This window comes from Sphaeramia orbicularis, chromosome 12 (assembly GCF_902148855.1).
Source record: "Sphaeramia orbicularis chromosome 12, fSphaOr1.1, whole genome shotgun sequence".
Classification (NCBI taxonomy): domain Eukaryota; kingdom Metazoa; phylum Chordata; class Actinopteri; order Kurtiformes; family Apogonidae; genus Sphaeramia; species Sphaeramia orbicularis.
Window position 1 is genome coordinate 25,407,327 of NC_043968.1, and position 144,179 is coordinate 25,551,505.

General features: G+C 37.7%; 8 protein-coding genes across 14 annotated transcripts in view; 4 read left to right on the top strand and 4 right to left on the bottom strand.

Moving 5' to 3' along the window:
- Window positions 1-884: 884 nt before the first annotated feature.
- On the bottom strand, window positions 885-14,308 carry fbxo18 (F-box DNA helicase 1). 4 transcript variants are annotated; one of them, XM_030149019.1, is made up of 22 exons: window positions 14,177-14,308; window positions 13,910-14,016; window positions 13,371-13,538; window positions 12,645-13,258; window positions 12,422-12,558; window positions 12,083-12,230; window positions 11,751-11,932; window positions 11,592-11,666; window positions 11,146-11,237; window positions 10,597-10,765; window positions 10,250-10,469; window positions 10,066-10,153; window positions 9,886-9,975; window positions 9,664-9,800; window positions 9,403-9,499; window positions 9,091-9,257; window positions 8,817-8,913; window positions 8,538-8,729; window positions 8,332-8,457; window positions 7,144-7,250; window positions 2,557-2,691; window positions 885-2,453 (listed from the first exon to the last, which is right to left on the bottom strand). In XM_030149019.1, the coding sequence occupies exons 2-22, from the start codon at window positions 13,938-13,940 to the stop codon at window positions 2,292-2,294; spliced, it is 3,234 nt and encodes a 1,077-aa protein (XP_030004879.1). In that variant the 5' UTR covers window positions 13,941-14,016; window positions 14,177-14,308; the 3' UTR covers window positions 885-2,291. The 4 variants fall into 4 exon arrangements, with proteins under 4 accessions (XP_030004879.1, XP_030004880.1, XP_030004882.1 ...); XM_030149020.1 differs by having other exon boundaries at window positions 14,205-14,223; XM_030149022.1 differs by having other exon boundaries at window positions 13,374-13,538; window positions 13,910-14,306.
- A 1,430-nt stretch (window positions 14,309-15,738) lies between these two features.
- Window positions 15,739-19,234, bottom strand: nudt5 (nudix (nucleoside diphosphate linked moiety X)-type motif 5). 3 transcript variants are annotated; one of them, XM_030150881.1, is made up of 10 exons: window positions 19,139-19,234; window positions 18,709-18,777; window positions 18,195-18,262; window positions 18,061-18,113; window positions 17,851-17,958; window positions 17,555-17,650; window positions 17,298-17,399; window positions 17,196-17,204; window positions 17,055-17,108; window positions 15,739-16,954 (listed from the first exon to the last, which is right to left on the bottom strand). In XM_030150881.1, exons 2-10 carry the CDS (start codon window positions 18,763-18,765, stop codon window positions 16,845-16,847), a joined length of 657 nt encoding a protein of 218 aa, XP_030006741.1. In that variant the 5' UTR covers window positions 18,766-18,777; window positions 19,139-19,234; the 3' UTR covers window positions 15,739-16,844. The 3 variants fall into 3 exon arrangements, with proteins under 3 accessions (XP_030006741.1, XP_030006742.1, XP_030006740.1); XM_030150882.1 differs by having other exon boundaries at window positions 18,709-18,780; window positions 19,139-19,201; XM_030150880.1 differs by lacking the exon at window positions 19,139-19,234 and adding an exon at window positions 18,995-19,055 and having other exon boundaries at window positions 18,709-18,780.
- A 559-nt stretch (window positions 19,235-19,793) lies between these two features.
- Window positions 19,794-25,812, top strand: cdc123 (cell division cycle 123 homolog (S. cerevisiae)). Its single transcript, XM_030150617.1, has 13 exons — window positions 19,794-19,930; window positions 20,182-20,253; window positions 20,372-20,435; window positions 21,364-21,396; window positions 21,542-21,637; window positions 21,740-21,846; window positions 22,182-22,233; window positions 22,423-22,498; window positions 23,523-23,645; window positions 23,954-23,982; window positions 24,079-24,183; window positions 24,276-24,413; window positions 25,152-25,812. The coding sequence occupies exons 1-13, from the start codon at window positions 19,857-19,859 to the stop codon at window positions 25,209-25,211; spliced, it is 1,029 nt and encodes a 342-aa protein (XP_030006477.1). The 5' UTR covers window positions 19,794-19,856; the 3' UTR covers window positions 25,212-25,812.
- A 7,190-nt stretch (window positions 25,813-33,002) lies between these two features.
- On the top strand, window positions 33,003-100,320 carry camk1da (calcium/calmodulin-dependent protein kinase 1Da). The gene is made up of 11 exons (XM_030148583.1): window positions 33,003-33,330; window positions 66,535-66,666; window positions 72,506-72,580; window positions 83,242-83,380; window positions 83,719-83,845; window positions 86,899-86,974; window positions 91,709-91,821; window positions 92,290-92,368; window positions 92,478-92,565; window positions 93,890-94,172; window positions 94,282-100,320. Exons 1-11 carry the CDS (start codon window positions 33,233-33,235, stop codon window positions 94,404-94,406), a joined length of 1,335 nt encoding a protein of 444 aa, XP_030004443.1. The 5' UTR covers window positions 33,003-33,232; the 3' UTR covers window positions 94,407-100,320.
- Window positions 100,321-106,143: 5,823 nt separating this feature from the next.
- On the bottom strand, window positions 106,144-117,855 carry ccdc3a (coiled-coil domain containing 3a). The gene is made up of 3 exons (XM_030148287.1): window positions 117,043-117,855; window positions 115,865-116,042; window positions 106,144-107,406 (listed from the first exon to the last, which is right to left on the bottom strand). The coding sequence occupies exons 1-3, from the start codon at window positions 117,447-117,449 to the stop codon at window positions 107,110-107,112; spliced, it is 882 nt and encodes a 293-aa protein (XP_030004147.1). The 5' UTR covers window positions 117,450-117,855; the 3' UTR covers window positions 106,144-107,109.
- A 3,527-nt stretch (window positions 117,856-121,382) lies between these two features.
- On the top strand, window positions 121,383-126,990 carry optn (optineurin). 2 transcript variants are annotated; one of them, XM_030150289.1, is made up of 13 exons: window positions 121,383-121,532; window positions 122,327-122,451; window positions 122,637-122,845; window positions 123,077-123,220; window positions 123,346-123,530; window positions 123,684-123,780; window positions 123,914-124,074; window positions 124,843-125,073; window positions 125,207-125,291; window positions 125,424-125,582; window positions 125,729-125,871; window positions 125,997-126,079; window positions 126,187-126,990. In XM_030150289.1, the coding sequence occupies exons 2-13, from the start codon at window positions 122,331-122,333 to the stop codon at window positions 126,291-126,293; spliced, it is 1,725 nt and encodes a 574-aa protein (XP_030006149.1). In that variant the 5' UTR covers window positions 121,383-121,532; window positions 122,327-122,330; the 3' UTR covers window positions 126,294-126,990. The 2 variants fall into 2 exon arrangements, with proteins under 2 accessions (XP_030006149.1, XP_030006150.1); XM_030150290.1 differs by lacking the exon at window positions 121,383-121,532 and having other exon boundaries at window positions 122,331-122,451; window positions 123,914-124,029; window positions 124,924-125,073.
- A 3,159-nt stretch (window positions 126,991-130,149) lies between these two features.
- mcm10 (minichromosome maintenance 10 replication initiation factor) lies at window positions 130,150-138,135 on the top strand. Its single transcript, XM_030148474.1, has 18 exons — window positions 130,150-130,344; window positions 130,967-131,008; window positions 131,103-131,360; window positions 131,482-131,685; window positions 131,798-131,941; window positions 132,043-132,232; window positions 132,323-132,488; window positions 132,599-132,766; window positions 134,430-134,546; window positions 134,667-134,863; window positions 135,612-135,703; window positions 135,784-135,897; window positions 136,164-136,652; window positions 136,814-136,947; window positions 137,122-137,235; window positions 137,424-137,569; window positions 137,683-137,725; window positions 137,843-138,135. Exons 2-18 carry the CDS (start codon window positions 131,002-131,004, stop codon window positions 137,924-137,926), a joined length of 2,667 nt encoding a protein of 888 aa, XP_030004334.1. The 5' UTR covers window positions 130,150-130,344; window positions 130,967-131,001; the 3' UTR covers window positions 137,927-138,135.
- Window positions 138,136-139,638: 1,503 nt separating this feature from the next.
- The window catches only part of ucmaa (upper zone of growth plate and cartilage matrix associated a), a 6,326-nt gene continuing 1,785 nt past the window's right edge, over window positions 139,639-144,179 (bottom strand). The window contains exons 4-5 of the mRNA XM_030150056.1: window positions 141,632-141,730; window positions 139,639-140,096 (exon numbers count right to left, since the gene is read on the bottom strand). Of these exons, the coding sequence (XP_030005916.1) occupies window positions 140,008-140,096; window positions 141,632-141,730 (188 nt within the window). The 3' untranslated portion in view covers window positions 139,639-140,007. The remainder of the gene's footprint in view (window positions 140,097-141,631; window positions 141,731-144,179) is intronic.

Here is a 144,179-nt window from a genome sequence, read left to right on the forward strand (position 1 = left end):
GCAGAAGCCTCTCTCAGATTAGTTGGAGAACTGAAGAATCTTCATGAACAGGTGAAGCAAATATACAACCAAAGATCAGCACAAGATACTGAGTACAAAAGTGAAGACTGGTTCCAAAAGAGCTTCAACTCAAACATGGGTTATTAGGTTTATTCTTCACTGACCTTGATCTTCATGTCCATAAGCAAATTTGACCAGTTTAGCATCTATTACCTACAAATTGTGAATGAAATAAAAAAGGCACAAAGTTGGAGATTTAGTTTTTTCTTTTCTCAAATCTTCACATGCTGGAGAAATTCTGATTTGAGATTTGGCATGTGTGATTTAGTCAGGACCAGGCGTTTTCCTCCACAAGCAGATGTTTTTTTTTGTTGTTTTTTTGCTGTACAGTGTTAAAGACCGTCTTGACCATCTGAAACATTTTCATGACATTTAACATTCCCCTTAGCAAAGAACCACCGGAGCAGCTCATCATTATTCATTCATTCATTCATTATTGTCTGTATATTATTAGACATTCAGGTAGATGCAGGGGTTTTACCACAATGAGCAACTGAACCTAATGTTACTCAGGTAAATAGAAAAATATGGAAAGTTTTAAATTCAGACTAGAGATCAACTTGATTGATCCCTTCAGGAAAGTGCAAGTCAATCAAGTCCTAAACTTCGAAGTATAACTACATTAAAAGGAAAATAAGTAATTGGCTTATTTAAAAATAGTCTGAAATATACTTAGTAGTTGTCCAGTACAAGTGTTCAGCCTGTCTGTCATCGACTTACGTGTTGTAGAGTCTGATACAGTGGAAGTGACAGATCGGATGGGTTACATCCTGTGTCATACTGAGTAACTCATCCAGTGCAGCACATTCTTTGGCTCTTTACAATGTTGTGAAGAGAATTTATAAAACCACTCTTGGGTCAGATATTCTAAGAAAAAGCCAGTTCTCAGGAAAGATGAACCATTCACAGTACACATCACTTCCCCTAATCGTTGTTGGGTTTGTTTGTTTTTTTAATCTTTGAGGACATTTTACTGTGAACTGTATACCACTGCAGTCATTACTGTTAGTAACAACACTCCTATACACAGTATATTTTACATTAACCTTTTACATGTGAAGGGATTCAGTTCTGTGCGTCTGTAGAATTGCAACAGTTATGACAATGATAAATAAAATTGTACAAGTATCCTCTTTTGTCAATATTTTGTGTGCTTCAGTTTCTGTCAGACATGTAAAAACTTGACAACATAGTCTAGTGGTTCTTAACGATAGCCTGCACCACTAATTTAGAGACCTGTGTTAAAATGTAAGATAGACACTGCCTGCTGTTACAAAAGTAACAAGGCTATTGATAAAAACTAGGTCTTTAACGGTAACACTATTATGAATGTATTCATTGTCTGAACAGATGTTGTATTTTTCCTACAGCCTGCATTTCCGACTTTGCAAGCTCCATCTGTACGCAGCTGTTTGAGGAACAAGCAAAACATTTTCTAAGCAACAAGGCCAGACCGATGTTAATTCTGTGATCTTTATCAGAAGTCATTTCAGGTCACATCCACCATAGGTGTTGGTTTTTTGCATTAAGCACACTGGTCTTAATTCAATGTTTATAAGTAGTTGTGGTGACTTGAGGTGTTTTTTAATGTTTCCTTCATTTTCTCTCTTCTCCTGAACTGAAGGACAAATGAACTTCCTCTCGGGTGCGTAAATATCTGGGTATTTCTGTTCTATTTTATTTCCTTTTTAGTACTCAAGTGTTTCTGAAAGGCTGAGTGTGATTGTTAACAGATGTTTGGCAGTGTCCACCACCCACCAAATCCCACAGCTGTCATAAATGGGTGGTAAGCATAGACACACTTTGAGAGACTGTATATAACACAAACAGCTACAAACTTAAAATGACCTTTTACTATCAATATGACATTATTTGAATGGTCTTTTTTATTAGTGGTCTTTTACAGATATTTTTTAAACAGGCAATAAAAGCACTCTATTAAAGTCAAACAATGTCATTATCAACACAGAGCTCTTGTTGAGCTCTCAGTTATGCATTCACAACATCTGAGCTGGAAATAACACCACCAAACACCCCCATCCCTTTATCTAGCACATAAAAATGATTTAAAAAAAAAAAAAAAAAAACAATTCACCCCACTGAGCAGTGAGTTGTTCCTGACCACTTATCCTTTGAAAAAGGTTACCAGTGTAAACATGAATTTAAAATGATTTGAAAAATAAAAACTGCTGTGTAACCTCACACTCATCACATGTTTACTCATGGTCTTGTCAGAAGAGAGCAAGGAGCATGATGTGGGGACCTGGTGGGTTGAACATTTCTGGTATTTCTGCCATTGAAAGCACATCATCAGTCATGAGGAAGGCAGTTGGGCCAATTCGTGTCCACACACATCTTTCACACAGGGGGCCCTCTGAAGACGCACCATCAGTCTGGACAAAAACACAGCAGTGTCAATTAAAAACTAAAACCTCTGCAAGCAGCATCTTGTATGATTGTTTTTCTTTTCATAAGTGTGGTTTGTTGTGTTCTTACATATTCCATCCTTCTCTTGCACATGATGAAAGATGAGCCTGGTGTGATGCAGTTTGGACAATTCCCAACACGGCATGGGAGAGGATCATTAGACTTCAGCAGGGAGCTGGGCATCTCAGATTTCAGGAAGTAATCCTGAAGTAAGTGGATAGTGGGAGACAAGACAGACAGTTTAGTTAGTCGATTTCTGTATGGTCATTTTAAACTCAGGCTGTTAGCATGCATTTTTATTATAATCTGTACACAAAGTGGGCACCAAGCAGCTAGACCCAAAAAAACCTGAAAGGTCAGTGTTTGGTGTGACTGTTCCGGGCTGTTTAGTTTAGATGAGTTCTATGGAGGTACCTTGGTCAAGGGCACTGACAGGAAACTTTTACCAAGCCCACATCCGATAGTGAAATCTAAATGGCACAGGGAGAACATGCAAACTCCACACAGGCTCTGGTTCATCTGGGAATGGAACTCATAAAACTTAATGTGCCATGAATTATTAATCCTCAATGCCCACTATGTCTTACATCCTGGACATTTAAAGAACACACACTGGAATTGTATTTTAAGAAAAGCAAGCAATAACAAAGTTTACCAGTGTAATCTAGTACAATCCATCTGAAACCAACAATAATGCAAGTATACTCCAGGATCCAAAATGTGTATTTAAACACTTATGTTATCTAAACCACATCTAAATAGCCACACAGCTGCACATTTTCCCATGAGGAATCAGACAAGGCTGTTGATAGATGTGCTTGAAGACCACACAACTTTAGGCTTTTCAGAATCAGCTTTATTGGCCATGTACGTGAACACATACGACGAATTTGGCGCTGGTTTTTCTTACCTCACAATGTACAATTTCAACATAAACCCACTTAAACACAGACCTAATATAAACAAACATTCAACTAGAGACAAGGACAACAATGGGTTGAGAATAGTATAAGATAAATATGAATAACTGGGTAGATGTGTACAGAGATCCGGTCTATTAAAATATATGTATTATGGATATTATTTACAGTGAGGATTTATATTGTAATATGTACAGAGTGCAAATTAGAGTTTTATACAGAGAGTAGATGTGAAGATGCAGCTTCAGTGTTGTTCCTCTGTCAGACAGTACATACAATCTATATGCTCCTTTTATTTTGAGGATACAGATGAAAAAAAGTTAGTCTGAGTGACAAAGAACTGTACACTGGCAAAGTGCAGACTGGTTAAATGGCTGCTACAATGGAATGTTTCCCCTGAACTTATTATGTGTAGCCTGTGAGGCTGGCCTCACATGTACGGAGGCCTTTTACAGCCTACAGCCAAGGCACTAAGGTCATCTGTAGTTCACAGTGCATCAATTATAGTTCCCACTTAAGGTGATCAGGGTATTCATTTTACCATGGTTCCATCTTTGTGTACGTGAAAATACACCTTTCTTTATCATACTTAGTATGTATACTGACTGAGTGAATATCTGGACAATGTAATTTTTCTTGCACCAGACTTAAACATGGACAAAATGGTGTATGACGATCCAGTATTTAACAAATGTATGCTGTTAACACAACCAACACTTCCTGTACCTCCTTGTCATTAAAGACTCTAGCATTTAGTTGACAGAACTCTTTAATCTCTAAAAAAGCTTTTTATTTTGAGATGGGATCTACTAAGGAACATAATATGGAAAACTCATTGGACCCTGTTAATTTGACAAACTTCTTTAAAGGACTGATATTTTGCTTTTTTTTAAATTGGAATTACGCATTTTAAAACATTTCCCTGTGGTCTACATAAACTGTAAATGCTATGCTTGGGTCTGAATTCTTCATCAATTCAACCCCACAGGTCCATCTTCAACCCTATTTCTGAGTAATGACACCTGAAAGGTCGTTTTGAGCGCTGGCCCTTTAAATGCATATTAGCCACTTCCTGCCCCATCCCCTCCAGGTTACTGACCGTGCTATTCTGTCCTGTTCAGCCACCTGTGTTCATTAATACCACCAACACCTGAACATTTTAGACAATCAGCCTGAAAGTTTGGACATATTTTCAGTATGGACTACAACTGCTGCTGCTGACAAACAATTATGTCGTACTCGGAGAAATGTTTGTGGGAAGTCTTGACCTTATCTGTGCAAATGTCATGATGGAACTAGTTATAAACGTAACAAATTAAGCAGGAATTAAAACGGGTTGTAGAAATGTGCTTGATTTTTGTCCAAATGAATATAAGGATAGCTTTGCAGCACCTGGAGAGTTCAAATTCAAACTTTATGAACAATTAGGGTCCAAATACACAAATAAATGAACTAAAGACTAATAAAAGTGGGTTTAGTAAAATATGACCCTTTCAATGATTTTCTGATTTTACTGACACTGAAGTCATTTTGACTGAACTGACAGTATTAGTATTGGCCGTTTAAACCTCAGACTGAAGCTCACTGTGTCAAAGGAATGAACTGCTGAACATGCGTCTTTCCTTTGTAGTATTCCTCTAGATCTCACAAAGGTTTATGATCACAAAGCTTTGACTGTAACATCTGTTTGACATGGATCTGGACATAGGCCCTCCACACTGATTTTTTTCCTCTCTACAGACAGTGTTCTGTTAGTTTCACTATCTGGTTTTCATCCGAGCATTTGTGGATATTGGAAGGACAGGAAACACATCCAGTTATTGTGTTTTACTGTGCATAAGATAAAAGCACTACAGCATCAAGACCAGCCCCAACACTGATATGGACACCTATACATTTAACCATCAGATCTCACTGATTTGATCCACTGCATCTGGTCAATAAATATCACATATTAAAAAGAAAAGTCACAGAAGAGCAGCTTGGTTCACATGACATAAGGCCAATAATAGACGTGACGCACTGAAGCAACAAGATTTGGCAGAAAGAAAGTCTGTGCTTTTCAACAGACTTGCATCTAAATACAGGATGAATTAAACATTTCTGTTGTGGAATGTATTTATGTTTCTTTGTGCTTTCACTGTGGGAAGCACATTTATCACTGAAAACATGAAGACTTTCTCCCTAAATTAAAGCCTCCCATGAAACAAAACATCTTGTTCTGTTTATTTCAAGATGTTAGTTTTCAGTCAAACTTCCGCTCCAGCAAAGCCATCATCAGTCAATTTCATATACCAGACAAAACCTGCTGTTTCATCTCCAAACATCACTGACCCTCCAGGCGTCACAGAGCGTTCCTGCGTCACCGCTGACCCCTCCCTCAGACTCATCAGCACGTGCTGGCACCTCACCTGAAGCAGATCTTCATCAGGGGCCCACAGAAGGGGCACCCATGCTCCAGTGCGGTGCCAGGTCATGCTTCAAACCTCCATAGACTCTCTTGCACTTTCATCCCATTTCACCTCATAGCCAAAACTCAGACTCTCACCATCCTGATCCTGTCTCCCTGTGGACTCTGAGGTTTCAACCCCAGGTTTTGTGTTTCCTTTCTCATATTTGTTTTTATGTTAATAAACACCTTTACTCCCTTCAGCTCCATGCGCATGAGTTTATTCATTCACTCCATCTTGACACCAGATTTCAGTTGTACAAAGATGTGTGTAGTTAGATACCAAAACAGTGATCTTAATAATGAAGTGCAGAGATATGAAGTTAGGGACCATGGTAACATAATACTTCTGTGTCATAACACCCTGGAAGTTACATGAGAAAGCTTCATGGAGGACTGCAACTGAGGCATTGTTGAGAAGTAACCTACATGAAATCAGGACACACATACGTTCGACAAGACGACATAGAGTCACTAGATATACCTTCCAGAGACTCGTTTCTGTGCTCACTCCTTAAATCATTAAGCCCAACACAACACAAAATGCGTTATTGCGTTTCTGGGCTCGTTCACTAGCTCATTAACCCCAATGCAAGGCAAAATGTGTTATCTCGTTTCTGGGCTAGTTGATAAAAAGTCTGCTCTCATCCAGTTCTGCGTTACAGGGCTGTTTTGAATGAGGATATATTCTTGTAGCTTCATTTCACTTTTTTTCTGTCATGTATTTTCTTTGAAATATTATTTACATTTGACAAAGAAGATTTTTAACAAAAGTTTGACAAAATCTTTGATGATATCAGATTTTCCCCCTGGACATTTAGCACAAACAAAAACAAATTTACAGTGTGAGGATTGATCCGCACCCTGAATTTTACTCTTTGCATCAAGGAGTACTGCGTCAATTCTTGCATTAAGACAAGTAAGATATGTTTTGTGAGGTAGCCTAACAATGACCCCTGATCACCAATAATCGCTTCATCCTTTGACTCCAAATGAATGTTCTGACAAATCTGAGCATTTCCTATGAAATGCTCTATGGCCAGTGTGGAGATACACTGATCTGCAGAACAGGGCATGCCAATGGCTCATCTGGCAGAGCATATACTGAAGAGGACACATTCAATTCCCCGGCCCATTGATGCGTGTCATCCCCTCTCTGTTCTCCTACATTTATCATCTATTACTACTATCTGTCATATAAAACAGAAAATGCTGAAAAAATAGCCTAAAAATTATTTCAGAAGTATTAAGAATAAAGCATGTAGTGAACTGTGTACTATCTCTTACTCCATCAAATGTGAGGATGCGGTGGATATTCCTGGTGATTATTAGTGACGTCCTGGCACGAGTCACAGCCACATAAAGCAGGTTCCACTCATCCTCCGGATCTTGAGCTAGGAAGTAAGAAAAAAAAAAAAAAAAAAAAATTATATATATACATATATACATACATATATACATATATATATATATATATATATACATATATACATATATATATATATATATATATATATATATATATATATATATATATATATATATATACATATACATATATACATATATATATATATATATATATATATATATATATATATATATACATATACATATATACATATATATATATATATATATATATATATATATATATATATACATATACATATATACATATATATATATATATATATATACATATACATATACATATATATATATATATATATATATATATATATATATATATATATACATATACATATACATATATATATATATATATATATATATATATATATATATATAAAAGAAAGAACACAAGAAGCTTGAGAAATACCAAGGGCTGAAAGAGGAGATAGAGAAAATGTGGGGTGTGAATGCAGCAGTGGCCCCAGTATTGATCGGGGCACTAGGGGCAGTGACCCCCAAGCTGAGAGGACGGCTACAGCAGATACCAGGAACAACATCAGAGATCTCTGTCCAAAAGAGCACAATCCTAGGAACAGCTAACATCCTGCATAGAACCCTCAGGCTCCCAGACCTCTGGTAGAGGACCCGAGTGTAAAGGAGGCACCGCACAGGTGGGTGAGAAAAAGATTTTATATATATATATCTTTAACAAGTCATATTAGTTGTCAGTTAAAATTAAAATAAAAGCAGAGATTCCTCACGAGGCTTTATTTGTGCTAGTTAATCCTAAATAACTAAAAAATATATATTAAAAAAAACATCATAAAAAGGTTTAAACCATTTGATGATCAAGCTGATAATCGGTGACTTAAAAACTTTGACTTTTTTCTCCTCCCAAATTAACACCTTTGAGTCACCATGAGAAACAAAGCTTTAAAAAGCTGATATTTAACTCTTAATTCCATCACGATAATATCAATCAATATAAAATACAGATCACTATATGCAAAATACAGTCCAGATAAAAATCAACAGAAATATCTGTTTGTAGAAACATACCGAATGAGAAGTCAGGGAAATGGTGCACATTGTGCCAGGAAGAGGGCACCTTGACAAAGTCATCAGTCACCATCACAGTGTCAAACTCCATTCCTTTGGCCTTGTGAACTGTTCCAAGGATGAAGTCTGTAATGAAAAGCAAACATTCATGTCTTCATGTTTCTTACTGTCTTACATATGACTTTCTGGAGTTTGCATGTGTGTACCTGCTTTGAGAAAGTCTTCTTCACTGCACATAGTGAAGCGTTCCACCAATGCAGGAATGCGATGTCTGTATTTTTCAACTATACTAAGTTTGCCTTCTAGCTCACGGTCCTCAGTCTGTGTAGCGTAGGCCTTCAGGCCCCAGAAGCCCATCTTCTTTGCAAAGGAGCGAATCAGGGGATCCCTGATGCCTACTGAAGCAAGAATTTAACATCAGTGTTTTTATCAGAATTTATGAAAATAAATGACAGGATAAAGATGTTCCTGTAAAAGAGGCTTACATATTGCTTGTTCATTTGCGCCTTGGGCTCCCGGTTGTGCCTTTTGCATCAGCTTCCAGATGTCGTTGATCTTATCTAGGCCAATACCTCTGACACCCTACAGGGAAAGTAGACCTGTAAGCATCTACCCAGTATGAGACTTTGGAAGGCTAAGTTATACATTTAAGGGAGTTTATAAGTAATACTGTAAATGCTTTAATTAAATGAGAACCAGCCCTTGTTGTTGCATACAAGTGTTAATTACAGATAAGGAATTGCTGTTATATCCACTCACTCCAACAAAATGTATACGACACTGTGGATTGATGTCAGTCAGGCGGACAGCTTCTGTAAACACAGTGAAATTGCATCTTGACAGAATGGCCGTCTTCCCACGGCAAAGACTCACACCAGTCCTCACAGCCTCCGCAACCCTGACTGCAGTGTCGTCACTCACACCACCTGTACAGTGAGTAGTAAAAATAAACACATAAACAAATATCCAAAATTCTTTCCCATTCCATGAATAAATTATGCTGAAATTTACCAATGTATGAGTAATTTTCATGAACATTAAAAGCGATAATTGAAAGGTGAATGTTTTTACCCTTCTGCCTTCCTCCTACAAGAATCTTCTGGACTTTCTTGCATACTTTAAGGATGGCAGCACCCACATAGGCAATCTCAGCACCAAACCTAAAACTCTGAACAAAGACATTATTAGAATTATTCAGACTGACCCTCTAATAATTAATATTCACCCTCAAACAGAGACAGAGGGAAAGGAATATATATCATAATTGTGAGTCTACAATTTGGATACAGTCATAAATACATTTGTTATTTATTTTGGTTTGCTAGTATTAACCTGTGTCAGGTAGAAGATGTGTGTGTGATCAACATCCTGCAAGGCATTAACAGCTCCTTTAAATGTGTAGATCTGTTGATGAGGATCTCCAACAAGGATTTTCCCACATCTCTGGGACAGGAGAATATCCAGTACAACTGGAGGTGAGAGAGAGAGGCGTCATCTACCTATTACATTTTTTAACAAGTCATGTACAACTGTACCACAAGCATACATCTTTACCTGGAGTACAGTCCTGGGCCTCATCAATAAAAATGGCATCATACTGATTGGAAAGACATGGCTTTTGGAGTTGCCATAACTTCAGGTAACCTGGAAAAATAAAACAGTTCCACTGAATATTGATAAAATGCTTTTGTTAATAATTAAATAAACAGGAATTCCCTTCTCTTACTGACATACCATCATGAGTCATATAGTGAGCTTCATGTCTCTTCTCTCTGAGATCCTTCATTTTTGTCCAGATTACCTCTGTATCACGTGCAAAAAGCTAGGAATTCATCAAACAGACAAAAAGTTTGAACAGGACTTTATGGCCTTACAATGTAGGAAGAAGCTAGAGTGTACCACTCAAAAATGTTCATACCACTTTTTCATCAGAATCTATGTATCCCTTGGTGTTGCGGTTAGTTCTGTATGTGCTGGGGACGTGACTGGTGGTGATGGCTGGGTCCACTGAGGCCATAAAAGTATTGAGAGTTGTGAGCACAATTTTGGACTTCAAAAAGCCACCACGGCCTTTAGGCAGAACGGAGTTGATAACGAATGCGTTCAAATTAGACGTTAGCTTCTTGCCAATGTGATACCTATGAAGATCAGAGATGCATAACAAATCATGTTAAGGAAAAAAGTAGAAATAAGGATAAAGATGAGTTTAAAACATCTGTAAAACTATATTCATTTATAGTGCTACAAAAAGCCCTTGGTTCTCACCTAATCCCAACATCTTTGAAGGCTAAGGAGTGGACAGTCTTACAGGCCACATTTCTGGGGAAGCGTCGCGTTGCCTCTGTGGCTACTGACTTGTTGAAGGCAACATAAAGGAAGCGGAGGTCTGGCCGCTGCTCAGCATACTTCACCAATGTAGTTGTCTTCCCTGTACCTGTTGCAGACAGTGTGACATTTGAGAACTGATTTGAACATCAGACTGACATCATGTACAGTAGCACCAATAATTACAAATTACTGACACTCAAAATTTACAGTCTGACTACAAAGTTAAACTGAGACATTCTTCTGTCACGAATACATGCAATCTTGTGAAGTAAAAAGATGTAACGTAAATCACAACAGTTTTCACAAAGTAGTACTTGTGAACTCAGTTCAACTTAACAGTTTCTTAAAATTCCTTATTTGAGGATGAACGATTGCCCCTGTGTATTTGAGTTATTTTACAATGTTTTACAGTGCCTTGAGATATACTGGTGTGTTTAAAACGGTCATTCCCATGATGAGATATAAACACTCTGATTACTACTGTACCTGCAAAAGCCATGATCTTGACAACATGGTCTTTGTGGATGTCATGGCTAAGGATCTGCTGCTGTTCATGTGTGAGTTGAATCTGTGGTTGCCTAGAAGAAACACACATGCACAACAATGCCTTGTAGATATCTCTACACCAATTCAGTTATATCCACTTAGCTGTCTTGACTGGCCTAGAATTTAAACAAGTTAAATTCATCTTTATTTAATCAAGAATTCAATCAGAATTTTCATTCTATTTTAGTAAGAGTGTTTGTTCAATGTCATTTGTGAGAAGCATTCAGATATTCTTAACTACTCCGTAAACTTACCTTTTCCTGCAATAATGGGAAGTAAAAGACAGAAGACCCACTCTTGTTAATATACTTTGAAAGATTAACAAAGCAGAGTGCAAAGAGGGCAAGTTTTGTCATACACTTTATCGTTAAAGTCCAGGGCCTCACCTGCTCTGATCAACAGTGACTGAAAAAGGACCATTTTCCATCAAGTGAAGTACATAGTAGATGTTGTAATGCACCCTGGAGAAGCACAAGAAAAGAGGAATTGTTCATAGACTGCCAAAAACTAAAATGTGAATTTAAATATATATTTGTGGGTGGTACCTGTTACTAATTCGTATGTTGCTCCTCTTTAAAGCGAGCAGCATCGTAGCCATGTAGCAAAGGTACTCTGTGATAGCTGTGTATGACATGCAGACTGTAAGCAGAGACACCAAGGACTGCACGTCATCAACGGTCTCATTGAGGATCAGGATCACAGCCATGGCTGCATACGGGTTGGGACCCTGGACATCAGACAAAATCCAAAATTTTAATTAGGTTCAATTTATACAATACAATGCACATGTATAATGGCCAGGAAATCCTAATAGTATTTAAAGTGTTAAATCATAAATTCGTTTTCTAGTGATTAAAAAACAATAATTGTGTCAGACCTCAATGCCAAGGTTAATGCTCTTCTGAATGTTGGGGATTCGTAATCTGATGGAAGCCTCAGCCTGAGGGAAAAGACGGTGTTTCTTTACACACTCCAGAACATCTTCTGGTCTCACCCGTTCACCAACCTTATAGTGTGCCATTAAACTAAAAAAAAAATAAATAAATAAAATTAGGATTACAAAACTGAGTCAGCACTGGTCATACTACATAATAGCATTTCATCATTTTTTCCAAGGCCCTGTCGAGAGTTGCTTTCCCTATCATTCTGCTTTTTAGTTTTCATTTGTATGTGTAGTGTTGGAAATATATTAACTAGAAAGGAAATGCAGACTTACGTAACTAGATTTCGTATGCTGTTTTGGTTTGATGCTCGATCATTTATGCCATTACTCTTCAGGATGGAGAAGATGTCCGCCATAGTGTTCTTCTCTCTCACTGTGTACCGGTAGTACCGTTTCTTGTTAGGAACAAACTGCACATGAGAAGCATCAAATACGTGTGAGAACTTTTCATAATGAAACCTAATGAATCTCATAATGACACTGAAGTTTGTTTAACCTTTGTGTCCTCAACTATGTTCCGCCAGCGATGACACACCAGACTGACATTGCGGTAAAGGTCTTGTGCAGGGACAAAACATAGGACGTGTCTCAGCACCTCTTCCGGTAGATCGTCAATACAACCCTGGGGCTGAAGCAAGTCTCTGCCACTGCCCAGAAGTCCATAGTGAGCATCAAGGAGTGCTTCCACCTCCTCTTCATCAATATGTTCCTGGGGTCCCTTTGCATTGCTACACTGAAGAAAATCGTCATCATCGTCAAACATCTCTGATGTTATTCCCTCCAGATAGTCCATCTCCTCCACCATTTCTTTGGTCTCTAAAACACTTTGTGTAGGTAACAGACTAGTGTCATCAGTCACTTCCATTTCCTCCTTTGCCTTAGACTCAGTCACCAACACAGCAGCTAACAAACTGGCATCATCATCCTCCTCATCATCATCATTTTCTCTCTCAGGGTCTGCTTTGGGAAATAACTCTCCTCTGACTCCATTCATATGTGTGGATGAACAGGGCTGGGAGGATTTATTTGGACTAGAACTGATGACTTTTGTCACACTGAAGAAGTCATTGATGGCTTTCTGACCCCCAGCAGGACTTCCTGAGGCCGATGCTGAAGATACACAAAGTATTTTAAAAACAATGGTTAAAAGTGAAAGAGCAAAGCATCTGTCATATTATCTGAAACGATAAAGAATGATAGCAGGGTGTTCACTGTAGATTACCACATTTCTGTCGCTTGGTTGGAGTTTTGGGATAAAGCCCACGATTAGGGTCCCTGTTACGCTGTCTCGAGTTTACAGTGTGGGGCTGTGTGAGGGCACCAGTTCCATCTGGATGTCGTCCCAGTTCATCGCATTCCTCTGCATTCAGGTGCCTCCTTTTGGCCTTCCCTGGAAAAACCACACATATATCATGTTAGCATACCATTCTATATTTAACTGGACACAAAGTCAACCATACTGCAGCAATTTTTAGACAATGGCATACACATAATTCTCCATACTGAAACAATTAGACATCCTAGTTTTATCACTCTTGAGTAAACTCTCAAGTAAACACACTACAAGCAACAAATCATGTACCATTGGTAGAGTCTGATTAAAGTTTAGACATGCTACAAATATCGTTTAACTTTGAGATTATTTTGTATATCAAGACACAACTTTTGATACAGGGGAAAAAACCTGTTGTGGGACACGATATTCACTACCTAAGGTGTTGAATCCACCCAATACAATGGTCTGGAAGAACAGCAACTTACCTTTAACAGCAACCTCCATCTTCGAGGCCATGGCATTCGCGTTTTACTGGCCAAACTAAGTAGCTTTTAAATTTAGAAGACTGGAGTTTGATTTGCATGAGTCAAACCTTTGAAAAAGAATCACATCGTGGTTTTAGTTTAGTGCAAAGGAAAAAAAAAAAAAACAAAAGAACCGAAACATGAAGTCCAATACAAACAGAGTAGAAAACGACTACCGCTAGTTGGTTTTAACATATTATATTTATTAAATGAGGAAGAACTGTATACCTGAAATGCGTAAACCGGGTGTAGTCACCAAAGTAGATGTATATTTATGCAGTCTTTCTCATTTTGTAAACGCACACACCGAGAAGGCATCAGTAGTTTCCGAAACTGTTTATGTTCATGTAGAGATGTCGTGATTGGTCAGATTTTCTTCTTCGGCGGTTTATAAAATGGTTAGTTGTGACTTCTTATGTCTGTAGCGCCCCCTGCTCACAACTAGTGTTACTGGTTTGTAACTTAACTTTTTTCTTTTTTTTTTTTTTTTAGACAAATCTTTATTCAACGAGGTATAGTATACAGTCAATGTATACAACAAGGGAAAATAACAGCAAATTTTCCAGAGGGAAGGGTTATACAATTATAATACAATGTCTAAATCAGAACAAATATTGGTGGCTTTTATAGCTTTTTTGTTTCCAGATTTATCAAAAAGCTTTAAATAATGTTCCACATCATTCCAAAAGTAAATAAAATTTGGTTTTGTATCACAAAACTTACATTTGTAAATAAAAAATTTAACAAGTAAGAGAATTTTTTTTTTTTTTAAGTGATTTTCTTCCTTTTTGGAGTATCTGTAGAAACAAAATAATTAATCTTTCGAAGATATGACAAAGTCTCTGAAAACACGGTCGATAATAAATCTGCTGAAGTCCCTCCACAGTTTCTTGGTGTATGAACAATGCCAGATGAGGTGCAGCACAGTCTGTGGATGGTCCCCACAAAAAGAAAGGTTTGTAACTTATCATTTTGCTATAATTACTGTGGATGACGTAGGTTCAATACATACAAAGTACTGTTAGTACATATAAATAAAAAGCAAAACACTGAAAATCAATATATTTCATATGTAAGTTAATGATCACAATAAAATTATTAGAATACAGTTACATCAGTTGCACTATTAGCCTTTTATACTGCTCTGCTGTTTTTATACTTTTACAGTATTGTCTGTATACCATGTGTTCTTCACACTATTTGCACAGAGCTGGGATGGGCCCCTGCAACCCTCTCGAGGATAAAGCAGTTCAGAAGATGACTGTTTGTACAGTTTGTGGGTGGAAAGCCTTCTTTTTAACTTTTTACTTTTACCCTACATTTTTTATACATATTAGTCTACAGTATACAAGAGCGAAGGATAAGCCGGAGTCAAATGAGTTGTTTGTGTGCACAAACTTGGCCATTGAAAGTGATTCTGAAGTGTGTTTTTACTTACTAGTTTTGCAGTTATTTATTGTGACCACTGGAGGGCAGTAAAGAACCACTGATGTCCTGATGACCACATAAGTTAAAAAAATACATATTACTTAAAACGACTAAAAATATTACTCTGTAAAGGACAAAAGTTTGACAGTTTTACTTAAAAAATGCTGTACATAGCAAAGGACATTCCATTAAAAATGAATAAATGTATAAAAATATATTTTTTAAAATGCATCTGAAAAAACTGTTGCATGATGCAGTTTCCAATCAAGACAATTGTTTAATGTAAAAAAGCAAAACCTGAAGAGTGAATGAAAGACCTAATTGTAAATCCGTAGTGGCTGCTGACAAATCAGAAGAACAGATTCAGGTAAGTACAAAGACAAGTTATTTATTCACTGGTCATTTTGAGTTGCTAGTTAGTACAGTTTCAGTATCAGTTAAGTACATCATTACCTGTTTGCACAGGGAGCATTGGACATTTTCTATGCATCAATGTAAATCATTACAGTATCTTTTGTAGATTAAATATGACATTTCCTATGGTTAAAATTACTTCATTGACTGTTAAGACACAAAACACTTTTGTTAATTATTCTAGTGTAGCACCCATCTTTAAGTACCGCTACTATAACTGCATTCTTCCAGTTCCAAACATGCTCTTATGAGAAATCCAATATAGTGAGCACTTGCCTAATGATTCAGCTTTGGTGGAAAAAATAGAAAACAACTGTAAATCACACTAGCTGTTCATGTTTTAAAATCAGCTACATATTTTCATGTGTTGCACATGTCAGTCATGTTGGTTGAGGAGTTCTTTTTCCAGTACAACAGTACGTCTGCACATGTTAAGGAATGTTTTACAATAATTTCATCATAAATATACCAACAAAGTGCAGCCCATCATGAAATACCAGAAAATGAGTTTGTCGCTTCTAAACACACAAGATTGAAGCCTGAAAAAATATTCTGTGTCCTTCATGCAAACATAAAAGAGAATTTGGCCCACATTGCTGTAAATTGTATTGTGTGTTATTGTGGTACTTGGACATAATTATCAGTTTAGCTGGTTGTGATGTGAAATATCCAGCTGTCTCAGGTGTATATTTATTTACGTTTGTGTTTACGCTGAATGTGCATTAGGCTGTATCGTATAAGGTAGTATCTTCACACTGAGAGCAAAGAGTGATCCAGTACTCGTCATATGATTAGGGCTCCTTCATAGGTTCAGGTTCTAACTCAGGCTGTTCTACAACCTTTACATCTTGATTTGATCAAAAGATTTCGTGGTCCCACCCTTTGTTATTCTTCCAGTCTTCTTTTACTTTTTACTTGACTTCTTTTACATCTGTTTAATTCAATAGTGAAATTCATTTCCTTTTCAGTACATTGATATATTTTCCAGTCCTGCGCAGGAGCCCTATGTAACAAAACTATTTCTTTCTTTCATCCTCAGCCTGAATTCTTCTCTTCACTGCTTGAGGACGGGGAGCTCCCTTGGCTTGAAGAAAGCCTGAACCATTCCCATTGCAAAGATGTACACCTTTGAATCTACTATGATTTTTTCTTTCTTCAACAGCTCTGCAGAATCAAACAAACAGTATGTTAGTGTATTTCTAACTGCACCAATCCCATTATTATACTACATAGCAACAATACATCTTAAAAAAAGCAGCCTCACCATCTATTTTCATCTGGAATTCATCGAGGGGTAAAAGAATGACTTCAACAAACTCTGAAAAGAGATAATAAAGGTGTGATCATTTTTGACGAGAGGGTAAAACATAAATTCTGAAATCCTGAGAATCATACAGTAACTCACCTCCATCACCTGTGGAAGAGGAAAGAGGAACAAGGTTATTCAAATGAGTTGAATGAGAGGCACTACATGATATTTTTAAAGATACAGTTAGTGAATTCTCACCCAGCTGTTGTGTTGGGTTGATATTCTCCATTTCATCTCCATTGATGTTAACTAGGACTATCTGAGTGGTGCAGTTAGACAGACCAGGGTCCAGACAGGTCACTGCAATCGAACCAAGATAATTACTGCCTATACAACTAGAATGAATCATATCTGTGCATAAGTGGGTCATTATTTCTATCTCAATGCTGACCCATGAACCTCTCTAACACACACGAGATACGATACAGCAAGAGTAGATATGTGTCCAATCATACCTGGAGTGACTCCAACTACTTCTCCTTTGTAACCAGTTTCCTCCTTCAGCTCCCTCAGAGCAGCTACCTCCGGGGTCTCCCCCTCATCAATCAACCCTGAACTCAGCAGAGACAATGCCATCACAAGAAAGTAGTCTATTCACAACTCCTAACAGGCCAAATGTGAGTGGAAGGGAGTGACAGACTTTATTAGCTCTGACACTAAAAAAGACATATAACATAAACGACTCTTCACATCCTCCATAGTTATCCTATACAAATCAATCTACCATGCATGGGGAGGACATTTTACTGACCTGCAGGAAACTCCAGGGTGTGGCATCCCATTGGAGGGCGAAACTGCTTCACCATCACCACGCAGTCTTTGTGGAGAGTTCGTTTCAGCAGGGCGATGATTCCAACACCTGCAGGACAGTTTTGTTACAGCTCTGTCCCACATCTCCAGCTGGTCAGTTTTCAGGCCAAACTGACCAGTAAAATTAGAAAACAGAAAAAAGGAAGCTCACCATCTGCTGCGGTGTTGGTTCGCCTTGTGGTCCGTTTTACAGTTTCCCAGGTTCTAATAAAATAAAAACAAGGAGTAATGAATCTGTTGTACAGCGCTGTGAAGTCATGTCAGTGAAAGAAAAGGCAAAAATACCTTGTGTTTCCAGCAGGGTCAACATATGTTGTCTTCTCTAATTTTACCCATTTCCCTGCTGCTATAAGCTGGAACAGAAAAGGAAGTATAAATACATCGATTTTGACATGGTACAGATAACAATGTATTGTTACAGTCACAGATGTTACTTCTGAAAAGCCAAATCAGCAAAAAAAAGAAAAAAGAAAAGAAAAACACACTGGAAGCAACTGAACTTAACAAATCCATTGTGCAGTTGATTATGTAATGTAAAACTTGCACAATCACTGCTAAACAATGTGTCTTTGTGATGTTAAGTAGTTTATTACCTGAATAAACGCTTAGTGCAGTGTAAAATATAAAAGTAGAGGCAGAACAGAGTTAGGCAAAAAAAAAAAAAAAAGCGTTAAATTGCAGCAGGCCTGGGCAGTTAAGGATAGCAGAAGTTTCTTTAATTTCATAGAGTATTGTATGGCAGGTAACAGCAGGTTTTTAATAAGGAACCCGTCTATGCACATTAAAAACACAAACATACCTCTTCATTTACTATGTGCGGTTCTGTGGTCACTTTAGGCTCCTCGGCGTTGCTCATTTTTAGCCTAAACTGCTAAGCAAAAAAACAAACAACAACAACAAAAAAAAGAGTCGAATTAGAATGCTTCGAGTCAATCAGCGGAAAGCTTGGTTACAGGATGTGTGGTGTTTCCATGATATTCAGAGTTCTAACCCTGGTCTGAGTGCTGACTTCACTGACGTCTGATCATGAGTTGCTCAATTAGCTGCTACAATAATGCAAACCCAACCAACTTCAAATGCCCTAGTTTCATTCCACAGCCGGCTTACTGTCCCTGTCTTTGTTCATTTTACATTAGCTGGATGCATAAAACGTAATATTAATTAAAATTTTCAGACAACCTTACATAAATTATTAAACATCCATGGGGAAAAAACTAAACCTAACTCACGTGAAATCCCAAACGATCAAGTTTTGGTACTGTAGAAAAAGTAAGAGTACTCACTCTGTTGCTATTTCCGGCTACCGGAAAGCCCACTGGAGCGATGACAAAGGAAGAAAATCCACTTTTAGGTTAACTGATTTCTTTTATTATTACAAAGCCTCCACCTCATTTAATTATATTTTACATATGTGATTTCTATTTCTTGATTGTTTCATTTCCCTTTCAACACGTATTGATATCCATTGTTATTTTTATTCATTGTTGAAAAGAAATGTCCTGAAAAAAATAGAGTAGTGATTTTAAATAAATTTTCAAAGTTAAAAATGACTTGCACTTATATGTAGTTTAGTCTATTGTGAACATGAGGCTTAAAGCTAGATAATAAATAACTGCTGCAGACTGTACAAAACAACTTAATGCCGGTTTGTTAAATAACGGTATAGTGATTTCTTCTCTCAATAAACGATCTATATAAACGGATGGTGTTTTTTAGTTTACGCCTACCTGTGCACCTCAAAATGTTTCCCCTTCTGATAAAAAAAAATACCTTATGCCATTACTGTCAATCATTCTAACTGTTTAAAATTGTGTTTTCAGTTTAGACATAAAATACAGACATATCATGAAAATAATCCCTTTAAATAAGAAACGGGAGATTGAATTTTAACAAAATGGTCGGACGCTATTTACTGATGGGCACACTTCCGTCACAGGAAATTGCAGCATGAAGAAGGAGCAAGTTGTTAACTGTCAGTTTTCGGTCTGGTATCCGATATTCAAGAAACATACTATTAAAAGGTAAACAGCGACCCAGCGTACAGAAACTCCGACAAACATTTGTAATATTGCTAATTTAAAATAGAGCTAAAATGGCTAACTCTAGTGGCTAACGTTGTGTTAGCTACAAAAAAAGAGCTGCTCATGCTCATCTTCATCTTAGTGTATAGTTTACGTATCAGTCCATCTGTTGGGGGAAAAAAAAACTGGTAGCATGTAATTTGTTGTGTTATCAACAGTAAATTGGATGTTACCTTTGTCTTGTCTTGCAGTTTGATCCTTCCCCTGCCTCAGAATGTGATAGACTATTTACTGGACGACGGAACACTGGTAGTCTCCGGGAGGTGATGAAAATCAGTTTATCCTCAAAGCTGTTTTTGTCTTACATGAGGGAACTTTCTCTCTCATTTGTAAAGCAGCTTCTAAACTGACACGTGTCTTTGTTGTTTTTTGCTCCGTCAGTGACCATAACACACAGCAGACACACACCAACAACAGTGATTCGGATGCAGAGGAAGACGTCCAGGTACACAGACCTATATTAGAGTCTGCGGGGGGCTCCTTTCTTCTTTTTTTTTTTTTTTACAGGAAACTAGCAATTAATAATTACAGTTACAGTACATTTAGTCTGAGGCAGAAAGCTGTTACACATCCAACTGGTGCTGCACAACTGCAATTTATCACAATATTTTGTGTCATTGGTTGCCTGAGCTCTTCCACATGGATACAGACAGCATAACTGCATGAAGGCAACACCAACAAACATGGAGGAGAATGAACCTGATGCACAATTGGGTTATATTGAGCAGAAACGGTTTGTGTAGCAATTCTAAGATAAAAAAAAAAATAAAAATAAAAATAATAATAATAATTAGGTAGAAAATGAGAACATAATCAAATGTGATGACTTTTCATAACTGAATTTACAAAACAGTTTCCATATTTTGATATGTTCTGTCATTGTGATACAGGTGCTGTACTGTATATACACAGTGTAATAGAAGGTTTTGGCCATATCACAGACCCCAGTGTTCAACATAAATTCTTCTCTGTAGATTTAGTATTCTGCAAAATAGAGCTACAAATCACAATCAATCAGTCATATTCTCCAGATATACAGGAACATGTCTGCTTGGCACAGACTTAAAAAACAAAACCAATATTATCATTTATTACATTTTTTTTAAAGTAAACAAAATAATAGTAATGTACAATACCATAGTATTCCATCCAACTGTAAAACACAAAATTACTGATACCATAATTACTCAGCAGATGCCAAAATCAGTCCTAATGGGCACTTTTCGACAGACATTGCATATCCTGAAAGCTAACTGCTTTGATGATTTTGAAGTTGCACATATGTACATTAAATAATAATTACCACAGTTTAATAAATGTGGTAAATAGCATTTACATCGTGTAATCCAGATTTTATCTCTACTTCCCTCTAGTGGTCAGATGACGAGACAACCACCACTGTTACTGTGAGTATATTGAATGTTTACACTCAGCTTGAAGCCTTCTTCATTTTTATAGCTCATTACCACTCTCTTCTGCACAAATACTGTTGTGTTAATGGTAATCAAATTCTGTACATATTGCATGATAATGCATCTTTGTGTCTGTTAGGCTCCAGAGTTCCCAGAATTCACCTCTAAAGTACTGGAAGCCATAAATGCTCTGGGTGGGAGTATCTTTCCCAAACTTAACTGGAGCGCCCCACGGGTAAAAGGCTGCACTCCTCTGCTTTGTGACAAATTATTACTGCTCTCTTCTGAAATTATTAAGTGTTAATGTATGACAAATATGTCTGTGTATCTATTTCAGGATGCTAACTGGATTGCACTAAACAGTTCCCTTCAGTGTTGCAGCCTAAGTGACATATTCCTGCTTTTCAAAAGTTCAGACTTTATCACCCACGACCTCACACAGCCGTAAGTATTTGTATCCATTAACACTAACACCTGTAAATTTAACATTTTGATGACAACCAATTTCAAAAATAGCCAGGCTTGGCATGCGACCTTGATTGGAATCTGCAGTAAAACTCGCATGGCATCTGTTGACAGTGCTGTTAAGTAGATTGATGCTTCAGTGCTCTCTGCTCTGCATGACAAACACTGATGCAGTATCTGATTTACTGCAGTATCAAGTGTTTGCAAAGCTGTTGTTGTGTGTGTGATGGAGAGGGAGAGTAAGAAAAAGTAATGTGATAAATGTGTCTGCACCGTGGTTAAATTTGTCTTGCTGTTGTCACTTCTTCCTGCAGTTTCCTTCAATGTAGTGACCAGGATTCCCCAGATCCTGTCATCAACTATGAGGTAATTTAATGTTGTATAGTTAGATTGAAAGGCCTCAGGTCTTATCCTCCAGGAGTGATTTAAAGTGACTTAGTCTTCATCAACCTACTGTTTCTGGGGTGATTTGTCTGTGACACAATGCATGTTAGAATAGATCTTATGCCGTCTATGTATGTCATCACATCTCTGCACTGTGTCATCTGTCCTCAGCTCGTCTTAAGAAAGTGGAGTGAGCTGATTCCAGGTGGAGAGTTTCGCTGCTTTGTCAAAGAAAATAAACTGATTGGTAAAACTTAGCTCTCACATTCACTTTCACAACACTGTATGATATGACTATGTAAATGCATAGATGTGAAAGACTGATCTGTCACCACGGGCAATAAATGTTAATTATTTTTGTGAAGCAGTTTCTCTGTTATGAAGATTGAATTGTGCTATGATGGGCTCCGAAATTGCAAAACCTGACATGGCAATATTAACCATGATGCATGGATGTCATATCTAGTGTGCAAATTTGTTCATATTTACACCCTAACTGCCGAAAAAGCCATGCCCAGGGTTTCAGGCACTTGTGGCAGCAGCAGTTTCAAACTGTTTAATTTCACATTTGCTCCATTACACATTGATATCATATGATAGAGCCTACTGATTCCCTGCAACTTGGTCCAGTTATTTCCCTGGAATCTGGATCCAGATAGGTAACCAAAATACCCAACAATCAAATCTGAGTAAGGTCCCACAAATATTTCTAGTGCAAGTAAGGCCTTTGTTTATACAAAACATTGCCTTCAACAAAAATGATGAAACCTCAGTAAAGATCTGAGCTAAGAGGTCAGAGATTCTGACAGTTGGGTGTGGTTGCTTAACTTTGGGACCACAACCTACAAACAGGAAGTATATATGATCCAGTTAATTAATATCCAGTTGATTTAAATTTATAAACAAGATTGTACTTCATACTTCTATTATGGAGAATTAAGCCTCATTAATTAATGATATGAAATAAAAATGAACAACTCTTTGATTTGTGGTATTTAATTTCCAGATTGCTGATGTAGATGACATGATTTCTAAAATAATTTCAGAATTTTTTGGTCGACATGCTTGGCAGATAGATAGTTAATCTCAACAAACTCTGAATATACTTTTTTGATCACTGCTCTTTATCTCTTGAAGAAATGGCTTGATTCTGACTTGATATGTGACCATTGGCCTGTCCCAGAAAAATTCACTCTTACATTTACCAGACAACATTAGGAGTTGTCAGTCTAAATTTGAGCCCTACTGATGTTGTATTGGTCTGTTTCCAGCAATCTCCCAGAGAGACTACACTCAGTATTATCAGCACATCCTGAAGCAGGAGGAGCCCGTCTGTCAGGCCATACAGGACTTCTTCAGCCAGCACATCCAGTACAACTTCCTGGATGAAGACTGTGAGCATTAGTCTCTTTTCATTCTACCAAACTTCTGATGGCCATTTTCCTCCTCCTCCATCCTACTTTTTAAAGTCATTAAATATTTATATTTGAAAACAGGATCATTAAGGCGGTAAAAAGTGAACGGAAAGACTGATTAAATGTGCGACATAATTTTTCAGCTATGTATGTCTTTAAACTTTAATATCTAGCCACCATTAAAAGTTTCTTTATACCCTTACTTTGTATCACTGAAGCTAGCAGACGCTGCAATGTACTGGAAATGTGGTCGTTTATAATAATGTTGTGTTTTCTCTGTTTTACAGTTGTGTTTGACGTGTACAGAGATAGTCAGGTAAGCATACCGTACACGTTTTTTTGTTTTTGTTTTTAAATTAGAAAAAAATGTGGCTTTAAAGTTGCACTCATGTATTTTGTTTGTGTGTTGTAGGGAAGAGTGTGGCTCATTGACCTGAACCCGTTTGGTGAAGTGACAGACTCGCTGCTGTTCAGCTGGGAGGAGCTGACGTCAGGTGGAGAACTCAACCAGCATCAGGTCAGCCATCGTGTTTGTTGTGGCGAAGCCAAGTTGAAGTGAGAACTTTAACATGGATGCTACAGGGACCGTGTATATGTGTGTGGTTGCAGGAAGGCCCTGCGTTTCGGTACACCACCAGTGAAGTGACAGTGCAGCCCAGTCCTTGTCTGAGCTACAGAATCCCACGGGACTTTGTCGACCTCTCCACTGGAGAAGACGCCTACAAGCTGATTGACTTCCTCAAGCTGGTAGGACATCATACAGAGCTGCACATCCCACTGGGAACTGAAACAACTGCTGGTAGTGTTTGTGTTTTTGGTCATGATGAGGGAACAGATAATAACTAGAAGCACTCGGAGAGCGCAGACCTCCGCCAAGGCTGATCAGTGGCCCCCCCCGTGGGCCCCCCCACCCCCGATCACCACCAAAATTTAATCATTTCTTCCTTATCCCATTTCCAACAAACCCTGAAAATTTCATCCAAATCTGTCCTTAACTTTTTGAGTTATGTTGCACACTAACGGACAGACAAACAAACAAACAAACCCTGGCAAAAACATAACCTCCTTGGCGGAGGTAATTAACATGGAACTCAAGTCACTAGCCATCCTGTCATTCACTGCATCATTACACATGTTCTGATGATGTCTAGTTAGTTGTGTAATCAAAGAAGGAAAATGAGTGGGAACATGCACATAGACAGGGTTTTAATGAACATTCTGCACCTTTTACACATGATGATCAGTTTAGGCGTCTGAAAAATGAGTCTGTTACAAACTGGTGGCCTGAACTTTGAAAGACAGGAAATAATCAAAGTTGTTTAGCAACAGGATTTAATGTTTCAGGACATCAGCTAACACATCTTGTCACTCTTCATCAGTGAAGTTGTTGAATATTAAAACTTTACTTTGACCAAATGCAAAGCCCTGTAAACAACTATTATCATGTAAGTGTTAAAGTTTCACCCTCTGCTCTGCCCTCTGCAGACAAAAAGCCAACAGGAAGAATGTGAGGAAGAGGAAGAGGAGGAGAATGCTCCACAGTGACCTGAAGAATAGCTACTTGTGTCATCAACCTCCATATGATGTCCCCTGCATGATATGTCCTCCCCGCCCTGTTGCTTTGTACCTGCGATTTCTCAAATAGCTCACTCATGTTAAATTAGCGGATCATGATGAGGATGAATTGTTCTGTCAACTTGCTCTGTGCCCGGCGCCGCTAAGAGCTTACTCGCTGATCCTTACAGCCATTGAGACACTCTCTAGTGGAGTTGGTTGGTAGATTTTTTTTTTTTTTTTTAAATGGGGAAAGAATTCACTTATACTGTAAAATAATGCCTGCTTTTATACTTTATTCAAGTGTGTAGTTCATGTGTCTTCCATTCAGCCTAAATACGTTTAAGATGAACATGGTGCGTGTGTTACAGGGGTTCTTTATTTAACACTAACTCTTTTCATCAGTCACATTGAATATTTCTTTGCGACCATCCCTGATTCTCCATCTCTCCCAGCCAGTTTCCTCTGAGCAATTTTGACACTCATCGCTTCGAGCCACTCCGGCGCTCTTTAACGGTTTGTTTTTTCCCATCATGCATTGCTGTAGACTGTTGCTCTGAAAAACACCATTAAACTTCTTGTCGTGTATTGACTCGGCTGTCAGTCTGGTGGGTGCTGTAAACTAGCACATTAGAAATTGATTGTGCTTTTACGCAACAACTCTCATTACGCCGGGAGCTAAATGAGCTGTGCACATGACGCATGGCAGTTCATTTTATTTGTTTTGTTTTTTTTCCTCCACTAGATTGATAGAGCAATTACAGGGAGATGGAAAGTGCTGGTGTGATGAGAGTTACAGCTCCCCGGAGAAATGCAGTGGATCTGGAACAGTATGCAAGGCACATATTATTGGGAATATGCATATTAATCATCATTACAAAAATGAAATCTGGCTGTAAACATACTGTCCAGACATGGAGGCGGAGGCCTATGAGTCTCACTGATAATATGCAGCACCTGCACACATGGGGATAATGTCTGGTAAACACAACACTTTATTTAGTAGTCCCTGCCAAATTTAAGTCAAACTGCAAACTTTGACCAGCGCTGTTGGAATGTATAACTGTTTAGTTTGCACTTACATCTACATCTTAACAAAGTCAAAGAACAGGTTATGAATGTGAATCATGCCAGTGTTAGTGGGCGGCTGTGTCTCAGCAGGTATAGCAAATCATCTACAAACTGGACCGTCGGTAGTTTAGTCTTTTACCCCATTCTACATATCGAAGTGTCCTTGAGCAAGACACTGAGCCCCACAGTTGCTCCCATTGACGTTTTAAACCTCCTTTACACAGGGGTGGCAATCGATGAAAAAAATGGCCAGCTCTCTCAATGATCTTTTAATGAGCGCCCAGCGATGACCGAGATCTTTCAATGATCTTCCAGTGATTGCCATGGTCTCCTCAAAGTTTAGACTTGGTCCAAAACAATCAACAATTGCCAAGGGAAGCAATCTCTCAATGAACGCTCAAGGAGCTCTAAATGATCTCATCGACCTCCCAATGATCTCTCAGCAATCTTTTATTGAATGCCAAATCTTTCCACCCCAAAGGTAGAGATGGTTGAGAGATCAATGAGGGAATGAGAAAGACTATCTCAATGATCCTTGATGGCCTGATCGCACTGATCAGACAGTTTAAAGTAGGGGGCCAAAGGCACACCGAGTACACCAGGGTCTCCCAAACATTTACACAGAAATGGCCTTTTCAAGGCTTAGGAGATTGTTGAGAGATCGGGCCAATTTTTAATTGCTCAATGGTCACCCAATGATCTCTGTGCTGTGTAAAGGGGCCCCACTGGTGTGTGAATGGGTGATTGACATGTCTAAAGCATGTTGATTACCATTGAGGAAAAAAAGCACCATGAAAGAGTAAGGCCATAAATTAAAAAAAAGGACTGCACATTAATGAACATGCTCAACAATTGTAGCTGTAAATATGCCAGATTGTAGCAAAAGTGCTCATTTCCATCTGTAGTCCCTAGGCAGGTGACAAGAAAGATGACTGACAAAAGGCAAAATGTTATAAAAACACACAAAACAACACAGTGTGGACAATCCACTGATGGTCACAGGCTTGGTTTTCCTTCATCCAATGTTTAAGTTGTGATTTGAAGGAAGAATTGATAGTGAGTCTATTATATTGAGTGGTAAACTGTTCCAATATTCAGTCCCAGCGACTGAAAGCGTAGTTTGTCCAAAAGTAGTCCACCTGTATACTGTCAATGTGTATCTTAAACATGTCGAATACCTCAATCTAGGCTTCTGGTGGTACAGTATATCTGCAGAGCATGTTAACAAGTGTTTATGCAGACGATGTGAACCATTTAGACATAGATGTTCATTCTCTGCCCTCTGAATAGTTCGTATCATGGAACCATAGCACGTTTGTGGACAAGGTCAAAACTGACATAAAACATAAATGACATCCACAAACCTCTGCCTCTCCTCTGGCCCCACCCCTTTTAGTCCACCCACTTGAGATTATTTCTGCATGAGTGGAAAAACCTAAAATGAGTGGCAGCATTTCAGCTTTTAAGGAGGATTTCCATACCTACATCTGCACTGACCTTCATCCTGTTTTGTTTTTTAAAACGGGCCTTCGATGTCTTCCTCTCCTCTTTCTTCCTTTGCAGCTTGGTAATCATCTTTCATCAGGGGGGAGGTCAGATTTGCTGACTCAGAGTAAAGGAGGAGGAGGGGGGAGAGGAGTTTTCCTTGGTTGCGCTGGGGAAGAGCTGCAGTAGTTTGCAGCCGGAATACTCATGAGTAGCTGAGGCTGCAACACTGTCCCTCCTCTCCTCTCCTCTCCTCTCCTCTCCTCTCCTCTCCTCTCCTCTCCTCTCCTCTCCTCTCCTCTCCTCTCCTCTCCTCTCCTCTCCTCTCCTCTCCTTGTTTCCTCTCCTCTCCTCTCCTCAGTGTTGCAGGCCTAGTATTCAGGTCCAGTGTGTGTTTTGGCGGTGGCTTGGCCTGACATGACCTCAGTGCCTGCAGCTGTCAGAGTCCTGGGATCAGTGCTCTTCTGCAAACTGAAACTTTGTAATCCAGGTGTTATGTGTCCAGTTAAACCCGGACAACCGTGTGAAGCATCCGGTGTCACCCTTGATCCCCCCACAGATGTCTGAATCCCAAAAAGTGATACATGCATCAGTAGAGTGGTGCATTGCGAACACCAAGGTGCACATATTCATGCCTGTCTCTCCATCACAATGCATGTACAGTATCACATCAGCTCCTTTTATCTACATGCATGCAGTAGTAATACATACTGTCGGGGTTGTTAAACAGTAAATACTCTCAGCAGAGACATAAAACGGGGGGAAATGTACTAAAAATGCATAAAATGTGCTTCTATGACAGTGGAAACCCCGAAGACAAACCAACAGTGCAGCAATTAAAGGCGTTTATATTGTTGCAGGTGGTACTAAGTCTGTGGTGAAGCTGCAGAGGAGTGAGCAGATCTGTGCAGGAAATGAAGGGATTTTGCCTTCATAATAAAACACATCTTAATAACTTTCATCGAAGAGATATCTTGCTTTGCACATGTTGTGAATGAAGTTACTGGAACAGGAATTAATGCACTGCCCTGCAAAGCAATAAGGTCTTATATAAACAATGTCATCTACAAAGCACTACATCAAAAAATAAAAATACTGAAATGAATACAATACAGTACAGTACACTTTATTACGTGGGGAAATATGTCTTAGTCTCAGTAGTGTCACATACATACATTTATTGCCATGAGTACAGCTTTGATTAATAAACGAAATGAATAAAACCTGACAATCAACAAATAAAAGCTTACAATCAATAAATAACCATCAGTCACTAGGTTTAAGTCATTCATAACTATACCAATCCCATGTGCAGTTATGATATTGTTGATGATATTGTGATATTGCACAGGATTTAGTTAAAATACTATACAAACCATAAACACCTGTTTTGTTTAGTTCTCTGGACTGATGTGTTCTGCATCATCTTACATAAGATAAGCATAATAACCTGTGACAACTCCATCCTTAGTTTTATAATACTTTTTCTGAAATATTACCATAACAAAATTGAGAAATAGCAATAATCTGTGGCAGAATAAAATGACTAAGCAATAAAATCCTGTCATTTTTATGTTCAATCACCCCATCAGTTACATTGTCACCCAAGCCACCATGAATTTAATATATTTATGCTGGAAGTAATTGCACCACATTGCACACATTTCTACTATTTTATATCCATATTTTTGTGCTTTGTCTTGTTTATATATACAGGGGTTGGACAAAATAATGGAAACACCTTCACCTCAAGATGATAATGCCCCAATCCATACAGCTAGAATTGTTAAAGAATGGCATGAGGAACATTCTAATGAAGTTGAGCATCTCGTATGGCCGGCACAGTCCCCAGACCTCAACATTATTGAGCATTTATGGTCAGTTTTAGAGATTCAAGTAAGATGTTGATTTCCACCGCCATCGTCTCTAAAAGAGTTGGAGGGTATTCTAACTGAAGAATGGCTTAAAATTCCTTTGGAAACAATTCAAAAGTTGTATGAATCAATACCTCGGAGAATTGAGGCTGTAATTGCCGCAAAAGGCGGACCTACACCATATTAAATTATATTTTGTTGATGTTTTAAGGTGTTTCCATTATTTTGTCCAACCCCTGTACAGTTATAACTCATATTTCTATCCATATTGCACATTTACCCTTAGTAACCTCCAGCTCCATTCTATTTAGATTTTTATATTATTAACTGTTTTTATTTTGGGCACTTCACAGAGATGTAAACAAAATTTTGTTAAACTATTCTATTCTATTCTATTCTATTCTATTCTATTTTATTCTATTCTATTCTACTATTTTATATTATAAGATAAGATAAGATAAGATAAGATAAGATAAGATAAGATAAGCCTTTTTAAAATAAAGAGAAATCAAAAAAGCTATATATACTATTTACAGCTGTGCACATCCTGATCATGCCACAGGTTGGATAGGGATACGGTTTATTGCACTGTGATTTGGAGCAGTTTCTGTTGTGGAGCCTTACATCTGCAGGAAGGAAAGACCTGTGATACCTCTCCTTCACACACTCGGGGTGTATCATCTTGTCCCTAATGGAGCTCCTTTGTGCAGTGAGTGTGTGTTGGAGTGGATGGGAGTCTTCATCCATCATGGAGGACAATTTGGCTGTCAACCTCCTCTCCCCCACCTCAACAGGTTCCAGAGGACATCCCTGAACAGTGCTAACCTTCTTTCTCAGTTTGTCCAGCCTCTTCCTGTCAGCTGCTGTGATGCTGCTCCCCGAGCAGACCACACCATAGAAGATGGCAGAGACCACAATAGAGTCATATCCTCCTGAGACCCAGGAAAGTGAATTTTTTTTTTTTTTTTTTTATGTTAAACAATTTTCTTGATTGGAAACTACATAATGCAACAGTTTTTTCAGATACATTTTTGAAATAATTTGTATTAATTTATTTTTTTTAACATTTTTTTAATGGATTGTCCTTTGCAATGGCCAGCATTTTTTTTTTTAAGTAAAACTATGAAACTTTTACCTACAGAGGACAAAAATGCATTGCTGGGTCTCAGGAGGATAAAAGGGCTTCAGAAGTGCCCCCGCACCCCAAAAGGACCTCAGCCTCCTGAGCAGATAGAGCCTGCTCTGACCTTTTTTTGTAAAGTACAGTGGTGTTATCAGTCCAGTCCAGTTTATAGTTCAGATGAACACCCAGGTACTTAAATGTTATGTTATGTTATGTGATGTGATGTGATGTGATGTGATGTTATGTTATGTTATGTTATGTTATGTTATGTTATGTTATGTTATGTTATGTTATGTTACCTGGATTAATCAGTGTGTCCAATAATGAAAGACAGGAAATAAAGGAGCCACCTGAACTTCAGGAAGTAGTGGGACTGTGCATTGAGCCCATTGTAAAGCTCTTTGGGCACCATGAAGATGTAGAAAATGTGCTATATATGTTCAGTCCATATAGTGTTTTGCTGTGACAAATTCTATTCTATTCTATTCTATTCTATTCTATTCTATTCTATTCTATTCTAGTCTATTCTATTCTATTCTATTCTAGTCTAGTCTAGTCTAGTCTCATGTTGCATGAACCAGACTTTTTTGGTCGGTCATGGCTCAGGTGGTAGAGCGGGTTGTCCAATAACCGAAGGGTTGGAGGCTCGAATCCCGCTCTATCCTAGTCAGTCCGTTGTGTCCTTGGGTAAGGCACTTCACCCTCCTTGGCTTTTTAACATTTTTGCTTACATTTATGGGCATTTTCACATCATGTAATACAAAATTCTTTCATATTTCTTGCAATAAACGAGTTCTGAAGATTTTACTTTTGCCAATTTATGATTGTTTTTTTTTTTTAATATTACAGGTGAATGAAATGGCTTCAACTAGAAGATCTTGCAAAAATAAGCCTGACGTATTCTGCTACATCTGCGGTGAATACACCATTGTACCTAACAGGAATCAAGTCACAAGTTTCATAAAGTATGCTTACTAATCTTATTTTGGTGTTAATGTAATTAAATGTAATCAATTTTGTGAGAAGATCAAATTTTTCAAAATCATATTAGCAAAAAAAACCCTGACCTGATTGAAAAAAACAGATGTCATTTTTGGATTTAGCGGTGCAAAATAGTCCTAATTCAGTTGAAAAAACCTAGACAACTTGCAAAAAACATTTTTTTGTAACCCATTATTATTATTATTATTATTATTATTATTATTATTATTATTATTATTATTATTATTATTATTATTATCCCTCTGGTATCCCGTCCAGCAAGGCCCTTACTGAGCACCAAGTGTGCCTTTTTTGCACACTTGTGGAATAATGTCAAAAACAATTTTCATACAGTTTGAGCCGTAAATAAAAATACCAAATACTCAATAACTGTCACATTTTTTAACCCTTTAAATGCCATGTTTGTAATGTAAACAAACCATTTTTTTGGATGCAAAAAAACAAACAAACAAACAAAAAAGTTCAATATACTACATAAAAAGTGGATCACATATTATTTGATTTTTGCAGCCTGGCATATGTCAAAGATTAACTCCAACATTAGTTAATTTGCATGATTATTTTTGGTGCCAGGTCAAATGTTCAAAAATACAAGCATCTGTCACCAAGTGTGCCAAAAAGGCACACCTATAAATCAAACTATTAAATATTATATATTGATTTATTTTTCTGCTCTAATTTGATTTTATTTTTTGTAAATCAAGGTCAGCCCTAATCGTAAATATCAAATGGAAGAAATAGTGCGTTTTTGGCACACTTGGGAGACAGATGCTAGTCTTGTAATTTTCTTTTGTTTACAATGTGCAAATTTTAGTTGGTGGCCAGAATTTCAAAGATCATGCAAAAATGAGCAAGTTTTAAATTCTAACCTTATTTAAATTGTGAAAAATAATATGAATTTTTTTTTTAATGAAGTGCAAAATGTGCCTAAAATGTGCACCCGGATACCGGAGGGTTATTATTATTATTATTATTATTATTATTATTATTATTATTATTATTATTATTATTATTATTATTGTTGTTGTTGTTAGTATTATTATTATTATTATTATTATTATTATTATTATTATTATTATTATTATTGTGAAAGTCACTAACCGGAAGCTGTATAGTGTATTTGCGCATCTACGGCTGCTATTGTCCAAACACCCGTGGGGAGGAGGGGGAGGAGGGAGAGGAGGGAGAGGAGGGAGTGAAGAAGAGGAGGAGGAGGGAGACAGCAGGGACACAGTAACCTGCAGGAGGAGGACTCACATGGTCCTGCCGCAGCCCAGCTCAGAGCAGCAGGACTCCCGTCAGCCCGTCTGTCACTCTCAGCTCGGCTTCAGTGTCTGCAGTGTTTATCTCCACTCCTCTGTTTCCCCTTTTATTTTTTATTTTTTTTTTCCTCCCCTTCCCGCATCCCTCCTCCCGCAGCCCAGTGTCGGACGGACTCGGGCCGGTAAAGCAGCGCCATGGCTCGGGAGAACGGAGACACCGGCAGAGGGGAGACATGGAAAAAACAAGTCGATGATATCAAGAAGATCTTTGATTTTAAAGAAGTCTTGGGCACGTGAGTATTATCTGCTTGAACTAACTTCTCTGTGATATTTTATTCATATTCCCTCGTGGATCCTGGGTTGCATATTGAGTTTTTTTTTTTTTTTCTTTTTTTTTTCTGACCTTTTGGCTCTTTGCTGCCTTGTTATACTGATGTGATGATATTCTTTTCATCTGTTGTCAATACTCAGTTGTATTCCTGTAATATTCATGCTGAGACTTGTTGGATGTTTGTGTTTGCAGCAGGGGGTTGTAATCACATCACTGCCTCATGTCTCTTCTCTGTTGTGGGATTACTATAATAATAGGCAGCTCTGTTTAACTGTAATGTCTCCATGTAGTGTGTGTTGCTTTAATACAGACCCTTCATGCCTTCCTTTAATATTACTGTTACATGTCATTGCACTTGTGCTTTAATAACCACTTACAGCTCAGTGTGTACATCTGTGCCAATCAGCTGTTGAAGACCGGGCATTTTCATTAACAAGACATACCTACACTGTAATTTAACATACTGATATGGACAGGGGATGTAAATATTGCTTGCATCACTGAATTAGTAACGTTAAAGAGCTTATGTGTACTATTCATACAAACTCCTTGCATTAGTTGTTACTGTATTGGGAATATTTTATGATAAACAGAGGGGTCAGTAAGTCCTCATAGTATTTTTTTTTTTTTTTTATATTATTCTTTGTTTATGTTGGATTTACTGGTGAGATCATAGTGTTATAATGGTTTGCCTTCTTTAGCACATTCTGTAATATTCCTGCAGGGGATTTTCATGTTGATGACAGCAGGGCTTTACCAGACCGCAGGAATTTCAGTCTCTCAGCAGCAGCAGCAGCAGCAGATTCACTGTTTTAGTTACTCCTCTTAGAAGACTTTTTATGTTAATATCCATACACATGTAAGGATATCCCTTCTTTTCTCATTTACCTCCACCTATTTGCTTTTCTTCTTTTTCCTGCTGTTCTTTTTCCCTCTCTGCTTCATTCATTTAACAGTAACAGTATACAGGTCAGCAGCAAATGCCTCCTAAAGCTCCGACAGCCGGTCCCAGTGTAGCGTCTGTTGTTTCCCCGCTGTGAGGACTGAGTTGTGTCTGGCTGGACGGCAGCCTGGAGGGGTCACGTCCAGATTGGGATTAACTGTATTTGGATTAGGAAAACTCCCCATGACAGGAAGAAAGTTCACTCACATGGTGTAATGGGGAAGATGGAGGGCTGGTTAGATGAGTTTGTTCTTTTGAAAACACCTGAATTTTGGGCTGAGATGCTTTTAGTGCGCACACTAGTACAGGACTCTGCGATCTGAGTCGGCCATGTTGTAGCCACACATTAACCAAAGCTGCTTGCAGATCTTTGAACCTGATGCATCAGCAGAAAAAGGCCAAGGAGGAGAGTGTGTGTGTGTGTGTTTGTGTGTGTGTGTGTGTGTGTGTGTGTGATGGGGTGGTGGAATAAGAAACAGATGATAGCGGATGAAGAATAAAAGCAGCAATTTTGTGATTTCATAAACTAACATATTCTGAATTCCCAGAGGCCTATAGTTGATTTCTCTGGTAACAGTGGTGTCTTCAGATGCAGTGGCACATGTGGGAAAGCAGTGTTCTGGCTGAGCTGAGTGTTGCTGCCTTGCTGAATGTGCCCTGCGTCAGGTTTTCTGAGTCGTATCTGTAGCGATAGGAAGTGATGTCAGAATGGCTGACAGGTTGTCTGACCCCTCTTGCTTTGTCTGGTCACACTACCTTCCCCACACTGACGAGAGTCGGTGTGTACTTACGCACTTCTTTTGTTCCTTTAATGCCTCTCCTCAATGTGTGGCATACTGTTTAGTGGCCACTGGATTAATCTTACCGGTATTAGTTTATGGTGGAAGGTGTGTGTATGGGCGTGCGTACGCGTGTGTGAGGTTCTCCTCAGTGTCTTATTACCCTCCCCTGATGTTTCTGCTGTGTGTGTCCCTGTTGCTCACTACTCAATAATTCAATATAGACAGGAGTGTGCTTTTTGTGTGAGCGTGGGTGTGTTTGTTCAGATCAGTGTGTGTGAGTCTCAGGTATGCTTCAGCTCTCAGTGGGGGAGAACACAGTGAGAACAATGGCAAAAGAACATCAAAACAGAAAAAGGCAGTGGGCCAAAGAGGACCAAAAGTGTATTTATATGTGCCTTTTAGCCCCTGGTCCTCAGTGAAGTGTGGACTACGGTGTTGATGAAATCTTTGTTTAAGGCTCTGGGTTAAGTGTAAGAGGTCAGGGACAATAAGCACTCAGTGGAAGGTCTTTCCAAATTGCTGCGTCTGTGGTCCTTGTGAGTCAGATAGAGACAGAAAGTAAAGTGGTAGCGGTGATGGTGATGCATTGTGGGAACGTCACGGTGCCATCTAGGGCACGCTGCCCTTAATTGATGCTCTACTTCCCTGCTGCTGGCACTGTTCTCTGCACTGTTTCTGGGACTGCAGAGCCCCCCCACCTTTATGTCTCTGTCACACACCTCCCTGTATGTTGAACAAGCTGTCCTTTCCTTACCTAGAGTAGTGTCACCATGGATATAGTGTAGATTTTGAAGTTTCTCTACTTTTATCCCAGTTATAAATATCAACCTATTAATAGAACAAAAGGAGATTGTTTGCTGTAACAAAAGCGCCTTCATCAGTGGACCTCAAGCCCACGTCTTTCACGATACTTGTATGTCTGTGTGCAAGTAACACTGTCAGCCATAGCATAGTATATATGGTTCTACCCATTGGGTCTGTTCACTAGTTTTTGTCAGCTTTTCATCTGTTGTCATATCCCTGATCAGTTTATTGTTTGATGTATAATGTCATGTAGCTGAAACCGTCTCAGAGATTACATTGGAATTAGAGTTGGACATATTGTATTTTGTTGTTTTTGGTAATAACAACATGTCACCAATTTATATATTATTTTGTTTTCATGGCTGTACTTTCTTTTAAAGTTAAGTGTTGATGTTGTTCTGTTTATGTTGCTGCCAATTTGGAATATTGTGAACGCCAAAGCTCAGTTTTCATCATATGACCCGAGAGGTCATCATCACATGGAGACAGCTGACAGCCGTCTCCATGACAACAAAGGAAACAGTAAGATGCTAGTAAGTGTACCTTGATTTCAGTTTACTACTTCAAATTGTTTGAAAGTCAAAAATTGATGCAGGAGCAGTAGTTTATATGGAGGTAAAAATGAAAGTGAATTTTTATGAACAGTCTTTAGCAGATGAAAACTAGAACTAGATGGTTGTTGCCATAGATGAAAAATGGACTTAGGTCAGAAAGAAAGCTGGTGTTTTAGTTTAGACAGATGTTTACACAACCTGTTTCTTTTTGTTTCTTTGACGTGTTTTACCTTGAAATATTTTTGTGCTAGTCGATGGTCTGACTTGTTTTTTTGTGGTTATTTTCACATTTTCCAAAAGGTTGATTTCTGTTTGAGTGGTATCATATTTGTGTTGCTGTCGCTGCAGCTGTTATTGACACCCTTGCTCATGACACTGATTCTTTTGTCTGTCTTGTAGGTATTAATCAGCTGAAGATTTCTAGACAGATTAACACTGAAAGTGCGGATCTAATCTTGGTGTCACGGTGTTAGTTTGAGCTACATTAAGGACACACATACCTCACCTTCACATAAGCACATAAACACAGAGCATTTAAAAGCAACTGAGGGGAAACATCTTTTTTTTTAATTCATCGTACAAAAAAAAAAAACCCATTTGCATGTGCCAGCTGTCGGGACTTTCCTTGTCATGTAATGTAATGAAGCATGTGGCGAGAGGGAGGGGTGCTATCCATATCTCTGCACACATTGACACGTGTGTGTTCAGACCTATGAGTATTAATGATCATAAACTTTAGTCCATTATCGGATCAGCGCTCTATTTTAAGCCTCTCTGCGACCACATCCAGCTTATAATGGCCCTGGGTTGAAAGCCTGTTGTCTCCATGCTGCTGTGACACACATGGTCCTGCCTGACAGTTATATGGACACTGATATGTTTCCTGTTATGTTCATAATAAAGTTGACTGAGTTAAAGCAAAGATTTATGATGCATTGGAAAATACTCTTTTTCTTGTGGCAGTTTCGAAGATTTTCCAAGTTACAGCACTCACCCATGTCGTACTGTGAGTAAATAAAAATAAAAAGCTTGACATTATGCATCAAAAGGACTTTAAACGTCCTCTGTTAGTCCAGGACTAGTTGCCCTGATGTCCCACTGTGACTCTTTCATTGTCATCTATGAAAGAGAGACAAAATGCTGCTTCCTCATTTTATTTTATTTATTTATTTGCACATCACAAACAACAAGAACATTTTTTTCATGCAAATAACACCATTGTGCAGGAGAGGATAGAAGCCAAAAAGGCTTATATAAATACCTCCTCAAAAATAAACAACACACGAAAAAGAAAGAAAGAATAAAAATTCAATATAATTAATAATAATACAAAGGAAAAAATCAAATGATGTAAAACATTACAGTTTTTCATAAATTACAGTCCTTTTCAAATGCTTTTAAAATAATGATAAAGAAGATGTTGATTGAAGTTCAGGACGTAGGTTATTCCAAAGATGTGGTCCACGATATTTTAGAGAATAGCCTACTGACTGACAGAAGTCCGCCCGTACGGAAGATAAAATTTGCTAGAGTATCGTGTAGGATAATTGTGAATAACAGAGAACACTATAAATGAGTCATGAGTTAAGTACACATATTTGTACATGAAGACAAAGGTCTGGTAAACATTCACGTCAAAAATGGAGAGAAGTTTGAATTTTTTGAAGAGAGGAGCAGATGAGTCATATCTTGTAGAAAAGCTGATCATTCTTAAAAATGTCTTTTGGATTAGTTATATCTTATTGTGATAAGTGGGGCAGGTAGAAGCCCAAACAGTATGCAATAAATAATATAAGAATAAATTAAGATATGATAAAAGGTCAAGAAACAGAAATTGTTTATCAATGAACGGGCTCTGCTCAGAATGTCTATTGACTTCATGGTCTATTTACAGACAAGATCAATATGGTATTTCCAACTCATCTACAATAACACCTACAAATGTTTTACAAGAAACCTGTGTTATTTCAAAGTTGTCGATGAATATTTAATTGTTTTCGTTGTTATATTTCTTATTTTTATTACAGAATATCATAAAATTGGAATTTGGGGTATTGAGAGTGTTTATTCATCTGAAACCATTTAGAAACAGGTGATAGTTCCTCATTTCGCATGACCTATTAAATGACAAAAAAAGCAGATGATGACGTTAGACACGTCCCATTGTCTCTTTTCTGCAGACACAGATGTAGTGCATGAAGCTTGCATGGAGAGACTAAATAAAAGCAGGTGTGTGTGGCTGCAGCCGACGAAATGGGACACTCGATGGTAACGCTTCAGCTTGTTTCTCCTGACTGGAGGATTTGGTTTCAGTCCTGTTGCGCAATCCTGAAGGGTCTCGACAACAACATCTGCTGTTCCAGGGGGAAATCAGGGCCACAGCCTGCTGGGACACAAATGTTGCTTGTTATGATGAAGTTAGCAGTTGGTAGGATGACCATAACTGGCCGATCAAGGACAACAGGGAGCTGGAGGTCAGCAGACTCGGGGAACATGACCAGTGTTGTTAACTGTCTTTCTGCAGGGTATTGACCTCTCAAAACATCATTAGAGGCCAACAGAGGACAGTATGGGATAATCTGTGCTTAAATAAATTTGTTACAGCTCTGCTTTTAGTAGAAACTAGCCTAACTGTGAGCACTGGAAAGTGCTGTGGAAATCTCAGACCAGCTGAAACATTCATGTTCCTGTGTATGATGAGTAGTCAGGGGATGGTTGTAGAGATTACTGTCCATTCTGCATGAGGGAAACATACATACAAACTACATTTCCTGGCAAGCCGTTAAATAGTTGAAGGGCATTTCATACAAAACTGTAAATGCAAACTTGCTGACGGTGTTAGAAGGAAGTCAGGGGATTACCAAAAGTGTCTGTGCAAAAGGGTAAACCATTCAGTGTCGGTCTAGTTGAGATCTTTCAGTCTAACACACTGAGTCAGCAGTGTTTGTCATAAAAATATCTTTTTTATAAAGTAGAGGAGTGATAAATATTGTTTACAGGGTGGGGAAGCAAAATTTACAATGAACATTTAGTTGTTTTTTCTCAGCAGGCACGACGTCAATTGTTTTGAAACCAAACATATATTGATGTCATTATCATACCTAACACTATTATCCATACCTTTTCAGAAACTTTTGCCCATATGAGTAATCAGGAAAGCAAACGTCAAAGAGTGTGTGATTTGCTGAATGCACTCGTCACACCAAAGGAGATTTCAAAAATAGTTGGAGTGTCCATAAAGACTGTTTATAATGGAAAGAAGAGAATGACTATGAGCAAAACTATTACGAGAAAGTCTGGAAGATACTATTAAAGAAGAATGGGAGAAGTTGTCACCCGAATATGTGAGGAACACTTGCGCAAGTTTCAGGAAGCGTGTGAAGGCAGTTATTGAGAAAGAAGGAGGACACATAGAATAAAAACATTTTCTATTATGTAAATTTTCTTGTGGCAAATAAATTCTCATGACTTTCAATAAACTAATTGGTCATACACTGTCTTTCAATCCCTGCCTCAAAATATTGTAAATTTTGCTTCCCCACCCTGTATTGTTTTGTTTAAAGCTCCGTATGATGTTTGTCACCAATTTTTCATCAAATCTGTAAAACCCAAGTGATAGCGTAAGTATCACGAATCTATTAGTCTTTCCGTGATTACACACCTGAATCGCTGCCCTCACGGCAAACAACTTCGAACCTTGAAACTGTCACTTGGGTTTTTTCAGAATTCCACGCAGTTGCATTATGGCCGCAGTAGCAACAAACATAGAAACAGCTTCATTGCCTCTTGCTACTGTGGCTGTGTGGAATTTTAAAAAAGCCTGAGTTTCAGTTTGGTAAGTAAACAAATAGATTGTTTGTGGTGGAGTACACTTCAAAGTTATTCACCATGAGGGAAGTGATTCAGGTGAGTAATCACAGAAAGACTAACAGATTCGTGATACTTAGGCCATCACTCGGGTTTTACAGGTTTGATGAAAAATTGGTGAAGAACCTCATACTGGAGCACAGAAATATTAGTGTTCTAAGTTGTGGTACAAATATTTCAAAATGTACATACATGAAATGGTATTATGTCCAGAGAACACATTTCACTAATTTGAGAATTAAACTGAAAGGTTTAACATTTGGTTAAATCACTCAGTGAAAGAGGAGAGGAGAGAGATGAACATGTGCAGGGTCAGTACTTTTTATCCATCCGTCTGTCTGTCTGAGATTTTTTGTCCATCCCATTTCTCCGACAATGTTCACCCAATTCTTTTCAAATTTCACACACATGTGCTTCACCACCAGAAATGCAGTCTACAGTTAGGATGCTGAATTTAAATTTTTGGATTTTTACCTCCGCCAAGGAGGTTATGTTTTTGCCAGGGTTTGTTTGTCTGTCTGTCTGTCTGTCTGTCTGTTTGTTTGTTTGTCTGTCCGTTAGTGTGCAACATAACTCAAAAAGTTATGGACAGATTTTGATGAAATTTTCAGGGTTTGTTGGAAATGGGATAAGGAAGAAATGATTAACTTTTGGGGGTGATCGGGGGTGGGGGGCCCACGGGGGGGCCCACTGATCAGCCTTGGCGGAGGTCTGTGCTCTCCGAGTGCTTCTAGTTTTTTTTTATTTTTTTTGGAGAATTTCAACTTAGAGAATTTGTCCATGTGATTTCTTGGACACTATTCACACGATTATTTTTTTGAAAACTTTTTAAAAGATTGAATGTTAAGACTAATTAATCCCTGGGTAGGCAGGGTATCAGTGAGCAGGAGGGGCAAAGTGTTGTGCGAATGGGTGGGGGGGTATAAGTAAGCTGTGCATACTTTTTTACACTAAGACTTCAGCAGTAATTTGTGATACCTGCTGAGAGATTTTTTTGGAGAGGCAGTGTCTAGCTGAACACAAGAACAAATCAGAAAGCTGCTTAGCATATTTCCCCTTGAGGCTCTGCTACTTCTAACAGAGCCACTGCAAACTATAACAAAATATTAGGAGGAGGACAACAGGGGAAAGGAAGAAGGAGGACAGATAACAGAGAGGGAATAAGAAATTGTAATGAAAGGCAAAGGGGGTGGGGGAGAAGAAGCACATAAAAGCCTAAGGAGCTGGCCTCAGGGTTCCCCAGGGATTTCCTCTTCCACTGCTAAAGGACAAATATGTTGGAAGTGATTTTTTTTTTGTGTGTGTGTCCAGATTTTTACTCCTTCTATCCTCTTTGCATAGAAGGAACTGCACCCACTTCCTGTTTTGGGTCAGAGAGTGATTTAGACAATTTTCCTTTAAATCTAACCTCATGTGTCATCATAATTAAATGCAGAATCATGGCTAATAAGTGCATGGTCATGATGATGATGATTGTATTAATACAGAATAAATAATAAAGAGTAGAGGACAGCAGCTCTTCTTACATTAGGAAAAAAGTGCAAGGCAAAAATGTCCAAGAGAAAAATGAGGGAAGCAGTTTAGGATCAGTATATTAAAAATGATCATTTTTTTTGTCTGAGTTTTTGCCCTTCTTTTCTTTTTCTTCTTTTTCTTCTTTGTGAGGCTTCATCCTCCGTAGGAACATTTTTTTTCCCCTCCTTCCTCATCTCCTTTGAGACCACAATAAAAGGAGAGAACAGGCTGTGATTCTTTGCTGACTTACATGAGGACACTCTGCAAAAGAAGGAAAAGAGGGTTGTTTACTGGCGATTATCTATTCGTTATTTTAGATACTATTAGGGATGAGTACCATTAAGGTTTTATCGATACTCTGACTTTTATCGATGCCACTTATCGGTCTAATACTTTAACGGCATTTCAGGTTAGATTTACAGTTTAAATTGTGAGGGGAATTGGTTGCTTTATTTTCTTATTTGTAGCTTAGGCTCATGTTATTAATATATGATTGATGTTCTTTATTAGGAAAGGGCAAATGCATTGTCTTGAACTTGTCACTGTCATGGATTCACATAGAATCACTGTCATTAATCATAATCATGTGAAATATATGTCATTATTTACTGCAGAAGAAAATAGACTTCCATTCATCAATTGTCAGAGTAAAACTAAATACATGGTTGCCACTATTTGAAGATCCTGGTGGGCCTGGTCAAGGGGAGGTATACATGCATGGTAGAAAATTTAAATTGTCCCCCAATACCCTATTATAGCTCATTTTTTAGCAAATTTTGTCTAGTTTTTGGATCTGTTTTTGGTTTTGAAAAATTCCTGTTGACAAAAAAGTTACAGCCATATGAAGATGGGCATATCTGCTCAGTGAAAGCACATCTGGGAATTGCAATTTTCTCTTTTTTTAATGTTGTAAAAATTTGAAAAATGTTATATATGAAGTTCTTTTTTCCATATTTTACTTTTTATTATGTGTATCCCACATACTATGTTGAGATTTTTATGCTACCTTTTCTGAAAAGTAATTTTTATAGCATGTAAAGTTCGGGGCCTGGAGATTTTAGGCATTTGATCTATTACCAAGAAATTAGTATTTTTTATATATTTTTTTAATTTAAATGGTTTTACTTGGAACTGGATTATAAAAATTACAGAAAGTGAAGATATTTATATCTACTTTAAAGTACCTAATACAACATCGTTATAAATTATAGGTAACTGTGAACTTTGCATGACTTTTTCTTTAATCCGTTACTGACGACTATCTTAGTTGCACTAAATATTGTACGAAGCCATCCTGAGTACATGATTACATAACATTTAAGCTTACCAAGTACACACAAATATGAATTAACATCAACTTATGTATTGATAAAGAACAGGGTGTGTCAAAATTAGTAAAACTCTTTCCCTTCATTTTGACATTGTAGTGGTTTTCCTGCCATTGCCAGATGTCTAATCCATCTGTTCTGAATCGATGGCCGACAAATCAGCTGATGCTTTGACCATTTCACATAAAAGTGATGAACCAACTTGTAGAGAAATGATCAGTGGTCACTTTTAATCATTAACTTCTGTCCATTTTTGTGCTGAAGCTGTTAGTTATTTTCCTTTTTCCTTCGTGGTGGTGTTTTGGAGTAGTCAGTACACTGAATATTGAGAGCAAACACCATAGTAAGAAATACAGTGGTGAAAAAGAAACATACAGTCGCAGAAAAAATTATTAGACCATCCCTGTTTTCTTCAATTTCTTGTTCATTTTAATGCCTGGTACAACTAAAGGTACATTTGAATGGACTAATATAATGATAATAACAAAAATAGCTCATCAGAGTTTAATTTCAGAGCTAATATCTAACCATTTTCCATGTTTTCTTGATAATAACCAAAATCACTTTAGTTCTTCCATCAATATCTATGGCATTGTACTGACAAAAACAGTGCTTTTAGGCATTCCATGTTTTCTTTTCTGTCTGTTTTAGTCTCATGAGACACACAGGAGTTAGTACTTGATTGCATAACCATTGTTTTTGATGACTTTTGATGCTCTAATCATTTTTTCCACGACTGTATAATGTTATTTGCAGAGGCTGTCAGAGTGGTTACATTTTAAAAACCCACACCTTCACACAACTCTACAGGACTTTATAGTGTCAGTATACAGCTGAAACAGTAAATGAGAAGAGTAGTCATTTTTACTGAATTTGCTTCACTTTTATATTGTTCCATCCATCCACCCACACTGATGATGATGTTATTGGCTGGAGATACAAGCTCATTGCCTGAAGGTGGACTCCCAGAAACATCCCAAACACAGCAAAAGAAGAGGAAAAATAGAAAATGCAGTCAGAGAACAGGGTCTGTGCAGGTAAATACAGCACCATACACTGGCAAAGTGTCAGAAGTGATGATTATGCATAATGACATATAATATATTTATTAATGTAGCTGTGCTGGTAACAGGCATAATGGCTTTGGTTTTGGAATCTGTCAGTTTGTTGTGAATAGCTTTAGGGAGTTCCTTCAGATTTGGCCCAAATTTCTACTTGGTCTTAAGGATGACCTGACTTGGTTATCACAGGTCAAAGGTCAAATGTCCATGTGAGCTCTCAGAACACATTTTGGACCATAATCAAGAATATATGATTAAAAATGATGAAGGATAAAATGATGAAATTATGCATTTTTATAATATTCAAAATGTCACAAATCAACTTTGCTTTCCCATCACAGTGGGGGAGATTGGGACCGTATTTAACATTTGATCGATAGGTACAGTACATACTAAACTGTTGACAGTAATATTCAGTTAAGTACTTTAAAACTGTGGTCATGGTGTCGATCTGTGCTGCTGTATCAGATGTGTGTGTTCATTTTTCATTTGTAGCTCCTTTGCAACTCGCTGTAACTTGACTGGTTATAGGAGACATATGACTGCAAGATGGTGATTCTAGTTTCTCAAAGCCTAATTTTACTCTGGCACATTTGATAGTTTAAAGCGCTGACATTTTAGAAAGAGCCCTAAAAGGCACTGTGATTAATCTCTTCTTCTCTTTTCCCAATGTACGTGCGTCATTTTAAGACATAATCACAGTAACATTCAGGGCTGGATATGATCTTTGAAATAACATTGCCAAAATTATTACAAGATTACATTTTTTTAATGAAAAGAATTACTTGTAGTCTGACTTTTTCCAAGACTTTTATGGTTGTTGTGTGAATGGCATGCTTGATTTATTCTAATTCTGTGTTAGGTGGACTTTTTGGATGGTTACAGAAATGCAGAGCATAGTATTATATAGTTAAGTATTTGAGTTAAATGTCTTTATAGAGGCAGCATCTTACTGTGGGATTGATTCTTAACTTAATAATGTACATTATAGTACAGTGTAGGTCTTTTTTGTAATATCTCCTCCTAGCCTTGCCATGGTCATTTTATAGTAGTCAGATTGCAGAGATTAGTTATAGCGTTACAATTCGTACCCAAATAATATTTGGCAGGCATACAGAAGGTTGTCTTGGTAACAGCTAGCTGTTGCCCATCAGATTGTGAGTGATCGCTGCCGTTAATGGAAGCAGCGCCACAGCAGCTCCACTGTTGGCCAGCACACACTCTGTCTTCTGGACAGGTAATTTAGGGCAGACTGGAAATGCTCTCATATATATATATATATATATATAAAGTATGATACACACATAGACCTTGTCACAAAATACAGTACCAAAAAGAGGCAAACACACGCACGCACACACACACACACACACACACACACACACAATCTAAAGTCGTGCTTATGTTAATTAAGTTTTTGCTTCAAAATGTGTATGCAACACACATCACCGTCCCGTAAAGACACACCCTTTCTGCTCGGGAAAGCATTAGACTTCACAGAGTGACACACACACACATCTTCACCTTGGAGGCTTTTTCCTATGTTATAACAGCAGACCTACTTTCACTGAGTCCCACTACTGTACCTAGAGCAGTGTGTGTGTAATACTGCGTATATGTGTGTGCATGTTTATCTGGCTCAGCTTGGCCCAGTTACAACACACTCAAGTCGTCCTTGAGCAGAACACAATGCTGCACACTCAACCATGAAAGTTGTGAAATATGCCAGCCCTTGTAATCAAAGCTACAATACTTACTTATTTTATCATGTATTAATATCCTGAGCTGGACTTTGATCACACTTTGGACATACATTAAATGAAAATGAAGCAACAGAGGGATACTTGTACCTGGTTTAGTCTTAAAGTGACTCATACATTGGCTGACATCATTGTACGTCATTTCATTCAACCCTGTTCATTAGTGATGCTACATTCATATTTTAGGCATGTGTCTGACTGTCTGGCCTACAGATCTTTCTAAGAAGCAGGTGTGCTTGGCTGCCTGGTGCAACCTGCCAGCCTGCCGCGTCATGAGCAACCTTCTGCTACTGTTTACTCCCTTTTTATGTCTCTGTGTGCTTTAATCATGCTATTGTGATGTGAGAGTGATTACATGCAGGTGTTATCTATTGAGCAGAGCCAAGATAAAGCTCAGTGACTAACTGTTTGCTGTGATACAGTCTTGTTAACACCTGTTTCCTAGTGTGTGAGTGTATTTGGGTGTGTCATTTGGGTTGTTTTTTTTTTCATGTATGTGAGTGAAACACCAATGTGCCTGTGTGGAAAACGAATAAATAGTTTCAGCAGATACGTAACGTGTGAACATGTTTGTGCATGAGTCAGTAACTTGTCAAACTGTGGAGATGCCAAAAGTAATCTACAGCCACACAACATTACAGGTCACCTTTAAATGTTTGAGTGAGGTGTGTTCATATAACCAACATCACCGAGGCAGTTAAGATCTCAATCATCTAATGCCCAAACCACATTATTGTTAATATTTTGCTAAACAGTTGGGGTTTTTTTCTACATTTGGACCTCTCATCCATATGTAAAAGGGCGTTTTAGATCACAAAACTAAGAATTTTAAAAACACTATCTAAAGTAAAACTCATTTGTCACACCCAGTTCTGTGTATGTGTATTATTGTTTTGAATAATGATGATCTGAAGCATCAAATCCAGGTGTATAAATCAGTGTATGTCTTATAGTAGGTAACAGTGACAGTTAACAGTAGGTGGCCAAATCCACATAAGGTCAAGAATACACTTTGACTTTTTGAATCAACACTTAAGATTCTTTAATAACTTGTTGCTGCTCACTTTTATCACAGATTACAGCCTCTATATCAGTGTTTTTCAACCTTGAGGTCGGGACCCCACGTGGGGTTGCCTGGAATTCAAATGGGGTTGCCTGAAATTTCTAGTAATTGATAAAAAAAAAAAAAAAAAAAAACTTACTAATAAAAAATATATGGTGAGTTGAGAGAGACAATCCCAATCCATAAAAGACATGACAAACTCTGAAGCTGAAACTGAAGCACTGTGGTACTGTTTATCTTTCAAATGTTCATTGTGGTCAGTTTCAGATGCTGCAGCTCTTTCATAATTCATAATTTGAGTTATTGTTTGTTCAGTATTAATTGTCAGCCTTGTAAATCCAAGCTGGACTGACTACATATCCTGACCAAGGAAAATAAAATTCTCACTTTGTGCAGTAATCTACACCTGGCTTTTCTGCCTCTGTCCATAATAATACACATTATATAGACTAAATGTCATCTAAAATTAACATTTATTTGCAACATAGTATAGCAAACTATTACAGAATCAAAAACAAATTAATTTTAGCAAAAAAAAATCTCAGTTTTGAATGTCTGGGGTTGACAGAAATTTGTGATGTTAAAATGGGGTCAGGAGACAACAAAGGTTGGGAACCACTGCTCTGTATTCTGCTACTTTCAGTATTATCCACACTTCCAGTGTCCACAGTTTAATGCTGACCACAAACAACTGAGTGGTTTTTAGTCAGTTTTGCATTGTCTTGTGGACAGAAATATTTTGTAAAGTGATGATTGTGTAGGTAAAACTTTTAACAAGACAGAGTAAGTACATTTCTGTTCCATGTTAGTGTGGACAGGACATAAAACACGTCCTCATCATGGAATTGACTCTTAATTACTAATCACATGTCTAACTCTTGCTGTGGTTGTTGTATTGAGCTTACTGATTTAATAACAGTCTCAATAAAGCTTTCAATGGACAATCTGTTCATATTTGGTTTGTAACCTGAAAGTTAGTTTCTGTCTTTTTCTACACTGGCTCAGAGGGAAATCAGGATTTGTCAGCCTCCTGCTCTATGCCTCTGAACTGATGTCTCAAGCAAACAGACTGATGTTTACTCACAGAATATATGCATATGGTAGATAAGATCTCCAGGTTATTGAGATGCTGTGTGTTGTTCCTACAATCTGTGATTTTTCAAATAATTACAGATTATTACAGTAGTAACATATTTAAAAGGACTCTTTAATGAAGTTGTTAAGTTTTGCTCAATAGTTTTATTGTACTTGAGAATGAACTATTTGTCCTATTTGCAGCTATTTGATAACTGTTTGGCTAATTGACTTTCCTTTTCTGATGTGCTGACAGGGAGTCCCCTGTGCCAAGCTGACAGTGTGTGTGCTGTCACTGCAGTCAGCTTTGCACCTATTTGCCGCATTTGATACTATTGTGTGTGCGTGCGTGTGTGTGTGTGTGTGTGTGTGTGTAGGTGGTGGAGGGAATCTCCAAGGTCAAAGGAGACAAACTGCTGAGTCACCCACTACTCTGGCAACAAAAGAGCCCTGTCTGTGCCACTGCTTTAAATGGAGGCTTTGCTGCTTTTGCTTCAAAATTACAGACATTTTCAGTGTTGCATCTTTAAGAGATGCAAAATATTTCAAATATTCTCCAAGAAAAGCTGCAAATGTTGAGAAAATGTTTCTGCACGGTTGATATGTAGCATGAAATAATAGTTATTGGCACAAAAAAATGCTGTTATTTGTTATCAACCAAAATATTAAATTATCAATGTATTACATTTCACAGTTAAGGTATTTGGTACCATGGTAATTAACTTCCACTTCTGCCTGGATGTTTTATGTTCTGTCAGTGTCAACACTTCTAATTATACTCCCAGCCCTCTGGATGGGTGGGAGTATATAAATATACCAGGAATTCCATCAGTCCATCCATCCTTCCGTTTCATTTCAATTTTGGATTTTTTTTACAAATATTTGAAAATTTCAACTTAGAAAATTTGTCCAAACAATTTCTCACACACTATACTTATATACTATACTTTTCACATTTGACACATGTTCCATTATCCACATGTGCCATTATCTCAATTTTTAAATTTTTATTTTGTTATACATTTTTGAAAAGTTTTCAAAAACATTTGAAGTCAAGACTCAAAATGAATCCCTGAGTAGGCAGGGTAACATGTTAGGGCAATGTGTTGTGCGACCAGGCAGGGGTATTAGTAAGCTCTGCTTACTTTTTCACTGGTTTTTTACCCCTTGGTCAGAAATGTCCGATAGGATATTGTAATCATTTTGTCGTCTGTCTGTCTGTCTGTTCGATGATGTAATCTCATTATCTGAAGAGTGCATTGATGTATCTGCACTAAATTTCTACTGTGGATGCATCTTGGCATGGAGCAGAAGCCTATTGAAAATAGGTGACCTTGACCTACTTTTCCAAGGTCAAATGGCATGAAATGGAGACATGACCCCTTTGTTGGGGTGATATGTTTGCTTGAAACACCCTTGTGCAGTTACAATATGTGAGTACTTTCAAATATAAATATGTATGTAATAAGTTTTACACAAAGACAATCTAATCTAAGCTATAGGGCAGTAACTTTCAACAGAATCTTACACTGTATTTGCCTGAGGGGAATTAAAAGTGTGCAGCACGTTATGTTTTATTAATTTATTTCTGCCCTGAGAAAATGTGTGTTTTCTGCTTGACATGGTACAAAGAATATGAATGGAATCAGTTAGCAGAACAGACCAGATTGTGTCATTGTAAAAAACACAGTGATGCACAGAGCACATGTTAGACTTATAATTCAGCTGTAACTGATTATCTGATGTCAGATTGGTCTGGAGGAATAAAACTAACATTTTTCAGATCAGATGCTACTGGTTTGTTTGCTGCTGTTGAGGAGTTTTTCAGTTCTGAACTAAACATACTAAGCACACATCAGATACTGCCAAACTGTAATTAATGAACAAATAAACAACAAGTAACAGTAAGGTTGCTGTTAACATTCATGTTCAGCTTTTCCTACTGAATTACATTGATTTCTGTGTCACAGCTGGAGCTCTTGTGGTTTCAGAGGCTGTTAGTTCTGGGTTTGGTTTACTTGTGTATAGGTGTGTATATTGTACAATGGAGTTTGTGTGGTTAGTTTAACTGTCATTGTTGTGCATTGTGACACTAACAGTGCTCTCCAAGTTTGTCTTAAAATGAACTTACATCATTAGCCACATGGTTAACTGAGACTCTCAAATTGCTAACACAGAAGATGACGAAGCAGACAAAACAGAAGTCGATGACGAAGATGACGATGAAGACGACAAGGAAGACGACTATGACGACGACTATGATGATGACTATGACGACAGTGATGGTGACAAAGATGATAAAGACAACAATAAAAGCAGTGCCTTCACAGTAGCTCATGGCCTGTTGGCTGGTCAGCTAATAATAGGAGTTTTCCTCTGGTGGCATATGTTCCACAGTGTGAATACAGCCTCCTTCTTCTATTCCTTCAAACACCTTCTTATAAATGTTGCCTTTACAGAATTTACATATCTGAAAACTTGAAATATGGTCTTTTCTGTGGAGCATCCATTCTTACCGTAGATGATGTCGGTCTGGTTGACTGTAAATAGGGCCTGTGTGTCACTACCTCTGGTAAAACACACAAATATGATATGTAATTTACTCTTGTCCTCAAAATCTTCAGCATTTACTCATATCTAAACAGAATATGCTGTTTACATGACACTTGTCCTATTCAGAATAATAGTGGAATATAAACATTCTCTGTAACTTACACTTTGTACAGACTCTATTCACTAAGCCTCACCTTAAAGCTGTACCGTATGATGTGGCATTTTTACACTTTTCTTTTGTCATCTTCAAATGCTTCTAATAAGCGTGTGTCAAACTAAAATGTACAAGAAATCCACCAGGTATTGAAACTCAAAAATGTTTAATTCTTATATGTTGCTCATATTTCTGATAAAAGTCTGACCAATCAATTTATTCGGTCCGAATGAAATAATTGGCCGAGCCTGGCTGAGCTTCCTGTCAATTATCCATTACCACCGTCCCTCATCTGATAAGGTACCTCTGAATCTGACGCTTCACTCGCGCTGCTCCTCCTGTCACTGACCGCTGTCTCCTGTCTAAGGATGTGTATGGATAGGACTGAAATGCACATGTGGAAGGGAAAAAGCAGATATATTAACAGAAACAACAACCAAGGGGAACAAACAGAAACCCCCTACTGCAGCAGTCAGAGTCTGAATGAAGGATGGAGATAAAAGTCCAGGAGTCTGGTGTACTGGACTCCACAGACAGGTCTACACAAAGGTCAGCTTTTATGACCAGCGGGACTCATACAGGTACATGTACTTGGTGTTACACAATGTAGGATTATATTGGATGATAAATGGATGGACTATGAAACCTCCAATGTCCATGGAAAATTTGCAGAGGCTGCACGCTCACAGCGCCCATCGCCTGGGCACCTCATCGCCCAGGTGATGAGGTGCAGTGAAGGCACTGACCCAGCGCTGCAAAGACCAGACCCTTAAATACAGGGTCTACTGATGAAACAGGGGCCGCGGCAGGTGGATGATGATGTGTCTGATTATTGAGGGAGGGGACCGCTCACACGCCAAGGCGGACCAGACCTCCGCCTCCACCTCTGCGCACATCAGGTAAGAGGAGGGGAGCATCAGAGCTCAGGCAGGGGGAAGCGGGCGGGGCTTTGGAGGGAGGCGGGTTGTTCATGTTCAAACTTTTACCAAGTGCTGTGAGACATGCCACATCGGTAGGTGTAGCTTTAAAACATGGGGATTTTTTTTTGTTAGTTTTTTGCAGATTTAGTTCCCTGTGTTTAACTCCATTACATTTCCACACATGCACACACTGATGCCCGGTCCATGCACATATTCACAAACAGGCTGTTTCCATGGCAATTAATGTAAACAGAGGGAAAGTCTCCTAACCACCAGTAGTGGTCAGGGCTGTTGCCATGGCAAATCCATACCTCAGTGGCTCCATTTGTGCTGGTTTTCCTGTTGTATGCAGGATGTGAAGACACACAGCTGACAGGATTCACCACGTTTTTATCTTTCTTTCCTGTGAGGTTGCATCTCATATAGAACAGTAGAGAAGTATAGAATATTATAACATTTGACTGGTGAAGATTGATTGTTTGATAAGCTGGGGAAGATGATGCACCTTGAGAACACTGGGCTTGACTGTCAGATGTATGGATGTACATTTCAGCTCTAGTTGATATGGTTTGACATTATGGAAATAAATGAAAGGGATCTGAACACATTGCCTGTGCAACAAATCTCTAAATTAAAATCAGTAATAGGAGCATTTACCTTCTATAGTACTTTGTTTTGTTTGATTTTGTTGCCTATTTTGGTTCATTTTTCATGTTTTCGGCGATACCTTGCTGTATGTAAATATGTTCCCAGGAAATATAGCTGTAGCTTTGCTGTAACTAATATCCTAATACACTAAACTAAAATTCCTTCTTTCTGCTGGTACACACTCACACATGTTCTCACTGTTGTTCATACAATCATTTCATAATTGTTTTAATCAAGGAACCAGCGCTACCCTCATGTAAAAATAAGCCATTAGTAAAAAGCCAGTCATGGACCATGTATTTTCTTAGTTCATAGTGTTTGTCATTATGCTATTATCTCAGCAATCTAAGTGCATGAATAGTCTATTTTTGTGTTTGTTTATTTGTTGTTTTGTTTTTTTCATTAAGACCAATGGCAAAAAATTGTGAAGGGAAAGTTAATCTGTAAAAGCTAGTCCATCACAACATCAGGACTTCACTTCTCTATTTTGCAAATGAACAGTGGTTTATGGTGAATTTGTTTATAGATTTAAGGAATCACTACATATCTTCTGTATTATAAAAGGGAAGTGGACTCTCTTTGTGTGTGTTTCTTGGGCATCACACAAATTCCGGAAAGAGCTGGCGGCTGCAGTTTGGCATACTTATGTATTTTTGGTCAAGGAAGAGATTAGCAAAAACGGCAAGTTCATAGGACCAATATTTTGGAAGAAATTAGTGATTTTGGGTTACAATAGCCTTACAATCACGTTGCTTTGCCCAGAGTCATAGAATCATCATTGAAGTGGATTACCTAGCAACAGATAAACAATACGGCCACGTTGCCATGGTGTCAAATTTCATGTGCAGAAACAGACATGCCAGCTGAGAGGTTATTCAACTGAAAATGCTAGTGGAATTTACCAAGAAAGTAAAGAAAGTAAAGGAATGAACCATAGAGGACCTAGAACCCATGGTTGCCCATGGGTCAACACACTAGTTTTACCGTAATTTTCTAATAATTTAAAAATCTCAGCAAAATGCTCTGTGTTATTAACAGTTTTTCTTGGACACTTTCTACATATTGTTATGTGTTCAGTGTGAATGATGTTTCGTTTTTTTTCCTCGGGCTTTGCTTTTAAATGGATACAGAACATTTCCTTAAATTATTTTGTTAGTTATTTATTGGTCTTGTATTATTTGTGACTACTGATTCCACTAACAGCATCTGTTTTGGTTGTTTTTGTAGAATCACAAAATTCTTACTCTTGGATTTGGCCATCTGGGATCCCAGATCTGAGATAAGCCCATCGCATTCATTCATCAGTGCTGGATGTTTATTATGAGATGTTCAGCGATAATTCTGCCCTGTGATCATTGGTTCATGTGTTCTTTTAATGTTTAATTTGGTCCTGCAGAGCTCAGCATGCATGCCCCATCTGTTGTGCTATTGATGGTGGAATGAAGCCCGTTCTTCACACCCTTATGTGCAAGGGTAGGGATTACACTGTCAGAGCCTTTAGACCAAGTTCTGGTTGACATGTCGGTTTTGTGGATTTTGTCTTAATTACATAGAAAAATGTGCAGTCATTTTCTCTCTTGTCTTCATCTTTTGCTATTGCAGTCTCAGTGAGAATACAGACTATAATTGGCACTTAATTGCTGCCGTGGCAACAGTGCTATTTAAGCCTGCAACAAAAGCTTATAGTGCACACATACACATACACACATACACATGCAATGAAGGAAGACACGCAGGAAGGGAGTCTCTTAGCTTTATTTCCTTCATTCAGCTGTAAATGTTTATTTATGTTGTTGTTGACGAGTCATGGTGAGATTTTGCTGAAAGCTTTGAGAGTGTGTTTTTCTCTTTTTAATGCATGTGACAGCAGTGAATATGTTTTACCTGTAATTTTCTTCTCAATGGCATTCACACTGCAGCATTAATAAAATTCTTACCCATGCGTTTTGACTCCTGTTTCCATGGTGATTCAGATCAGCAGTCTTCAGCCTCTGGGTCAGAACCCGACAACAGAGTCTGACATCCCTTTGGAGAGGTTACAAGATGATGAAAGTTACAGTCACATCTGTTTCTGCTAACCATTCCACTGACTGAACACTTTTCCAACCATCAGCCCTGTCCAATTTATAATAGAATAATAGAGCAGTATGATATGATATGATATGATATGATATGATATGATATGATATGATATGATATGATATGATATGATATGATATAAATCTTATATTCTGATGTTGGTCATTTCACATCAAGACAATGGTACACATAGCACATTTATGCAAAATCAATAATATTTTGCATCAAATGAACTCTAGAAAAGCCCTGTTCCTGTGTATTTTTATTTGTATTCTCAAAAAAAAGGTACTTTGTGATATCTTTACAAACTTTACTTTAATCTACTTGTACGATGTGAATTCACTAACTGTATAAAAGAAAACTGAATAGAAATGCTATAGTTGGAAACAAATCAAATACTTGGTTACTTGGCTTGATACAGAAACATCACAACCAAAAACTTAATACTCTTAGTTTGAAAGCAGCAAATAAATGTATATATTGGTAGACAAAATACCAAAAGTAATGACAATTTAACCTTTACTCATTTAAAGAAAGAAAGGAAGAAAGACATCTTATTTCTGTGGAATTGGGAGAATCTTGTTTAAAACGGCTTTTGTCTTAAAATAGAAATATAAGCGTGTTATTTCTGATTTATTATGATGACCAGAATCACTCTTTGTTTAACGGTTCTCCTCAATTACCAAAATATTTAACTTTACAGTTAAAGTGTGGTCTTATGCATCACTTAATGTTCACTGAAGCCAAATATTTAAAGACATTCCCACTCCTATTAAATTGTAACTGTTGTAAAATGTATTATATTTATTAATGTAACTATGGTAACCGCATGTCTATGAATACACGCCTGCCACCAGGTTTATCTGCCTTTCACTGTATGAAGAGGTGGAAAAACCATCACCTCTGACCCAGACAACATGTAACAGAGATGTTGCTATGTATCTGTCGAGGATGATGCCATTTGGAACCAAAATGCAAAGCAGCGGCTTCTGGTAATGAGTGTCAGTCCTTGGACACAAAAGAACAAGACGGTGCAAGAACAAAACCAGAATGCAAGGAACTGTGAGAAGATTCCTGAGAAGAAAATAACGACAGAACAAATCTGAAGCCGAGACTCTGCCTTGAGGGGTATCTGTAGTGAATTTTTATTTCTAGCTATTAGGGCTGCATGATATTGGAAAAAACTGACTTTGCAATTTTTTTTTTAACCCTGTGATATATATTGTGATATAAAAAAATACTCAGGAGGGTGTAATAGCTGTGTGGTGCCAACGTAAATGGTCAAATTAATCAAAAAAAGTCTTCGTTTTTGGTGATTTTTTTTTTTTCTTGTTTGTTGCTTATTTTTCAGTGTTGTTACCAGCGACTCACTCCATGTGCAGGGGCGTGCTCTGCTTAGGCAAACTGATTAAGAACGATTGGGATTGGTGGATTGCTGTGCGTAGTGTGTGTCAGATACCCAGGTTGAAATTAGATGAGAATATGTTGAGTTCATTTGCCTCCTACATTGCAGGATGTGCAATGTGATTATCGCGCACACGTACATTGTGATGACGATGCTCAAACAATATATTATGCAGCTCTACTAGGTATCTCCAAAGATCACATAGCTTATAGTACTAGTGGTTCTACCCATACGTGTAATTCATGTAATAAAAAAGTCCAGCGTGGTGCAATTTTTTTTTTTTTTACTGAATTTGCACCTCCCTTGCTTATAAGTGGATGTGTAACTTGACAAAATGGGACAGGGGTGGAGTGTGTGTGTGTCTTTTTATACTGTTTTTACTACTTTCTACTATTTAACTTTTTTGCGTTGTATATTTCCCTTTTTTGTCCTCGAGAAGTACAGTCTTTTACAAGCGCATCAGAATTTCATTGTGTATGCTCTGTGTATACAATGACAATAAAAGGAATCTTGAATGTCAATGCAGAAAGCACAATAAAAGTCTTAAACATGACCATTTTAAAGCAGAATATTGAACAAACAGAAAATTTAGAAGGTGTGTGACTTGTATTTGCGGGCCTTGGAATTCAGCAGCATGAGCTCAGATTTACCGAATATCATCCTCAATATGTAACAAAGTCAATTTTCAAAGGATGTCACACCTTTCACCTCCTCAACTTCCTGATTTAGCAAACAGAAGGAGGCTCAGACACCATTGAGCATATGCTTTGGATGAAGGATGAGCTGATATGGACAAGTAATTTCAACAAGGATGATCTATGATTTTAATTGAGTTTCCCACTCGATAAACTCAAATATGATTTCAATAATGTAGGTTTTACGTCTTAATACGTAAGAGAGTTTATATATTTTTTTAGATTTGGTTTTTATCGCCAGCACAAACCTGAATTTGGCGTTAAAAACACGCTGAGATTCTGAAGCTTGGCTCTGAAAAGGTGTGGACACAGTTACTTTTGCGCCTGACACAATTCCATATGTATTTGTGGAAGTTCCCATTTCAAATTTCTTTTTGGGAAGGAGATTTACTGCCGATTGCAGCATTATTTGCTGCTAAAAAAAGGATGTCTCAACACATTTGCGCCTGGTTTAACTATCGGAGCAGACTGACTACAAAACAGCTCACATTTTCTCTGAAACGACTCAAATTTTCTCCAGAGTTGTTCCTGAGATGCACTGATATAACATTTCCAAATCACCAAGATCAACATGTCAAGCGGAAGTTTTACTTTCACGTAATGTTATGAGGCTTCATGGCAAAAAAACAGAAATATTGAAATATAATCAAACATTCAGTTCAGTAACATTCATCTGTGACCAATACAGACAGCACACCATGTTTCCTTTATATTACTAATATTAAAAAACAACACCCTACCTGTTGCCGTATAGAACCAATGTATTTACCGCAAAGGTTTTTACCACAGAATGATGCAAATTATGAATATGTCAGAATTCAGTTCGATAACAGCCTTAAAATGTGACTTTTCTATGCATCTTCCTGTGTGCTATCTTCTTTAATTTCCTCTGTGGAATGTACCTTTCCCTTCCTGTATTTACCTCCCTTACAACAGTGATCAGATCTGCCCTCATGAACAGGTTAGACATTGATTAAGTGCTTTTAGAGCACTTTAGTCACTATTTTACACTCAATTACATTCATTCACTAACTCCTCCAGTTTTTCCTCCGCTGCCTCCCTTTGTTCTGCGTTGCTATTTCCAGAATCCCTGCGCCTGCATCTTGTTTAATTGCTCTGGTCTCCATAGTGCAGCAGGTCATTATTGAAATGAGCTGGCAAGTTGTCAGTAAATTATCCCAAAAAGTGATTACTCTCGTAGGTGCTTTTTTTTTTGGATTGCACTCTAGCTAATTTGCGCTGCCTTAGTAAAGGAGTCAAAATCAGGAGGGAAAAAAACACTAGAATTTAAGAATACCCACTTTTTTCTGCAGGTCTTTCCTCTCAGTCTAAATCAAAAGACTAAATGTAAAGATAGACGGCCGCGTGCTTTCACACAGTCACTCTCTTTTGAACATTTTCCTCAAATCAGCTTCTTGTGGCCAAATCCTTTCTATGTTGAGTTTAGTTATCTGGTTTCCGCTGCCATGGGTTAATTCTCCAGTCAGTGCCCTTGACCAAGGTACTGATGAAGATCTGGACTCGGTCCCAGAGCATCTTCAGTGACAGCTAAATGCAAATGCTTAGAGAAAATTACTAGTGCAAGGTGCTGTGCATATTAGGATGGGTAAAATGCAGAGGCTGAATGTCCCTTTGGGGATAATAAAGTGAGTTGGCCTTTAACCTAACCATGATTCCATTATAGAAATGTGCCACCAGTTTTCCAAGAGTCTACATTGAGGCACAGGGTGGAGCTCAGAGTCACATCCAGGTCATATCAGACAGAATCTGATCAGCAACTGGTAAATACATCTGGCAGTCTTAATTTCACCACCTGTCTGAAAAAATCTGCAATTAGGCTGCGTTCACACTGACAGTCTCAGTTGGGATTTTTTCAGAAGTTTGCAAGGTTGTTCACATTATAACTTAACCCTGTAAATCCTGAACCATGAAAATTCCAGTTCTTTGAAACTGGAGCCTTTATTGGTCCATCTGAACAACCAAAAAAATTTTTTTCAAATATCAATTCCCATGTATGAGTTTCAATTTTGTATCATATTTGATACATCAGGTCTCAATGGTAAAAAATTATTATTTTTGAACAAACAAAAACATAATATAACACAAACATGTCTAACAAGTTGGTATTTTCTTGCCTCCTTCCTCATTAATGACAGTCTTGTAGTGTCACTGGAAAGGCCTTTTGTGAACGAATTCCTCCTCCCTAGTGGATTATCTGTGTATTGGATGTATCTAATTGTATACATCAGGTTTTTCAAGAAAAAAAAATCACACTGATCCTGTGGAGGGCTTCAAAAGTCATGTATCAAATATGATGCGTTTGGCGTTATAGGGTTAAATGCTACTGCCATCAGATTCATGTGAATAGTCTACTGTCCTGAAGTCTCGTAGCACACTGTGCTTACAGATGTAAATCCTTCTCCAATTGTGACATCGTTCACATTTCAGTGAGCTAAAAGTCAGATGAAATGCAACATGACTGTTTGTATTGAAGACACTTGGCTAAACATGAGACATATCCAGTTTGGGACCATGTGAAAGTAGCCTAAGTCTGATTTGTGCAGTTAAGACTAATAAAAAAAAAATCACATATGGGCTACTTTTGCCTGCAGTGTGATGCTAAAAAATATGAAGTGCTGCAGCTTTTATGGTACAGTTGTAACTCAGTAAGGATAACTCATCAGTAATGTTACTCTTAATTAAAAAATAACTTAGATTTTACAGAATACCTTTTACTCATTGTCCAAGAACAAATATTGTAACTAATCACATTAATTCAGTGCTATATTGCCCAGACCTACATGGATTCCTTGCTTGAAGGAAAAATGCTGCTAGGTAGAGAAAGATGTTTCTGTCTGAGAGCCAACTGGCTTGTGCCCACGACTGGAACATGCCAGGTTTTTTTTTCTTCCACCAAACAACACCACCTACCTGTCGACCACGTTTCATCTTTCTTTGTCAGTGTCACTGCGCACTAATCTTCCCATTTCTTCACTCTTACTCTATTGTCCCATCCCCCCTATTTTCTGATTGTGTGGGGTTTTATTTTTTCTTCATTCACCGCCTGTAAACTCCTTTGTGTGTTTACACAGATTTCTCAATAAGTGCCTTTGCTTGTATTTCAATAAAAACAATAACATACAGTTCAAGCAGAGGACTTTGTATTCAGAGCACATAAAAACGTTCATGCATGTGTGTTCGTGGCTTTATGATGACGTTAGCTCGGCTCTGTATAATTGTCCTTGCTCATGCTCTGTCATTATCAGGGCTCTGTTGTGTGTGCGTGAGTCCATTCAGAGACGGTCGCTTCTGCTTTGATTGAACTGGTAGTTATTGATCAGGCAGGAGCCTACAGAGCTGACATTATCCTTCTCTGCATGCATGTGTGTTCTCACATGTATGAGCTGAATGAATCTGAGGCAAACAAGCCTCTTTGTCTGGAACACGTGGTCATTTTGCTCTTGCTTTTTTTTTTTTTTTTTAAGGTTTTCCACTTTACTTGAAGGACTCAGTGCTGTTCAACCTCACCTCCATTTACACAACTAACAGTTTTGTTGATCATAGTCAAAATATTCTGTATAAACAGGCAATAGTACTGTTTTTTCCTTGCATGTTTGAGAGAGTTTGAGATGTTTTAAAGAACAAGGTTACTCATTAAGCAGCCACAGAAAGAAATGATTTAGATAAAGACATTTTTTATGAAGCTGAGGCAGGTTAAGTGTCCCACACACACAAACCACAATGGCAGAGAAATGATGAAGTGCTGCATATTAAATCGTGTATAAAGAATAGTTGTGGTTGGTCCACCTTTCATTTTCATGAAAGATGTTTCAACATTTCTCAATGTTAAGTTAATTATATTCCAAAACTTCAGTGCATGACAGGTCTACTGTAGCTGATCACTTTGAGAACGTCTAGAAGAGCATTAATGGATGTGTTGTCACCGACTCCACATTTATCTTATACCTGTTTTTAACACTGGAACACTCAAAATATGTTTTTTTCTGAAACCTTTCTGGTCCAGAGCTGCTTACATCAAAGGATTTGCATGTGGTTAGTGATCCATAGCCTATAATGACAGTTCAATTTAAAACATAAGCCTTAAAATACTTGTAAAATGGTGGTGATGCTTGAGATGATATAGCAGTGACATAAAGATAACATTTTTTTTTTGGAATTGTGCTTCAAGCGTTTGATGAATGAACGGCTTTAGAAGATGAGTTTTTCAGGATTGCTGATGGCTCCTGACAGCTTCCATGTCAGGGTCACCTTGTCACCTCAACAGCCTTTTCTAGTCTCTGCCTCTCCATTTCTGTCTTACTGTGTCTTATTGTGTATATAAGACAGACTGCTTCCCTGTTGGATATGTGCTCGATGGAGAAACACACATGCACACACTGTTGCTGCCAATGCATTTCCTGCTCAGAGCACTGACAGAGGCACTGGAGCTCAACTGACACAATTACACTGGTTCATACAGGGGGAAATGCAATCATTGTTGCTGCTGGTAGCAGTAGCGGGGACTGCCAGCTACTAGTCTACCCCTGACACACAGACACAGTGTGTGAACTTAGCTGCCAGATGTTATACAAGCTCCCTTCCTCGAATCAAATGAAGCCTGCGGGTCCTTCACTGTGTGTGTGACAAGCAAATTAATTTAGGTTTGACACAATGTGAAGTACAACATGCTGCGTTCCTGCTGTTATAGTGGTGCGTGTGTGTGAACCTGTCCATTCTACTTCCATTCACTTTTTTTTTTTTTTTTTTTTGCCATTGTGCACACATACACAGTCCCTCTCCATTTCTCCCCTCTCTCTCTTTTGACCTTTTTCCTCAATTCAGCTTCTGAGTTTTTTCACTTCTCTCTGTTATTCAAACCCATACTCAGCTTGAATGAACAGTGTATGTAATGTATGTATATTTTTGTATCTTTTCAATCTGAAAAAGCTTAAAATCACAATTTAATATCTACTTTTGCTTTTCTTCCCAGAGCATTCTGCTGCCTTTCACTCTGTCTTATATTTTTTCAGTTCTAATGAAAGCAGAGCAAGGTGTTAAAATTTGACCATCTAATACCATATTGTGTATATGTGTGAACAGATCACAAAACTCCTGTTTGTTGTGAGAAAATGTCCTTAAAGTCTGTGAATGATGATACTGATGGAGAGGCTGCATTTTAGTATTTTAATGCTAATTCAGTCTGCAAGTATTAAAGGTGTGGAAGTGTGAATCTGCAGACAAGTGAGAAAGTGTGGAAGAATAATACCACAAGCTGAAGTGTGGACCAGAGGTAATATCCCTTAAACATAGAGCCCAAAACAGACAAATAAAACATTGGCTGTAGAGATAGCCCTTCATTATCACGTTTTTTAGCAGCTACAATGAGGAAGAAAGAGGCAAGTTCATCACTAAATGTGGCCAAAAACTTACCCAGCAAAAATGACCTACATTCCAAACCTGAAATCATAATCTCCCTACACTTGGATTTTAAGTCATGTGAACATGTTAACTAAAATTTGCCAATCTTGTACCAACCCCTTTTATATTATTATTATTATTATTATTATTATTTTTTTTTTTTTTTTTTTTTTTTTTAATCTATTTATTTATTTATTTATTATATATTCATAATCTGAAGATAATATGTGATGAATTGGTCAAATTTACATATAGATATGAAGATTATGCTCATTGAAGAATAAAACATTAACCCATAATCATTCAGAAATATTTCCGACAGTCTTACTCTTGTTGATTTTACTGTTTCCTGTTGTAGGAACCAACGACAAATCACCATCTTTTTTGGTTTGAAACCCATTGGTACCTCATTTGTGTTTCAGAATTATCTGGATGAAATCATTCACTTGCTCATCACTTACGTCATCCAAACTGGGTGGAAAGAAATCAAGGTGCCATTGGAGGAAATTAACTCTGAGTGACTTTTTGCAACCCATCCGTCCAATACTTGATCATTATCTGGGGTCCTGTGGTTACCCAGAACATTTTGTACCACTTGCACAAATGAATCTCAAACTGTTAATTCAAGAGAGCTGAATTGTGAGGGGAATACAGGATCACCAATGAGTTCTTCAATCTCAGGTCCAGTGAAAATTCCAGTTTTCAGTTTTGCATCACTCTGGCCTGCACCAAATTTTTCCTTCAGGTATTGAAAGCGCCCTGAATTTTGATCATTTAGGAGGGACAGAAGCTAAACACTGGCATCTCCCAAAATCTTGACATGCTGGAAAAATCCTGCACCGTACCTGATTTAGGTTAGATTGGATATTTTTCTCCCAGTACCAAAACCACTGTTGACCAGTGTTTTTATGATGATTTTTGAAGAAAAATATTTACTGGTTTTAGCTTCCCAGATGTTACTATTGTGACAAATAATGAAATGTCTTTAAGTTTTGTATTGTTTGAAGACACTAGGTTGGGCCATTTAGGGAATGAATCAATCAACTACAAAACAGAATATTGTAGAATAGAATGTTTATAGGAATGCTAGAACCTTTAACACTTGCAGATTGTATTAGTATTTAATAAATTGGTTGCATTTTTTTTTGGCAATTATAAAGTACTTATTAATTAATCAACTACTTGTTACTTGTTTAGGTAGAATTAGCATTTCTAGGATAACATTTTTATACACATCACAACATTTATGCAAGGTTTTAAAGGACTGCCATGATAGATGTTTTACTGTAGTTTCAGTGTAGCTGCTGGTAAAAGCCGGTCACTCTTCCTCGTTTTAACAGCTTACAGACTATAAATACCACATTTAATAACAATATCTCAATATGCAGAGCAGCAGCTTAGGTGCAAATGTGTGCCACCTGTGCATATTTATTTATGAAAGTGCTATCTAAAGACACAGGTGATGAATTGTGAACTGCATGTTCGCAAATACAAGTGATGCGATACAGTTAAACACAACCAGCAATCTGCTAATGTAGCCATGTGATCACTGAGCAAATGCACATTTTAAGGGAAAAACAGTGTTATTTTAATATTTAGAATATTAAGATTATGGGGAATTAGAGTTTAGTGTAGATTACGGGTATGTATGCAGTATATCCCTGGTTGGCTTTTTTTTTCAATGGGTGCTCAGTGATGCATGCTCTGAGGTTGATGAATGAATGGCTTTGACAGTGTGTGTGTGTGCGACTATGCGTGTATGTGTGTTTGTGTGTGTGTGTGTGTGTGTGTGTAAGGAGGCAACAATACAAACAGCACGGTCCACTTGTCTAAGTTTGACGTCACTAAAAGCCACAACAGTCATTATCAGTACAAGCAGGTGTCGGTTGTGAGCGCATGTATGTGTGGAACTGAAGCGATTGTGATTGGTTGCCGGACAGTCCACCTTGATCACCAGGGGCAACGAGCAGTATGATCACTTGTCACTGTGAAGGATGGGTCGAGCGTGAGGTGAGAGACAAAGAGAGGGAATGACAAGGGGAGGATGAAGATGTCAGGGTGAGAAGAAAATTAGATACTTGCAGAGAGGTGTGAGGAAAAACGAGGGGAATCATTCCCAGTGCGTACGAGTACTCCTGTGATTGCACGCTGGTGTTTTTTCAGAAGGCTCAGCTTTGTGACAGATGGGCAGCTTGTCAAATGTGCTTCACCCTAAATGGCTTGAAGTCTTTCGTATGGCGTTGCGCACACATTTTGAGCTCATTCACAACAGCCTCTTATTTTCCCCTTGAATGAGACACTTTAGGTGCACTTGTGCAGCAAAACACACAAATGAAATCATCAATGAATGGAAACCTCGTTTAACAAAAAAATAGAATAAGGATGAAGGTAAAGTGAAAGCTTAGCCAGCTGTATGAAAAACAACCTGATGTGTGAAATGTATTTGCAGTGGATCTTGCTGTATTTACTGAAGCCTTGACAGATATCTAAAATAAGGTGTTAACAGCACAAGGTCAGGAGACTAATCTACTTTCTTTTTTTTTTTTTTTTTAAACCACCCATTCACTTAGGAGCAGGCCTGTTTTGGCTTCTATCATATCCTACATCTATTTAGAACCATCTATTGTTCAAGTAATAGTAAGATAAAACCAAATGCATATCTTGTAGCCCAAGATATTACCTTGAAAATATGTTTCTCCTGTAATCCTTGCCAGTAGATTCAGCAACTGTGTCAAATCTCATATCCTAAATTAAATAATTTAGTTTTACGAAGTGGAAGAGAAGCAGGTGATATGTAGCATTTTTAAGGGGCTAATAGAATTGGGTTTGTGTCATCTGAAGAGAAGCTCACATTGATGACCTTTCAGAACAGAAGTGTTAAATGAATCAATATTTTTGAGGATAAATGTTTGGAGGTGAGTATTTATTATTTTTGCTTGGTTTATTCGTCACATCAGTGAGGTGTAAAGGTCTCAAGGCTGAAATCTGGAACAGATAAAACCCCAACTGCACAAGGATTTTGAGCTGCATAAAAGCAGGGGAAGAAAAGGTCAGAAACAGCAGAGAGTAGAGCCAGGAGCCGTCATTATAGGCCCTTCTTGTGCTCTTTTAGACTATATTATTGGTCTTAAACCTGTATAAATCAGAGTTTGTGTCAGCTACAGGTTGCCTGGATGTTGAACAGCAACAGGAAAAAAAAAAAAAAAGAAGGATGGACAAATCAGAGAGCAAGGAGATAAGGCAAAAGAGACGTTTACGCTAATGCGACATCGGTGAAGTTAAAGACAGATTGACAAAGGAGTCAACACACTGTTCAGGCCGATTAACTCGCAATAGGCTCATCTTCATTCATCACCTGGCTTGTCTTCCTGATGCGCACATGAACCCATATTCACTGAGGAAACCAAAAGACATGGCTGAATGGAGATTTCCAATTATTATAAATAATATTAGTGCTGCGAGGATTTGCATTTTTTTTTACGATTCAATAGAAGAATGCTGAAATTATTTCAACTATAGCAGGTGTTCCATGAGAATAAGTAGAATATTCCTAATGTTCTAATGTTACAGCTGACAGATCCCATCGCAGTGCAATTTAATTATCATTTCCTCCAGATTCAACTCCTCAGATGCAGATAACTCCTCTGAGTTACCCTGGCTCTGTCTTTCTTTCTTTCTTTCTTTCTTTCTTTCTTTTTTTTGTCTTTCATATACAATAGAAGGGGTGTCTTTAAATACATGTTATAGTCATAATCACTTGTAAATACACATTTGGTATGTTACAGCAGCTACAATACTTTATTTGATTATGTGAGAATGTAACTATAAAAATACACTTGAGATATTTCAGATGAAGCTGCGCGGTCATTGCCCTCCCACCACAATTTATAAGGTGCATAAATAAATCCAAATGTTTTTTTTTTTTTATCTGATTTCTCTACTTTATGAAAACTTATTTAAAAGTCCAGTGAATGGGAGGATTTAATCATAGAGACTGAATATATAAAACAGAATTATGTTTTTATTGATGTGGAATTATACAAAATTAAAGATGAGTGTTTTACTTCAACTGTTTTTGTCTTTTTGAAAATGCAAATGAAGCCATATTTTGTTTTCGCGTATAAGTTTTTCATGTTTTCTTGCAATCTGTTTTATTTCTGTGGACTAAAGTTGGATTACCTTGTTTTGTTGCGTATTCGAAATAAAGTGAAACTAGATATAAACAGCTCATTCTGCACATCCATCATGTTTTGTTTTGTTTTATTTTTTCATTTCATAGCAGATGACATCCAGTATTAAAACTGTACAACTGTGTTAGATTGTGGACTGGAGTTTTTTTTTCTCATTAACCAAAAAGACTTTTTTTGCGGCTACTGTGAGGGTGAGGGGTGTTCAGTTGGTCACTCTGTCTTCACCATTACGTACCTTAAATATCACAATCTTAACGTAAAAAGCAGTGAACCATCAAAGACATCAATTTCACATGATGCCATATAAACAGTTCACTTGTGAATCATGTGACTTTTTATTTGTCTGTTTCTAGAGGGGCGTTTTCAGAGGTGGTCCTGGCCCAGGAGAAGCTGACCGGACGGATGTTTGCAGTGAAGTGCATCCCCAAAAAGGCTCTGAAGGGGAAAGAGAGCAGCATCGAGAATGAGATTGCTGTACTGAGGAAGTGAGTGCTGTGACAAAAACACATATGCACACACACACGCAGGCACATAAGCCTCCTAATTCCTGGTTACCGGGGCAACTGTGCATCTCCTCTCTCTTTCGTGCACAACCCTCCCTTAAACCCCCCTCTCCGCCCCCAGGTCACGATCTACAGCCCACCTACCACACATTCATACACGTACAGATCACGACTGAAACTTCAGTATGCTTGTGTAACACAGTGCAGAACAGCTGCACAATATTAACAAATAGTGAAGAAGAAGAAGAAGAAGAAGAAGAAGAAGAAGAAGAAGAAGAAGAAGAAGAAGAAGAAGAAGAAGAAGAAGAAGAAGAAGAAGAAGAAGAAGAAGAAGAAGAAGAAGAAGAAGAAGAAGAAGAAGAAGAAGAAGAAGAAGAAGAAGAAGAAGAAGAAGAAGAAGAAGAAATCATTGCAATGAGAAATTATTAGCATTATTAGCAGTAGTGATCTGCTCAGTCTGGATTTGACTCAGTAGATGATGTCTTTAGATGGAACTGTGTCTGAATATTATATAAGAAAGGTATAAATTCTCCTCTTTATGTCCTGCAGCTGTAAAAAGAATAAATGAATGCTGTTATCACGCAGGTTGTTATGAGGTGTTTATGTCTGAATACACCCCAGGCATGCAGTTCATATGCACTAACGTTAATATTATCCAGAAAAAGGAGGCATCTGTGCTCTCTAAATGTAAATTGTTTTATATGTTAGTGTGGTTTATGCTGATGTTATTTTTGTGAGGGGTGACGTGTGTCCTGTTAGTAGTCTACTATCCACTCACAGTTTATTTCTCACCGCCTGCAAGAGCGAACTTCATATAGTCTCATTTAGCGTAGATGACGCTAGCAGCTGCAATGTTTCCACTGGATTTCCATGTGTCATGTTACTAAACAGAGCTCACAGATGTCTTTTCAGTATGACTGTAGGCTCAAATTGAATTTTAAGAAATATGAGAATGATCAAATATGTCATTTTACTGGTTTTATTTGGAACTATTCTTTGTACAGCATCATTTTTAACAATACAGTTTGCTATGTAATATAACATGACATAAGCTGCAGAGTATTTTATCTACAGTACTGTGCAAAAGTCCTAGGTCAGCATTAGGTTTATTGGTTTAGTAAGGTCATAATGACCACACGTGCATTTTTCAGTTTCTCTATTTTGATACAATGTGGATGTACAGCAGTAAAAACTAAAAGTTCAGGGATAAAAATATGGAAATAGAAATCAAAGTGGTAGTATTTAGCATGACCTCCCTTTGCACTGAACAAGTCTTAAACCCTTTTGTTCAGACAGTATGAGATTTATTGCATTCATTTTCTAAGGCATCATTCGACACATGTCAGATGTGTCTGATTGTTTGTGCTGCCTCTTGTTGTGGGGACAGGGGTCACAATAAATAGTGACTTTAGTGTCACTAGTGTCAACCCATTTGTTTCAGATTTTGTGTGTCTTTTAAAGTTGTGCATATATTTACTGTATTTTCTTATTGCATCTGAAAAATGAGAAACAAGTGGTGCCAGGCACCACAAACCCTGCCCCTCGCACATATTGAAGCTTATTTTGGCATCGATCCAACTGATGTCATCATGTCTATGTATGTGCTGATGTCAGCATATCAGTTGCCTCTATATATGTGACAAGTTTGAAGTAAATTGAAACAAAATTGATTGTTTTATAGACGTGAAATTTTGCCCATTTTAAGTAAATGGAAGAAAAAAGATTTTAAAAAATCATAAAAAGTTTGGACTTAGACGTACATTTCCCAAAATGTAACCACATCTATTTTGGGTCATTGGCTGTCTATAAACCCAATTTGGTATAAATTTAGCCAGTAGTTTTGCTGCTACAGACATTTGAAATTTCATCCATAGTAAGTAACTGGGGGGGAAAAAATATTTTAAAAATTCATAAAAAATTTAACTTTGACCTACTGTTCCCAAAGTGTAGTCAGATCTATTTTGGGTCAGTGGCAATCTATAAACCGAATTTAGAATGAATTCAACCAATAGTTTTGCTGCTAACGTGTTAACAAAAAAAGAAACAAAGAAAGAAAGAAGCAAGCAAACAAACAAACAGAACCAAGAACAGTACCCCTTGCTTCTCCTTTGGGGGGGCGGGGTAATAAATATCGTCATTTCAACCTTGTAAAAGCAACAAAGCTAAACATGGTCAAAGTCTTTTTCAAAGTACTGTATCTATAAGTATTCTTGTGAGTACATTGGTCATAAGTAGCTGTTGTATTTTGTGTAGAAAAATGAGCTAGCAGCCAGGGTTGCCATTACTCATTGTTGTAATAGTCCACAGGGATAAAGCAAGGTACCATTCAGAAACACCTTTATAAAAGTAAATCAATAAATCCACTGTAGAAAAATAAATAGACAATGGCTTTTTTTTGCTATGATACAGACATATTATGCTGTTGAATGCAGTGAATTTGCTTTTTTTTTCCTGTACTGTGTCACATTAGAGAAAATGAGATTTGGTTCTCGTAATGAAGAAGCGATGCAGACAGTTAGACAAATGAATGTCATTACAGTAAACAAATGAAAGTATGACTGTGCAAACTGTAGTCTCTCTCTGTGTGAGACAGCAGGTCCAAATGTGATGGCTATGTTTATGGCATAAATCAAGTGGTAAGTGGATGGTGCTGCAGGGCTATGACATTTGTTTGGCAGCTCTGGTGACAAGAGCTCAATCAAGAGATATGAGGAAACACAACACCTGTATTACCTCCTGTAAGGTAAACACCAGCGGCCACCATCTTGATGGTTTACATTTCTTCCTCATTTCCCATGGCACAGACTTTCCAGGGATTGTTCCATCCCAAGTGCTAAGAATAACCCGTCTAGTCCCATTAGTTTACAGAAATTACACCACAGCAACAGAGCTGTAATGCCAAGATGCAATCTCAAGAGATAAATTTAAATTTTGAAATTCATGTAATGTAGCAGACCAAACAAGCTGTGACGTTTGGTGGAATTCTTTTAGTCCTTATTGTTGTTAAAGGCATAGTATGTATACATTTTCAACAGTCAAGTGTGCTTATCTTTTGATGTGAGCCAGAATGCATGAAGAGCAGTAACAGTAGTTACATATTAAAAGTTAAATAATTGTAGTCACATCTTCACACAGTCTTAAAGGTACGTTCTGAATGAATGCACCTGAACAACGCACTTCGTTCTGCATTGAGAAGTCCCTGTCAGTGTGTCTTTATGGCTCAGCCTGCATTCATTCTCACAGACATAAACACCTGTAGCAGACAGAGAGACTGCAATGTAACTGGAATTGCTACATTTTCCACCCACATCCCCCGTATCATGCAGGGTTATTCACTCAGAAACGTCTGTAACACTTCAAAACAAAAGGAAAATAAGAAAATACAGCCAGAGAGCATTGGCTCTGCATGTAACCACATAGTCTGGCCAAAAAAAATTTTGTTGGACTGATTTTAGCCTTGATTACAGCCTGCAGTCAACGTAGCATTGTATTGGTAAGCTTAAATAATCTCACAACATTTATTTCAAACATTTTATGGAAACAAAGTTAATGAACCTAGACCTGACCAAATGAAGCAACCCCAGATCATAACACTGACCCCACAGGCTTGTACAGTTGTATAGTAGGCAACCATAACCATATTTATCACCACATGCTTCTAGTGGAACATTTCTTTACTTTTATTTTAATTATTTCAAGGTCCACACAAAGATGAATCTGGCATTCGTTAAACAAGCACTTTAACCTCCATTTATTATGTCAAGGAATAATGCCATTGTTAATCAATTAACCCTTTCATGCATGAATTATAAGAATCTTAATCGAGATTTTTTTTCCCTGTGTTTTTGTTCCTCTGTAGGCATGAAAAAAAAAGTGATTCAATCTTTTTAAATGAACCTATTTTTCATGGAGTTACAAAAAGGTCCACTCAGCTGGACATCATGTGTTTAATTTTAGAAGCAAAGAAACATGTATTTACTGATATACTGTGTGAAAACTATGAGATAAAAACATTTTTATTGCTGCTAATCTGATGTTTCCTCACATTTTTAACAATACCTGCATGGAGATAGTATGCAAAAATCCCCAAACCTCTTTGTTTAAAAAAAAAAAAAAAAGTGTTAATTACAGTTTAATAACAATTAGCATTTTTTTTTTGACAATCAAGCATGTTACTGCAGATCATTTTTATCTAAAACAGCAAATTTACAGTAATGGTATGAATTACAGTGTATGGGATGATACATAAGCGTCCACTGTGCTGGCTGATATGGAACTAAAACAACAAAATCCGCATAAGAGAACACTTTTGAACAGCTGTCCACTGTGGTGACCACTATGCATGAAAGGGTTAAAGTAAAAAGGCCAGTCATGCAACCAATGATGACTGTCATTAAATAATCTGTTGGTTAACGCAACAAGAGCCAGAAACTGGGGGTAAAATACCAGGATTTCATATACATTCCTTCCCTCTTCAGCTTTCTCCTCTTCAGTCAAATCAGAAGAATAAATGACGTCAATTCATGCCATGGAAAAGTGAAGATGAAATATCACAGTTTTGAAAGCTGTTAGTCTGTTGCTGTTGCTTCTGTATCGAGGCACCGAGAAGTTAAAAAAAAAAAAAAAGAGTAAGGTATCTTAACAGTTTATTTTTAATTAAAGCTATTATCACATATTCAACCCCCCTGCCTGAAAACACTTAGGATCGCCACAACTCTTCTGTCAGTGGCAGAAGTATACTTTCCTGTCAGAGCACTTGAATTACAGAGTGCTGAAAGATAATTATGGATTTTTTGGCCAATGATGCAAAGAAAGGATCATGCCCTGAAGCTTTAAGTCTTCCAGTTGCTTGTTTTGCTTGTCTAATACCCACAGGCATTTATGATAGGATGAACAGTGAAATGCGTCTTTCTGAAGCTGCAGTTGCTTTATTTTCTGTCTTTTTATTACATGGTCATTCAGCATAAATCGGCAACAGATGAATGACAGCAGCTAACCTTAGCAAAAAGCCTGTAATATGTGAGAGGGATTTTCTGAATGCACCCTGCCTCTCCTCTGCCATTAAACCCGGGCTGTTTGCCGCCAGCCCTTCGTTATCCCAGGCGGGGTTTAAATACACACACATTATCCCTTTTCAACCTGTATGCCTGTGTGTGCGTGCATGTGTATGAGTCACGTCTTGGCTCTGCAGTTCATCGCTCGCCTGCCGTCGCAGAGATCATACGCTTATAATAAGTGTTAGATGCTCACCTGCGCACCTGCTGTGTACGTGTGCGCTTGTGTGTGTCTGTGGGTAGAGATAGACCAGGGGGAATTACCTCTGCTCACAATGCAAAGGATGATTAACTTACACACCCTCATACAAAGTCAATCCTGTGTCTACAAGCTAAGAGATATTAGGATAACACACTCTGCATCCTGACACTCAAAAAAAAAAAAAAAAAAAAAAAAAGCATGGACACACTCTCACCACAGCGCTGTAACCATGGAGAAACAGAGATGTGGCAGAAATGAAGAGAATGGGAAAGGGAAGATGCAGATAGGTTTGGGAAATGAAGCTCATTGTGTTTGACCGTTTATTAGCTCGAATCTCTGACATTCTCATGATAGAAGAACGGAAGAGTCTAAAATGCTCCTGTGCAGTAAAGGTACGGATATCAGATTGTGATGTCTGGATTTCCCGATATTCAGACTGACTTAAAAATAGTGTTAAAGCAGAACAAAAGGACAATCACCAGGATTAAACCTCATTCAGTTATTTTCATGTGGGTTACAGCTTTGAATTAAAAGGATTTACTAATAGCTTTCCTTTGTTTTGCAGGATCAAGCATGAGAACATTGTGGCACTGGAGGACATTTATGAGAGTCCAGACCATCTCTACCTGATTATGCAGCTGTGAGTCGGAGATTTATGTCTTCTTTTTGTTTTATTGGGTGAATGACACTTTGATTAACCCTAACTGAATGCAGGCCTTTATATCATTTGCGTTTCTCATGGGACCTGTCTTTGGGAAAAAAAAAAAATATATGTGCTTCATCCCAAGTCAGTTATTCTATCACACATATGTTTGTAAATCATGAAAGCTGCAGGTTGTGACGTACCATCACCACCAAAATGGCCATGACATCGACGCATTCACTGTTTTCAATGAGTGAAAATGTATTTAAATGGGTGAAAATCACTACAAGTCTGGTCATGTTGAGCCCCACAGGGACATTCTGAGCAGCTAGTGGAGAAATACATTCACAACACTGGCTGACATATGGCTGTGTTGTCTTATATATCAACGATTTTATATCAACATGTGATTTCCTTAATTTCATTTGTTTTCTTTTGAATTGACAAATATCCTATGTATAACTGATGACATGGCTTCACCTTCCTAAAGGTTTGTGTTCTGACCAGCTTTAATTACTACAACTCAAATTATATTTCCCCAACAACAATAAGTATCACTGCCTTGGAGGGCAATCTACTTAAAAAAAAAAAAAAAAAAAAAAAAAAGCAAATTAACCTCCTGAGACCCCGCAATGTATTTTTGTCCTCTGTAGGGGACAAAAGTAAAAACAAAGCCAAAACAAAAAAAAACACTGTCCCACTGCAAAGGATCTTCCTTAAAATAAAAAATAGATTAAAAAAAAAAAATAATAATAATAATAATAAAAAATGTATCTGAAAAACTGTTGCATTATGCTGTTTCAACAAAACAATTATTTAATGAAAAAACCCATAACCTTTACTTTCCTGGGTCTCAGTAGGTTAAAAAAAACAGAAAATTCACATTTTGTGCTATCTCCGCTAGCTCTATTGACACAGTTATTGATTAATTACCGTCTTTTATGGCTTCTAATAAAGTGAATCATATTGTCAAATGTGCAAGACATTTTCCCTGACAACATTTTTTGCAGGACAGGTCAGTCTGATAGTATTAATCACAAATCACCTTTTCCCTGGATTTGCATTATACATCCTTATTATTGACCTCTATACTAATTCAAGCAGCTGTAAAATCATAATACTTCATTGTAGTCGAAAGGAAAACCACCATCCTGGTGCTTGAATTCATACAAAACTCTTTTTTACCTTCATTAATGATGTATGTGACTTTGAAGGTTTGTGGAATGGAGATTTGTGAGATGTTAAATTCTCAACTTTTAAACCACAGGGGCTTTATTTTATTTTAATTTTTTACTTTTCTTTTTATTCACCCAAGATAGCTGAATACTGTGGAAGCACTCTGAATGACTGTCACATAAAACAGAACAAAATAATGTGAATTTTAGTTCTGTTCAGTTCTCTTGTACTAGAGAATTAAATTTTGGCTTCCCCAGTTTAATGAAAGCAGCAAACAAACTGCAAACAAGTCATTTGAATAATCATTTACAGATTTGTTATTTTTCATGACTTATTCATAAAATATAAAAATTCATAATAACTCACACTTTTAATCTTATTCTGCTGCCCACCCACTCTTCACCACACAACTCTCACTTCAGTGACAGCTCCACTGAGATGACAACATTTCACACACTCGCAAAAAGCCCATCCGTCCTCCCACATACACACACCACACCACACCACACACCCACAAGGCCTTGGTTTCATCAGTAACATCGCTGCTTTGATGGTCAGCAGTAGAGGGAAGCAGGACTGCCTGTGGATCACCCATGGGTGCCCTTCTAACCTCCTCTGCAAGGTTACTGCTGCTTACATAAGAGGAGAAGTTGGTCTAGAAGTTTGGCACTCGCATTGGAAATATTTCAGTCAAGTACAGGTAGAAGTCATGGCTGTAGGTTACACAACAGTCTCTATGTTTACAGAGTAATGTCAGTGGATTATCTGCTCGCCTACCACATGTGTTTGGCTCCTGGATTTTCTGCACCAATACTTTGACTTAACACATTTTATTTTAGTCATGCTGTGAAGTTTGACTTTGAATCAGGGAGTAAATCAGAAAAAAAACAAAAGCTAAAACATTACTCATGAACAATTATTTAATTATCATTGTTAATTATTATTTATTCATTTATTTATCTGGGATAATGCAGTGAAAGATAGTGGACCTATAGAACATCTGGTATTCTGCATAAAGAGTATATGGGTGCTTCTATGAAACTGGGTTCATTTTGGTACCTGACACTTTGCCAGCTTTTTAGACCCAATAATAAAAGAGAAATTTAGACTTATTTCCCCCCAGGATGTACCTAATGATGACCTCAGATAAATACAAAAAAAATTATACTGTTGCCCTGAGCCATTCCAAAATTATTGAATTTTTGATAAAAAAATTGGGGCTAAAAATAGGACTAAAACTGGGACAGGAAAAGCTACCTAGGTGTCAGTGCATTAGATCTGGAACACATGGCTGTAAATGGTCTTATATACTGCTATAAATAAAGACACTGTGTTAAATTTGATGATCCTAGTGGTTTTTCTAATCCAGATGCAGGTTTTTCATGAATCTCAGTCTCATTCCACGTTTCATGTGTAACCCATCGTGTCCACTGGCGTTACATGCAGAACCTGCCCATTTAAACACATATAAATCACGAGTGAATGTGCAGCAGTGGTCACTTTTGTCAAACACTCAGCCTTGCATTATTAGTTTGATTTCCCAAATGTACCTGTGAGAGAATAAAAAGATATTCCAAAAAATAGTAGCGCAATATTTTCGTGTCCTTTTTTACATGCGGATTTTTGTATAAAAATAATATAAAAATGTGTTTTATCTGAAAAATAGTTCCTCTTTTATCTCAGTAAATATTTATTTTTAAAATCAACCCAAAGTGCTTCCAAACTTGCTTCATAACATTAGTCTACATCTGGTTTGAATTTTTAGCCCCCATGTCCTGTTTTTAGGGACCAGTTTCATAGAAGCACCCATATAGTGTGTAGCTACGCAATAACTCCAATCCCTGGTTAAGCTTTTCAAGAAAGAAATGCATTTACAATATAAACAACAACAGTAAACAATGGTATAACCAGATATCAATCATCTGTTTTTCATACCACATGCATACAAATGGAATAGAAATGAAACAGAATGCAGTCCAGATACATTAGTTGGTTTGGGAAATTATGTGATTTTGAGCAGGGTTTAGAAACAACAGTGTAGAGAAAAACAAAGCAAAAACACTCAGGTATAATGCAAATGCAAGAAAAAGGTGAAAAGGCTGATTAGTTAACTGTCAGCCTGACCTGTCCTGCAAAAAATCTTATCAGTGGAAAATGTCCTATGCATGTTTGTCATGAAGTTTCACTGTATTAGAAGCCAGATAACTAAGTCATAATTAATAATTAATCAAATATATTTATATATATATATATATATATATATATATATATATATATATATATATATATATATATATATATATGTTTATGTGTGTGCGTGTATGTGTGTGTGTCTGTGCATTTTTATGTTTTTATTTATTTATTTATTTATTTGCTTTGTTTGATGATTTTCTGAATACATTGCTCAGCCTTATGTAACTGAACTGAATATCTTGTCAAAATAGTCACTCAATAGCAACAACTATTGACTATTTACGGGTTTCCTTCTTGTTATTCAGAAGAATAACATCCTCTGAGCTCTAACTACATGCTGAAATGGCAAGTTTTGGCAAAGGACTACATGTGTTTATGTGCTAGTTTCTTTTGCAGGGATAGTCATTTCTGCTCGATACTCCACATGGGAATGTTCTACTAAAACAACCTCCTCCCAAAGCTGTTTTTCTGTCCTCTGTTGCTGCATGCAGTGCTTAGTGTCCTGTTAGTGCCATCCAAGTCATGTGTGATATATCTGGAAAAAATACAAACCAGCAAAACAAGCCAAGGAGTTTTCACCCTATTCCAAAGGGATAGTGGCTAGTACAAATCTACTGTACCTGCACAATGAAATGTTCCGATATGTCTATGTACTAATCAAAGTAACAGTGAAAATGTAAATGGGAACAATTTGTATGTTCCCATTTATTTTTGCATGCATTGGTCATTAATCATTAGCCAATCATTAGTGGTTTGTAAATTGTGCCAGTGCTGTGGAGGTGGTGCAGTAATGTTCTTTGTGAAATTGACTATAGGCTGATAAGGTAGATTTGTCTTCTAAATAGGTTACTGTGACATAGTTAAGTCAAACCTCATCTTATAATGGAGTTTGAGCTGACATCAGTGATATTTAATGATATTTATGTTCAGCAGCAGGCAGTGTGCTACATCTTGACATTTTCTTTCCAGTCTGTCAGAGGAAAACATTAATGCGTCTGTCTACAGTAAATATGAACAAACAACCTTTTACTAAAGTTGATCATTAATGAGCGGTTAAAAAACACTTTCTCAGGTCTTTTCAGACATACATAAGGTTTAAGGAATGTAGTCAGCCTTTTTCATCATGGCTACTGAGAAGTGTGTTGCATTAGCTGAAATCCCTGCGTTGGCCAGACTTCAATCAAAGGTCTTATTCTGATAAAGCTGTTTACGTATTCTGTTAACCTTTTGATTAGGTTCCCTGTCGTCGTGAGTAAAACCAGTTAGCAGAGTATGTGTTTTCTTGTTGGTGGCGGACACCTGTTTTTACAACTATTTTTAACATAATAGAGAAACAATGAATTTAATTCTGTTTGGTCTTTACTGTGAAGTTACATGTCTTTTAATGTTAGTGCTTATGCATGGTATACAATCGTGGAAAAAATTATTAGACCACCACCCCTTGTTTTCTTCAATTTCTTGTTCATTTTAATGCCTGGTACAACTAAAGGTACATTTGTTTGGACAACAAAAATAGCTCATAAGAGTTTAAATTCAGAGCTGATATCTAGCCATTTTTCACGTTTTCTTGATAATAACCAAAATCCCTTCAGTTCTTACATAAATAACTATGGCATTGTACTGACAAAAACAGTGCTTTTAGACATTCCATGTTTTCTTTTTCTGTCCGTTTTAGTCCCATGATACACACAGGAGTTAGTACTTGATTGCATAACCATTGTTTTTGATGACTTTTGATAGGATAATATTTTTTGTCCGTGACTGTATATTATGAAGGCAGAGATGTAAATTATTCTACTTAACCCTTTCATGCATTAATTATGAGAACCTTAGTTAAGATTTTTTTTTCTTGAGTGTTTTTATTCCTCCATAGGCATGAAAAAAACAATGTGATCAAGGGTTTGGTTTTTTTTTTCATGGAGTTACAAAAATGTCCATGCATTTAATTTTTGAAGTAAAGAAACATGTTTAAAACCCAATATCAGAAAGTGATATGAAAACAATGAAATAAAATAAAATCTGATGTTTTCTCACATTTTAACATATTCTACTGCTAGTTATTACTCTTTTCATGGAGATAACATGCAAAAAAAAAAAGAAAAAAAAAACTTTTTTTTCTAACAGATAATTGATTTCCACTCAAATATGTTAGTGCAGATCAGGTTTATCTAGAACAGTACAGTTACAGTAATGGTCTGAATGTCAGTGTATTATTATGGGATGGTGCATAAGTGTCCACTATGTTGGCTGATATGGAACTAAAACAACAAAACCCATGAATATACAAGAGAACAGCTGGAGAAGAACTGTCCACTGGAGTGACCACTGTGCATGAAAGGGTTAAAAAAACAAACAGAATGAGAGTTTTGGAGATGCTTTTATTTTCTTTCATAGTATTTTTTGCCAAAAGTGTTGCTGATATCCTCCATTCTCCATCTCTTTACCTTATTTTACCCTTTCAGGTACTATACGCTTAGTAACACCGGTCAGTTGCCATGGTAACATGGTCAACTGTATCATCTTAGTCTGGAGCAAATGAATAAACAATAACCCTACTAATTTTTCTTCTTGATCTTTAACTTTAATGTCAACATCTTTCATTCTGTCAAAAGATAAAAGTAATCTGAGAAATGTACTTGCCAACAAACACTTGAAGCTTCCTTTATGAACTTAAATTGCTATGCTGGAAATAAGTAGCAAGATAAATGTAACTGCATACATTTATCCTTTTGATGTACTTACATTTTAGTTTGTTTGGCCTTGTTTTGATTTTATCGCCTGCAATATTTATATGCTTTCACAGCCAAAGTGCAGTATTTTTTGTTGAAGAAAAAGTCTGCTAAACCTTCTGTATCAGCCCTCATTCTAACAGCAGAAGAACAACATAGACTGCTGAACATTGTGGATTATTTAGTTGCTAACGAGCCAAATTTGTTGCTACGTGTCTTTGTTTGCAAATACTTTTCCCATAACAACTTTTTAAGGATATGTGTGATTCTATTTTAGTTGCTCCCACTGCTTCAAAGCAGCCAAAAAATAATGAACGCAGCTTGAATTAAACTGAAGTTTACATTTTATTTACACGGGTATGTGAATCATCTGAGGGCATCATCTAGACTCTTGGGTGTGGTTTTTTTACTGTGATCTAATTATTTTGATGCATTTTCTTTGCACTGTCTTAAGCTCTTATGTGTGCAGACAGATAATCAGAGACAAAAATGCTTCACTGTGGAAAAGAATGTTAAAATATAGACGAGGCAGTGTAAGAGCATGAGAAGAGAGAGTAGTTCAGACTGCCAATTCATTTGGCTGTATCGCTCAAGGCTGTTCTTCTTTAAGCAGCACACACTACTACCATCGCTATACGACTGATCTGCTGTAGCATAAAGCATCTTTGTCCCGTATCCCCTCTAAGTGGTGCTAGAAAGATGTCCTTTATCAAAGCACGGAGCGAGTTGTGTAATAGCTGCATTTGTACCAGTCATTAACTTAGTGAGTAACCTCATTTGTTGTAATTATGAATGTTCATTGAGATGTCAGTTCTTTGCATCAAATGAAAGGAATCTTACTAGAAGTGGGGATTCTTGTATATCGTTCTGTGGAATTGCAGTGTGGCAGATCGATCCGGTTTGACAGCGCCTATGCGGTTCCCATTCAGTACAGCTTGCCTTATGTAAGCCCGACCAGGGAAGCAATCACTTTGGACTGCTATGAAAGATCAATGCACCCAAGACCAATGTGGGTTTTAATGTTGTTCCATCTGTGAAGTGCACATTAATAAAAGATAAAAACAAACACAGTGCAGAGACAAACCAGCTTTGCTCAGTATTTAAGACAGAAGCTCCGGTTTAAGGGAAGATGATGCTGCTTTACCTGTTTTATCTTTTATTTGTTCTGCCATTGATTGAATAAACAACAGGTTTGAGGGCTAACCATCTTCATGACATAGATTTCCTCTTTGACAGAGCTATGACAGTTAAAAAATTGTTTTATCTCAGTTTGGAAACATCACATTGTGCCACTATTTTCCCACTTCAACAAAGGTACTGTTAAAGTAAAGTGAGCCATTGCATGACTATAAAACATGATTTTTGTTAACATTGATTCCATCACGGAATACTTTAATGTTATTTAATTTATGGATGATCTTGTGTTAATCCTCACTGATCTAATAATTCCATCCAAATTACAGTTTAAAAACTGGAGTTGATGTAACAGTTACAGAACAGAGTTTGTGTGAATTTTTCTTTATTTAGCTCAGTATAACAAAGCAAACAATGGCTCCATGGCCAGTACATTCTGAGAGGTCCTCTATCCTTGGATTCCTATATTGTCATATTGTAAAAAAAAAAAAAAAAAAAAGAAAGAAAGAAATAGAAATCTGTTATTACTATTGTGACACAGATTTTCAATCATATTTCCTGATATAGTTTCATTGCTATCATACCCATAATGCTCACCTTCAATGCTTCAGTTCAATTTGCTACTTTTTAATTTATTATGTGAGTTCAAGCTTTTTTCAATTCAATCATCAGAGTTAAAACAAGAAATAATGTTCGTTGTAAAAAATATTATTTTTGTTTGTTCCCTGCACTAGTTCAATAAACCACATGAAATTAGACCACAATGCTCAAATACAATATAATGATTGTGCCTCTTCAAAGCTGTCTGGCTGTGTTAATCAGGTTATACATACATGGATTAGTTGTTAAATACAATTAGGTTAATTATAGCATTTACATGAAGGTCTTAGTGGTTGCTTAATCTGCTGTAAGTGTTTGTGTAGAAAAACTAGGGCGAGCATCGAAGAAGGCAAATTGCACGTAAATGCAGCCTTGGAAACCGCGTCGAGCAGTTCTGTTGAAAGAGCAAAAGTGGGGTTTTCCTCCCCTGACGGCAACTAATCACCACAGCAGTTCAACAGCTCCAGTCAGATCTCTGACTCTGCTGTGATTAGTCAGTCAGGTCCCTAAACTGTGATAGCTCTTCATCTCTGCCACACTGAACAGCCTGTCTCACACATACACACTCTGTTGAAAATAAGACTCGCTGTCAGGACATGATGCACAACCATCAGCTCTCGAGAGAGTGATACCACTGCCTGCCTATAAACGGATCGGCTGTCGGAGGAGAGATGGATGGCGGGAAGAACAGGGCAATGCGGCAGTAATTGTTCAGGAAAAACGCTGATATCTGAAGTTTACCCGTCTACGCCCTCAAACCAATACAAAAAACTTCTTGTTTTATTTTCCTACCGTACAGTACAATATTTCAGTGTTGCACATGTAGACCTTGTTAATAACAGGTTTGTAATAACAACTTGCTATTACAAACCTTTGACCCTTTGTACTCGGATCACTGATCACTGTTCCAGCTTTTATTAAGTGTATGTTTGCCTTACATGTGTGTGACCTTGTGTGGTACGTGTGTCTTTGAATGGTGTGCTTCTCATAACGTGGATGTTTTGATGTGTGTGTATATGTGTGTAATAGTGTGGGTGCTCCTGTCTGATTGCCATGGTCTCCTTACGCAAAAGCTTACGCAACCATGCAGCCTGGTGGCTGATCTCCCGAGTGTGTGAGTGTGTTCAACTGTGTGTGCATGTTTAGCCTTTTCTTGTCATGACTGCCTACAAAACTGCAGAGTCGCTGCCCTCTTTGAAGAGTCACAGAAGGGATTAGCAATTAATTCTGATCTCTGTTTTTTTTTTTTTTTCTCAGAAACTTCATTAGAGTTTAACTTCCACAGGCTCTAATCTGCTCTGTCTCCCTGGCGACACACCACAAATACACTGTGCGACTTTGTGTGCACGGACGTGTGCGTTGCTGTTTGCCTGATTTGTTGTATAAACATGATCCATGAGTCCACACACTGAACACTCGTGTGTGTTTGGATCTTCCTCCACTTCTACTTCACTTCCACATCATAATTTCCATTAATTGTTTTTTTTTTTTTTTTTTTTTATTACTACTCCTATATTGTTACAAAATTGATCTTATTTTGACATGTTGCACTTTTCCAGTAACATGGACACAATTTGAGGTGATGCTTTGTTATATATGGGTAGGGGTAATCCACCAGCAGGGGGGGCTATGGGCCTGCAGAGCAAATAATGAGCTCTCTGTGCTTGAAGAATGTGCACCTGAACAAGCCTCTTCATGAAATTGAGAGTCCTCAAACATAAAACTACCTATTAAAAGAATCAACCACAGGGGAGAAGATGCAGTTTGACAATGTAATTTTCTTCTTTTTTTCACTTGCGATTGATTTCATCCTGTTGAAAATTAACCAGAGATAAAAGTCGGATAATTTTTCCCCAGCGTTCTTCATTTTTCTCTTCACAAACCTAATTTAAAACTTTTTTCTCAAAAAACACATTTGACATATTTTGATCTCTGGATATGGCAGAAGATTATATGTACTGCTTCAATATTTAATGCCTTTGTTGTAGGATGTTATTTAGTTCAGTTAATTTCAGACATCTTTATTTATCCCAAAGGAGCAATTTGTTTGCAACTTTCTCACATGCATACAACAATGATCAGTAATGGAAAGGAAACATTTAGAGACATATGGGTCCATAAAATCAGCAAATAAATAAATCCTCTAAAAATAACCAATGTTATGGGATCTGTGTTAATGAGATCAGTTGTAGAAGGAATGAAAGACTTTACGTAGTTATTTGTTTTGCTTTTGGGCGCATTACAGTCCTGACCAAAAGGCAACAGTACAAACTCCAACAACAGAATATAGTCTAATATCATGTGTAACTGATAAAACATGTAAAATATTCTCAACTTTATGGCTTAATAACACAAAAAGGCACACACATTTGTTCTGCTTAGCCTCTGTTTCCTGCCCCAAACCTCTGGAATCCTTCAATTAAAGCTGAGGAAAACACAATTTAAAAACTACATCGTACATTGATTATGGAATCTCACTGTATTCCAGATATGTATATATTCCAGTTAACAAAGGAAACATTGCTTACACACACTTTTATATCTAACGTATATAACAAGGTCTGGTTGAGACTGCATAGTATATGGTTGTTTTGTATGTGTGTGTGTGTGTGTGTGTGTGTGTGTGTGTGTGTGTGGTAGCACATGGCTCACAGCTTCCACATACTCTTGGCTTGAGACATGCACAGCTCATAAATTACCAGAAATCTCGACCCAACAGCCCTCTCCAGCCTGCTACCGCTTACTGCCATGTGTGTGTGACTGTGTGCTTGCATTTTAATTTATTTTCCACACATATTGTGACACACAGTTTGTCCCTTCTTGCAGTGTGTCCGGAGGCGAGCTGTTCGACCGAATTGTTGAAAAAGGTTTCTACACAGAGAAGGACGCAAGCACGCTGATCAGACAAGTTCTGGATGCGGTGAACTACCTGCACAGGATGGGAATTGTCCACCGAGACCTGAAGGTAACACATGGGTTCTGCACATCTTTAACACACATTCAGTGGGAGTGGTGTGGTTCACTTTCACTTAACAGCCAGTGATTTACTACAACCATAAAGTTACTGGCTCCACACATGCATTGCACTACAAGTCAGAATGGCAGGTCCAAGCTGTTAGGAGAGAGCTGATTGGTCAGGATGAACTCCTGCATACTGATGACAGAGATAAAAGTCTGTGTTTAAAAACGCTGCATTTTTTTCCACCACGAGGCTTTGATGTGGAAATTATATATAGGTGAACAAACTGCACACTTACAGCAGACCTGAAAAGAACATTAAATGCCTTTCCCTCCTCTTTCCAGCCAGAGAACTTGCTGTATTTTAACCCCCAAGATGAGTCAAAGATCATGATCAGTGACTTTGGTCTTTCCAAGATGGAGGGAAGTGGTGACGTCATGTCCACCGCCTGCGGTACGCCAGGATATGTTGGTAAGATAGTCGGTTTTCACTCCGCTACAACGCTTTGTTACCACTGTGTTTTGTTTCCCAAAACATACCTTCTGAAAAAGACAGGATGAACTTCCTAATTAAAAAAAATACAATTTTGGGTAATTAATGTTGTACCACATTTCACTACATCTCAGTCTGGATGTACACTAAGTTGTCTTTAGGCTTGAAACCAAGAAAAAAACATGAAAAATTCAATGACCACATGTCGTTTCCATCTGACACAGTTTATGTAGCTGCATCATCTTTGTTCATTCATTGTGACCTGGAAGTCTGTGTGTGTTACACTATATCCTCCCCTCACAAACACACACCAGTCGCACTTATCGCCGCCTAGCAGACACCCTGAGCACGCAGCAGAACAGCCGTAGTGTTTGTGTGTTTATGTATGGGCAGATACAGTTTATTTTATATGTAATATGCATCTGTGTGTGTGTCTTAGTCCATGTGTGTGTGTGCTGTTATAAGAGACAGATGTGGAGTTTTGACAGCAACACACACCCCTCATACAGGAATGCAAACAGACGTAACTAAAGACATCTGTCACTGAAACACACAAAGATCAATTGCGTTTTTCATTTCAAAGTGAATGATCCTGTCAGTGTCTGAAATAGGACGTTCATAAAACCACTGATACTAAAGACTTAAACACATCCTTAGGTAAGTACACTCACACACACTGTAAGAAAAAAAACACACTATGCAGTCTTTTACTTTAAATGGTCAAATCCTTGCTTCAGTCTCCCTCTTTCTCTCTCTGTCTCTCTGTACATCAGTCATCTGTCTGTCCTATCCTGTGCATGTGGGGTTCTAACCCGGGCCTCCTGCAGTGATATGCTTAACCACAGGGCATTTCCACTGCAGACAGTGTGTGTCTAAAAATAACTTTCACTTAAATAACTCTGGACCGACAAACCAAATGAACACCAGAGCTGAAATAATCACAAGCATTTGCAAATGCATAGTTTGTTTTTTTAGTTTTTTCTTTTTTTTTTTGCTCCACTTTGCTCTATTTATAAATACATTCCCACTGGCCAGAGTTACTCTGTAAAGACAATAGCCTCCAATAGAAGGTCAGTTTAACATGTTCATAGAAGCTATAAACTACTGTCAAATGTGACACTGCAAGCACAGGCTGGTATATTTACTGCATTCATTTACTCTTTACTGAAATTAGTTTTTGATTAATTAATCTGAAGATATATAATGCCATATATAATGCTATCAGGTGGCATAGATATCATTTAGCAGATAAAAAGTCAATTACAAAAAGTATTCAGCATTTCTTGTATGCAGACAGGTGACAAATTTAAGGAAAAGGTTGAATAAATGTTATAATGACTTCACACAGCTACACACTGCATGGTAGAGTAATTAACATCCAGTCTTCCTCTGTGACACGATTGGATGTCTGATCTGATTTTGGATGACAAGAGTAAAAGATCTAAGGGACTCTGAAATTAACTTGTGCATATTATGCTTGAGTATAAGTACGTTCATTGTTGAGTGGCAGGAGCCTCAGTCACAGAGACCTGGGGAGTGCTTCAGCAGGAACTAAAGTGGTAAAGTGGTATCTGCTTCTAGATCTGCAGGAAAGATGTCAGTAAATAGTCTCACAAAATGTGCTTGACAGTGCGTGTATAATAAGCGATAAGCTCGTGTATAAATGGGATATGCAAGGATAAACAGAAGAGCAACTCTTATACAGGCTGAAAATATCAGTGTAGAACATGACCAGACTGTCAGCGAGAACAGCCCATCAACAATTATTTAGAGAAGGATTTAGATGAATACACTTTTGAGAGTTCACTTAACACCTATGGGATACTTTAGAGAGACATATTTGGCATCATTCTCAATAACCATCATCAAAACACCAAATGGGCTCATATGTTTTTGAAGAGCGGTGTCCATCCTTCCAGTAGAGCTCACAGACTTGTAGAATTTTGGGATCTGATGTCCCACTACCTTCTTAAGATGCCTCATGTTGATTGTTATTGAATCTGTTGCCCATGTGCCCATTGTATGTCTTTTATGTCTTTTAATCTATTCTTGTATTTTACTCTGTTATTTTAGTTTTATAAATTTTTTCTGTACTGTACTTTGGTCCACTGTGGTTGTTTTAAAGTGCTTTACAAATAAAGTTGGATTGGATTGGATGTGTACATTTACCATCGATCAACTCTAAACTTAAATAACATCTCAAACTCTAAAATTCACTTTTTAAAGTGTTGTTGGCCAGACACAATGACCTCAGAGTGTAGAAATGTCCTAACTATGAATCCAGCTAAACAATAACACACATACACTCCATCCCAATGAGTCAGGGCAGACCTATAAACAAACTCCAGGACTCTGATTCAGCACACATGTGCAAAGTTTATGTTTTGCCCCAGATATGAAGAGTATTTCTTCATATGTTGCTACGTGTGTGTACGTGTGCCAGTTCTATTTTGAGCCAACCTTGTGAGCATGAGGTGATGCTATGGTGAGCTCTCTGTCATTACTAATTTGCTCTGTCCGGGGCTCAGTAATGAGCTACAGAGGAAGGCCAGGTCAGGTGGCCCTCCTTTAGAAACACAAACATCAGAGAAAACAACAGAACTTGATCTGACTTTATGAAACAGCAGTTAACTCCTGTGTTTGGGTTTACATTTTGGAGGAATTTACGATAGATCACCACACTTCTTTTCCATGTCAGGTTCAACATTCTGGAGGCGTGAGAAGCAATAACTTCTGAAGAAAATTTCCCATCATTAACCAAACAAACATGTGATTTTCATTTAAATAAACACAGAGAGTGTGTTTTCAGGCCAATAAAAAACTACATTTTCACATAAAAAGCAGGCGGCAGGTTTAAGTAGGCCTCAAGCTGACAAGAGAGTAAAACCTAAACACCAAACAATACAGATTTTTACTTAGTTTAACAACCATCAGGCTTCTGGAAAATGCTGTTAAAGTATCATTGTATCATCAAAATTCTGTGTAACAAAGGTCTTTTCCAAAAGTCAACCGACTCTCTTTTCTGCTCTCAGCTCCAGAGGTTCTTGCGCAGAAGCCATACAGTAAGGCGGTGGACTGCTGGTCCATTGGAGTGATCGCCTACATTCTGTAAGTACCAGATTTACAGTCAGTTTGTACCTAAAAAAATACATTTTCATCATTTCTATGTCAAAATCCCACTTTTTTCTCAGGTCTTATACAGTCGCGGAAAAAATTATTAGACCATCCTTGTTTTCTTCAGTTTCTTGTTCATTTTAATGCCTGATCCAACTAAAGGTAAATTTGTTTGGACAAATATAATGATAACAATAAAATTAGCTCATAGTAGTTTAATTTCAGAGCTGATATCTAGCCATTGTCTATGTTTTCTTGATAATAACCAAAATCAATAAAGTTCTTACATCAATAGCTATGGCATTGTACTGACAAAAACAGTGCTTTTAGGCATTCCATGTTTTCTCTTCTGTTTGTTTTAGTCACATGATACACACAGGAGTTAGTACTCGTTTGCATAACCATTGTTTATGATGACTTTTGATGATCTAATAATTTTTTCCGTGATTGTATAAATACAAGTCATGCACACATAAACTTTATACAGTCATATCTAATAGACTGTATGTCATCCTCTCCTATAGCGACACATTGCAGGCTCTACTTTATGTGGAAATATGTTGCATGACTGATGATTATGATGCCATTACATCTCCTTAATTGTGGCTTTATGGTTCTCGTGCTTAAAACGCTCTTGAAAGATTAGTCGATGGTGAAAAATGTAAAATATTGAAATTTTTGAACTGTATTAAAGCCAAAGTCTGATGCAGTTTGCCAGTTCCAAACAACCACAGACAAGACAATAGTGGCTCACTTCCATTAGAATCCACAATAAACTCCCATCACTTAGAAAAACCTTCACATTGTCTCTGTTAACCTAGTCTCTGCTAAAAATACACTAAGCCTAGTGCCCTGAATGGTCATGTGACACGACTGTAGGTGAAACTGAGACACTCATTGCTTGCACGTGTGTGTGTTTGTTGGCTTAACCATCTCTCTATTTGTGTGATGATGGTGATGATGATGATGCTGTGTGCCGTCATCAGAGCCAGATGGAGCTCTGCTGAATGGCCATGTATGGACATGGAGCTGCAGACTCGACTCCTTTTGTCTGCTTTTTGTTTTTCTTAGGTTGTGTCACCGCCACCTCACTCCAACTATTGTATATGTGTGTATGTGCATGTGTTTCAACAATAATCTGAGTTTATTCTAATGTCTGTAAGATGTACCGCTCTGGTTGAAATTATCAGCTTCCTTGATAAAAATGAGCGATATACAGCTTTGCAATAAAATGACTAGTGCTAAAAGCATGTAAAGTAGAACTACTTCCAAATTCTCAAAGAATATAGATGAACTCTCCACGATATTTGTTGATATCAACTGATGATGAGTTGAAATGTAAACAAATACCAATGACTTCACCAAATTATTATCCAAAATAATTTTTCACTCACTAGAAATTAGGTCGCCACATGCTTCTTCTTTCTTCCTAGAAAAGGTTCCACCTCTTTCAAATTACATGGTTTTCGATTGTAGACCTTTAGCTCCTGCCTGAGATTCTCAATAGGACCGAGATCTGAGTTTTGAGGGCTAGCTGTTCAGTATACTGTGTAATATTTTGAAATGTCTGTGTAGCCTTTCTGCAATTCAGACATATTTCTTTGCTTTTTTATCAGGATTTAATTACTTGTTAGATACAATATAAGAGTGGTGCCTCTCAGTCTACCTTTAATCCTATCCTTTATAGTTTAGTTCTGATGCAGCCATTCAAGTCAGATGAGGTGTGTTCAGATCACTAAAATTTTACATTTTCAGCATTTTTTTTTTGAAAGAGTCACACAAGAGTTAACTTTGACAACCCCATTTCTTTCTGTTTTTCTCAACAACAAAAAACATCCTTCAAATGGAGGTCCTGACACTGATGAATCTTTTAAAGTTTGATTTACAGCGAACACACTTTGAGGAAATTTTCCGCATCTTAAGGGGCTCATAATTCGGAGCTTTACTTGTATGACATGCATTGGTGATGGTATGCATGCAGTTTCTGTCCTATTGACAATCCAATTGACAAGCTGAACCAGTACCCTTTAAAGGAGTAATATTTTACTTTTTTTTAAAATGGAATTATGCATTTTAAAACATTTCCCTGTGGTCTACATAAACTGTAAATGCTATACTTGGGTCTGAATTTGTCATTAATTCAACTCCATAGGTCCATCTTCAAACTTATTTCTGACTAATGACACCAGAAAGGTTGTTTTGAGCGCTGGCCCTTTAAATGCAAATGAGCTACTTCACGCCCCACCCCCTCTGTCCTGTTCAACCAACAACTGAACAGTTTAAGTAATTGGCTTGAAGTTTGAACATATTTTCAGTATGGACTACAACCACTGCTGCTGACAAACAATTATGTCGCACTCGGAGAAATGTTCGTCGGAAGTTTAACCTTATATGTGTAAATGTCATGGCGCAACTAGTTATAGACATTACAAATTAAGCAGGAATTAAAACAGGTTGTTGAAATCCACTCAATTTTTGCCAAAATGAATATAAAGATAGCTTTGCAGCACCTGGAGGGTTCAAATTCAAGCTTTTTGAACTATTAGGATCCAAATACACAAATAAATGAAACAAAGACTAATAAAAGTGGGTTTAGCAAAATATGACCCCTTTAATTATTTTAAGGTGTGTGTGTGTGTGTGTGTGTGTGTGTGTGTGTGTGTGTGTGTGTGTGTGTGTGTGTGCGTGCCTGTATTTGTGTCTCCACTTATATATGTGTGACCTTCACCTGGCAGACACATTATTTTCCAGAGCCTAGGGTCAGAGGTCAGGGGTACACACCCAGTTAATGTAGTGCAGAGCTTGAAAGGTGACAGAAGAGCAGTGCACACATAAACTAGCCTATCTTTACTACCTTAATGTGTTGAGTAAAAGTGTCACACCCTCACCGATCCCTGTTTTCACATATAAAATAAAGCTTTTTCTGAAAAAGCAAAAAAGCAAACAAATTGAAATTTTGATGTAAATGGCAACTTAGAGAAGAATGTGTGTGTGTGTGTGTGTGTGTGTGTGTGTGTGTGTGTGTGTGTGTGTGTGTGTGGGTGGGTGCATATGTGTGCGTGTGTGCGTGCGTGTGTGTGTGTGCAGAGAGAAACGATGGCTCCCCACTGACAATTAGCACAATTAGTGTTGGGATTCAGACCTTGTTAGCTTTTAGCTGCAGCTCAGGTGGAAAGATCACATTAGGTAATCAGCCATGATAATCACCCAGGATCCTCACTGTTCCTGTGTGTGTTCAATCGGATGGATGGTGAATGACTGCTTAGTCTCCATCCAAAGCGTAAAGACAGAGGGGAAGCATCTCCTCTCACCAGGCAGGACCTCGGTGTGTGCTTATGAATGTGTGTGTCTGTGGGCTCAGTGGAGTGGAGGGTGAGCTGTGCAACAGGTGAGGCTTTAAACAAATGAGAAAACTGGAAAACAAAGTGAAAAGCTTTATCTGTCACAGCAGGTGATGACCTTGCTTCCTTCCTTCCTGGTGTTTTTTATTTTTTATAGTTTTTCTGGTGTGTATCAATGGAGAACGGCATTTTAATGAGTTTTTATGAAAATCTCTTGGTGCATCCAGAACTTCAGTAATGAGGTGCGGATGATGTTTTTGGTTGAACAGTGACTCTGCTGTTGGTTCAGTTAGCTCATTATGGAGATTCACCCTGGAGCTTTCATTAATTTGATGGAATGGCTAATCTCACGTTAACCTAATTAAGGTGATACAGGTAAATACTGTGAGCAAAGGGGCTGCTGCTGTAGTCGAAATCACTTTGTTTCCAATGACAAATACAAGCGTCAGCCAGTAAACCTCATTCAAGAACCAGTTACATGGATTTCTATTTACATGCCACATGTAAGTGTTTTAGGTGAATTCATGATACTCACAAATTTTCTTCTGCTTGGAATTTTCCCTTAGGTGCAAATGAAACCTGTGAAACCTGTTATCCAGGCTAGTTATGTACAACATGTCCCACCTTTTGGCAAAAAACTTGTTTTAGATAGATAGATATACTTTATTGATCCCAAACTGGGAAATTGCAGTAATTGCATCTCATCCCTAATGATGCATTAATATGTAACAAGTCTTAATATAATGCTGAAATATACTAGCTCTGATATTGGTGTTCTGGAAATGTATTTCAACACTTTGTTAGTTGCTCAGTAAATCTTTTCATAGGAGTATGTTAAAGAAGTATGTATTGTGATGTCCCCATTTCAGAGATCTTTAGCGGCATGTTGTTCTGCATCTGTTCCCTATCATGTTCTTACAGTTCTTTATCTAAACAAATGTAAATGACTGAGAAATTTCTACTTATTAATTTAATGTGTTATTGATCAAACTTAATATGTTTTAAAAATATTATTGCAAACTACCTTGTACAGCAAATCACCTTGTACAGTACTCTTAGGTAAATGACATTTCATTACTATGTGAACGTGCACAATAAACACATCCCAAAAGATTGCCCGTATCATGATGAATAAGAAAAATAATTTCTTTTACACTCAAAGTGTAAACACTTGACTAATCAGATGGACATGGCTCCTGTTCTCACACCATTTGACCAATCATATGAAGTCCAAGCTAACCATTAGATTTACTAGAAACTGTGACATTATACTGGACAATATTGTTTCATGCTATAGGTTTCATTATATTGTATAGGTTTATGGTACAGTATGAATGTAATAAATGGCTTCTTACATCATAATATTTACTGAACTTGTTGTCCACAGGCTGTGCGGTTATCCTCCATTTTATGATGAAAACGACTCCAAGCTGTTTGAACAGATCCTGAAAGCTGACTATGAGTTTGACGCGCCGTACTGGGATGACATATCGGACTCAGGTGAGCCAGTCTATCCTGTCCAAGCCTTTCCTCTTCATCTAAAAACTCTATCATCTGCCAGTTTTACCATATGGTACATGTGGACCGCACACCACCACTCCATCACAGCCACTGACGTCATCTGCCTGGAATGTATGAGCATGTGGGGGTCAGTGGTCTCAGCACAGCCATGTGCAAAGACCACCAATAAAACCTGATTGGTGTTTGCTGAAAACCTGTTAGAGACTCCAGTGTGTGTATGTGTGTGTCCTTGTGAGTCTGTGGGGATGAAATAGCAATAAAGTGATGTCAGTGTGAGGTCTGAAAAATACTGGTGCAAGAAACTATGTTGTGAACAGTTACTGGAGATTTTGCAGATGTTGCAGACATTTTGCTAGAATCTAAAATCTAAATCTAAAATATTATCTAACTGTGTTATTGTTTGTAATATTATTGACAAAACAACCTATTTGTTGTCTGTTTTTCCAGCCAAGGATTTCATCAGCAGACTGATGGAAAAAGATCCAGCCAAGCGTTTCACCTGTGAACAGGCGCTCAGACACCCCTGGTGAGAGACACATATATTGTCAAACAGAAAATCACAAAAAGACATCAAATCAATAGATACTGATGTACAGTCAAGAAGTGTTATATTTTTGCTTGTCTGTGTTTGTCAGGATTGCCGGGGATACGGCTCTCTGCAAGAACATCCATGAGTCAGTGAGCCGGCAGATCAGAAAGAACTTCGCCAAGAGCAAATGGAGGGTACAGTTTTGTTTACTGCATTTTATTCTCTGTGGTTTTGGCTTCACTGCAGCAGGCTTTCATAGTATGCTCCGTTGCAGCTCTTCCAACGATTGTCTGGGTTTTTAGAAGATGAATCAGTCTGTAGTAAAAATGCGGCCCACCATATGGCTAGGAATTTAACTCTCATCATCCACTTTTCCCCTTGAGGTTCCACAGTCTTCAGGCTGTTTTTAAAGCAATACCTGAATCTCAGGTGTTTCTAATAAAGAGCAAAGGATGACCTGGTATCACTTCATTCAAAGCAGATTCTAGCCATGAACTTCAAAGTCACTATCAGAATAAAAAATACATTTGTATCTTGACATGATTTACAAAAAATCATTCATATCAATTCTTTGAAACACTGTATTCTTATGAGGCAGCCCCATTTTCATGTGGCACAGGCATGGGATCAGTATCTGGACATATTTGACTGGATGTAATGTGATCAGTCAGACAACATTTAGAGGTTGTTTGATAACACTGGGTTACAAAAAAATGTTTTTTGCAAGTTGTCTAGGTTTTTTCAACTGAATTAGGACCATTTTGCACCGCTAAATCCAAAAATGACACCTGTTTTTCTCAATCAGGTCAGGTTTTTTTGCTAATTTGACTTTGAAAAATTTGATCTTCTCACAAAATTGATTACATTTTTGTGACTTTATCAGTTGATTTTTTATATAGTTCTCACCCAAAATAGGTTTTAAGAGAAAAAAAATCATTTCTAACAGGATTCCTGTTAGGTACAATGGTGTATTCACCGCAGATGTAGCAGAATACTTCAGGCTTATTTTTGCAAGATCTTCTAGTCGAAGCCATTTCATTCACCTGTAATATTAAAAAAAACCATCAATCATAAATTGGCAAAAGTAAAATCTTCAGAACTCGTTTATTGCAAGAAATATGAAAGAATTTTGTATCATATGATGTGAAAATGCCCATAAATGTAAGCAAAAATGCTAAGAAGCCAATATGTAGCATAGTTCAGAAAGTTGACCTGATTGAGCAAAATTAATGTGATTTTTGGATTCAGCACACCAAAATTATCCTAAATCAGCAAAAAAAACTTAAACAATAAATTTGCTGTTGACCAGTGTAATCAATAGGACCAATCGATACAAGTTAAATAATATCAATCTGTGTGTTATTTTAACACTTGACATGCTGTATCAAATGTGCAAGATATTTTTACCATGTTACCCACCAGCTCTGTATTTACAGTGTTGTTCATGATCTCCAGAAATGAAAACAATGTTGTTCCCTCTTTCATTTATTCCATGTGTCTTTCTTCCTGACTCACCAGCAAGCGTTCAATGCCACGGCGGTGGTTCGACACATGAGACGACTGCAGCTTGGCAGCAGCATGGGCAGCAGCATGGACGCCTCCAACCCCCCAAACAGGCAAAGTCAGGCACAGAAGCCACCCCAAGGCCAGACCCAGACAGGCCAGAACCAACCAGCGCAGGGCCAGAACCAACCAGCGCAGAGCCAGAACACCGGCCAGGCAGCACAGAGCCAGAGCACCAACACCGCCGCCAGCAAAAACTCTTCCACAGACAACAACGTTTCAGCTTCACGCAAGGAATGTGAGTATGAGTCAGTAGTAGCAAACGTAAGTGCATTATACTCACACTAATAAGATAAAAACACATGAGATGCTGTTGATTTAACAAGTGATTGATTCCCTCGTCTTAGGTGTAACCACACCGGCCACGCCCTGCAGTCTGGCGTCTGCAGCCTCTTCTCCTGCGGCAGGGACGGAGCTGAACCGACCACACTCCTCGGCAGTTCCCGCCCCGGTGCTCACAGAGACCAAGTGACGCCAGGTCCCGCGGGGAACCAGCTGGGAGGCCACAGCGCTGTGAGGCCAAGAGACGGCAGAGATGGAGGAGAACAGTAGAGGAAGAGGATCACCTTTTCTTCATCCCTTCCCTCTCCTCACTGCATTTCCTCCAGATGCGCCACCCAGCCAGTTCCCCGCCCTGCTCCTGGGAGAGCAGAGGACTGTACCTCCATCCCACAGATTCAAGCCACACAACGCCATACTGTTCACCCACCAGGACGCCATGTAGGAATCCTGCCGCCGCCGCCGCCGCCGCAGCAGCAGCAGCAGCAGCAGCATGGCCACTGACAGCCAGCTATTTAATGATAAATGGGCACGGACTGCTCTGAGGTTGAGCAGTGATTGGTAGTTTGTGGTAGGGCTTGGGGGATCATATTATTCAATGTCAGTCAACATCAACTTCCCTCTTGAATCTGGTCTTTCCTGCAACACTTTATTTAGCTTTTTTTCAATTTAGGTTTGACTGTTGGCAACTGGATTGTTTTTATTTTGTATTATTACTGTCGATGTTAAAGGTGGTATGTGTAAATATAAACATATTATTGTCAAATTATTACTGCTCTTTTGGTATAAATACTGTAAATAAATACAACCATAGTCAAGAGGATTGCTCGCCTCTACCTCGCGCTACTTTGCAACTATTTGCTATGTTTTCTTCATCTTATATTTCTCATATTCCTTTTTCGTTTGTCCTTCCACTTTTGTGTAGTGAATCAGCATGGATAAGTTTGTTTTTTTGTTTTATTCCACACTCCAAACAGTGATGATAACATTTGTTTACAGTAATTTTACTAATGTTGCATTCTAATACGGCAATGATTTAGTCTAGGCGGAAAGAGTTACACATAGCACCTTTAAGCTCTTTTATATGTCCTTATGGGCTTGTTTGTTTGTTTGTTTGTGCTTTAAGAAGTGCTTTAAAAGTACCATACGACTGTTGAGATGTGGAAACATGACTAAGCGCTTTATCTATTTTGCACAGAGAAGGTCAGACATGTTCTCAGACACAGATTAGCTGCCATCTACCTATGCTTATCAGAGAGAGTAGAGATTGTAAACTTCATTTACAAATAGTGGATGTCAGACCATTGTACCTATTTATTATCTAAAAGTTTCCAATTTCTTACTTTATAAGGTTTATATAACAATCACCCTTTAAGGGCCACACATACAGGTTACACAAACATGCAACAGGTTAAGGATGGATGTGAAGGTCTGTATTTACTACAAAAAAAAACTGCCTCCAGTTCAGAATGTTAGTAGATAGATGTTTGACTTCCCAAACTAAGAAGCCACATGCAGGCGATGCCGTTTCAAGGTGGCTTTAATGTCTTAGATATCCAACTGCCTCCCACATGAGGATTATTTGTCCCATGTGGTGTCAAAATCCAAGATGGAGAAGCTGTTGCCTGCCGCTGTACTTTACTTCCCCCCCATGAACGAAGCCAAGATCTTCACCTTCTTGCACTGTCAAACTGCACCCAGTTCAGAAGTGCTCAGGGAAATCTGCAGCTGCACTGTGCACTGGCAAATGTTAGCTCCTTGATATAGTTTTTGTCTTCTGTCAGGCTTTATGGCATCACATTTCATGATCCAGGTTTTTGAGGCATTGGCTGCGTCCTGATTCTAGTGTTGTCACGACTTGAATGTTAAAGACTCAAACTTAGACTCATAATGCCCCACAAAGGATTAGGTTTGGACTTACTCAGTGTAGATTTAACTCTTTTGTCCCTTAGTGTACATGAAAATTGCGCCCAACCACCACAACAAAGCAGTCCAGTGTGTAGAAAAGACAGACACACACAAACTAGTATTAGTTGTCTCAGTGAACAGATCAGGAAGAGTGACTCAAGAAGTTCAAACTTCTGAACTCAACGCTTTTTTTTTTTTTTTTTTTTTACGTATAACACCAAATATAAGCAACCAACTTCAAAAGCCATTCCATTAATGCTTTTCAAACAGGAGGTTAAAAATATTCAATTTCCTGGTTTTGTCAAACATTGTGCGTCAGCATAGTGTCCGTGTAAGACGGGATACTGATTTCATTTGTTTTATGATGGTTCTCAATCTTTACAAGATCTGAGAAAACTTGAGTTTGGTCCGTGGTGGTAATGGCCTTTGGGTGCTCATTCATGCATATCAGACTGTCATGTCTTTGTTAATGGAAATCTGCTTATCCCTTTATTGTGAATTGTAGCCAAAGAGTAGTTCTAGGTATGTGGATATTTGGTTTGGTGTGTTTAGTGAATTAATTAAATCCAAACTAGTCAGATCTGAAGCTCTTAGACACAAATGAAGTCAAACTAAGGGCTGAACTCCAGCTGCGACATATTTTGGAGGGAAAGTTACTGACAGTTAACTCCTTTCAGTTTCAGTTCAGCATTTTTATGATCGTCATTTCCTCTGATAAGAGCAACTGAAGAATATCTATAAAGTATACATGATGCCTGTTTTATGCCAGGTTGGTGTCACAAGTTAGTTAAAAATGACAAAACAAGTTCAAGAAAGACAACACCTTAGCTGAGATTTACTTCCCTATTGCTCTATTGTTTTATATATTGAGCTTCTCTTACTGAAATCTACTGAAATCTGAAATCTACTAAACACAAACCTGACAATGAATTGGTGAACATTTCCTATGCTTTCATGTTCTCTATTCTTTAGTACTTTTAAATGTTGTTTTCAAGGACAGCTCCAGCTCACTGGATTGTCCAGGTCTTTTTCTATGTCCTCTCTTTGGATTTTTTTATATACACAGTTTTCCTTTAATGCTGCTAGTTGTTATCTTTTTTCATATTGGGTTATACTGCATTTCCTCCACTCCCCAAAATGAAAGTAAATATTTAGTTGATCTAGGGATAAAAGTAACCTGACAACTAGTTCCAGACTGCCTCAGATGGCTCACAGTATGTTATGTGTACTCTGTAAATGTAATTTTTTTTATTTTTTTTTTATGTTGTATTAATAAGTAACAGATTAAATTATAAAACCCCTCTAATCACCATTGAATTGTCCTTTAGCAGAACATCCTACTGACATCAGCTCATGGACACCTTTAGCTTCCACAGATGCAGTGGGTTTAATTCCTTTTAGCTTAAGCAGTTAAACATAAATGTCAGAGAATTTGGATAAAGTCAAGGTGCATATCAGCACCTACAGGCGGCAGGTACTCGTCCACCTGTTGACTTAGAACATTGTTTGTATGTTGTCCTTGCAGCCAACACAGTCCCAATAAGGTTTTATTAGCCTTAGCTTAGAGTAAAGAGTGTAAGTAAATGTGCATGTATCGTAGCATTCACAAAATGCTAAGCTTTTAGTGTGAGTCACACCGTATGGCTATGCTATTTCAGAAAATCTATTTATTGCTGTTATTCTAACTTTGTTTTTCTTTTTTTTTCCCCATAGGAAATTAATTCAACTCTGACTCATGTAAATCTGCATTACTGAAGGGAAGTTTTAACCATTAAAGGGCTTTATTCCAATGATCACCTTAATCTGATAATGCATTGTAACCATGTAATCCATTGATTGCTATGCATTTTTTAAGAAAACCTTTTTCAGCACATTGTCAATGCTCTTTCACAATGGAAACAACATCAGCAGCTACAGTTTAGTTTAGTTTTTTGGGGGAAAGACTTTATGAAATGGCTGAAGAAGATACTTGATCCCTGCAAGAGAAAATTACAATCAATTAAATATTAATTATTATTATTGTTGTTGTTTTCAATGAACTAAATGTGATTTACCTTCAGCCAACACTGTAAACTGTTGATTTTCATTAAGTGTGACTTTGTCCACTTCAGTCTGGACGTTTTATGAATGTGCTGTGAGGCAGGCGGAGGGTTCAGGTTCATGCTCCTCTGTGGATTTGTGTCTGCTATTTTTGTTTTTTTTTACTGAAGGTTTTCAAATGAGAGAGACGTAATATGTTTTCTGAATGATTTCTTTTTCCATGTAAAAGATACTACTGTAAATATATTGTGGATATGAATGATCATTTTCAAGATAATATTTACGAATGTTTTGCTGTTCAAGCATGTGTGAGTGAATGAGTGAGAGAGTGAGTCGAGGGAAGTTGATTGTATTCTCTATGGAATGTTTAATGTAAAAAAAAAAAAAAAAGAGAAAAAAGCTAAAATCCCCTTTATTCCCACTGCAGTTTGCTTTCTTATGCTGTCCAGCACTGTGTGACTGCCATCTGCAGAGCTGCACAGTGCAGCTTAATGCCATCAGTGTTCCTCCACTACTTCAGTGTCAGTCCAACTACAAGCGAAGGCATCGTTTACTGAACTCAGGCTTACGTTTTTGCCATTCTAAAAGAAGAAATCCAAAGCTGTGATCAACTCAGAAACACACTGTTATGGACGTGGTGCGTCTGCGATTCACTTGTCCACTTTTTCCCCTTTTAGCTCACACAAGTTTGACCTTTTTTAAAGTCACTAAACAGAAGACGCATCACCACAAAAGATAACATAAGCATGTTGAGAAGAATCCAACTTCACCATGAGTGTCTGCATTATCTTATATGCCCTTGTATGATGTTAGTGTCTCTGTATTATGTAAAGACATACAGGTTGAGTTACCCGGGTCCACTAAAAGGGTTTTTCATAATGGCATATTTCAATGCATTTTTAAAGGTTGAAATAAAATCATTGTTGATACCTTTAGATACCTGGGAAATGCATGGATGTATTAATAGAACTGGACATAATGTGTCTAGATGGAGACCCATTTACTCCAATAAACAGTACATTTGAGTATAGTGAAGTTTTTCATGCTTCAGTGCAAAAATTGTGGCTCATTTGATGTGCAATTTAGCAAATTATTGTTTACTGGGTTTTGATCGGGGGTTTTTTGTTTGTTTGTTTGTTTTTTCATTTTGAGTACCAAAACACTTATGATGTTATAAAGCATTAAAAAATATATGCACAACATTTAACCAGTGATGCAAGTAAAGACAGTGATGTAAAGACTGGGCTACACAAATGCAGTCAACAAAAACATGTTTCTGGTCAAAATAGAATGAAAATGACTTAATTAATTAATTAATTAATTAATTAATTAATTAAATATATGTGAACTTGAAATATTTCATTAACTTACCTTTTCAGCTTTGTATGGCTGTTGGAAAGTCAGTCAGGCTAAGAAGCTAACATAGATGCACTAGCTTTATACAGGTTTGGCACTTTGTTTAGGGGCTCAAAAAGACAAAATTTGCCACCCTCATGTTCACATATTAAAGCACTTATAGTATTTGTGTACTTTTTCAACAAAGGTCGTTTTAATTTTAATGTTGATTTCATTGTGATTTTGGCTTAACTGTATTTTTGATGTTTTGGGAGTACACAAGGAAGCAGGTTTACATGAAATGTTTGGATTGTACTCGTTTGATGCCAAATTCAACCGAAGTTACATCTTTAGCGTCGATCGACTTAAAAAGTCACAATGTTTTTGGTTTGTCAGTCATTCTAACATAATTCATTTGTGAAAACTAACATTACCAGTGAGTTGTGCTTCTGAAGACTAAAGTCATGCACATGCTGCTTGTTGGGACCCGGTCTCTCCCTGTGGGTGTCATTGTCCAGAGCCTGCTAACTTAGCTGGCTGTATTTATTCTCTGCATGTGACCACAAACTCCCATCCTGTGCACCGTCGTCACCATGACGACATCCTCATGTTCTCAGAGCAGGCATTGCCTGCTGTTCTTATTGTGCTGTAATGATGATGATGAGGATGGTGAGGATGATGATTACTTTCTGTTAATGGGGCTTGTATATCAGATGCCTTTGACAATCATGTGCACATATCAGAGTTACCATGACAACACAGCCCAGAGCGACTGATTGTGTTTTGTTTGTCTTTCTCCTGGAATAAATCCTGAATGATCGTAATATGGCTTTGTATCCTCTTTTACATCAATTATTTGTTTCTGTGAATGTGTGTTTGCTGATATAGTACAGACATCTTTACAGAACACTACTGTAATCATGATTTGGCAAAGAAAGAAAGAAAGAAAAATATCTGACTGAAGATGACTGGCTTATGACTGCTGCATGTTATACAGTTGCGGAAAAAATTATTAGACCGTCCTTGTTTTCTTCAGTTGTTCATTTTAATGCCTGATACAACTAAAGGTACATTTATTTGGACAAATATAATGAAAACAAAAAAATAGCTCATAAGAGTTTAATTTCAGACCTGATATCTATCCATTTTCCATGTTTTCTTGATAATAACCGAAATCACTTCAGTTCTTACATCAATATCTATGGCATTGTACTGACAAAAACAATGCTTTTAGACATTCCATGTTTTCTTTTCTGTCTGTTTTAGTCACATGATACACACAGGAGTTAGTACTTGATTGCATAACCATTGTTTTTGATGACTTGATGATCTAATAATTTTTTCTGTGACTGTAAGTGAAACTTGGCCTCGTGTTTGTGTTTTCATTCTAACACCAACAGACTGCACATGGATGTTAAGCAGACACCAGACACTCTGAACCACTCTGACCAACATTTAGCCTAATATGTACGCTGCATAGCAGATGTTTACCAGACACAAGACAGATGTTGCCTTTTCTCACACATGTAGGGTCACATTATTATAGTAAACCCTCTTAAAACCCACTGTCTACAGATGTTAATGCCCATATAAAATTACGTTCACCTTCAACATATTTTCCTTTGGTTTACACTCTATTCTCATTATTAAGGTTGTGCACTTGCAGTCGAAGAGTTCAGTAAGAGTTCAGATAAAAACACTTCAAGACTGCTCGGCATTTTTTGCTGTATCAATGTTTTTGTGGCAGTGGTTTCTGGCTCGTTGAGATTCTACAGCTGTTTCACCATCAGCTGAAATAATCGTGCCCATAGTAAAATCTTTTTAGCTATTTTTTTTAAAATATGTTGTTGAATGTGAAATTATGCAGCATTTTTGCCAAATGACAATGAAAAATGAAAGCTTCAAAGTGTTTACGTTGTATAGTTTAGAGATTTATTATAAATATATTTATGCATTTCAATCATTTTTAAATCTGTAGGATGAGTCTGAAAATTGTGTATCACAAGTGGACTTTACTTGTGACCTGTCATACAAAAAAAAAACTTTAAAAGTTTACTGTTAGCTGTCGCTTATTGCACAGCTACAATTTGTGATTGTTTAGTTACAGTTAGTTATTTTCCTTTGAGCTATTTTCATCTGGAACAACCGATTTTACTCATTTTGTTGGCTTTTTCTATCAGTCAGTTGTTTTAACACTATTTATGCTTAACCTATAAAGACCCAAACATCCGCCAATGACCAAAATCATCTTCTGATCTAAAATGTTTAATACTTGTTAATCCACTAATCCTATCAATACATGTACATAATTGTTGTAAAATGCCGTTTGTCATCTTTTCACTGTAATCAGACATGACCCATTTGGATGTTCCGAGGTTACCGTGGAAACACCATCATCTTCTACAACACTGATTCGCCAGTAAAACTCATGGAGTTGGATCAATGACAGTGGATGAAGACACTGGGTTTATGTTCAGTTAATGATATATTTGACTAAAAAAAAAGTCATGTTTTCTTCAGTTTTCTCTGTTTTTGATATAATAACCCTCAACTTTAATCTGAGTTTTTACAGACATCTACATGATCAGCAAATTGAATATAGAACAATATCTGATTTTTACTTAAAAATGCAAAACACAGAGCATAATATTGCAATAAATGGTGAGAAATCAGATAAGAGAGGTTAAAAACAGAGAAACATTTATTTTGGAATTGCCACAAAAGTAACACACTGGGTCTTTATGGGTTAAGGTAAATGTCAGATTATCTCCACCTTAAAATTACAGATAACTCCCACTCCCACTTGGCTTTGCAAAAATATTTGTTTATTGATACAATGTGAGACCATTTTGAAGTCTGTCTTTTTCTCTGCTTTGTCGTTAACATGTTAACCCTTTCATGCATGAATTATGAGAACCTGAGTTGAGATGTTTTTTCCTGAGTGTTTTTATTCCTCTTTAGGCATGAAAAAAACAATGCGATTGATTTTTTTTTTTTTTTTATGAACCTGTTTTTCATTTAGTTAGAAAAACATCCACTCAGATGGGCACCATGCATTTAATTTTTGAAGCAAAGAAACATGTATTTAAAGCCCATCATCAGAAAGTCATATACTGTTTGAAAACTATTCATTCATTCATTCATTCATTTTTTTGTTTATTTCGAGCATTTACAGTATACATGCAAATTCAAAATTCCAAAATCATTCATCTGCACTCGTAAAGGAGTGGGAAGAAGAAAAACTATGAAACAAAAAGATTTTTCATGCTGCTAATCTGATGTTTTCTCACGTTTTAACACACTCTGATATTAGTTATTACTAATTTCATGGAGATAATATGCAAAAAAAAAAAAAAAACTTTTTGATTAAGAAAACCGTTAATTACAATCTAATAACAATTAGCAATTGATTTAAAACGTATTTCTTCAGATCAGGTTTATCAAGAACAGCAAGTTTACAGAAATGGTATGAATTGCTGTGGATGAAATGATGCATAAGTGTCCACTGTATTGGCTGGTATAATAATAATAATAATAATAATAATAATAATAATAATAATAATAATAATAATAATAATAAATAATTCCATTTATAAAGCACTTTTCATTCAGCAGAATCTCAAAGTGCTACAGAGAGAAGATATGGAACTAAAACAACAAAACCTATAAATATACAAGAGAACAGCTGTGGAATAGCTGTCCACTGTAGTGACCACTATGCATGAAAGGGTTAAGAACATTGCATTCTTCAACAGACCAAGTATTATTTCAAATTTCATCATGTTCTCTACCATATTTATTTCGTCTATCTGAGAAAGACTCAGTGTATTTCATTTGGAAGTCAACTTCTAAACTAACTATATGATACCCAGATCTTCTTACTGATCCGTTTTAAGAGACGCTCTGGTATCATGGGTCCTTTATCAGCAAAGTTTGGCCCGTCAGAGTTTCCTGCAGTTCAAGTCATCACACTTCCTCAGCTTTTCCCTCCATCTCAGTTGGAGATTTTCTTTCCAACTGTCCTTCCATCTTAGTTCAGTTCACAGGAACACGCACACACATGTTGATGCTTATTCAAATTACTCCTCCTTCTGCACACATACACGCCAAAGGACCAAAATGAAAATTGTGAAATCAAAGTATTTCACACCCCTTTGACACTTTGATAGCAAAACATATGCACACATACAGCAGCTTGTCTAATCACATACACACACACACACAGCAAAGCAGCAGAATGTAATTTCTATTAGCGGAACATGTCTTGTTGACTTTGGCTGTCAGGCTTTAAGCGTGCATGTGCTTGGAGTCACTGATCTGTCTGACTCTTAAACTGATTTCTTCTCATCTTTAATTCAAGACTTTCTCCCGCCCCTCCATAGCCTGTCATTCTCTTCTTCAGCCCGTCTTTCACTGCAGGCCTTCCTCCTCTGTTCTCCCTATCCTGCAGAGATGTGTTGTTTGGGTTTTAACTAAGCCACATATGCTGCGACACATACATTGGATAGATGAGGCAGCAAATGCAGGCAGATCATCTGAAATGGTGAGATAATGCAAAGTGTCACAGGAAATGGAGGTGGGATCATGGTGGGCTGTGTAATGTAAATGGGCCATCTGTGTTATTTGGATAGACAGTTCTGCATGCAAACAGCAGGGGGTGACACAAATACTGAGCGCCTATGATGAGAAAAATTAAAAATGATACTAAGAGCTAAATGGACAAGCGTACACATGGAGCACAGGGTTAGTGCAGGCGAAGAAATGTTGTGCATTCATGAGCTCACTGGCATCGACTGCGTTCCTGCTTTTTGCCAGGTGCACTAAGCTGAATGCACGCAAAGCAACAGGTGGATTGACAGAACTAAGAATTGAACTCCTTTCTTAATTGAATGCTTTAGAAAACAGTCAGCTACACATTATTTCCACTAAATTTAACAACCATTTGAGTATTTTGTTTGTTATATTTCTTCTAACATGTGAGCTCTGCAGCTATATTTGTGCACTGACTCTTTTCAATACCTATTGGTGTATTTGCTCTGTGTATTTTAAATGTATAAAGTCTGTGCTGATCTGCATGCCAAATAACAGCACCATGAGAAGAAAAACACTGAGTTATATAATATGTCTCACAGAACAACATACATGGGATCATATTTTTAACTCTCACTTCTTCATCAGAGACAGTTGTATTCTCCAATGAAACTAACATCCTGCCTCATTTTTTGTCGTCTTTTCGTGATTTGTTTTCTTTGCACTCACTGCAGTCTCGTGATGTAACGACCACTTGCACCCCCCCACCCCCATCCACGGAGTTTTTGGTTCGTCAGACTAAATGAGAGGAATATCTGAGCAGACGTCCTGCTGTTCAGAACACTGCTGCCCACACAAACACATTCCAGTCACTTGATGGACCAGACACTCACAGAAACATAACAGGACACATGCAATGCAGGTACACATAATACGCACAAGTTTAAAAAATAAATAAATAGATACATGTCTGTTTTGCAGTAGGTGCCTATAAACACATACCCTCATACAACCTCATATGCATACAAAGACTTTCACTTCCCCTTGTCAAATACAGCACAATGTCCTCACTGACCTCTGCGTGCACTCTCAGCTTGATACTGTGCATTCAACACTGTGTGCATGTGTGTAGCTTTATTTTCCCGCACTCCAGTGACCCAAATCTTCATGTTTCACTTCAAAACATAGTCACTTCACACTGATGCTTGTCCATGTTTAAATTTATGTGCGAAAACATCAATACAAAAATATTTACATGAAAAGCTGACCTTCTAGTCTTTGAACGCTTGCTTTAATAATACATGAACTTTGTCAGACACAACAGAATTTGAACCTCCTTTCACATCAGTTTTTTCTCAATATTTTACTTGAAATAAAAGTTGATTAACAGCAGCATGAAAATTAAATGTCTAGTCTGGTGTGTCATCATTGCACTAGTAAGTCACGAGCACATCTTTTTTGCCTTTGGTTTCATTTTTGTAGTTTGTTGTGTGACAGCAGGCATTTTTCATACAGCAAAACATTAATGATCTCTCAATACCAAGTTCTTGACCAGAATTTTCAAACTCTCAGCTGTGGTTTCTGACAATTACTAGTCAAAACACTATGTCAGTGATTTGGAATTGCATAAGGTTGTCTGACTGTAAAGAGCTAAATTAAAAAAAGGTGGTCAATTAATGCAGCTGGCAGCTAAATACACTGACTTTTAGTCCCGAACAGGCCTGCATCTATACACTGTCTGTGCAGTGTTCAATTCACATCTAAGGTTCAAACTAGAAAAGCTCATGAAAAAAATGTAAACCAACATTGCTTATTGCACACTAATTTATATATTTACAGTGAATTTAGCAAGCAAATTATTGTAAGGCCTTAAGCTGATTAGTTTACAGTATTATTAGGGGGGGTGCTTGTTCTTTATCCAAATAAAAATTCCAGATTTTTTCCAGACTTCTTCAAAACTGCTATTTTCTTCCATAAGACCTTGACTTTATGTACTTTTATACTTGCGTGCCTACTTTTTTGGTCGAGATTGTACCTGTTGTGTGTAGCAGAAAAGTTCATTCTAATAAATGAATGAATGTATAATTTGCAGTAAATTATGTTTTACTGACAGAAATGTTTTCGAAACATATGAAAATCTGAAAAGTGCATGGATATCACACAAACAAGTTTCACTAGAATCATTTCAGTACCGACCGGTTAGTGAAATCATATCCAGTTTTTATATGCTTCCCTCATGTGCTCCTTATCTTAGAAGATTATGTGCCTTTGAGCATATTGTAAAATTTGACTGAGAAACTTTTTTCTATACTTTATTAAGATTTTCATACAAAATTCCAGACTTTCAGAGTCTGGAAAACAGCATTTCAAAATTCCATATTTCCAAACTTTTAAGACCTGCACAAACACCCTGTATTATAGAATCATTATTTTACACATGTGTGTGCAGGTGTTGCCATATTTGTGACATCAGAGTATACATATATATATATATATATGTGGAAGGGCAAGAAATTGGCCCCAGATTCCCAGAAATCATTTACTTTGAGAAATACTTTATCAGACTATTTTAGGTAAAAGAGTTTTGCGCAGCATTTTACCCTAACATCACTTACATTTTGCTCAAAATTTGACCAAGAAATATTCCTCAATAAAATGGACTGAAGACAGTTGAAGTACTGCATTAATAATATAGCACTCTTTGTTGATTTCCATCTACAGCAATATATCACGTTACTTTGGGTTGAAAACTCTAAAAATCAAATGTCGCAGAATATTGTGTCACATCTTACACCCATTAAGCTCCAGCTGTGTCTGTAACTGCTGTTGCTCACACTAGAGCATGTGCTACATGTGATCACAGCCACACACCTCTGAAAAACGGATACCTGTCATCTTATGTCAAATTACTCTACAGGTTGTGTCATACTGTAGTGATTACGATTTAAAGCGAGAGAGTCATTTACTTATAAAGCAGTTATAAAGATTGTGTGATGTGTCAAATTGTGAAAGACCACCCAGCAGTCTCTCACTCTCAACAGCAAGGTTTCCAAGTCCAGTTATGTCGAAGCAGGTGAGATAAGTTAAAGTTTGATTTGTTGGCGAATTGTGTATCTCCCATGTGGAGGTTCCTCCTGTGAGATGGCATTGAGATGATGCCCTGCTCTTCTTTCTGCAGCCTTCAGTTTCTCCTGCAGCTCCTGCGCCTCCTGCTCGGCCTTGCGTGCGGCCTTGCGTGCGTTCCTCAGGGAGCGTTTCACTTTGCGAACACGCTCCTTCAGCTGCCTGTTCCTCCTCTCTGCAGCGGCCAGGCGCTCCTGCAGTTTTCGGCCTCTGTCCTCCTCTTCAAAAAGAGCAGCCTGCACCGAGGAGCACAGCAACTGGAAGAGATAAGAGGGAAAGTGGTGGAGTAAGTTAACATACTGGGAGGCTGTTTGTTTTCCCTACAGGCTAACAAACCATAAACCACCAGTTGCCATCTCGTCAATTGCTGGTGTAGTGTGGGAGCAATGGTGATGTGCTTTTCCCAGCAGCCTAAGAAAAAAAGAATTGTTCTTTTGATCTCCATAGTGCTGTTTTTTTCCCCCTTGCCCATGTTTTTTCTGTTCTGACAAACCTAACACACTTGGAAGGAGGGAGGATTAGGAAATAAAGTGCAGGTCCTGACCCTCATCATTGACATTTATCCACATAGGCCTCCCATTTCAAGTCTGAAAACACAACAGCATGATGTATCCTGTGTATGTGTGTCCTTTTAACATGAATGTCTGACCCCGTGGACCCCCATCACCATCTTAGGATGCATGGGTCACGTACTTTAAAGTTTCAGAGGCCCTATTTTCCATGTCATTGGTAGACGTCAGCTGACCTGAACGCACAGGGTTAACACGGGTGAATGCTCTCATGACCCCAGTGGCCGGTCATGTATCTGTGCAGGTCTATGTGTGACCTGACTTACTCTATTAACATACTCTCATATATTCATATGAAGTGTATTCATTTTCACTGGGTGCTGTTGTGCATACAGTATTGAGCTGCACAGGAGGTGGGTATTATTGAAGCCATTCCTCATCACACGTACACAAGATTTAGAATGTGAAGCATATTACTGAGCAAAAGTTTGCCATTTTAGCTTTGTTGTTTTGTGGGGTTGAAATGAGCATGCAATTATATTTCTCATTCTCTTTTCTTCAGATACAACAGCGTTAAAAGAAACAAAGACACTGAACTAAATGGGTTAAAGTCACTCTTTATTGTGACCCCTGACCCCATGACACAAAGCAGCACAAACAGTTAGAAACATCTGACATGTGTTGAATGAAACCCGGTATAAAACATCAGAAAATAAATGCAATAAATCTCCTATTGTCTGAACAAAAGGGTTAAAGACATGTTAAGTGCAAAGGGAGACCACACTAAATACTACCACTGTGGTTTATAGAAGCTGTTTTTTTCTATGAAACCTTTGTTTTTACTTTTTACTGCTATACATGCTTCTATACAACTACTATATACTACTACTACTTCTATATTACTATACTACAACTATACTTCTGTACTATACCACTATATATCCACTACTATACCACTATTATAACATATAGGATTTACATAGAACTGACTTTACCGTGGCCTGGTGGCTATACAGTAGATGACTCCACCTCAGATTCAACAACTAACGCATTGATTTTATGCCCCTTTATTTTTCCATTATAATGTATAACTTAACAGCTATATGCACTAATTTAAAGTATGTTAACGTTAACATTATCATGTAATTTTAAAGACTATCAGTACAGTCTAAATTGGGACATGAAATCAATAGCTAATCTGGTATGTTATGATATCAGCACATTTTAATCTCATGCAGTTCTATTATTTATAATTATACAGAATATTGTAACTATATTGAATATTGTGTAGCGGCAGATCTCTCATAGTATGAGACCAGAAACATCTATAGGATGTATCAGAAACAAGTAGACTCTCTGAAAAAACAACATAAAACCAAAATGCGAAGACATTTTGAAAATCTGGTCATATGTGTTCATTAACCATGTAATTCTCCCTTGATTGACACCAGTATCCCGGGTCAGTTTTCATGCTTCAGTGAACCACGCTAATTTGACTTGTGCAAAATAAAAGTCTTTTGCACATGGAAGTGTAAGGGTTAATATGAGATCTGTCACCATGGATGGCAAGTTCCATCAGTCTTTTACTTGCATGCATAAAACAGGGAAAAAATAATTATGTGTTAACCCCCTACCATCCATACAAAGATTTCACACATCAGTTAGAAACTGAAAATTAATTGTAAAATTTCCTCAGTGAGTCAAGATTTGGGTTTTACACTTCAGGATTTTAATTGAAGGCACACACTTCCGTTAGGTGAAGGATTCCAACACATTTAATCTTCCACATGGGCCCCGCAAATTTGTGCCCTCCTCAACATATCTGCGACAGCACGCCTAATCCTGCCCCTGTCCTGCCTCTGGAGTTCCACTTCAGCTGTGATGATGCAATGAATTACATATGCTGACATAAATGCGTAAAATTTCAAATGGTCATCTTAAAACAAGCTTAAAGAATTCTCACTAATAGTATTAACCTCTTGTGTTTGGTATGATAGACTCAAACTTGTCGTTAATGTGAAATCTTTGTATTGATGGTAGGGGGTTAACATATCATTATTTTTTTCCTGTTTCATGCATGCAAGTAAACGACCAATGGAACTTGTCATCCATGGCAACACATTTCACTTCCATGCGCAAAATACTTTTATTTTTCAAATTAGCATGGTTCACTGAAGCATGAAAACTGACCCAGGACACTGGTGTCAATCAGTGGAGAATTACATGGTCAATAAATACATATGACCAGATTTTCAAAAAGTCTTCGCATTTTGGTTTTATGTTGTTTTTTTTCTGAGAGCCTACTTTTTTCTGATACGCCCTGTATATGCATATGGCATATGGGACCAAAGGCAAGTATTGTTTTTCATAGTGAACTAATCCTTTAAGAGAGACCAGAACCAGTCAAATCCATATTACATAACATTGATACTTTTTACAGTTTAAAGCCTTTCTCATGCTGGTAGGAAAGCTCTCAGCTGGACGCCCCACACATGCACACAAACGTACACCACCTGTCAAAACATCCGGGTGTCACCTGCCTGCTGTTTCCTATCATCTGTATAAACAGTATTTAGAGGACAAGTGAACACACATACATGCATGTGCAAAATGTCCTCAAATTCAAGTACAATGGGGTTTTTTTGCAGTAAAAGAAAACTAGGTACAGTATCCCCTCCAAAAGTCTGTATTAATGTGGCACTCTCCAGGCCACAACCCTTTTTCCCATATTTTATATTATCATATTTTTTGTCATGTTTTCTACTGTTAAGGTGAAAATATGACAAATGTAGCTTTAAAGTCACATTTATAGATTTTGATAACCTTATGTTTATATACTTTGATAATCATAAGGTTATATAGGTATTTACAGCTGAGTCACTTAGCTGAAAACATGACATAAATTGTGAAAATTGTAACATATTATTACATAATTTTTATTAACTTTACATACTGAGCATTTTAGTTTCTTTAGACCATTGCCTTTTTATTCAGGACTGTGGTTTACAGTTATTGTTTTGGTTTTAAAGCTTGATTAAATCTACTAAAAAGTCAGAATAAGCTGCTAACTGGGGTTAACAAAGTCAGAAATATCTCTGTCATGAGCTAAACTAAGTAGTAAATAATAATAATGGTAATACTAAGTAAATATTTCAATGAATGTGTTAAATTGACTGAAACATACCCAGTGTCTGCTACTAATGTGTCAATTAACTATTAACACACTTTAATATTTCATTAATAGACCTTGTGTACTGACCACCAGTGGTCATGACATCACTTACAGCCAGGTGTTAGATTGTCAGATATTTTACAAAGAATATGGATTAATTCAAATAATGGCAAACAAACTTCAAACAACTGAGAACAAATTGGTCAGATATGCACTAGACCTCCCTGTTCTGCACACAGTAACAGATATAGCTATTTTAATGTGTGTCTTTAGTCGCCCAGGACATGAATGTACTCAAATATTTTAGCGCTCTATGAAGTTTTAACAGGATATAAGACTGGATACCGTTGCATATTCTCATGAATAGATTTTCAGAATATTAGGAAATGCAGATGGGTCATTCTATTGTCTTTTGTTGTATTATTATTTCATAATGTCAAGGGGTAATTTGTGTTGCTTTCTTAAGTATTTCACCAGTTGCACAATTGGATGCATAATAAACAGGAGATGATGCCACTAGAGCTGACATTTGGCACAAGTAATCTGAATTGTGAAAGCTTTCAGTCATTCTTGGGAAAATAATCTGACAAAGAAAGAAAAAAACAAGTTTGAAAACTGAGAAGAAAGTCTATTTTGGAATAAAATAGAGGCCGTGAAAGAAAGAGTGAAATGGGAGACGGGAACGAGCAACATGTTTGTGTCTGTTCAGCGTGAGCTGAACAGGTCTTTTCTTTCTACAGACTATTCATTATCTAAGCATTATTGGCTGACTTGATTTTATCCTCTACAGTTATACTGAGATCCACAGGGCCAACCAGACAAACACACACACACACACTCACTCGTAGTTTGTGTCTTTAGAACTTCACGATTGACGTCAAAGAGACACAACAGGCCTCCCCCCGTGTTCCTGAGTTTTTTATTCTCTTGTGAGTGTGTGTGACACAAAAAACAGAAAAAAAAGAAGAGCTTAAAAGAAAAAAAAGGGAAACAATGAAAGAAAGAATAACAAAAGCGGGGCAGCCATTTCTCCTGTTTTCTCCCTTATTTTCTTTAGCATACACAAAGTCTGACCTTGTGTTCATCCTGAGCTTTAGTCTTTACTACAGTTTAAAACTGGCAGATGGAGTTGTCCTTTTTTGTGTCTATATTCACATAAAATCTTAACGAGAGTCAGAAAACATGTTAAAGGTGTTTACATGCCAGTAAAACAACAGCTTGACTCTGGTCACAGTTGGATCATTAAAGTGCATGTAAACATGATGATTAAGGGGTGTTTGGAGAATTGGCTTCCTCCCTTGTCCCCAGTTCCATCTCACTCATCTCTGCTCTAACTTCTCAAATGAGGACCTGAGAAGATGAAAGTGCAAGATGAAGGGAGCTTTCTTACAGTAATGGATGACCTCGCAGCTGCCTGTACCTTTGGCTCATAGTAAAAGCTGCTCTGAATGCTGCTGATAAGACGAAGCTTTGAACAAAAGCTAATTGAAGGTTTTGGCAGAAAAGTGGAGGAAGTCTGTTGTCTATCCCTCTGGAGGGGTGTCTGGTTCCCACGAGACTGAAGCCAGAGAAACCAACCTCCCAACCTCAGACTCAGAGATGTCCGGTGTTTTAAGGACATCTCGATGCAGCCACTAAAAACACTGTCAAAATGCTTTAAAACTTTAAACACAAATTATAAATAGGATATTATTCTTGGTTGTTTTTTATGTTTTAGTTACAACCAAAATAAACCATCATGAAAATTCAAAAGGCAAAAAGGAATTTCATTGTCCTTCATAAATTCCCAGAGCTAAACACCTGTTTAGCGTCCCGCCTTGCCTGAAGGTCGTGGCCTACATGTGAGTGCTTGTCCACTCTATGAAAGGTCTCTTTAACCTCTAGTCTTTCTGACCTCTAACCTCACAGCTCATAGATCAGTGTGCAGACATCAAACTCAAAGGAAGAGGTACCAGAAGACACCACATCAGACTTCTTCCTGGATGTGTTTTACTTTGGCTGCAGAAAGGTTTTTTTTTTTAAAAATCCATTAAAAGTCCCTTTTGGAAACAGTTGTGTCATCTTCTATAAATGCTGCCAAGTGTTTAGGTCAGTTAGAAGTAAGGTAAAAACAAAAAAAAAGAAAGAAAAGAAAAGAAAAGAAAAGAAAAGAAAAGAAAAGAAAAGAAAAGAAAAGAAAAGAAAGTACAACAGTTACAGATCCTGATAAGTCACAAACTGTTACGTAAATAAAACAGTTAAAGGTTACACACAACATTGCAAACACATTCTTATTTGGCTCACTATCATAACACTACAAATTACTTTTCTCAAGTCTTCTGGAGACAGTCAGAAGTAGTGACACAATTCCAGCTTAATCAATACACACACAGTCAAAAGACAATGTGACAGTGTCAGATCAAGCCTCAAATTAATCTAGATTCATCCCAAGTCAACAGATTAAAGTCCAAGCCAGGTCCAAACCAATGGAAACAGACAAAACTTAACAAGGTAAGACAAAAGCCGAACTCAAATCCCAACGATGATGGAAGCAATTCAATTTAACTCAACACGCAACTCTGAACAGTCAATACATGAATTTAAAAAATGGTCTAGGATATTTCTACAATCAACGAAGACAAGTCCAAATCAAGTTTGATGTCAACAGAGACACATTAAAACATTTTAAACAGGTCCAAGTTATAAGCAGAGACAAGTCAGTGGAAGGCAAATATAATAAAAGCTCTGCAATGTGTAATGATGTTGGTCAGTGCTGTGACGATGATATTACCCGTGATGTAGCTGACAGTTAACTGGAGCAAATATTCACATGCTGAAGTGTGAATAAATGACATAAGTGAAATGATTTCTCCTCTTCATTGTGACTCTGTTTTGTTTATGTTTATGTTTATGTTTATGTTTATGTTTATGCATTTGGCAGACGCTTTTTTCCAAAGCGACTTACAGGGGAAAACCAATTAAATCACTCAGTCAATCAAATTTTATTTATATAGCGCCAGATCACAAAAAAAGTTATCTCTTGACATTTTATATATAGAGTTGGTCAAAACCAGACTCTAAGCCAATTTACAGAAACCCAACAGAATCCTCCAGGAGCAAACACTTGTGACTGGTGACAGTGGCGAGGAAAAACTTCCCTTTAACAGGCAGAAACCTCAAGCAGACCCAGACTCCTGGAGGATGGCCGTCTGCCTTGACCTTTGTGTTTAGCATGATAATGATAAAACAAGATTTACTGACCAACATGATCATATCCATATCTAAGTTCATTTAGGTAAGAAGTGGCCTCACTTTACACTCAATCCAATACTGTGGCACATAAAACATCAAATTGCAAGAACTCTGGATATTGTTTTGGATGCCACTGGTGCAGGACATTAAAATGTTGCTGTTTTATGAGTTTAAGACCTCATGTCATTCAATCCCCAGGCGCTGTGTTGTTTCTTGTCTGAAGGGTGAGCTGTTGTGTTCCGTCAGACAGTGTGATAATCAATGTCTGAATCCCATCCACAGACCTCTCTGCCTCTGCTGAGTCCAGCTTATCTCTGGTCATAGGTCAGCAGAGTGCATGGATGATTCATACTGATATTGATCAAAGCTGTGGACAAACACATTTTCAAACGACTGCCTGTCAAAGATGTGGATATCTCCTCTTTGACCTTTGACCTTCGGACAGTCAGTATCCTGTCTGCCTGAGGAGCCGAGCAGAGATACGGCCACATGTGACCGACCACATGCAGAGACTGTTTTAACGTATCATTTCTTACATGTTACACTCATTGCATCTTCTAAAGATTAAAACAATGAGAGGAAGAGATCTGCTTTGACAATATGCTACTTTTTACTTATTTAAAAGGCTTAATTTAGCAGTCGTGTGGTGACATATGTTTCTGTGTGTGCAAGGTGTGTACACAGCCAGAGGGTAGTCAACCTGTGTTTCTTCTGAACCGCTCTGCATTCCTGTCAGCACAGTTGCAAGTCAACCTGGGATCAGAAGGACACACACACACACACACAACTCTTCACACTGCTGTTTCACTCTTTACACAACATACACTGGGATCACATACACACTTTAGACCAGGGGTGTCAAACTCCTTTTAGTTCAGGGGCCACATTCAGCTAAATTTGATCTGAAATGGGCCCGACCAGTAAAATAATAACATAATAATATATAAATAATGTCAACTCCAAACTTTTCTCTATGTTTTAGAGCAAAAAAAGTTAATTTACATTTTGAACAGGTTTACATCGACAAACTATCCTTTCAAAAGATGTGAATAACATGAACAAATTGAAAAAATAAGTGTAATTTTAACAATATTCTGCCTCAGTTTATCATTTACATATGTACATTATGCCTTACAGATCACAGTGGATCTACAAATACACAAAACATTGAGTAACAGGCAGAATATTGTTAAAATTGTACTTGCTTCTCTTAAGACATTTCAGGTTATTCACATATTTTGCAAAATTATACTTTGCTTTAGTGTAAATACATGACAATATTTACATTTACAAAGAAAAACATCTGAAGTTGTCATTATTTTTATGTTATTATGATAGTATTTGACTGGTCTGACCCACTTGAGATTGAATTGGTCTGAATGTGGAACCTGAACTAAAAGGATTGTTAATATCTTAGTGTAAATTTTGCATTTCACAAATTCATCCAAAGGGCCGGACTGGACCCTTTGGCAGGCCGGATTTGGTCCCCGGGCCGCATGTTTGACACCTGTGCTTTAGACAGACTGTCAGCTCCAACAGTCTTCTAAAGTCACTACGCTACAAACAGTCAACAGTAGTAAGTCCAAAGGTTGAACCACATCTCCACAGATTTACTTGTTAATCCCCCACTTCTTCAAAAACATAAACCCTGCTCCTCATCTGGATCATTTACCTGGAATCTTCATATAAACCCCATAACACTGGGGAGCTTACCACATGTTTTATACACTGACGGATCTCCCTTGAGGTTCATGCATGACATTGAAGGACAGACTGTGTAACCCAAAAAATATGACGCCTTACTCTGTTGTCCTCCTGGATGTCCCACTCAGGGCTAAAGGTGTGGAAGGGTTGGCTCCCTTGGGTGCAGTTGGAGAACTGAAAGAGGCTGGAAAATGTGCGCCTGTTCTCAGTTGAGTCCAGGAAAATGGCATCTTGGAAGTTGACACCATGTGGGAGGATGTTGTAGTTCTCATCCATCCTGCAGGTGACAGAAACAGAAAACGTTTATTCCTAAACTGTAAAGCTTGAGTTAATGTCTTATTATTGATTTAACCCTTTCATGCATGAATTATGGGAACCTTAGTCAATATTTTTTTCTTGAGTGTTTTTATTCCTCTTTAGGCATGAAAAAAGCAATGCAATTGGAATTTTTTTTATGAACCTATTTTTCATGGAGTTACTAAAATGTCCACTCAGGTGGACACCATGCATTTAATTTTTTAGGCAAAGAAACATGTACTTGAAACTCATCATCAGAAAGTGATATACTGTGTGAAAACTATGAAATAAAATCATTTTTAATGTCACTAATCTGTTTTCTCACATCTTATCGTACCCAAATGCTAGTTACTACTCATTTCATGGAGATAATATCCTCCTGAGACCCAGGAAATTGACAATTTTAGCGTTTTTACACTAAAAAATTGTCTTCTGCATAATGCAACAGTTTTTTCAGATACATTTTTAAAATCATTTTTATTTATTGATTGATTTTTTTAATGGAATGACCTTTGCAATGGACAGCATTTAAGTTAAACTGTCAAACTTTTGTCCCATATAGAGGACAAAATGCATTGCTGGGTCTCAGGAGGATATGCAAAAAAACAAACAAACAAAAAAAACAACAACAAACTTTTTGTTTCAGAAAACTGTTAATTACAGTCTAATAACAATTAGCAATTGATTTGCTCTAAAACATGTTACTGCAGATCAGGTTTATCAAGAGCAGCAAAGTTACAATAACTGTATGAATTACAGTGTATGGGATGATGCATAAGCTCTACTGTGTTGGCTGATATTGAACTAAAACAACAAAACCCACGAATAAACAATAGAACAGCTGTAGAATAGCTGTCCACTGTAGTGACCACTATGCATGAAAGGGTTCATTTTCTTATTATTTGATTTGCATGTAAAAATTGCAATTGCGTGCATAAAATGCCTAATCTGTGTAGATGCATCCGATCTTTACGCATCACCTGAGAAAAAAGAAGTATGAGTAGTTCTCCATCACGGTGTGGGACTGGCAGGACAGGTAGCCCAGTCCGGTAAGGTTGAGCCTGGATCCTGCCGGCACCTCCAGCATGCTGCCCCAAGCCTGGTCACACAGCAGCTCCACCTCTGCCGAGTACAGTAATCCTTCCTCTGCGCCCTCGTACCCGTACCCGAACCCAAAGGGCAGTGAGTTGTACATGCTCCGCGCCCCGCCGCTCAGAGTCTCCCTGTGGATCCCCAGCACACGAGCATAAACGATGATCTCCGCCAGCTCAGCCCGGCAGCCCTCACTCAGCGGCCGCCACTCGGACGGCAGCTGGCAGCCGTGCGTAAAAGTGTCCAGATGCGCAAAGACGCCGAGCGCAACAAGCAGCAGAGCCCTGGAAACCATACTGCAGCAACTTAGGATTCCTCACGACTGTTTAGAGACACTGAAGTGATGCCTTAATGAAGAAAAGTTTATAAGCTGTATTATTTTCCTTTTTGTGTCTAAACGCTTAAGATTACTCCATTTCAAGCATCCGACATGCGCATTGTGACTTAAACATATGAACGAGTAAGTTGTTTTAAACACTTGTTGCACAACTTGAACATTTAAGGATGTTGCACAAAAAAGCACAAATAACTTCTAACTGCACACGAGACAAATGGGACTTCTTCGGGACATAAACTTAGCCCTGTCTGAATTTGCAGACTTGAAATGATCAGCTCAGTTGGCAGAAACTTGCACAACTCCAACCTGTTGCAGTCCTCCTTCAGTGTCCATCTCATCCGTCTGCTCTGAGACACGACGACTCATGAGTGAGCACGGTGATACGTTTACGGAGTTATACGAGGGTCAGACATTTGAGCTTTTGTTTGGGATGCCCATCATTCAAAATCTACTCATTTTTGGCTTTATTTTGTCAAAGGAGTTTTTTTAAAAAAAAATGTCAACACGGAGGATTAATGTCAATATGAATGTAACCAAAATATATTTTGCAGCATATTGACAGAATCAGATATTAGTGAAATTCAGAAATTAAGAATTTAGTTTCAGACTTTCCATATTGTTTAGCATCTAAGATGATTTAAAGGTGGAAATAAACGACCACTCTGTGATATGACAGTGGTTTGTGTTTTTAATCTGACAAAAATATTACATAAGATTATCATATATGCTGAAGAGGTGCAGTCTTTGAGTGAAATCCAGGATACTGACTGGGGTTTGGACGTCTCTGATGGGATTCTATGGGTTACTCTGTTTTTTTAAAGGAGTTACAGGGATATTAAGTGAATTCCAGAGGTCTTTGAGAAGGACTTGAGTAAATTGCAACCTTAAAGTGCTGCCAGGGGTATTTTTTGATTGTGAAGGGTTATTGCAGGATAAGGGGCCTGGATGAATTTTTTGGGGGTGTTTACAGGGTCCTGGTTGGTTCCTCTTACAGGGGAACATCACAGATGTACTCCACTTGGACCAGTAAATCTAAGGAAACCTTACATGATTCTTAATGGAATACAAATTGTTTTCATCTACTGAACTGTTGCTCTCTTATGCTTCTTTTTTTTTTTTTTTTTTTTTTTTTTTTTACATTCGAAGTTTACTTTTTATAGCAAATACAGCACAAACATTTGACTAAAGGAGAAGACAGCTCATGATATCTTGAAGAAAGATAATCAGTAGAATAGGATATTAAGGGAATCAAGCCACTAGGTCTCAGTTTCCTGAAACAACCTCAAGTCAACCACTTTTCTGGCGTTAATGGCTTGTACTGGATTTTGATTTGATAACAGTGCCATCTAACGGGCATTTGGTTGAACAGCATCACATGACAGCAACTGTAGGTCTACTGGTCTGCAAGCAAGATGCATCTAGAATAAAAGTAGAGAAGCTTTAATAAAGAAAAAGAATGATTAAAAATTACTAGTTGGCCATAGTTTTTATGAGTTTTATGAAATGGTGTGAGTATGAGTTTAATTAAAAGGACTGTTTGTCTTTGAGCTATGAGTTCTCCTTCAAAACACTTCATATTAAAATAGATCCACTTATCAGATTATGTTTGATGTAAGACATAAATACATTATACAAATATATATAAACCTATGTATGTATGTAGTAACACTTATCCTGTATTGTGAAAAAATAAAATGCAATCACCACTTTAGTCATTTGTTTTCTAGGTTAAGTCATTAAAATATTTCAGATTTAGCACACTTTACCTCTGATAATTATGCAGTTTTATATAGTTTCCAAGCAGTATCATACAAACTGTGATTTTTTTTCCATAGAAATTTAATATAATAGTCCTTCAAAGTTTTTAATATAATTTTCTGTACAGTATTTTTTTTTTTAATACTTGACATTCTTCATTTATGTTAGTTGTCACTGTAAAACTGGGCTTTTTCCTTGTCTTGAATACAGCTTACTGCTTTATTAGGCTACATTTATGAAGCAAACATTCAATGTGCATTTTTATTCACCTTTGTACACAAGAAAACCCTGATATACAAGTCACATTTTGACTAATGTTTACTTTTCACAACCTACAGGGATTTAATTATTATTTTTTAATTATTTTGATTTGTTATTTATTATTTTAATTATTATTTCAAAAGCAAATAGTTTCTTAGTTTCATCAGTTTCCCCTCCAGTGTGGTGTACTGTATGTGATGTATGTTAAAATGGTGACAGCTCCTTGTGACACTGCTGCTTGCTAAAGGATAATAATCATTTTGTATATTTTACTTATTCATTCATCTTTTAAACGCGTAATTAAAGCATGACACTGACGGCATGTGGGAATCTCCCCTCATTTCATGTTTTTGACACCACAAGGTGACTCCTACAGGGAATTCCCGCCGTCAGCTGACCGCTGGCTCCGCCCACAGGCTGGAGGTTGAAACATGCGGATGGACCTGCCCTCTGTCAGTATGCACTGCGGCTGGAGCCAGATCTGCTGCCTGTCTACTGACGTCACATCGAGGAAATGAAAACCTGTAAGGCCCACACTGCGTCCAGTTAGAGACAGAGAGCAGCGCCGACAGGAAGTAAAGAAGACCAGCTTTCAGAATAAAGCTTTACCCGTGAGATACATGAATGGTTGAAAATAACACTGAACATCAAATTCACAATGAGATCAATAATATAATAATAATGATGATGAGGATGATATTTTATAGTAGGGACAATCATCAACAACACTGTGTAAAGCTGAGTTTCTGAGGTAGCCTAGTTTTTTTTGTTTTGTTTTTTTATTGATATTTTGACAGACAGTACAACATATGCCATCATCACAAAATAGAAGACGTAAACATCATCCACTGTCTGGTTTTCAAATATGCACTTAAGACAAACACTAACAAACACCAGCAAACAAACTAAAAAAAACAAACAAACAAACAAACAAACAAAAAAACCACCACTTGTGCCTTACATTTAAGTTCTACATTTGTCCTCTCATTCTACCTCTCAGTCAGTACACTGGAGACCCGGCGCCTTACGTTTATATAGACATCCTCTCTATTGACGTCAGAAAGGAGCCCCAGACTTTATTGAAAATGTCTTTTCTCCCCATTACTCTTTATGTGACTCGCTCAAAGGTAGCCATTCTTGTCATCAATTCAATCCATTCCTTAAAACAGCAGGGACTAGATGACTTCCAGTGTCTCAGAATTATTCTACATCCTGTAGTAGTAGCTAAACGTATCCACAGTCTCTGTCTTGCAGTCAGAGTGTTATTGTCTGGCAGCAGACCCGAAATACACAGAGCTGGAGTCTTGGACAGTTGCATTCGGAACAAATCACTTAAGAGGGTAACAACCCCTTCCCACAGTTGTACATTTTTGAGGCAGACTAGTGTTAATACTAACGTCTTCTAACTTAACTTGTGGACCACTTATACTTATCCTCACTGTAAAGGAGCAGGTCTTAAATATATGTAGGAATAGCTGTCCCCACTGTCCTGTTCAATATTTGTTTATTATTTATCAGTAAACTTTACTACTTTACATTAATAACAATATTTTATCTTTGTTTATGTGTTAATTCTACACTGATTTTCATATGAAGCACTTGGGATGTTATCTTGACTATAAATCAGTATGTTAAAGTTTCATTATTATTATTTTTAGAATAATAATAACAATGATGTTCTTACAGTTGGGACAGTCATCTTGTTATTCTTCTTATTCTTCATATTCATCATTTCATCATATTTATAGTCATATTTTCATTATTATTATTATTAGTAGTAGTAGTAGTAGTAGTAGTAGTAGTAGTAGTAGTAATAGTACTGTTTTTTTTTTTTTTTTTCTGTAGGATTTTATTTTGAAAGCGCCTACCGGAAGTGTCCTGTTAGGCTCTGTACATGGTGACGCAGCTCCAAACCAGAAGCAGCAGTACAAGGTTGAGCGACACATTTTGGGATCTGTCGGAGTGTGTCTGTGTATTTTTAGAGTGAACATCCAGTGTGTTCACTTTTGTAGCGGACGGCAGGTGAGTTTAAACCTTTTAACCAGTTTAATGCTCGATGTGACGCAGTTTAGCCCACACTGAAGCAGGTCGTCGTTGTGTAAGTTACTGTTAACTTTTCTGTGTTTACTGGGTGTCGCACACTGGACAGGCCCACCTGCGGAAAGCGAAAGTAAAAACAGACCAACCGAATTATTAAAGTAATGTTTATACGGCGATTTTGATGTTAGAGGGGCTGTCTGGAGGGTTAAGTGAAGGTTTTAGCATTAACTCCACCAGTTTCCTGGATGTTAACTATGACATATGTACTTTAATGCTTCCATTATCCTAAATAGTTATTATGTTGTTATCTAGTGTTAGGTGTGTCTTTGACCACAGTAGCAGACCACATTGATAAAAGCACAAATTGTCATGTGATCTGCTGCTCAGATAATTTACTTTCCAGAATCTCCACTCCTATTCTGTGACTTCATACTGAAACACTGAGTCATTCAGTGAAATCAGTATGGAGATGTTTCTAATGTGATCTGCTGACAACTAATCACACAAACAGGAAAATGGAACAGAGGAAAAATGAACAGCTGTTAAACCGAAACAGTCCAAATTTCTTGTCAGCTTGTCTGATCAAAACTCAAAACGGACTGCACATTCACAACTGTTAACAAACCCTAAAGCAGTTCACATGGAATATTCTTCCTGCTGCTGCACTCTGTTCCCAGACAGTTAGCTGTTATGTGCTAAAATGATTCTTCCAAAAATGATCCATATTTAAAGTGGCCTCAAGTTCAAACCTCACTGCCTGTCTTTGTTCCTCTCAGCATCATGGCGTCTGGAGGTCCAATGATGAACGGTGACATTTCTCGTGCTCCCAGTCAGTCAGGAACTCTGGAAGAAACTCTGCTGCAGATGAATGTCCTCATCCAGGAGAACCGAGACCTGAAAGGTGTGTGTGGTGGTGATTGTCACATGAGCAAGTTTAGGAAAATGTTTGACATCTGCACTTATCCTTCTACAGTCCCCTGTAAAACTGGTCAAAGGCTTTGTTTTGCTGATGGCTTGAGTCAGAAACCAGATTAACGTTTTCAGTGAGATACATCAGATAACTCTGTATCTGCTTTTCTCTTCCAGAGGCCTTGCGTCAGACCAATCTGACTATGAAGGAACGTTTTGAAGGTCTGTCTGCATGGCGAGAGAAGCAGCGGGAGGAGCGGGACTTCCTGGAGGCCAGGCTAGAGGAAGCACGTGGTCGCATGGAGGCACTTACAATTCAAAACCAGGACCTCAGTAAGAAACTGGAGGAGACGGTGAGGACTGGAGGAGCACAAGGAGGAGTGCAGGTAGAGGATCAACCTGCTTTTCATTTGACATATATTTAGTTTTTTGTTGTTGTATGTCATTGTGAGTGTATGTCATTAAAATGATCAATTTTTGATGATACTGTGTGCGGTTTTTAAACCTTTTTTTTTTTGCTTTTTAAGTTGAGATTCAACTGCAGCAGCAAAAAATAAGACACCCATTTGTTATTTATGATGAATGTGTGATTAAAGAGGTGGAAATTCTTATTTCAGAGCTCAGAACTTGATGCCCTGCGCGCTCAGGTGGCTCGCCTGCAGGCTGAGAAGAATGACTTGGTGGCCATGAATTCTGAACTGCAGCTTAAGGCTGACCAAGACTCTCGGGAAGACTCCTTCATTGAGGTCATCACAGTCACGGTGAGGAGGAATGGTTAACCAACACTAGATCAAATGTTTACATAAATCTGAAACACCCATGAGACTGTGGCAGAAGTGCAAATCAAAGTGTAATTCTAACTGGGTGATGTGTTGTGTCATCGCAGGATGGTGGCACAGATGGTGTGAGCGACGTCTGTGGTGCTGAGCGTAGCAGACGCTTGGACTTGAGCATGACGGCGTCCCGGCTGGACAGTGAAGAAGTGACGGTCAGCCAGCTGCTCCAGTCCCTGAGGAATGAGACACAGAGGGCCGAGCAGCTGCAGGTGGAGCTGCAGACTTCTACAGCCAGGTACACATCTCCCATTTAAAGGAACACTACTCAAACATAAACAATGTTTATTCTGATGGATGGAAGAAAAGCTTTGAAATTACAAGGCATCTGATTGTTATAAGTTTAATTTAGCGTTACTCTTTCTAACAACTGCAACAAATTATCCAACAGAATAAGAGAGCTTGAGGTAAAGAAGAGCAATGTGGAAAAATCAACACAGACTTCACAGCCAGAAGAGACCAAGGAGGCTCCTGGGAAGGAGGAGAAGGTACAACTACTCAAACTGCAGTGATCCTCCCTAATTATTTAAAGAAACATAGTTATTTATGTCTTAACCTGCCTAAAGTTTGGAAAAACATCCTTATCACAGTGTTTGTGTGTGATTATCTTTAAATATCAAGGCAACGTCTGAGGTGGAGAATCTGAAGTCTCAGATGATGACTCTATTCAAAGAGCTGCAGCAGGCCCAGAGCAAGCTAGATGAAGCAGAAGGCATGAAGAAGAACTTGCAGGACAGGTTATGCTCAAACACTCACACATACAGTACAGTGGTAAATGTTAGGCCCTGTCCATACAAAGGTGGCTTTGGTCATATCCACAAAAGTTTTGTATCGGATAGGCCTTTCGTCCACATGAAATCGGCGTTTTCAGTCACTGAAATGGGGTCCCAGAGTGCACAAATTTGAAAATGCTGGTTTTGCATCTTCGTCTGTACGACTAACCACAACTTTTCTAAAATGATGATGTCACCGCCTCACCTCTCTAACCTTTCACCCTGGAAGCAAGACCCCACTTCACAACAACAACAACAATGGCAGACTACAGAGTAGTACGTGCTACAACAGCTATTGAGCTTATTGGAAATACTGAATCAAAATCTTCGGCTACTCTTTCATTACAGTAAGCAACAAACAACCATAGCTAACAATATTCACTACATGCTCTTGGATCTATTGCGGAGAGGGGCAACCAGAAGGAAATATTGGATCAGACCTAGTAGAACCAAGCAAGCTTTATGCGTATGCTCCATATCTTCTTCTTCATTTTTCTGCAAGAGCATTACAACGCCACATACAGGCCTGGCATTTGTACTACATTGTTTTCAGTGGTTTCATGTGAACGCAGATATTATTGTAGGTAATTCATTTATCAGACGGGAAATGAAGATTGTTTCGATACCTACAATAATTGTATGTGGAAGACAGTATGAACCTTTACCGGATGCAGATATTTCCTGAAACAACTCTATGTTTACAAAGCACTTTTTTGGTTATGACAAAGAAAAAGATGGGATAGGCAAAGATGCGGTTTTGTGTGGACATGGTCTTAGTGTCCATTTCAGTATTTCCTCTTTGAAGATGCTGGCATGCTTCTTCTTAATCAGGAAATGGTATTTTCTTCCTTTATACAGATGTCGGGAGGTGGAGCAAGATGTGGCGACTCTGAAGGCTCAGCTGGTGGAAAAACAGGCTATTCAGACAGAGAATGACCGGTTGAAGTTACAGGTGGACAGCATGCAGGCCCAAAGCCTGATGGAGCAGAGGAAGGCTGGAGAAGAGAGGTCAGCTTACACGTTTACTTTGGAAACACCCAATTGTCCCCAGGCCTCTGTCCAAGTCCCCTTCTAAGCAAAGGCTGTATCTGCACATTCATACTCTTACTCACTGGTAACTCCCATCTCTTCCTCCTCACAGGAGCAACATGGCACAGCTGAAGGATGCCTACACCAAACTTTTTGAAGACTACAATGAGCTAAAAGAAGAGAAGAAAAAAAGAGAGGTAAATTAATGAATTATACAATAAAATCACTCTAAATTATTGCCTCTAACATGGATTTCTGCAAAACTTTGAGCAAAAATCAACCAGAACTGAGAGTAAGATGTGTTTAACCTTTGCCCTCTGGTTGTTCAGTCTCAGCTGGTGCAGAAGGAGGTTGTGGATGAACTGCAGCATCGTCTGACCGCCGCTGAAGAGGCTCTAGCTGCCAAACAGGAACGGATTGATGCCATGAAGCAGGAGATTTACCAAAAGGAGAAGGAGCTGGAGACCATATCTGTGTTCCAGGCTCAGGTGTGTGAATATATATACCTGAATTTAGTTTATCAGTAAAGTCTTTTCTCACATACAGTAGGGACAGATGGGTTCAAAATGGAAGTGTCACAAAATTTCCTGCTGTTTTATGGCGTTGACAGTTGTATTTGCTGCACTCTCTACAGGCGGAGGTGTACTCCTCTGACTTCTATGCAGAACGGGCAGCGAGGGAAAAGCTCCATGAAGAGAGGGAACGTCTGGCTGCTCAGCTGGAATACGTCAAGAAGCAGAACAGTCAGCTTCAGGATGAGATGGAATCAATGGGCCGGTATGGGTTGAGATATCCATATTTGTACAATGTCCTAGTGTGGTCAGTCTGAATCTTTCTCAGTTGGGTTCAGTTCTGGATCTAGACCTTTCCTCTTTAATGAAACTGGGTGTCTTTATCTGTAGGCGATCTCTGAATGAGATGCAGAGGAGGCATGTGTCACTTGGGGGAGGTCCACACGGAGCTGGTGCAACTTTAGTTGGGAGAGGTATTATGTGATCTTTTAAGCTGATGGTTGTTTTCTAGGCAGACTGGACCAAAATGTGTGTCTGTAGATTAGAAACCATGTATATATTCAGTATCTCTGACTTGCAGGTGGCGACTGGCAGAGCAATATTCCTGAGCACGCCTGTCCAAAGTGCAACGAGATCTTGCCAGACTTGGACTCCTTGCAGATCCACATTATGGACTGTATCAACTAGACCTCAGCGTCAATCTAAGCATCTACAACATGTACATTTGCACCTAAATCAGAGTCTTCCTCTGCTTTGTCCTATACCTCTTTTCTGATCCTTGTGACAGCACTCCTCAGACCCCTACAGGACTATACTATAAACTTTAGTCAACAGAATATTACATATGATGATAGGAAACACCCTCTGTACTGTAGCTTTTTGCCCTGTCATTTGGCACATATATATGTTTATTTCCGTAATGAAAGAAAAAAAGTAAAACAATATTTAATCTGTGAAAACCCTTTGATAAGATTATTATAACACAGCCTTATATGCTGCATTACAAAGACAACAAATGCATTCCCAATTCAGTGTATTTGTTATGTTTGGAGGGGGTTCTTATCAAAACAAAATCAAATACTTTCTATATTTTGCTTGGAAAGGATGTTGTACTTGCTAGTGAAAGGCTGATAAAAGAAGGAGCTTACATCATATAGGCACTTTAATACCGAGATATATATTTTATTTGGATTCTGCAAATTCTTCTGTCAATATATTTAACTTGTTTTTCAACTTTTACACAGTGCAGCACCCCTTGTATTTTATGTGTACATGCAGAGGGGTCAATCTGCTGGTTCTATACTATTGATTGTAAGTCTTTTGGTTCCATGTTGTAATTCTTGAATGAAAAAAATAAAATTTAGTTCATTTCAGTCTGCTTTTATACATACTGTCCTCTAAATTGTCTTAGTCATGGAGTTACTGATTAATTGCATTATTTCCCCTATGTAAAGGCTTTATTTAAAATATGATTCATGGATTCTGGTATTTAATGTCTTATTTTTCATCAAAGGAGAAAAACTGAACATGTAAGAGGTAATTATTCAAGTATGTTGTTAGCACTGTTCCTGCTGAATTGAATAGTCTACGTAGTACAACTTTGATATCTGACACCTGAAATATTATTAATAGGTGATAATTTAAGTCTTTAAACATTTGACAATTTGCCTCATCTTGCTCAACGGGAGTAACATCAGACACTGTTGTTTGGACATATTGTCAGAACCCCCCCCCCCCCCCAAAAAAAAAAAAAAAAAAATCTATGACCTTTCCAATTTGGCCTTTGCCGTATTTTTTCTGGAATGCTTTTAAATCCATAAAGACTTGTCAGTAGCCTCACACCATAATATATAACTCTGAATATACTGGTCTACAAGGAAAATGCTTCTAGAATAACAGTAATGAGATTTTACCACATGAGAGTCACTGATAAAGAAAAATTAGGTAAAAAATGCTGGTTGGCTGAACTTTTCAAGATACAACCTTGGGTCAAAATGTGAAATTCAAGAATTAACCAGAGAATGGGTTTGACTCAAAAGGAATATTTGTCTCAGAGCTACAAGATCTCCTTCAAAACACTGTCTGCACATTAGAATACATTCACTTTACAGGTTCTATTTAGTGGAAGATTTATAAAACTATTATATAAATGTACATAAACCAATATATATGTGTAATAACACTTAATCATATACCTTGAAAACATCAGCAAACCGGCACTTTTGTCATTTATTTTCCAATTAACCTTGTTAAAATATGTAACATTTAGCACATTTAATCTCTGAAGCAAATCATTTCTAAAAAATTGTAGACCAGTGTTACTCATGGACTGATAGGCCTCTAGAAGACAAAGAAACACTTGAGAACATCTTCCAACACTAGAGTGGATGATAATGGAACAAAAATGACAATAGTGCAGATTGTTCATGGATTTAGTGTGTGTAATTACAGAAAGAGGAAACACTTTGCTCAGTTGTCTCATGTCAGTAATGGGACTGAAACCACAAGTCATTGATTTTTCCATTGCATGTATGTGGAAGTGTTTTGGCTGGACATTTATAATTGGCTTCACACAAACCTTTGCCTTCCTGAAGAATTTTCTGTAATGGACATTACTTTTGGACATGTACTGGACAATGTCAAAGATAGCTTTTTAGTAAATAATATCATTCTGGGTCAATTTTACATATACAAATGTAAACATTTGAAGATGAAACCCATATTTTCCCCACATGAGTTTCTGCTCTTTATGAAAACTCTCAATCACATGAGGAGTAAACCTGCATTGAAGCTTCTATTAATTATTGAAGAATATAATTTGTACAAGCCCCCCCACCTCATTTTATTATTATTTTTTCTTTCTCCAAAATTTGCAGTCTTGATGGTTGTTATCTATGTATTTACTCCTATTTGCACCTGTGCCTTTGTATGTTCTTTAATATGGGTGTCAAGTTGTTTGTATATTTGTATATTGTCAAAAAAAAAAAAGTCTCATGTCAGTAATGTTCTCCTGAATCCAAACCTTAGTCATGTTTTTGCTTTACACAATGTAGCTTAGGAATTGTCCATCTTCAGCAAGCCGCCAAACCACCAGAAACATGCAGGAGGAAACATGCAACCAATCCAATTAATGCCAGCGCTCCCTTATATTATTTATTTATTACTGGCACAAAGCAATTTACAGAAGAAGAATGGGTAAAGGTTACAGATGTGTAAAACAAATGCTTTAGGAGACATGGTGGAATGATTAAACATAGAACAATTGAAAATATCTGAAACAAAATAAAAGGATTAAGACATTTGAAGTGTAATGAAATAGATATGGATAGTGAATTATTTAACTAAGTATTGCCAGACATGATTTTCAAAGTGAAGAGCAGGAGACAAGATTTTTAGGACATAACACCATGGAAGTACCTACAGATGGCAGTGATTTCACTATTACCAGTCTGGAAGATTTTTTTTTTTTTTTTTTTCTCCTCTCAACTTTATTAATCAAAATCTGGCCATACATTCTACAGAATTACATAGAGAAACACTTTCTTTTTCCCAGACTGAGCATCAACGTCAAACTTAAGATGAACAGTATTTGTAAAGAACATTATATAAAAAATAATAATTAAAAATAATAATAATAAAATAAATAAAAATAAAGTCATTGGTCTAATCAGGTATCAATGCATTTAAATTTTCACAATCAAGGCTTGTTTGGTTCTTACATATTTCAGTGATTTTTTTGAAGTTTATTTCATTTATGTAAATTGAGAACAATGGGTGGTTCTACATAAATCTACATCTGTGGATAAATTGTTTAGCAATAATAATTAAAGTGTTGTACATAATTTCCCGTTTTTTGTTTTTCACATATAACTCCGAATTTAATGTCTTTATACTCCAGTTTGGGCGATTGAGTGTCCTTCTCAGATGTCCAGTCTTTAAATCCCGTCCTGATGTACGAGCAGTCACAAAACAAATATTCCACAGATTCAATTTCAAATTCACAGAAAACAGTTATATTTTTCAATATTAATTCTGTGTCTCAGAAAGTCATTACAAGGGTAAATTTCATTTAGGGTTTTAAAATGTGTTTCTTTTGCTTTCGGTGATATGGGTAGAGTCAGGTAGCTAAGGTTCAGGTTCTAATCCTGATTATAATTTCTTTAGGATAATCTTTTAATAATTTTTTTCCGTTTTCATAGTAAACCAGTCTAGATGAATTGTTAATAAAACTTCCTAATAAAGTCTGACCAAACATTTCCGGGTCCTTATTTTGATGGACAAACTTAAGGATTGCCAATTTAAAATATGTTTAATTAATGCGTTTCATATATTCCCATTGTATATTTTTGTGATAATTTTTATTTCGATAAACTTAAATGAGGAAGATAATTTAAATGTGGTTGTTCCTTATACATACAGACGTTTTTCTTTTTTCCCCCTTTGTTTTTTAGTTAGGCACAGTCTTGGTCACCACTATAATTTTGACAACACAGCAGGGTCCTTCATTTAGCGCCAGTTTGGATTTCTCCCTCGCCCGTGTAGCTTTTAAAGAGTAATTAGCGGCCTTTAAGTGCTACCATTTTTATAAAACATAACTGAGCTGACTTGTACAAAGCTATAAGCAGTTTGAAATATCGAAGTATAAGTTACTTACTGCATAAATTTGATGCGGCTGTCAAATTAGTCAAAGTTGTGTTAAAGCTAGAAACCCACACAAAGCTGCAACAGTAGAATCCGGGTAGGTTTGTCTTTGTCTTTAAAACCTCAACACTAAACAAGAACGTTATATAATATTTTTGTATGGTGTCATGTAGATCTTCATCAAATACACTACGTATTTTATATCTGGACAGTTGATGTGCCATCACTTTTTGTTTACTGTTTATCTACGTTGACTGTCACTCATTTCATGACACAACTTCTACATGTGACGGTTTTCCGAATTAGTTTACTTTTGTCATTTCAGTCAGTGAAATGACAAAGTGATTGAAAATGAGTTCCATTCAATATATTTTATTAGCTGTATTTTTTCTTTCTTTTTTTTTCTTTTACACTTGTCAGATAGGTGTAATAGTCATAGTTGACCCAATACTCACAGGGGACATGTCCTTTTATAAGAAGAAATATGTTTAAATGTTACTAAAAGGGGCACAAATATCCACATTAAACATAGAATTAGAGGATTGGTTATTATGGAGAAAGTGTGCTAAATATTGGAAAAATTAACTGAATGTGATTTTAAAAATCGCCATCAAACATGGAGAGATCTTGCTTTTTTCTTCTGCACCTTAACTGTATGAAATTGTAATTTTCTTTGTATTTATTTGAGTAATCACTTAATGTTGACCTGTTTGTTTTAGGTTGTCCAATATCAGCATACCCTCAAATCCTCAAAATGGACAGTGAGTATCACAACATTTGAAACGTGAAAATATAGTTGTCGTCAACAGGTTAAGATACTCTATATTTGTGAGCGTTTATCTGTTTTCTGTGCAGGTGAGGATGATCTGGACATTCTGACTGCACTGATTGAAGAGAGCGAGGGCATCGGAGGAGAGCAGGCAGATGACTTGGATGGCCTGTTTGATGAGGACAATGATGAGTACAAAGATGGCATTGAAGAGACAGAGGACACAGTTTCTGATCTGTTTGGAGATGTAGATGACATTGAAAATGAAGAGAGCAATACTCAAGGAAAAGAAGGTGCAGAAGAAGTCTCAGAGACCCTGAACAAGTCCAAGGAAGATTTGCAAGGTTTATGATGCAGCATTGTCTCGTCTATCAGAATTTCATAGAATAAATAAATCAATAAAGCTTTACTCAGTTAAGTCTTACTTGTCTGATCTTGTTTGTCATCACTGCTTCTGTTCATCAGAGGAGCTCAGGCAGATGCAGGAGAAGATGAAGCAATTGCAGCAGCAGCTTGATTTGAGCCAGAAGGCTTCAACATCATCTCCAACTCCAGCCAAGACCACAGAGAGCACTAAAGGTCTCAAAACAACACCCCCCCGACAGCCGACCTCTAAATTAAACCCAGTTAAACCAGCTGTTTCCACACAAAAGACAAAGACACAAGCAGGTCAGAAAATTGTTTCTTGAATGCTGTTGCTGAGGATTTTACTGATTAAACACAGCAAACAACTGCATAGTAAAATGACAACTGAGACAAGTTTTTATTTGTTTTGTGACAGGAGTGGCATCTTCATCCGCTCCAGTTAGAGGAGCAAACTTAAAGCTCCAGGAATCATCAGATTTTTCTGCTCAGCTCAACAATGCTGACTCTTTTAAACGAAAACCTAGAGTTGCTCATCAACCCAAACCCAGTACATCACCAGGTAAGACTTGCATTGTCTACATGTATACAGTAATTGGATAAAAGCGGAGCTCACATTATTTCTTAAAATATTTAATCTCATTTATGTGAATTTATTTTCAGAAGACAGAGGCCCTTTAGTGGAGATAAAGATCGGCAGCTCCTTCCAGCCAGTAGAGAGTACAAGTCGTTCACCTCCAGCCTCCCAGAGCAGACCTAGACCAGGGTCATCAGGAGGACAACCTAAGCCTCTTTCCCTTCCACCACTGCCGAAAGATGTAGCCGTTGAAAAATACTCAAGGCTACGGCTCAGGTGTGAACATCAAAGAAATCTTAGAGAATTGTATTGTAACTTAAAGTGGTTGTTTTCTCTCAGGTGCTGAGTTTACCTTTTTTGTTACAGAAAGCCACGGGTCTCCTCCATTGAGATGGACCACAAGATGGGAGGGCGTCGTCTGATACGTCTGTCAGAGTTGCCAGAGCGCTTGGCTCGGGAGAAGCTGGAGGACAGTGACTGGGTGACATTTGCAGTGCTGATTAACAAAGCAACACCACAAAGTAACAGCAGTGTAGGTGTAATCTTTACATCTTCAAAATGAACTATTAAGTTTTCTTTATATTTGTGTACATCTACAACTGAACATTCTCTCTCACTCTTGCTTATTATCTTTCTCTGCAGGGCAAAACATTCAGCATCTGGAAACTGAATGATCTCCACAACCTGGAGGTATGTGTGTCGCTCCTCTTATTTGGTGAAGTCCACAAAGAGCACTGGAAGACAGAGCCGGGGACTGTCATTGGTCTTCTCAACCCCAACCCCATGAAACAGAAAGAGGGATATGATGGTGTAAGTGAACATTGACTTAAATATTGTTTTGACCTCAACCTGTTGTCTCCGCATGTGACAAAAAGCACACAGAAACTTCACTATGTTGGCACCTCATATCAGAAAGTAAACTGGGCTGAAATCTTAGATTAATTCTAATCAAACACATAAAGCTTGGTTATTTGTGCCTCCACTCTAGAAAAGAATTGCAGTATTTAACAGAGGTAAAGCAATGAAAAGTTACTGCAGCTTTACTTCTATGAAAAGCAGCATCTCCAAACCTCTGCTTTATGTTAAGATAATGTCTTAGATAATGATAATATGTTTAGATGGTAAGAACACTGACAATTAACAGACCACTATGTTAGGTGGAAAATTATACATCACTGCAAGCTGTTTTCATATGTGGTAAAGTGACAGCCATTTTTAATGAGGTTTTATTGAATCTGTTTTAAGATCTTTTGCCATTGAGTGGTTTGTTTTGCTGAAGCTTTTGCCCATTATAGCAAAATATTTATTTCTGATGGAAAAACCAGGAGACTACTGGTGTCAACATAGCAGGAAAAACTGAGATTTAATGACGGGAATGGGTTGGAGAGAGATAAAGTGGTTCCTTATTATGCACAGCGATATGTTTGATTTCAGACCCCCTAAACCCAGAAAGGAAGTACTACTTTTGTTATGAGTGTGTTCTAAAATGGTCATATTGGGCAGTGTGTTTGTGTTAAAGAGCTGTTATTAAAATCTGTAATATAACTTGAATCATGACCAGTAATTCCTAGCCCAATAATTAAATTCATTTTCGCTTCAGTGTTAGATAGTTGGGGGCACTGTTATTTTTAATTGCTTGCAGAACATAAGACAGTAGATATTAACACATTAATCTGTCAGGCAAATCTATTAGTATTGCTGTTTCACAGATATAGGAATGTGCTTATGTTGGTCATTAGGTACGAAGATCATTCCAAAAAAGATTCAAACATTAGTACTTTGCTGTAATGTAGAAACTGTTTTCACTACATAGTTTGTTCACTAGATGGCACTGGCAGCTGTATAACAGTCAAAACTATGTGAATTAGAATAATTAGTAATTGATATATTTTGGGGGGTTTTCTTCTTTTTTGGGACTTTAACCAATAAAGACCCAAACATCCACCATCTACCAAAATCACCTACTGATATAAACTGTTAAATCCCTGATGATCGACTAATCCATGTAAATAATTGGTATATAATACAGTTATTCATCTTTTTCATGGTTATCAGATATGACCCATTTGGACGTTCAGAGGCTCCGTAGTGAACGTGGAAACACCGTCATCTTCTGTTGGATCAGTGACAGTTGATGGAGACATTTGGTTTATGTTCAGTTAATGATAGATTTTACTTAAAAAAAAAAGTCACTTTTTCTTTAGTTTTCGCTATTGTTGATGTAGTAATCCTTAACTTTACTCTGAGCTTTTATGAACATCTACATGGTTAGTAAATTAAATGTTGGAAAATACCCGATTTTCACTGAAAAAAACCACAAAATACAGAAGATAATATTACAATAAATGGTGATAAACTACTTAAGGATGGTTAAATATAGAGAAAAATTCATTTTGGAACTGCCCCAGATGTCACACTGGGTCCTTATGGGTTAATTGATTCAAAATCTTTTGTTTCTTTTTGACATGTACAGGTCAGCCTGACAGTCGACCACCCACAGAAAGTGCTGCTGATGGGTGAAGCTCAAGACTATGGCACATGCAAAGCCATGAAAAAGAATGGAGAGCCCTGTTCACAGATTGTTAACATGGTCAGTCCAGCCTCCCACATGTGATTGCCCTTATACACCAATGTCTTTTTGCATACTTAGAAATTCCTCTTTTGAGACATTTCAGTATATGTTTGTTTCTGTGACTGTTGCTCTCTGCAGTATGAGTGTCAGTACTGCCAGTATCATGTCAAGGCTCAGTATAAGAAGATGAGTTCAAAGAGGGCAGAGCTGCAGTCTTCGTTTTCTGGAAAAGCTCCCAACAGGGTGAAGGGGAAGGGCGGTAACCTGAGAGAACGGCTGTGTCAAGACGGTTTCTACTATGGCGGTGTATCGTCAGCTGCCTGTGCTGCATCACTGTGAGTGAAAGTGGATGTTAGACTGTCGTGTGTTGTGCAACATATAATGAAACATGAATGCACATGTGTGTTGTCATTGTCATACCAGTGTTTCTGAGGCTGACTCAGTCTGTGTCCTTGTAAGACACTCAAATAGATACAGGTGTGTGCAGAAGTCTCACCATTAGGTTTAATGTTTTAGTGGAGTTATAATGACCACTCATAAACAATTCTCAGTTCCTGTAACAATATCCAACCATTATACAGGAAATATTTACAGCTTTATAAACAAAAGTTTCAGGGGAAAACCAAATTGACAAGTATTTAGTGGGACTTCCCTCTACACTTTACTCTTTTACTCTTTTTTTTCCCCTGACAATATGAGATTAACTGCATTAATTTTCTTGTGTTTTATATCAGATTTCATTCAACAGATATTAAACACTTGTTAGTGTTTGGATTATTTTTTGTAATGGGAACCTAGGTCACATTAATTTGCTGACTTCAGCTACATCTGATTGAATCAAGAAAATTGTGTTCCTATATTTCCGACAAAATTTAGTCTTAGTTCACCACCTGCCCCACATATCGGTGTTGTGATTGGTTGTAGTAGGTCTATCTAATTACATTCAAAGGCAGTTTTATCTGTGCCTATTGATGGACATCGCAGACTGATTCTCAAATGAAAATTAGTCTTGAATTAGTGAGGTCAGTTTAAGACAGAATATAAGCTCCTCCAGATACTCGCCAACAACTCTGTGTGTTTCAGGGTGGTGTCAAAACCCAGTAAACCTGTCCAGAAAATTGACAAGCTGTTTGTGAAAGGCTCTTCTCAGCTTGTTGATCAGGCCAAGAGACTGGGTAAGAACTTTAACACACCCACACACAAATATACAACCTCAAGAATGACGTAGAAACTTAGTTGTTTTGTTTTTTTCTAGCGATGCAGTCGGGTAAAGTCTCAGGCTGTTCAGATGATTTTAAGAGTCTGATGTTGATGCCTACACCTGGAGCTTTGCAGCTGAAGAAACACCTGGCACAGGGCAAACAGTCAGGTACCTGAACAGGAAATCTAATGCTTCAGTAATTAATCTGCTAGACATGACGTTAAGTTGAATGTGAAAGCAAAGAACAGTTATTATTCAGGGTAATTTTATATTTTTCAGTATTTCTGTCTTTCTACCACAAAAATACAACCCCTTAAACAAACTAAAGTGATCTTTAAATTACATTCTGTCCAGAAACCAGAACAGCCTCATACATTGATTGTTTTAAATATCGTAGTCTTGGCATCACTAACTTATAGTATGTTGATCATCAGTCCCCAAAGATGGAAGTGGAGCTTCCATTCAGTCCATCTCAGCCTCAGACCTCTTGAAACAGCAGAAACAAAAGCAGCAGGAGCTCCTGGAGAACCGCCGACGGAGGGCAGAAACGATACAGAACAAGGTGCTGCAGAGTTCAAGTGGAGCCAGACCTGGATTATCCCTGCCCAGAAGGGACGGTATGATGTCCCCGAAAGCTGCCTCTGATGTCCCCAAGACCACCCAAAGCCCTGCGACACCAACTGGCCCCACACTGGGCCGAGGCTTCTCTGAGGGTGAAGACATCCTCTTCTTTGACAACAGCCCGCCTCAAGTGCCTGCATCCTCTTCTCATAGCCTATCAGCTGCTAAAATGGCTGCTCTGAAGAAGCTGAGAGCCAAAGGGGCAGGACTTCAGAAGGAAGACCCCAATGCGGTGAAGAGGAAACGGAGTAATGGCAGCGAGATAAATGCCCGAGTGGAAAAGAATCTGGTCTCACACAATGGTACTCAGACACACACTTCATATGTTTCATATATCTTTCTATTTAGCTACTTAGTGGCTCTTTTAGCAGCAGTACACTTTTTGCTAGCATTACTTAAATCTCGCATGTATTGGTATCAGCTTACTCCCACTGTGCATTAACATCAGTTCTTACCTGTGCAGGTGAATCGGGCAGTAACGATGATGAGGAGGAACCAGCCCAGAAGAAGAAAAGAGATCAACTCAAATACATCCAGTCAGAAGAGTTTCAGAAAATCCTCAATGCTCAATCTCGTCATGTGGTTGTCCTACAGGCGGTACGACACGTGACACGGCACTCTTCAACACATACATTTCTCCCACATGTTTCAGCACCCTTTTTTGAGTTACAGTAGTTGCACTTACCTACAAGTAACATGTTTTTTGTAAATACTGCCACATTTAGGTATATGCAGTGTGTGAATGGAATTTAAGTGAGTTTTCTGTCTCAGGCTGAATATCAGCTCCAGGAGCGCTACTTTGATGCTCTGGTGAAGAAGGAGCAGATGGAGGAGAAGATGAAGGGCATCAGAGAGATGAAATGTCGTGCTGTTAGCTGTAAAAAGGTACTGAATTTGTTAGTTTTGTCTTAGCTTGTCCCTGTTTAGCTTGCAGTGAAAAGATACTGTCATATAAAGAATAATTTGTCATCAAATCTAAATTGAGAGCCTGTGACTAGTGATGATTAGACATCACTGATGACTCTCAGAAGTGCAAAAAATAATCAATTTTTATTTTTTTCCTCTGTTCCAAGTGTAATTACACCTACTTCAAGCCTGCTGATCGCTGTGTGGGAGAGAATCATGATCTGCGGTGGCACGATGCTGTGAAGCGTTTCTTCAAATGTCCATGTGGACAAAGAGCCATTGCTCTTGACAGACTGCCACATAAAACCTGCGGGTAAGACCCTGGATATGCCTGTTTTCTGAGGTTCCCACCCTTCATGGAATATGCACACATCAGTTTTTGTGTAGTATTAGATGTGTGTTAAAGTCTCTGTTTTGACATTTCAGTAACTGTGGCCTGTTTAAATGGGAGCGTGATGGGATGATGAAGGTACAGTTGATTTCTGGATTATTGTTTAATGTTTTTAAAAAACAGTTTTCAGCCTGTGACTCTGAGTTGTAAAAGACAAAACATTTGATGTTTGTGTGTCTTTTGAATATATCACAGGAGAAAACAGGACCAAAGATTGGTGGAGAGCTTCTGCTGCCTCGAGGCGAAGAGCACGGCAAGTTCCTCAACAGCATGAAGTGAAAACACTTTCATCATGGTTGTCACCACAGCAGTCAACTCTCAAACAACTGATATTTTAGTGTTATAATTAAATTGTCTTTGTAGCTTTTATATTTTATGAATTATGTTTTTAAATGTAGATATTATTCTGTTGTTGATTGTGACAATTTACATTTTTGGAATTGTATTGGATGTGCTAGAAATCAGCTGATTAAAGTAAGAATTTGTTACATTTCTGGTCACTGTTTTCATTGTTTTTATCATCTTGTAATAACAGTTTCAGATTGCAGCCTGGAATATGCAGCGTTACAGCTGAAGTCAGAAGTTAAATACATTTGAAATGTGTTCACATTCAGTTTTACCAATTCTGAACATTTAATTTCAATACTGTATGTGTTAGTTCAGTTATTTCAGAACAATAATTGACAGAATTTTAGCTTTTTAGTTTTGTTTCAGATCACATTGTCAGAGGGTTAGACATAGCATAAACCATGTTCACTGTGTGTAAACGGTCTGGAAGTTTTTAGAGGTTGATATCATGGCTTTAGAAAGCTCAGATTAGCTAATGTCATTACTGGTAGTATAACCTGTCTTTTTTGGCTTCATGGGAAAATGCTGAAAGTTCAGGAAGTTCAACACTTCTACTATTGTCTCCTCTAAAGAAATTTATGAACTTTTGTCATGCTCAGATACAGAAATGGTACCGAAATGTAACTACCTCAGCTCAGAAAAGGATGCTGTGACTGAGAAGCATCCCAGGACAACTGACAAAGAACCGGTACAAAGAGATCAGATCAAGTTTCCTAAGAGTCTAATAAGGATGTCTATTAGTCCTTTAAGTAAAGTTTAAGTTTTGTTTCAAATAACATTAACTTTGCCAGACTAGAGCACTTAAAGACAACTTCTGTCATGTTTGGACAGAACTGACTTGTGAAATAAGAGTCCATTTAAACCAGCTTGAAGGTTTTCTGCTCACTTCTGTAAACAGTATTTCACTAAATGTAAATTGTTTACATTTGCACACTACGTCACTATTATGTACATTATATGACATTTGTCTTTAAAGAAATTTTCTACTTTGATGAAAAAACTGTTATATAATTAATCTTAGTTACCAAAAAACATTGAATTCTTAATGTTATATATTTTCCCTTCTGTCTATGTAATGACTAGATAGATATTACTACTGCTAGACTACCGTGCCCATATTTTTGTTTCACTGTAGGAAATTTGGCTGATGGGGACAGAACCAGTCTCTAATATCAGGACAAACATTCTCTGTTCTTAACACACTCCATGTGTTTATGTGATGACTGTTAAGGCCAGGTGGCGCGTACTCAAGTGTTGCAGCCAGTCCGCATGGGCTGGAACAGGAATAGTCGGAGGTGAAATCACTCCACAGAGACAAAATAAGGATTTGGGATTTAAAGCTGTGCCATTAGTAAGTATGACATGCCATGCCACATCATTTTTGTAGCATTAAATTTGTGCTTTCTATGCTTCTTTCTTTTTCCCCTCTGTCTTTCCTTTGCCCAGTTTGTGTCCAATATTTCCACTCTGGAATGTGGAATTCATTTGTCTGATGACTTCTGCAGCTCACCTCATCGTCTTTTATTCCATACCGCCCCTCTCCCTCGAAATACTCCAAATACCAGACAGCGCTGGTGTAAGTAAAAACATAGTGGTCTTCGAATCAGGAAGCTCATCTTTTTATTTAGCAAAAATAACGCTGCATCTTTTTGGCAAAACAAGTCACTTTTAATATAAGAAGTTCATTTATTATTGTTTGTGCCACAGGCTGATGCAATGGATACATAGTGTAACTTTTATGTACATGTAAAAAAAAAACAACAAAACAAGCATGCAAAACGTGTAGCTTCCATTTATAATGTTACAATTCAGCTGTCAACACAAAAACTGCAGTTGAATATATACTTTACAGTTACACATGGAGACCCCTATTGCACAATGAAGGTTTTGTTTAAAAAATATGTATAAAAAAAGAAGAAACTCATCTTATTGATGAAAGTGTAAAAACATGAAGATATCTTTGAGTGCTTTCAGGGTTAAGGTGATGCGGTTACAACTGGTTTTCTGCGAGTTTAGTGGAACCAGTGAAAACGAGGATAAAGGCCATCGTAGTGAAACTCTCGAAACTGTTCACTCGTCTCCCTTGTTCTCTCCGTTTGTTCTGTAGGTAAAAAATATAAATTTTCAGTTACATTGATATGAAATGACAAACTTGTTTTGTTAAATTGGTGTTAACGTAGAGGTTAGCATTTTGATCAGTCAGTGTTCTGCATTTATATAACCCTGATGGTACATAACATTAGTCCGCAGGAGAACAGTTTTAGTTTACACCTCCTCGTTGTAGCATTTGTAATTGCCTCTGATTGAGTTGACTTTTTTTTTTAATGAAGTACAGTAATAAGCAGTTAACACAACAGCCACAGTGTCACCAGTGCTGGCAGTTCCTGGAAACACCTTTTGAGTCAGTTTTCTGGAGTAAAAAAGGCTTTAAAACTGACAGCAATTGATAAGAGCAAGGTCACTTTAGATACCATCTAATGCAACCAAGTAGTGACCAATCTGTCAGACAATCTTAACCCATAAAGACCCAGTGCTACTTTTGTGTCAGTTCCCAAATGAATGAATTCTCTCTGTTGAACCTTTCTAATGTGATTTATCACCATTTATCGTAATATTATCCTCTGTATTTTGCATCTTTTCAGTCAAAATCATGTATTTTCCTGTATTTAATAAGCTGATCATGTAGATGTTTATAAAAGTTCCGATTAAAGTTGAGGGTTATTATATCAGAAACAGAGAAAACTGCCGAAAAAGTGACTTTTTCAGCAAAATCTATCATTAACTGAACATAAACCGAGCATGTCCATCCACTGTCATTGATCCGACTCCATTGGTTTTACTGGTGAATCAATGTTGTAGAAGATGACAGTGTTTCCATGGTAACTACAGAGCTTCTGAACGTCCAAATGAGTCATATCTGATGACCATGAAAAGATGACAAACTCCATTTTATTTACATGTATTGATAGGATTAGTGGATCATTAAATGGTTTACATCAATATATGGTTTTGGTTGAAGGTGGATGTTTTGGTCTTTATGGGTTAAAATCGTGGGAGTTTTTTTGTTTTTGTTTTTTTTTTTTGATCGTCATGTTCTTCTGACATAAATAAATACTGCTGACACACTGACTGATAGATTGGGGATGTATGTGAGTTTTGACATTCTTAATCAAACCCACAAGACGCTTTACTTAAAATGATCTGGTGGAGGTTTTGTTTTATTTTACAAGTCATTGAAACCAGCCTTCCAAAAGACTATTATTGTGACATATAAAACCCAGAAACATCTTTATGATTAGCACGTCCTAGTTTAGAATCTGTTGTTACTGAAACTATACAAACACCAGACAGACAACCACATTGAAGACTCATCTGCGTGTCAACTACAAATGGACACTGTGAATTGGTATGGAGGCTCAGGCATCCTGTAAGTGACAATGGGTTCATCTTCCTAATCTTCAATGTGTTTCCTCCAATGAGACATCTACTGATGAAAGTAAATCTCAAAGGTTCTCTAAGATTTTGGAATAAATGGCTGATATAACAGATGAAGGGTTATATCGTCATCATTTCAAAAACATTCTGGGGTTGTAAATCATTTTCATGTAGTGGAAAGCAGCAGAGTCCAAGTCTCACCATCACGCTCCTCCTCTACGTAGTTCTCGTACTCGTTCCTTTGCTCCTCATTGTACTCCCTCCTTTGCTCATTGTGTTTCAGCCTCACCCTCTGCTCAGCTACATGTAGAACAGATGAAACAGATGAGTTTACAGATGATAGAAGAAGCAGGTGAAGCCACTACTGTTCTTTCCTCAGACAGGCTGAAGGTACTGTTAAGACTTTATGAAACATCACAGCCTCATCAGGTGTTTGTTGCTGTAGCTCAGCCAACGCTAAATAATTTTGGGCATAGTGCAATATAATGTATGTGTATATGTGTGTATACATATGTATGTGCATGTGTGTATGTATATGTATGAGCTCGTTTAGACTGACTACCTCCTTGTGTATTTATTTATTTTATTTTATTGTCTCCTGGGTCGGTTTTTATGCACTTTTATTGGTTTTTATGCATTTTTATATAAATTTATATAGATGTACGTGGCTTTTTAAAATAGAATTATGTGTTTTTTCTAGTACTTTTTATCTGACTCTCTGAACGGCCGCACAAGAATTCCTATGTGTATGGGTATACGCACAATTGGCAAATAAACTTTTGAATCTTTGAATCTACAGGGTGTATAAAAAAAAAACTATACATTTTGAAAAATTACCCCCAGTTCCACATTAGGGTTAACCCTAACCCTAACTTGGCCTGTCCTCAGTGATATTTTCTGGCCTAAACAAGTTGAATTAACGTTGAAAGGCAGGAACAGCTGCCATGGGTAAACAAATGAAACTAACATGGTGGCCAAAGTGTTAACGCTGTAACCTGGCAATTTGGTGGAAAACAAGATGGATGCCCATTGTCCCCTCCCTTGACCTTTGGTTGGATTTAAATCCCACCGCTACTTCGCACAAACCAGTTTTAACTTGGATTGCGCAATTTGCCCCTGCTCACCCATGCATGCAAACCTGGGACTGTAAATTTGGACAAATATCCACCAATCCCCTACCTACCAACGTCCATAAAAGAAAATTCAAAAAAATTATCAAATGCGGAACTGGGGGTAATTTTTCAAAATGTATAGTTTTTTTTGATACACCTTGTAGAGCTCCAGCTACAAGTAATGGATGCCAGTTTTACAGAAAAAAACTCAAAGAGTACTACTCTTAAACTACGACAATCGAAAACCATAACTTATGTTTGTTTATACTTTCAAAGTGAAGGGTTAAAACCAAATAACTGTTGCCCAAACTTATCACTTTAATGCATTAGACATCTGTGTAAACATTACATTTCCCTTCTGCTCTGTTCCTATAGAAAAACAAACAAACCCACCCAAACATGGACGGTAAAGCCTCTGTCCACATCAGACGCTACGCTGTCTGTATTTTTCTTTTTGCCTCTTGATTTAACATGAATCATGAACTTCTAAGTGTTGGGATTACATCACTAAGTTGCACACAACACACTGAAAACCTAGTTCACCTCCAAACAGACCTCCAGGATTTGGAAACCCAGCTCAGAATGAAACATACATTTTGCACCATCACTCACAAATGTAAAAACAATACATTAATGTTACAGGTATCAATATGCACTTTTACAAATGGTGGTATCTGCTTTCAAGTAACTTTCAATTTCCTCACGAAGCCACAGGCAAATGCAGCCGCCCTGTCAGGTTTCATGGACTGTATTGTGAAGGGACGGGAGCAGATTTTCAGGAAAGCAGGACTCTGAGTGGAACGCCCCATTTGGTGTTGAAATGAAATGACCCACAGCCTATCAGTGGGGGCCTGCTGAGGGGCACGCAGAAACCCTCTGATAGGTCTCCAAAAGAAAAAAGAAAAAATAGACACTTCACCTCAAAACAATGAAGAGCTCTGTCAGCCTCAGTTCGGACAGTTCTGGCATCAAGATTGTTTGTGTTTGTAGAATTGTTTGAAAGCATTTTTCTCTCTAAAAGTGTTTGGTTTGAGGTGCAGTGAAAATATGCATCGCTCTAATGTGGGTAATGCAAGAATGAGCTTATTGTACTGAGAAAAGAGAGGGAACGTCTGCTCCATACTACCCTGTGACTCCTGCAGCTTCCAGCTTGTGTGTGTGTGTGGAGCTCACATTTAAGAGCTGCTACTGTACAACACCTGTTTCTACTCCCTCTCTCCCTTTTTCTCCTCTGGGGTTGTTTAAAGATTGCAGTCAAAGCATTAAAACATCTCATCCTCATCGTCCATTGATAAACTAACAACCCCCAACCCAGTACTTATGCACAAGTTTTCTACAGAGAGCCAGTAATATCATATTTACCATGTCTACTGTGGCCACATCAACCACACAGTAACACCAAATACAAATCTATATAATCCCACCACTTGTCCTCAAAACAGCCTCCTTTTCTGTAATAGATTACTACAGAAGGATCATAATTTTCCTTCAATGGTATACATAATTGAAATTAAAACACAGCAGTGAACTATCCTTCACTGTAAGAGTAAAAACAGTAACCCCCCCCCCCTCTAAAAAAAAAAAACAATAGGCAGAAAGCAAAATAAAATTTTAATTTAAATAAGATTAATTAAAAA

Coding starts and splice junctions, on each gene's coding strand:
- fbxo18 (XM_030149019.1), bottom strand. CDS start 13,940: ATGGCCTCGAAGATGGAGGTTGCTGTTAAAG. Junction 12,559..12,644: donor ACATAGTTGAGGACACAAAG/GTTAAACAAACT, acceptor TCTCATGTGCAG/TTTGTTCCTAACAAGAAACG. Junction 10,470..10,596: donor TTCAAAGATGTTGGGATTAG/GTGAGAACCAAG, acceptor TGATCTTCATAG/GTATCACATTGGCAAGAAGC.
- nudt5 (XM_030150880.1), bottom strand. Junction 18,263..18,708: donor CGCACATAGTAAATGAAGAG/GTATGTTTGTGT, acceptor TTTCTGTTCCAG/CTTATAGCAGCAGGGAAATG. Junction 18,114..18,194: donor GACCCTGCTGGAAACACAAG/GTATTTTTGCCT, acceptor TTATTTTATTAG/AACCTGGGAAACTGTAAAAC.
- cdc123 (XM_030150617.1), top strand. CDS start 19,857: ATGAAGAAGGAGCAAGTTGTTAACTGTCAGTTTTCGGTCTGGTATCCG. Junction 22,234..22,422: donor ATCCTGTCATCAACTATGAG/GTAATTTAATGT, acceptor ATCTGTCCTCAG/CTCGTCTTAAGAAAGTGGAG. Junction 22,499..23,522: donor CAAAGAAAATAAACTGATTG/GTAAAACTTAGC, acceptor GTCTGTTTCCAG/CAATCTCCCAGAGAGACTAC.
- camk1da (XM_030148583.1), top strand. CDS start 33,233: ATGGCTCGGGAGAACGGAGACACCGGCAGAGGGGAGACATGGAAAAAA. Junction 72,581..83,241: donor CTCTACCTGATTATGCAGCT/GTGAGTCGGAGA, acceptor CCCTTCTTGCAG/TGTGTCCGGAGGCGAGCTGT. Junction 83,381..83,718: donor TTGTCCACCGAGACCTGAAG/GTAACACATGGG, acceptor TCCTCTTTCCAG/CCAGAGAACTTGCTGTATTT.
- ccdc3a (XM_030148287.1), bottom strand. CDS start 117,449: ATGGTTTCCAGGGCTCTGCTGCTTGTTGCGCTCGGCGTCTTTGCGCAT. Junction 116,043..117,042: donor TCATACTTCTTTTTTCTCAG/GTGATGCGTAAA, acceptor TGTCACCTGCAG/GATGGATGAGAACTACAACA. Junction 107,407..115,864: donor ACATCCAGGAGGACAACAGA/GTAAGGCGTCAT, acceptor TATCTCTTCCAG/TTGCTGTGCTCCTCGGTGCA.
- optn (XM_030150289.1), top strand. CDS start 122,331: ATGGCGTCTGGAGGTCCAATGATGAACGGTGACATTTCTCGTGCTCCC. Junction 125,583..125,728: donor TATCTGTGTTCCAGGCTCAG/GTGTGTGAATAT, acceptor CACTCTCTACAG/GCGGAGGTGTACTCCTCTGA. Junction 125,872..125,996: donor GAGATGGAATCAATGGGCCG/GTATGGGTTGAG, acceptor CTTTATCTGTAG/GCGATCTCTGAATGAGATGC.
- mcm10 (XM_030148474.1), top strand. Junction 132,489..132,598: donor CACCACAAAGTAACAGCAGT/GTAGGTGTAATC, acceptor CTTTCTCTGCAG/GGCAAAACATTCAGCATCTG. Junction 136,653..136,813: donor GAATCTGGTCTCACACAATG/GTACTCAGACAC, acceptor TTACCTGTGCAG/GTGAATCGGGCAGTAACGAT.